The 144,179-nt window shown below is 32.3% G+C and overlaps 6 protein-coding genes across 8 annotated transcripts; all 6 read right to left on the bottom strand.

Annotated features, from left to right (window-relative positions):
• Positions 1–1,722: 1,722 nt before the first annotated feature.
• On the bottom strand, positions 1,723–7,460 carry LOC134710198 (uncharacterized). 3 transcript variants are annotated; one of them, XM_063570431.1, is made up of 2 exons: positions 7,392–7,460; positions 1,723–3,285 (listed from the first exon to the last, which is right to left on the bottom strand). In XM_063570431.1, the coding sequence occupies exon 2, from the start codon at positions 3,280–3,282 to the stop codon at positions 1,756–1,758; it is 1,527 nt and encodes a 508-aa protein (XP_063426501.1). In that variant the 5' UTR covers positions 3,283–3,285; positions 7,392–7,460; the 3' UTR covers positions 1,723–1,755. The 3 variants fall into 3 exon arrangements, with proteins under 3 accessions (XP_063426501.1, XP_063426502.1, XP_063426499.1); XM_063570432.1 differs by lacking the exon at positions 7,392–7,460 and adding an exon at positions 6,799–7,371; XM_063570429.1 differs by lacking the exon at positions 7,392–7,460 and adding an exon at positions 6,856–7,371.
• Positions 7,461–19,474: 12,014 nt separating this feature from the next.
• LOC134710413 (serine/threonine-protein phosphatase 6 regulatory ankyrin repeat subunit C-like) lies at positions 19,475–33,488 on the bottom strand. Its single transcript, XM_063570768.1, has 5 exons — positions 33,278–33,488; positions 29,554–29,783; positions 25,153–25,459; positions 23,200–23,508; positions 19,475–22,881 (listed from the first exon to the last, which is right to left on the bottom strand). The coding sequence occupies exons 1-5, from the start codon at positions 33,486–33,488 to the stop codon at positions 19,475–19,477; spliced, it is 4,464 nt and encodes a 1,487-aa protein (XP_063426838.1).
• Positions 33,489–81,939: 48,451 nt separating this feature from the next.
• On the bottom strand, positions 81,940–82,848 carry LOC134710412 (E3 SUMO-protein ligase ZBED1-like). The gene is made up of 2 exons (XM_063570767.1): positions 82,657–82,848; positions 81,940–82,275 (listed from the first exon to the last, which is right to left on the bottom strand). Exons 1-2 carry the CDS (start codon positions 82,831–82,833, stop codon positions 81,940–81,942), a joined length of 513 nt encoding a protein of 170 aa, XP_063426837.1. The 5' UTR covers positions 82,834–82,848.
• Positions 82,849–89,155: 6,307 nt separating this feature from the next.
• LOC134710197 (serine/threonine-protein phosphatase 6 regulatory ankyrin repeat subunit B-like) lies at positions 89,156–104,862 on the bottom strand. Its single transcript, XM_063570428.1, has 4 exons — positions 104,478–104,862; positions 101,574–101,803; positions 100,375–100,648; positions 89,156–94,777 (listed from the first exon to the last, which is right to left on the bottom strand). The coding sequence occupies exons 1-4, from the start codon at positions 104,692–104,694 to the stop codon at positions 90,354–90,356; spliced, it is 5,145 nt and encodes a 1,714-aa protein (XP_063426498.1). The 5' UTR covers positions 104,695–104,862; the 3' UTR covers positions 89,156–90,353.
• A 20,150-nt stretch (positions 104,863–125,012) lies between these two features.
• LOC134710410 (ankyrin repeat domain-containing protein 17-like) lies at positions 125,013–127,721 on the bottom strand. The gene has a single exon (XM_063570764.1). It carries the CDS (start codon positions 127,719–127,721, stop codon positions 125,013–125,015), a length of 2,709 nt encoding a protein of 902 aa, XP_063426834.1.
• Positions 127,722–127,783: 62 nt separating this feature from the next.
• LOC134710409 (uncharacterized) lies at positions 127,784–139,258 on the bottom strand. Its single transcript, XM_063570763.1, has 4 exons — positions 139,042–139,258; positions 137,844–138,073; positions 135,470–135,743; positions 127,784–130,539 (listed from the first exon to the last, which is right to left on the bottom strand). The coding sequence occupies exons 1-4, from the start codon at positions 139,256–139,258 to the stop codon at positions 127,784–127,786; spliced, it is 3,477 nt and encodes a 1,158-aa protein (XP_063426833.1).
• Positions 139,259–144,179: the final 4,921 nt, after the last annotated feature.

Below are 144,179 nucleotides of genomic sequence, written 5' to 3'. Positions count from 1 at the left end.
ATCGGATAGCGATAAGCGGATTACTTATCATCACAACTTTTAACATCTTTTGTAAACGTAAAATGATTGAGCGTCATAAACTTGTCAAACACCGGTAGAATTATAGTACATTTATTATATAATTAATGTGAAAATATTTTTCACTTTCCAAATTAAAATGACGAAATTGACATAAATACTTTCGTCAATTTGAAAACCGTTCCGTAAAATGCGAAAATGACGAGCACTATCAATATCACTTGAAATTATTTCCTATTGAGGCTCCAGAAGGTTCTTTTACAATTGATTAATAGGAATCTATAAATATAATTCTTTTCCGAATAAACGAGAACAAATCTTTTACTATATGAATCTTAATGTTTTATCTTTCAAGACAGAAAGTAGACCTGAACATTAGTTATACGTCCATGGTTAATAATATAAATTCACGGTTGATGATGTATTAACTGAAATTATGATGGGAATTGTCCTGGGTGATTTTAAATTGTTTTCAAATGACAATAATACGATAAAGAACTGCCAATTGTAGGCGGGGGAAGTTTTGAAAAATAAAATGATGACTGATTTAACTGGAATAAATATTATGATGGGCAATTATGAGGTTTAATAAATTTTATTAATAATTAAAGGATTAGTGACCTATCGGATAGCATACACGGATTACTTATCATCACAACTTTTAACATCTTTTGTAAACGTAAAATGATTGAGCGTCATAAACTTGTCAAACACATGGAGACCGGTAGAATTATAGTACTTTAATGTGAAAATATTTTTACACTTTCCAAATTAAAATGACGAAATTGATATAAATACTTTCGTAAATTTGAAAACCGTTCCGTAAAATACGAAAATGACGAGCGCTATCAATATCACTTGAAATTATTTCCTTTGTTCAACAGAGTTGTCATTTTACAGTTTCTGTTCGTAATTTAAATTATTCAAGCTTGTATAAATGTACCGAGGTGGTGACACATAATATTTTACATTGCTCAGTAAATTTATTTACTTGATGATCCGACCGTAAAAACAACATGATTTTATTAGCCACTTGATTTTTAAATAATGAACAGTTAATGCGCCGATATTGCTTATTGAATAAGTTACAAAAGATACTAATTGTGGCAAAATCGTACTTGTTGAAAGAACACAATGTATGACCTGACTGGACTGCAATAGAAACACAAAATAACAAGTATTTTCTTCATACTTTTTCGTATGAACGTTTTATTTTAAAGATAATGGCACAAGACAAAAACATACAAGATAATAATTATCTTATTCTAAATGATATTGTCACATCTTTATCTGTCAAAGAAAGGAAAACATTTGCTCAATTTATAATACCGTGATTTTAAAGCACACCTGTGCAACCAAGATCGATTAAATGTTCAAAGGTAAATTATCTGGGTAATCCAATTATGTTGTCACGCGTCGTTAATTTTAAGTACATCAGATGGGCAATAAACCAATTAACAGCCACGCGGTGTTGGGAGAGAATCTTTGGAGGATTTTAGGAGTGAAATCCGCGGTACGCGGTATGATTCCGAGAAACACGGAAATCGGACAAAAAAGATATCGAATCGATATTTTTGGACTGTACTGTATGTTATACATTTAAAGTAATTTTGACTTCACAAATATAATTTAACATGAATAACATCATCTTAACATGGGCAAGTACAGGGTCAGTGTACAATAATCTACATGTACCAGTGAAAATAAAAAAAAACAGAGTTTTATTTTTATCTAATTCTACACATCATCATGTCGTACAATCTCTCTTGCAGCAAGATAAACATCAACTCCATGTTCATTACTTGGAATAAGAGGGTCAACCTGACTCAACAAGTTATCCACATCTACAATTACATGATCTGGTTGCATATTCAGCATGTCCAATGAGCCAATATCTTCACCATGTGTTTGAACATCATTAACTTGAGGGTCTATTCCATACTGCTCAATTCCATCAATTAAAATATTTTCACTATTCAGTTCAGCTGAATGAATGTTTTTTTGAATCATGCTGTTCACCCAGATCTTTTGTGGTGACCAACAACGTTCTGTTCTTAACCCATGACTATTATATGCCACTACGAATTGAGAGAGTGCTTCGTTGATACGAGGTATAAACACATAATGTAAACACAGCAGATCCTTTTGATTATCAACATCTAGCAGATCATTTCCTTCTAGATAGTAAAACAATGAATAGAATGTTTGAATTACAGCATAATAAACATCTCTCCAAAGCCTTTCAATTCTGCTATTGTGCACAGATTTTCCTGCTATAAAACTACCACGATCAGAGCCTCGCCTTTCTTCCATATATCTAGCAACTAAAACATTTTCACTTCCTTGATCACCTCTGACTCGAGATGGTAATGAGTACGATTCAACTGCTTTCAAAAACGAGTTCAAAACAGTGACCGCCAAGTTGTTGTTCGAGCATTTTAAGAACACTATTAATCGCGAAAAACCATCAATACCTCCATGTGTTACTAATTTCCAGCGGATCAGCGCATGGTGTCCATCAATATGCCATAGGTCATTAGGCCCTGCAACTGAGTATTTCCTGCGAACTGCAGTTAAGCCCCATCGTATCAAGGTGCTTCCTGGATCAATATCACGCAGAGTTCTCCTTACACGTGACTGTTGCACACTTATACCTTTTGCTTTTAAGTGGCCAATCATCATACTCACACCAGTATGTGGTTGACTGTTAACGATTTCTCGCATCACTGACATCAATTCTGAATCATTTATCATAGTATGTCTAACCAGATTCTTCTCCTCATATTTAAGTCGTCTCCATAGTGTTGTTCTGTGCACTAAGAACATTCTGGCTATTTCACCTATCTTAAAACCAATTTTAAACAAATATTCCACTTGGTCGGTGCATATAAAAGCAGGAGGCCTTCCCAGCCTATCAGTCGCTGAAATACATCCTGCTCCATCAACAATGCTCAAGAAACTAGATGGCATAGAAAAATCTATCGTGCTCCAATGTTCTCTCAGGGGCTGAAGACAAGATAATAGGGTTTGAATTTTCTCAATTAAGCTCTGATCAGCTCTATTTATAACTAAATTAAATTCTAAACAATTTAAGCCATCCACTGCACTTTTCAATCTGTTGCGAAAGTATTCTATGTCACAATTTGGAGGGTTATCTGGGATATTTTCACAATATGATAACGTTTCGTCCAAGTCTTGGAAAAAAATTTCAAAAATAGACTCTTCTTGCTCTTCATCATGTTCATGATCTGGGTATGTTGCCATCTTCTGCAAAAAAAAGAAGAATGTCATTAAGCCATCAAACCTATCACATGAGCCAATATTTCACAGCTAATATCCATGGTGTTGCATTTGTAGCTACAGCATGTATAGTATTCTGCAATTTATAAGATTTCTATGTATAAATCAGTGATATTTTACACTCTGAACAGTCAAGGGTATAACTTAAATATTTTCATTTCAGAGAAATAAACATGCATGTGTGAATCTGGATCTAAGCTAGGATTTTGAGGGCTTTAGTCACTTTTGAGCGCTATATGAAAACCCACCAATGTGTAATAGCAAGGGACCAAGGATGTAATTTTTGTAACTTACTAAGCTTCATCTTTGACTTTGTCAGATTTTAAAAACTTTAGGCAGGATTGGCAGTCAGTATTGTATTTAATTTTTGACTGTATTAACCTTTAGGTAGCAGTCTTGTATTACAACTCCAGTTTCGGGTGCATGTCAAAACATGGAGGGGAACAAAATAGTGCATTTTTTTCTGAATTTTTTTCTGAACTCAATTTTTTCTGTTTGATTATACATGTAGGTTTATGCTGAATTGAAACATATATATAGACTTGCATCTTTTGGGGATATCAATCCATGAAAGTGGAAGGATATCATGTTTACTGGAAGTGGTGCGGCCTAGTAAAAATAGCAAACAGAAAGTAGGAAAAAAATGTTTTGACTTCAGGATTGCGTCACTTTTTATTCTTCGTGGCAAGAACCCCCTTTTTTTCGATTAAATCACAATTTCACATTAGTACATACATGATATGAACATGAATTTTTTTTTATATATAGCAAAATTAGGCTAGCATTTTTTATTTTTTTATTTTTTTGTTTTCAAAGATCAGCTGTTTTGCATGTTAGCCTATGGAGCAGTCAATTTCAAGACTGCAACCTTTATTATGAAAGATTCTGACATGGGATGTGGAAACTTAGTTAATTTCTCACACAGTGTGATTACACATGCTTTCGCGAGTTGTCTCCTCTCTTTTTATTCCTAATAGTTTAGTAACACATGTTTGTTATTTGTTGACCAAATATTTAATATTTTACTTTTTATATTAATTAGGCACTTGAGAATTTTTGAAACTTTGCGCAGAAACTGAATACATGGACTGAATAACTCATTTTCTAATTAAAGTAAATCATTTTTGATGAACCATACTAAATCAATAGGAAAAGGCTTTAGTTAGCTTTAAAAGGCATATAATTTAGATACATGTTCTTACAGATTATCATTGATCATCTCAACAAGATTGATTTTCTCGCCTGAGATGATATGGCTAAAATGAGAAAAGCAATCCAGTTGAGATGACCAATTGCAATGATAATTTGTTGATCGCTATTTGTAACTATGACGACATTGTCAGTTTCATTAGGATCCATGTGCCTCATTTAATTTAGTTTCTTGCCATCATTGTTCATATCACTTGTCTTGACTCCTGCTGAGAAAGGAAATCACCAGTCAGCAAGATCAAAGGAAAATTTCCTAAAATAGCGATAATGCTTTTTACATGGGACACTTTGGAATTACTTGCATGACTTGGAAGCTTGCATAGTACTTCATTTCATGCTCTGGTGATTATAAATCATAAAATGTATTCATTGATGCGCACAGTTTGTTTGTTTTTGATTTGTTATGTGTTTATCTTATATATATTATGCATTTTTCTAAGTTCATGGTAATAACTTAAAGAAAAATGCTTATTTTGGCCCCCTTTGAGTCTGAATTCCAAAACCGTTGGGACCATCATCCAAAATTAATCCCAACCTTGTGGTATTGAACCTTCTAAAAAAAAATCATATCTAGATCCACACTTAAACTAAAGTTATCATGGTTATTGTCTAGAAACGTAATGTGTCTAAGGACAACGACGCAGACAACATGGACAACAATTACTTCATCATACCATTATTATGATCCTAAATATATTTTTGTGGTCGCATAATAAAACAAGATTGTGTCTGATGACATGGATCCTCCACTGGCAAAATGGATTGATTGTCATGCTTAAATAGGTGGTGAACAAGTGCAAATTGGAAAAGACATAACTCAGAAACAGTCAAAGTGACACCACCTGAATTTGAACTTAATCTTAGTTTTATGTTACTTAGCATTATTCTAGTCAGTGCTAACAAGTTGGAAACAACAAATTTCCATTCATATAATTAAAGGGCAATTTCTCCTTGAAATAAAAGTGAATCTGGCCGAAATTCGAAATTGTCCTATGACACCGTGTATCATCAGTACACTGGAAATAGGTACTAACCAAGCGGGCATGATCAATTTTGACCTTACAAGGTAACGGAAATCTTTGTTTTGCTTTTTCATTATTCAATGTACATTTCTCAACATTTGAAATTCCTGCTCCCAAATAATTTTTGCATCGATTTTTTCCTATTCATAAAAAAACTTTGATATTCAAATAAGAACAAATAACATGCGCAAATAGTTGTGAAAGTCAACACCCACTTTCAATTTCGATACAGTTGTTGAGACATTTACATGTTTTATCTGAAAGAAACCTATTACAGGGTAACAGTAATGGTTACCAATCATAAAGCTACCTGTGATTACTCATTCTTTGAAACTGTTTGGGTAATAAACGAGTATGAAAATAAAGTTTTTGTGTACGGTGTACAACAACTTAACTATGCACCGTACATAAGGATGTATGTGGTCAGCCAAACACCATACACAAGGCTTCTTTAGGGATAAAATATCGAAAAGATTTCAGTGCCAATTATTGAAACAGCTATACTTATTATACACACACATTGACATTCTATCGGATGAGACGAGGGCCAACTTCTTTTACAAGTATTTGCACATGCTTTTAGTAATCCCTCTTGTTTTGGGAAAATAATGAGACATCTCTAATTAGTCAAGCTACGATCAAATCATTTCTTAAAACAGCAATTATGTTTAGATTGAAGTAGTCACATTGATATTATGTGAACAAAAGAAAGATTTGTCGTTACCGTGTAAGATCAAAATCGCTCACGCCTGCTTGGATAGTACCTATATTCGCTGTAAGATGATACAAGGTGTATGAGAGGCTATGAATATATATAGCTTGCATTATGTGTATAAATATGAACAAAATATGCTGACAAATAAAAGTTCTAGAGAGCTAACAATTCCTGAAGAAAAATATGTTTTGAAATATGCAAAGACATATAGTAATTATTAACTACAGTGGGACGTTGAAAAAAAATCTAATTCGGGGATTCAGAGATGGGAACTAGAACACATTCCAATTTTTCCATAAACGGCCATTGTGGTGCATATTTCGGCACTTTTTTACATTGGTTATTAGATGTACCCCAACTGTTTCCAACAAGTGTTTCCATCTGATGAACCTGCTGTCAACTTCCAGTTCTGGTTTACGGATTTTTTATAAACAAAGCGAGTACTTTGTGGCAAATAAACCAAGATTTTATAGAAAATCCACAGCCTTCAATACAGAGATTTTTGTTATAAAATTTCAAACATAGATTACTCACTTGCTTTTCGAAAATTTGCTTGTGTTTATTAATTGTTTACAAAAAAATATAAGCAACCTGTAAATTCCCAAACATCTGGAGTGGTGCTGAGCCAGTCAAGTGCACCCTAAAAGGTGTACTTAATTTGAGCTCATTTTTTATTTGTTTTAACCATTATTATAACTACAGTAATAAACTTGTTTTGAGGAAATTTCGAGCAATACTCCGATATCTATCAGTTATTAAATTGCCTTATTTGAGGGAACAAGATTAAAAAGAAAAGGCTGTGGATCCATGTTCTAGTCTAAATAATTATGACGTCTGGCAAGGCTATTTTGGTCGCAGGAAGGCGTCCAAGAAAAAAAATCAAAATAGCCTTGCCAGACGTCATAATTATTTGGACTATGGATTTTCTATAAACTTTCCATATGTTTAGTATTGAATCAACACAAGGGTACATAATCCTAACAGTAACACTAACAGTATCAGCCTGCAATGCCGGACTCGCATGAACGCAAGATTTAGTTAGTGGGGCGACGCGTTTTTTTAATTCTTGGTCATGCATTCGTGTTGAGAAAGAAAGGGGGAATGCAAACAGTTATACAAAACGTTACCTTCTCATATATAGATATCAACAGCTAATCAAACCAGGGGAGTTCATAGAGAACGTGCCAACTTCAACAGGGACCGCCCGACTATATCGACCAATCACAAACGTTGTTGCAAATTTGACCTTGTGACGTCAAACAATTTCCCATAATGCAATTATTGCATATAAATAAAAATTATTGCATATAAATAAAAAAACGACAATTATACCAATTGAATGAAAAATATTGCATTACAATGACAAGTTATACAAATTGAATAAAAAATATTGCATTTGAATGACAAATTATACCATTTGAATGAAAAATTATACCATTAAAATAAAAAATATTGCATATAAATGAAAAATTATACCATTTAAATGAAAAAATATACCATACAAATGAAAAATATTGCATATAAATGAAAAAATATTGCATATAAATGAAAAAATATTGCATATAAATGAAAAAATATACCATACAAATGAAAAAATATTGCATATAAATCAGTGAAAAAATATTGCATATAAATGAAAAAATATACCAATTAAATGAAAAATATTGCATTTGAATGAAAAATATCAAATTTTTGCAACCAATACCATGCCATACTTCGATACTTCCAAAGATTTAAAAGCTACCTGTAATCCTAATTGTAGGTGCATGACAGTTACCGCCAATGTCTTATAGTCACACAGGTTACTATAAACTGTAGACTGTTTAAGAAACATTTGGTATGAATAAACTTTTTAGTGTGTATGTCTTCATGTCCTTTGGCTACAATTGATGATGCATAACTAGTAAGGACCAACCCGCGGAGACAGAAATACAGATTTCTCTCTATCGTTATACTAAAAAATTGAAGATATTTTTTATTTCGAATTGGAATTTTTTTGTTGTGTTGGGTTTTTTTATTTTGTTTTAGTAAACTGTTATTTGTCATTCGGTCCATTTCTTGTTTTTTCACGATGTTTTCAAATTATTACTCATGAGTTTAAAAATTCTTATGTATCTTTTGTCTCTGTTTTACCTCTGATAAAAAAATCAACAAAATTTAAACGTTGATGACTTCAAATGGTGCTCTGTACATCTTATAAGTGTGTTAGGTGTAACGTTTTCTACAAAGACGACCACAACAGATACATAACAAAATTGATGTGATACAATTGTATATGGAGTGGACAAATTATATCTTTATACTTATCCTCGTGATCCTCGAAAGATATATACTTGAAGTTTTATAAGAAAATTATAAATATTTTCCATCAGGACAGTCATTATTGGAACGTGTTCCTCGGTAGAAACATACTAGTACTTATAGTTTTATTTTCAGTTCATGTCAACGTCGGCACATGTTCCTTGATAGGAACGTATTAGAAGTATTTCTTTCACTTCATGTCATTATCGGATCGTGTTTTTCAGTGAAAACGTAATATATTATTTTCTTACAATTTAGCTTTTTCGGAACGTGTTTCTCGGTAGGAGCGTTAAGTTTTACCTTCAGTTCAGTAATTGGCGGAACGTGATCCCAGCTTGGGACTTATTTTTAGTTTTACTTTCCGTTCAGTAATTTTCAGAACGTGTTCTTAGATAGGAACGTACTAGAAGTTTTACTTTCAGTTTAGTCACTGTCGGATCGCGATCCGCGTTAGTAACTTACTTTAAGATTTACTTTCAATTCAGACATTGTTGGAACTTTTATTTACGACCTTATATTTTTCTTTGTTAGAAATAGAAGGTAAAACGTAGAATAATTGTTGATTTCAGTTTTGAAAATAGAAAAATGGATGATGCCCTCAGAAACCCTCAGTGACGACTTCTTTATACACGGAAAACAAAACGGAAGATAGCATCGGAAACAGAAAATGTACTGCAGCGTCACCGACCCATGGCCTGTGATACAATGACTTCAAGTCGGACGACACCTTTGTGTTCACATGATCTGACCCCGTGATAAACTGACTCCAAGAACAAAATACTTCTTCGTATACACACGGTCCACCCAAGTGATACACTGACTCCATAACGGACACAACATTCGTGTAAATACTGTCCGATCCAGTGGAACGCTAAGCTCTAAGACAGTCGATACCTTCGTGTAAATATAGTCCGATCGATTATTTGATACACTGACTACTCGACAGATGGTCCAAGGACACAGTTATCATCCTTTGATTTTCGTTGTCTACAAATATAGACTCTTGTGTAAGCAGTGTATACATTTTTTTAATACTCTTTCCAAATTTATTTCTTGATATTTTATGCATGAAATATTACGTAGTTATTTGGGTCCAATAAAAAAAGGTAAACAAATAGTATGCCCGAAGCTGTCAAACTGACTGTTAGACCCCCTGATTATAAAATTGTCTTTATTATGAGTTAGAACTGGTAGACTTTTCTATAACTTTAAAATATTATTTTTCCCAATAGTAGTACATTACACTGTAAAATTCTTTTCGAGATAGAGCAGGTGCAATTGTTTTTAATTTGAATTTTATTGTCAAAAAGAAATGCACTACGAAATAACTATGTTCTCGGGCCAGATGGTGCCTTCTATAACTGACAATCTTTACAGGCACTAACTAACGGTTGTATACTTGTTTATTTACGGTATGCTACATGAAGAACGTTGTTCACTGACTATACTACAGAACTTATACTACTAAGTAATCTAATGCAGCTGTTCCAACCAAGAAGCACACTGACAACTGGACGGATAGCATGATCAGCAATCTATTGCAGCTGTTCTAACCAAGGACCACACTAACAACTGGACGGAAAGCATGATCGGCAATCTATTGCAGCTGTTCTAACCAAGGAGCACACTGACAACTGGACGGATAGCATGATCGGCAATCTTTTGCAGCTGTTCTAACCAAGGAGCACACTAACAACTGGACGGATAGCATGATCGGCAATCTACTGCAGCTGTTCCAACCAAGAAGCACACTGCAACTGGACGGATAGCATGATCGGCAATCTACTGCAGCTGTTCTAACCAAGAAGCACACTGACAACTGGACGGATAGCATGATCGGCAATCTATTGCAGCTGTTCTAACCAAGGAGCACACTAACAACTGGACGGATAGCATGATCGGCAATCTACTGCAGCTGTTCCAACCAAGAAGTACATTAAAAACTGGACGGATAGCATGATCGGCAATCTACTGCAGCTGTTCCAACCAAGGAGCACAATAACAACTGGACGGATAGCATGATCGGCAATCTACTGCAGCTGTTCCAACCAAGAAGTACACTAACAACTGGACGGATAGCATGATCGGCAATCTACTGCAGCTGTTCTAACCAAGAAGCACACTAACAACTGGACGGATAGCATGATCGGCAATCTACTGCAGCTGTTCCAACCAAGGAGCACACTAACAACTGGACGGATAGCATGATCGGCAATCTACTGCAGCTGTTCCAACCAAGAAGTACACTAACAACTGGACGGATAGCATGATCGGCAATCTATTGCAGCTGTTCCAACCAAGAAGCACACTAACAACTGGACAGATAGCATGATCGGCAATCTATTGCAGCTATTCCAACCAAGGAGCACACAAACAACTGGACGGATAGCATGATCGGCAATCTACTGCAGCTGTTCCAACCAAGAAGTACACTAACAACTGGACGGATAGCATGCTCGGCAATCTACTGCAGCTGTTCCAACCAAGAAGTACACTAACAACTGGACGGATAGCATGATCGGCAATCTACTGCAGCTGTTCTAACCAAGAAGTACACTACCAACTGGACGGATAGCATGATCGGCAATCTATTGCAGGTGTTCTAACCAAGAAGCACACTACCAACTGGACGGATAGCATGATCGGCAATCTATTGCAGGTGTTCTAACCAAGAAGTACACTACCAACTGGACGGATAGCATGATCGGCAATCTATTGCAGGTGTTCTAACCAAGAAGCACACTACCAACTGGACGGAAAGCATGATCGGCAATCTATTGCAGGTGTTCTAACCAAGAAGTACACTACCAACTGGACGGATAGCATGATCGGCAATCTATTGCAGGTGTTCTAACCAAGAAGTACACTAACAACTGGACGAATAGCATGATCGGCAATCTTTTGCAGGTGTTTTAACCAAGAAGTACACTACCAACTGGACGGATAGCATGATCGGCAATCTATTGCAGGTGTTCTAACCAAGAAGTACACTACCAACTGGACGGATAGCATGATCGGCAATCTATTGCAGGTGTTCTAACAAAGAAGTACACTACCAACTGGACAGATAGCATGATCGGCAATCTATTGCAGGGGTTCTAACCAAGAAGTACACTACCAACTGGACGGATAGCATGATCGGCAATCTATTGCAGGTGTTCTAACCAAGAAGTACACTACCAACTGGACGGATAGCATGATCGGCAATCTATTGCAGGTGTTCTAACCAAGGAGCACACTGACAACTGGACGGATAGCATGATCGGCAATCTTTTGCAGCTGTTCTAACCAAGGAGCACAATAACAACTGGACGGATAGCATGATCGGCAATCTACTGCAGCTGTTCCAACCAAGAAGCACACTGACAACTGGACGGATAGCATGATCGGCAATCTACTGCAGCTGTTCTAACCAAGAAGCACACTGACAACTGGACGGATAGCATGATCGGCAATCTATTGCAGCTGTTCTAACCAAGGAGCACACTAACAACTGGACGGATAGCATGATCGGCAATCTACTGCAGCTGTTCCAACCAAGAAGTACACTAAAAACTGGACGGATAGCATGATCGGCAATCTACTGCAGCTGTTCCAACCAAGGAGCACAATAACAACTGGACGGATAGCATGATCGGCAATCTACTGCAGCTGTTCCAACCAAGAAGTACACTAACAACTGGACGGATAGCATGATCGGCAATCTACTGCAGCTGTTCTAACCAAGAAGCACACTAACAACTGGACGGATAGCATGATCGGCAATCTACTGCAGCTGTACCAACCAAGGAGCACACTAACAACTGGACGGATAGCATGATCGGCAATCTACTGCAGCTGTTCCAACCAAGAAGTACACTAACAACTGGACGGATAGCATGATCGGCAATCTATTGCAGCTGTTCCAACCAAGAAGCACACTAACAACTGGACAGATAGCATGATCGGCAATCTATTGCAGCTATTCCAACCAAGGAGCACACAAACAACTGGACGGATAGCATGATCGGCAATCTACTGCAGCTGTTCCAACCAAGAAGTACACTAACAACTGGACGGATAGCATGATCGGCAATCTACTGCAGCTGTTCCAACCAAGAAGTACACTAACAACTGGACGGATAGCATGATCGGCAATCTACTGCAGCTGTTCTAACCAAGAAGTACACTACCAACTGGACGGATAGCATGATCGGCAATCTATTGCAGGTGTTCTAACCAAGAAGCACACTACCAACTGGACGGATAGCATGATCGGCAATCTATTGCAGGTGTTCTAACCAAGAAGTACACTACCAACTGGACGGATAGCATGATCGGCAATCTATTGCAGGTGTTCTAACCAAGAAGCACACTACCAACTGGACGGATAGCATGATCGGCAATCTATTGCAGGTGTTCTTACCAAGAAGTACACTACCAACTGGACGGATAGCATGATCGGCAATCTATTGCAGGTGTTCTAACCAAGAAGTACACTAACAACTGGACGGATAGCATGATCGGCAATCTTTTGCAGGTGTTCTAACCAAGAAGTACACTACCAACTGGACGGATAGCATGATCGGCAATCTATTGCAGGTGTTCTAACCAAGAAGCACACTACCAACTGGACGGATAGCATGATCGGCAATCTATTGCAGGTGTTCTAACCAAGAAGTACACTACCAACTGGACGGATAGCATGATCGGCAATCTATTGCAGGTGTTCTAACCAAGGAGCACACTGACAACTGGACGGATAGCATGATCGGCAATCTTTTGCAGCTGTTCTAACCAAGGAGCACAATAACAACTGGACGGATAGCATGATCGGCAATCTACTGCAGCTGTTCCAACCAAGAAGCACACTGACAACTGGACGGATAGCATGATCGGCAATCTACTGCAGCTGTTCTAACCAAGAAGCACACTGACAACTGGACGGATAGCATGATCGGCAATCTATTGCAGCTGTTCTAACCAAGGAGCACACTAACAACTGGACGGATAACATGATCGGCAATCTACTGCAGATGTTCCAACCAAGAAGTACACTAAAAACTGGACGGATAGCATGATCGGCAATCTACTGCAGCTGTTCCAACCAAGGAGCACAATAACAACTTGACGGATAGCATGATCGGCAATCTACTGCAGCTGTTCCAACCAAGAAGTACACTAACAACTGGACGGATAGCATGATCGGCAATCTACTGCAGCTGTTCTAACCAAGAAGCACACTAACAACTGGACGGATAGCATGATCGGCAATCTACTGCAGCTGTTCCAACCAAGGAGCACACTAACAACTGGACGGATAGCATGATCGGCAATCTACTGCAGCTGTTCCAACCAAGAAGTACACTAACAACTGGACGGATAGCATGATCGGCAATCTATTGCAGCTGTTCCAACCAAGAAGCACACTAACAACTGGACAGATAGCATGATCGGAAATCTATTGCAGCTATTCCAACCAAGGAGCACACAAACAACTGGACGGATAGCATGATCGGCAATCTACTGCAGCTGTTCCAACCAAGAAGTACACTAACAACTGGACGGATAGCATGATCGGCAATCTACTGCAGCTGTTCCAACCAAGAAGTACACTAACAACTGGACGGATAGCATGATCGGCAATCTACTGCAGCTGTTCTAACCAAGAAGTACACTACCAACTGGACGGATAGCATGATCGGCAATCTATTGCAGGTGTTCTAACCAAGAAGCACACTACTAACTGGACGGATAGCATGATCGGCAATCTATTGCAGGTGTTCTAACCAAGAAGTACACTACCAACTGGACGGATAGCATGATCGGCAATCTATTGCAGGTGTTCTAACCAAGAAGCACACTACCAACTGGACGGATAGCATGATCGGCAATCTATTGCAGGTGTTCTAACCAAGAAGTACACTACCAACTGGACGGATAGCATGATCGGCAATCTATTGCAGGTGTTCTAACCAAGAAGTACACTAACAACTGGACGGATAGCATGATCGGCAATCTTTTGCAGGTGTTCTAACCAAGAAGTACACTACCAACTGGACGGATAGCATGATCGGCAATCTATTGCAGGTGTTCTAACCAAGAAGTACACTACCAACTGGACGGATAGCATGATCGGCAATCTATTGCAGGTGTTCTAACCAAGAAGTACACTACCAACTGGACGGATAGCATGATCGGCAATCTATTGCAGGGGTTCTAACCAAGTAGTACACTACCAAGTGGACGGATAGCATGATCGGCAATCTATTGCAGGTGTTCTAACCAAGAAGTACACTACCAACTGGACGGATAGCATGATCGGCAATCTTTTGCAGGTGTTCTAACCAAGAAGTACACTACCAACTGGACGGATAGCATGATCGGCAATCTATTGCAGGTGTTCTAACCAAGAAGTACACTACCAACTGGACGGATAGCATGATCGGCAATCTATTGCAGGTGTTCTAACCAAGAAGTACACTACCAACTGGACGGATAGCATGATCGGCAATCTATTGCAGTTGTTCTAACCAAGAAGTACACTACCAACTGGACGGATAGCATGATCGGCAATATATTGCAGGTAATCATGCCAAGAAGTACACTGGGAACAAGCCATTGAGTGGTACGGACTATAGTGTATAACTACCATGCATACAAGACGGGTGATATTATTCTTGATAACTGACAATTTTCAAGGTACGTTTTACACTTAAAAAAAATACAGACAATAGCGATATCGAACACATGGCATACTTTGTACAAACTAATCTGATAATAAATGATTTATGTTTGTTGTTTAAGTCTGGTGAGACATATATGCCATGGCTTTTTACATATACATCCCGTCATTGTACTATGGTAAATTTGTGTATTTTTTTCTTTAATTTTGTAACATATTTGTTTGTTTTGTATTAATGAAGTTTATAACACAATATTGACTAATGAACCCCTATTTTTGAAATTTTTATATTATTACCTATTATGTCTGTTTGTTTTGTTCACACATCGAGTCAATATAATATAACTTGATACGACTGTCATACAAGTGATATCTTTAGTTACCTTTAAAACCAGGTTTAATCACCCATTTGCGACAAAAGAAAATATCTGAACCAAGTCAGTAATATGACAGTTGATATTCATTCGATTGATGTGTTAGAGCTTTTGATTTTTTCCATTTGATTAGGGACTTTCTTTTTTAACTTTCCTTGTGTAGCCTCCGAAAAACGACAAAACTAGCTTACGAAAGCAGAAATGTGCTGTTGATGTATTTATTGTACATTCATATATTCACATTATATAACTAGATTTATTTCACTTGACTTGGCTGTGGTTTACGACGTTCGCTTATTTACGACCAGTCCATCTATAGACAACAGTTTTGGGATAAACTCATCAATTAAGACTCCGGTTATCCGTACCATACCATACACTAAGTTGTATTGTTAATGCGTTTGATGACACTGATAGGTGATAAGAACTAAAAAATAATCATAACGGAACTCATTTTTATCACAAACATCTTCAAATAGATTGTTCTAATGCAAATTAAAACAAAAGCTCCGCCCGATCAGTTGAAATACTATTGTAGTCCAGTCAATCTAGCATACATTTGACACTAACCCAAAAGTAATTGTAACAGAAGACTTTTAAGTTTTAATCTATAGCATTATACCCCAAATATACACAGAAAAAACTCCCATGAAATCTAGCTGAAGGACGACTAAAAGAAATTACCATTTATAATTCCTTTGGAGATTGGCATTGAAAAGGGAGATAACTCTTGCAAAAAAGGCAGAAATATCAATAAAAATTGATACAAAATTATAACTGTAAAGCTTCTATTCACCAGAATGTATTGATTCTTGATTTTTTAACGGTAATTAGTATATAACAAACAACTTTAAATGTGTTATAATATATTTAATCAAGCTATAATCTAGATTTTGTAATTCATAAGTTGACGATTTATTGAATTTTTGAACATGTCAAGGTAAAGAATCTCAAATTTAATAAAAATAATTAAGCATGTATTCTTCTTTTTGTGGTGTAAAGTTTCTTTAGATAAGTAAGTTGCTGAAAAATATAATATACAGATTTATACAATACCAAATTTACACATTATTTTTTCAAACTGTTCACAAAGTTTCAAATTTGCAATTTCTTCAATGAAAGATGCACGAATAAAATAAAACTACCCATAACACTTCGGTTTTGTACATTTCATATGCATAAGATTATATAATTTAGCAAATACAAACTTATAACCTCATCTAAGTATCATACTTTATATAAATTTCAAGAAAAACAACCAAAACCTGAAAAAAGACTAATTTTTGCAAGAATTATCTCCCCTTCCAATTTTAATTTCCAGAGGAAATTAAAAAAGAATTTGAGTTTTCTTCAAGTTAGATTTTATGGGATTTTTTCTGGGCATAATGCTATTGATTAGATCTAAAACATTTTCTGCTGCAATTAGTTTGAGGTTAAATATTAGTTTGACTGGACTATTGGTAATACTGTAACGAAAGGGGTCGGTGACGACACCTCCCGGGACGTGTAGTGGCAAGTACGTCGTCCATATTCCACCATCTAGATACCAGATATCAGATTAATGCTGAACAACAAACAATTAATTAAATGCATTTATATATATTCACAAATGTACAATAATATTAAACAAAAAGTCAGATAAACAAGAGTTAGATTTGTTTCTTAAATAGAGTTCAAAAGTAAAGGGTGTCAAATGAAAATTAAAAATAAAGTGTTCCCAGAATCAGTCTTAAAGTAAATTTGATTCGCGTTGTGAAAAAAAGTAAAAATTGCACAAAAAAGGAGTTACTCACTCTGGCGAACCGCACCGAAGTGGTGACAAACTCTATTCTCGAGAAGGATGAATTTAACACAGACGAGACGCAAGTGGAATGATACATTCCTGGGAGTATTTGAAGGCATGTGCAAGGCCGACTCAATACCAAATGAAATCGGAATCTTGTTATAAATCAAACTAACTTTAAACGGAAAGGTACGAGAGAAAAGTTAAATTAATTAAAAGTCTTAAAAAATTATAAACACATAAAAAGTTAAAAAAGAATAAGTATAAGAATACTTATTAATCCAATCATGGAACCTTTTCGGGTTTTAGATTGCATACAATGATTACAATGATTTGTTATAACAATGAAATAATAAAATAAAATACATCACAATAGAACACTGAACAGTTATTGCATGCACAAGGAAGAGAAAGTAATATGGGAGACAATCAATGTCTGTAAGGATTATTCCCCTTTAAACAGATATGGTGTTTTGGGCTGCATAAAAATGAAATGCAGCCCCAACTGATTAAATGAAATGGTAGTTTTTTCCCATGTACACACAGCAACCAATTACTAGATATTTATGTATATAATATTAATATTAACATACTTAAACAGTAAAATTACCAATCCTTACTTCTATCTTTATATGTTTAAATCAAATTTAACTTTAGATAAACATTTAATTGATAAATACTATTTAATTTAGGGGGAACTAACCTAGGCACATTTTTACATTTCATATACAAAAGCTATCACATTAAGTATCAACGCTGAATATATCAATATTTAGAAAAATTGAAAAACACAAAAGATCATAAATCTATTGCAACGCGGATAATAAATTAAATGAAATTTAACTTGGAATAAAGATTGCTTTTTCAAATACCAATTAGATGCATCTGAAACATTTATTTGTACAATGCTATATAAAATTTACAAAACCATGATTATCTCCCTTTCTGAATATTACAATTGTTAACATTTCTCAAATCTGAAACATGAAAAAGTTTTCAAAGTAACCAACATTTGTTCATGGATAATCAAAAAGGTTTCAATTAGAAATATAAAAAATAATTAAACATAATCATAATATTAATTAAAGACACATCATTACTATTCGATATACACTAAATAAGGAAATGGCGGACAATTTCACTGCAAAATATTATCCTCTAGTAGGAAAAACACATAGATCTATCTGTGAGCAATACTGACTTTATCAGAATCTTTTATATTTAAAATGTAAAACACATCTTTCATAGTATAAATATTTCTCAACAATGCCTATCAATTAGTTCAATAAAACTTAACTTCAAATTCTAATGATTATACAAAATTTCGAAATCATATTTTCTTTTGAAAAACTTCAGATAAAAGTATGTAATGTTATTTACATGTAAGTATCATAGTAGTAAATAATATTTTGATATACCTTTAAATAATAGTTGAACAAAATAATCAACCTGTATTCTTTTTTCCCAATATTATTAAATTTCCAAATTTCACTTCATTTGCTGAACTCAATACAAAAGGAGATAACTTTAAAATACTTAAGGTAATTTTTGACACTTGGAGTTCAGTATTTTTGAGATTTTACTTTTAAGAAAAGACTTCCAATTCACACCAAAGGTTGACACATTAATATACAAAAAAGGTTTATAACAGTTGACTGACGCATCCTTTCACATTTATTACAGTATCCTCCTCTTTCTTACAACATTTTTACTATTCATTCCCTTTCTTATTACAATATGCACAAGCCTTCATTACAGGTGATTGATCATAATAATCATATTTTATAAAGTCTATTCCTCTGTCTAGTAGCATCTTCAATATCTGTGCATGACCATGTTCACATGGCTTCATAACCATGTGACCCACTATGACAATCACATTTATGAATATGCCTACTCTTTCTAACAACATCAATACAATTTCTGTAAAACCATACTGACGGGCCATCATAACAAGTGACCGACCATCTTCATCATACGAATTACAATCTGCTCCTTTGTTTAACTACCTTTACTATTTCTATATATCCATGCTCACAAGCCCTTATAACGGTTAATTGACCACGCTTTTTTCTTCTTTATTAAAGTCTACAGTCTGTCTAAAATTATCTCCATTATTTCTTTATGACCATGTTCACAAGCTTGCATTACAGCTGACCGACCATCTTTATCAAGCAAATTACAATCTGCTCCTTTGTCTAACAGCATCTTTACTATTTCTGTATGACCATGTTCACAAGCCTTCATTAGAGGTGACATACAATACATGTCACATTTATTGCAGTCTGCTCCTCTTTGTAATAACATCTTTACTATTTCTGTGTGACCATACTCACACGCCTTCATTACTAGTGACCGATCATCATTATCGCATTTATCACTGTCTGCTCCTCTGTCTAACAACATCTTAACTATTTCTGTATGACCTGGTTCACAAGCCTTCATTAAAGGTGAACAACCTCTATAATCACATTTATTAAAGTCTCTTCCTCTGTCCAACATCATCTTAACTATTTCTGTATTACCAAGTTCACAAGCCTTCATTACAGGTGAACAACCGCTATTATCACACTTATCATAGTCTGCTCCTCTGTCTTCTAAGATTTTAACTATTTCTGTATGATTATGTTCACAAGCCTTCATTATAGGTGAGCAACCATTATTATCACATTTTTTATAGTCTGCTCCCTTGTTTAACAAGATCTTAACTATTTCTGCATAACCATGTTCACATGCCTTCATTAAAGACGAACAACCAACATAATCACATTTATGACAGTCTACACCCTTGTCTATCAACATCTTCACTATGTTTGTGTGACCATTTTCACAAGCCCTAATCAGTGGTGATCCATCCAACCAGTCACATTTATTGTAGTCTGTTCCTCTCTCTACCAATATTTTTACTTCTTCTGTACGACCATGTTTAGATGCTTCCATTATAGGTGAACAACCACCATGATCACATTTATAACAGTCTACCTCTCTCGCTAACAACATCTTTACTATTTCTTTATGACCGTGTTCACAAGCCTTCATTACAGGTGAATTACCAAAACAGACACATTTATAGCAGTCTACTCCTCTTGTTAACAACATCTTTACTATTTCTTTATGACCATGTTGACAAGCCTTCATAAGAGGTGACTGACCATCATTGTCACATTTATTAAAGTCTGCTTCTCTGTCTAACAACATCTTTACTATTTCTGTGCGACCATGTTCACAAGCCTTCATAAGAAGCGACTGACCATCATTGTCACCTTTATTTAAGTCTCCTATTCTGTCTAACAACATCTTTACTATTTCTGTACGACCATGTTCACAAGCCTTCATAAGAAGTGACTGACCATCATTGTCACATTTATTAAAGTCGGCTCTTCTGTCTAACAACATCTTTACTATTTCTGTATGACCATGTTCACAAGCCACCATTAAAGGTGACTGACCCCAACAGTCAAATGTATTACAGTCTACTCCTCTGTCTAACAGCATCCCTACTATTTCTATATGACCATGTTCACAAGCCTTCATTACAGGAGACTGGTCACTCCTGTCACATTCATTACATTCTGCTCCTTTGTCTAACATCATCTTCACTATTTCTGTGTGACCATATTCACAAGCCTTCATTACAGGTGACCGATCATACCAGTCACATTTATTGCAGTCTGCTCCTCTGTCTAACAACATCTTTACTATTTCTGTACGACCATGGGCACAAGCTTCCATTATAGGTGACACCCCATCTTTTTTACATTTTGTACAGTCTACCCCTCTGTCTAACAACATCTGTACCATTTCTGTATGACCTAGTACACAAGCCGTCATTATGAGTAACTGGTCATCCTCATCCCAGTGTTTTAAGTCTGCTTCTTGGTCTAATAATATCTTAACTATTTCTGTATGACCATATGCACAAGCTGCCATTACAGGTAACTGATCATCATTATCCCAGTTTTTATAGTCTGCACATCTGCCCAACAGCATCTTAACTATTTCTGTATTACCATTTTCACAAGCCGCCATTAAAGGTGACGTACCGAACCAGTCACATGTATTACAGTCTGCTCCTCTGTCTAGCAACATCTTCACTATTTCTGTATGACCCTGTTCACAAGCCGCCATTACAGATGACCGACCATTTCCGTCATATTCGTTATATTTTCCTCCTCTTTCTATCAACATATTTACTATTTCAATTTGGCCATGTTCACAAGCCGCCATTACAGGTGTTAAACCAAACCAGTCACATGTATTACAGTCTGCTCCTCTGTCTAACAACATATCTATAATTTCCTTATGACCATGTTCACAAGCCGCAATTAAAGGTGATGTACCAAACCAGTCACATGTATTACAGTCTGTACCTCTGTCTAACAACATCTTCACTATATCTGTATGACCATGCTCACAAGCCCATATTATAGGTGCTTTCTCATCTTCATCACATTGATTACAATCTGCCCCTTTGTCTAATAGCATCTTTACTATTTCAGTATGACCAAGTTTACAAGCTGCCATGACAGGTGACTGGTCACACAGATCGCATGTAAATGTATAATAGTCTGCCCCTCTGTCTATCAAAATCTTTACTATTTCAGTATGACCATGTGTACAAGCCCCCATTACAGGTGACCTTCCACTCAAGTCACATTTATTGTAGTCTGCTTCTTTGTCTAACAACATCTTCAGTATTTCTGTACGACCATATTCACTAGCAGTCATTATGGGAGACTGACCATTGTATGTACACCTGTTTATTTTTACACCATGATCACAACACCACTTAAACAACGAATTATATCCCAAATAACTACAAAGTAATAAAGGAGTATCATATACATGGTCTTTATCATGCAAAAGATCTTTAAATAGTTTACTATCGTCCCAGGTATGAGCCAACTGTCTTTGGCGGGATTGATCAAGTTTGTTCAAACAGGCGAGCAATGTCTTTCTGAACAGAGGAATCTTCATGTTGATGTTACTAAATACATCTTGAACTTTTCCCTTTGACCAGTCATCAATCAATCTCTGTATGTACATCTGATGATATTTTTCAGGTACTACAGTAATAAAAGGATCCATGTTCTCTTTTGTTTCTAATAAAAATCGTTCCCTTATCAAACCACTGTCTGCATTCTTTATCAAACAATATAATATCTTTTGTCCATAGATCTGAACAAGAAAATCAAATATTTTATCATGTATTATCTTGTACATGTTTTGATCTTTCTTTATAAATGTTTGTATGAGTGAGTCAAGTTCATCCTGTAGTACCAGTCTTGATGTTCCTCTGTCTAATTTACATGCCTCACATGTGTTTTCAATGATATTCCTGGTTTCTTCATTCAACTCTTCTGTTAACATTTCTTCCTTTAACTTGTTGTTAAATATAACACATAAAGCCAAAGCACAGTATTTAATGTAATGCCCTTTCTTTAGATACTGATCAATCAATGTTTCATAAACTGAAAATGGATTCTGGAAGAAATCTGTAATAACAGGTTTAGGATTATCATGATACAATTTACATAAAAGAGGAAAGCAGTCATATAAATCATAAAAGTCACTTATCTCAGATGCTTTTGCATTGAGATACAATTTAGCTATTAATTCTTTTTCAGTTTTTGAAAGGCAATTGTTTTCTGATAACATGTTACATACACATGACTTAAAAGCTGATAATGCATCAAACTTCTCATCTTGGTAAACTTGTAACCGACATGCAACAAGTAGTTTTGTTTGTTTTTGTTTTTGTTTTTGTTTTTGATTAAAATTTTGTTTTATATCTTCCATGATTGGTTCCCAACTTTTAATGTCACTCTTGTCCATCGAGAAGTTTCCACATAAGTCATCAAAAACAAACAAAGTTTTCTTTTTTGGATTATAAAACCTCAGAATGTCACTCGGTTCTCTCACAATAAGAACATCATATCCGTCTTCTACCATTTCCAAAGCCACATGTCTAAGTGTTGCTGTCTTGCCTACACCAGAACTAGCTGTAATAGTTACACAACTGTTTTCTTTAATGCATTTGAGTACATTCTGGGCTGCTCTTGTATTGATAAACATTGTATCATCATTGTCCTTCCATTTTTTAAGTGTTTCATTATTTTTTTCTAAAATAAAAATTAAGAAATATTTTATCATGTCTGACATAGAAATACCATATATTGTATCTGGATGATAAGAAAATGATTAATCCAAGAATTCAAATATAAAAAATATTCAATGAGTGACCGCAAAACAAATAAATTCATTATAAAAGTAATCAGCTGATTGTTGTATAACATATGTGTGTATAATACTTTGTACAGCTATTGTGTTTATAAACATCTTATCGTTACTGTCCTTCCAGGTTTTGAGTAGTTCTTCATTTCTGGCTAAAATACCAATTTCATCATATAAATGGAAAAAAAATTGTGAAAATTAATCGATTGATCTATATTACCGATTAGTCTACAATTACATGGATTCAATCAATGGTTCACTTCGTTGATATTCACTAATCTTATTTCTAAGCTTTGAATATTTAGTTTATTTCTTTATAAAATTCTTCTATTGTTTTGCATTTAATATGAATAAATTCTACTATAGACCAAACAATGACTCCTACATATTTGAAATATGTTTTATCTAAATGATTAACATGCCTCAGCGTGATACAACCACAGGGATCAAATCTTTAAAGTTGGATTATGCTTACCCTTGCGGAGCATCTGAGGTCACCCCTAGTTTTTGGTGGGGTTTGTGTTCCTTATTCTTTAGTTTTCTATGTTGTGTCATGCTTACTATTGATTGTCTGTTTGTCCTTTTCATTGTTGGTCATGGCGTTGTTAGTTTTTTTTTCGATTTATGAGTTTGACTGTCCCGCTGGTATCTTTCGTCCATCTTGGGTAAGTATGAACACAACATTCATTCCTGATAAGGCTCTGAATTGTGATGGGGATTAAATATATGACACATCATAGGTTTCGTACACAGAATGAATGTAGTAAAACAAAATGGACTTTTACATTGTATATTCAATTATCCATAACTGAATGCATGGTTAGATTTAGCACATCCAAAGAATTAATTTTTATTTGGTGAAATCGAACACATTTTGATTTTGGACCCTTTTGTACTCAAAGTTGGACCAATTTGATAATGTTAATACACGGTTAGATTCAGCATATTAAAGAAACAATTTGGAGAAACATAAAAACTAGACCGAAAATCTAAAAATTAATACATTTAAGACCCAGCATATCAAATGATTTTGAGGTACGTCACAACAAGTTATAATTATAATTTATCGGTCAAGTCCTGACAATACAACCATTTTTGAAGCACTGCTTTTGCTTATTATTCAAGAAACAAATCAGGAAAATTTTGACATTGATGAGTGATCCAAAAATTAGGTCAAATGCTGGTGAACACTGTATGATGTACATACCTTGCAATGAAAGATGTTTACTCGAATGAACATCAATTATATTGATTATCGAATGTAATATTGTACTTGATAACTAGAGAATAAAGAGAAATTTAAGCTGCAGCAAAAGGTTGACAAGGTCTTAATATGCTTACTACTCCAAGTTGTTTAACATAGCTTTATGTGGAAAGATACACAGGCAGTGCTTCTTTTGATATCAGAAGTATATGTGGTATGATAACAAAAGATGTGGATGTTAGTACTTATAGGTTAACATATTTTTTTAACAAAGAGCAAAACCATTTTACTAATACTCCAAATTGAATATTATCTGACTACTGGTTACCTCGAGTATTCCATGGTACTGTATCCTGCTGTGAGCTTTCTATTATTTCCATTTTCTTTGTCATATTGGCATGGTGGTTTTTGTGGGATTTCTTTACTTTTTTAATTTTTTTTTGTAGGAATTTTTGGGATTCACTCATATCCTCATTTTGGCGTTTCAGAGTTGTTACAGATTTATTTAGCTCCATGATTTCATCATTAGACCATTTGATGTCTATCCTTATTTCTTGGATGGTTTGATCAAGCGGTTTGGTTTTTAGCTGATCACACTCCTGTGTCATATTCTGCCCACCTAATCTATGAACAGCCTAAGAAATAAAGTAAGATAATTAGTATTGTATATGTATTGCAAATAATAGGAGTTGTCACAATTATTGTATAAATTTATCATTTTCTCGAAGATTTCAATAAAACTTGGAGATAAAGAGGAAGTCGGTACAATTCATGTATGACTATGACACTATAACAAACAAGTCATACATGTAAATGGAATATCTTCAGACACAAAAGCAACTAGTAAGTGACCTAGGGTCCATAGATGAAGGGTCCTTGGTGATAATAAGGTCAAGTTCATAATTCAAACTTTTAAGCTTTAAAATGAAATTAAAGTGCTTACAAAAAAATATATATCTAGTGTTAAAGTTGCATAACTCAAGAACAGTAAAGTAATAAAGTGTGAAAAATATCAAATTTGTCAATTTTCAATTTTTAAAGGAGCGCAATAATAAAACATAAAAAATGATGTCACTCAGGTAGAAATTTAAACATGATCTGTGTTCTGTGATAGTCTATTTGTCCTTTTCATTTTTTGTCATAGCGTTGTTAGTTTATTTTCGATTTATGAGTTTGACTGTCCCGCTGGTATCTTTCGTACCTCTTGGGTAAGTATGAACACAACATTCATTCCTGATAAGGCTCTGAACTGGGATGGGGATTAAATATATGACACTTCATAGGTTTCGTACACAGAATGAATGTAGTAAAACAAAATGGACTTTTACGTTTTATATCAAATATCTATTTAATACTGAATACATGGTTAGATTTAGAACATCCAAAGAATTCATTATTATTTGGTGAAATCGAACACATTTTGATTTTGGACCCTTTTGTACTCAAATGTGGACCAATTTGATAATTTAGGTGGAAGCAGTGCAATATTAAATAATTTAACAAAAATTTCTATCAAGAATTATCAAGTTAACATATCTTTTTAAGAGTATTATTTAATGAGTCTAAATACTACAAAAAATATTGCATGCATATATTATTTTGATTTTTGTAGAACGGTCTGAAAAGTAAAAATAGTTATTGCAAATGAAGGTAAATCTGAATAAATTTTTATGATTTAGATATAAGAATGATGGTAAAAAAAAAAACTTGAGATAAAGACTGAATTTACAGTGTCAATAAAATATTTCAATGTAGTCATGATTTTAATTCAGGTAGTTTTCATTTTGAGATTCAGTTCTTACAATGTTACTATGCACTAAGTTTAACTTAAATGAATAAATGTCTTATCAATTATGAACTATTTATTTATTTTGTCTTGTATTGAATGTAATGAATAATTCTTTTAAAATGCAGGTTCAATCGATGCCAGTGATTTAAAATATGTGTGTCACCTTAACATATCAATGACAATTGAAGGTACAATTTTAAAACTGGACCCCATAATTTTATTTGCAACATAAGATTACACAAACGTTCAATTTAAATGCATGATTAGATTAAGGAAGTCAAGAATTTGATTTTTGATGAAAACTATCAAACATTTTTATTTGGACATCACTGTGATCAAATTTAATAACAAAGTCGAGAACAATTAAAATACGTGTAAACACCTGTCCTAAGTCAGGCATCTGATGTACAGTAGTTGTCGTTTGTTTACGTAATATATACGTGTTTCTCGTTTCTCGTTTTTTTTTTATATAGATTAGACCGTTGGTTTTCCCGTTTGAATGGGTTTACACTAGTAATTTTGGGGCCCTTTATAGCTCCGTGTTGAAGACCTATAATGGTTTACTTTTTTTTAAATTGTAATTTGGATGGAGGGTTGTCTTATTGGCACTCCCACCACATCTTCCTATATCTATATACACCAGGTTAGATTTAGATATAGGAAGATGTGGTATGAGTGCCAATGAGACAACTCTCCATCCAAACAACAATTTATACGAGTAAACCATTATAGGTCAAGGTGAGCATTTTAAAGAATAATTCTTTTATGATTTGAATATAAGGGAATAAGTTGATATAATTGATCGGGAGAACTTCCGGTAGTTGATCTTGACGTTGGCTAATTTTCGACGACGTCGACCGAACTTCTTTTCGTAACCATTGTAAACAAGATGGAGGCGATAATAACACAGACGTTACATGTAACAAAATTCATTTCACTGCACGTTAATCGTTAAATAAAATAACAAAAACAAAAAGATTCGTTTGAATGATGATAAGAGTTATTGTAGTTTATTTTTATCAGATTGCAAATTTCAAGGAGTACATATCTCTGAGTAAGCCAATAAACAAATTCATGCGCCAGGCATATTCAATGACACAAATATACAACTTACGTGGGAAAGATGTTACGAGCGTGAAACATATTTTCCCTTTTTCCAATTTAAAAAAATAATAAGGATTAAACGCCTTTGTAAATGAATTTATTGGTATTTAAACTGGACCAAGTCACTCACAGACATACATGTATCATAAAAAGTCCTTCGGAGTAAAGTGGTCGAGTTTATACAACAATAATAAAGTAAGAAATCAATATACATGTAGGAGTTAGATAACGAATATTTCAAACTGGCCCTCATAATTTGATAATCAAACCACAATACTACAAATTTCAAATAACAATAGTTTTTTGTATATTTTTCAATATAACCAATAAACTCATCATAGATACCAGAGCTAAATTTTGTAAATACGCCCGACGCGCGTTTCGTCTACAAAATACTCACCAGTGACGCTTGTATTTTATTTTACATATTTTAGATTGAACAACATATTTCATTCAGAGTATTTTGTATCTAATGATAAAGTGGTCTTTTGTGGATAGTTGTCGCATTGGCAATCATACCTCATCTTCTTTTTTATATAGACAGCTAATTTATGTCATGTCACGAATTCAAGTGATTGTGCATGTGTCAAACACTTCTGAAAGATAAAGCGTGAATTTAGAATTGAAAGTGTACTGCAAGTTATATTTAAATTGTGAAGAGCTGCTATCTAGGTAAATTCGGGTACTATCGCCCACGTCTTTGACAAAACTTTATGAATAATCACTTTGCACACCCAAAAACTGTGTCAAGAATTTGAGTTTAGTTTTTTCTATAGTTGCCTTTCATCAACTATTAACTTGTCATTATAAACTGAATAGGTAAACAAAAATCTATAATTGATTTTGTGTACATCATATATATACTAGTTTTGGAGGCACGACCTGTATGAAACCCAATTAAATTAAAAAAAAACTTTGTGTTTTGTCCAATAACTGCAACAGTAGTATACCGCCGTTCAAAAGTAATAAATCGATTAAGCAAAAACAAATCCCGATCGCAAATCAAAACCGAAAGAAACATATCAACAATCAGAGGAAAATAAGAGAACATAAAAAAAACCTGAACTGTTATAAAATCAAACGCCAAACATACCTATAAACGGACGGTTTGATAAACACTACTATATCACTAACATGGTACAGGGCATTTATAGTTTGAGAAAAATGGTGAGTTGGACATGGTTTAACGGCTAAATAAACAACCGGCTTATATCGAAATGTTAAAAATACCGCTAAAATGGCAAATTTACATGACAGGAATACAGTACAAATAAACATAAACATACCCTGGACATATACGTATAGTAATAATATAATATTACATTACAACACGTAAACCACAGAATTAAAACGAATTTACGATATTACATCAGTACATCAGAACAGAATTATAAACTATGTGTCACACGAATATATCAATGCCACAAAACGTGACGTATTTATTGTGAAGAGTATTTGATCTAAATTATGATTCTGGGTGCTGACGTCGTTTATATTATTCTTTTTGAATAATCCTTTTACAGTTTTGTCAGTTTGATATGATTTTTCATTTGACGTGGCTCTGTGCTTATACATCCTTGGGTGTGTTTTAGTGACAGTTAAAAACTGCTACTGTCACCAGATAAGCATTCCTTTGTCAGGTTTGTTTTGCATTCTGCAAATTTTGTTGCAGGTTAGTCGTTTAACATATATAAAAAAAAAATCAACATATATTTTCTATAAAAGTATGTTTACGGCAAATAAATTTTTTTTTTTTTATTTCTTGTAGTTTTGTTTCAAATGTTTTACAACAAGCGACTTAAACTCTTTCAAGTGAACCTTTGAGAATTTACATACACCAGTTATATCATTCCAAGCAGTATTGAAGAACCCTGTGTCTAGTTTGCCATCATTCAGATGAGCTAGGTGATTCCTGTAGTGTTTGATTCTTGCTAAATCTGCAGCTGGTGTGGTTTCCATGGCAGAAGGTAAACGGTCAAATCCACACAAAGGAGGGGTCATTGGAGTCAAGTTCCTCAGTAATAGTATCATCAAAGTCACATCAAAGGTTTTAGAATCTAGAACATCTGGAGAATACATAAATTACTAAAAGTTTGAATAGGAATAAAAGCAAATAGCAAGTATGCTCAAAAGAACTTATTGTAAAATCACTAGTTTCTGAATTGTTTTTTAGGCGCACACAAGTGTTGAACCTCTGTACAAGCCGGGAATAATAGTGGTTGCATTGATTGGTGAGTTTTATACAGCTTAAATAACGCAACTAATTTTTCTTTTGAAATGTGTTCTCTTTATCTGATCTTGTATTGCTTACAACTATTCATCGTTGAAGGCAGCACTTAAATCTTGATTGTTGCAATGGGTTTTACCCAATTTTTTTTTTAAAATAAATACTTGTTTGTTCCAAAAATTTCCTGTTTACATTTTTTTCAGTTGCCCAGGGTGCAGAATTATCTTTTACATCTAAAACCAACTGTCCGAGAAGCAGGAGGCTGAGAAAAAAAGTGCACTGTTTTACCAGAAAAATAGTATAATAATTTTTGAGATTCTTTCATATAACAATGCATGAAAAAGAAATATCTGTCTATAATAAACTCGTCATAGATACCAGGATTATAATTTTATATTTATGCCAGACGCGAGTTTCGTCTACAAAAGACTCATCAGTAGCGCTCGAATCAAAAAATGTTTAAAAGGCCAAATAAGGTACGTAGTTGAAGAGCATTAAGGATAAAAAAAAATCCTAAAAGTTTTGCCAAATACAGCTAAGTTAATCTATTACTGAGGTAGAGTAGTATAAAGTAGTATTAGATGTAGTAATAAAAAACATTAAATTATGATATAATCGAATGCTCCTCTCAACCAGAATAATGTAACATTATAACATAATAGAGTGCACCTATAAACCAGAATAATATACTATTATAACATAATCAAGTGCACCTCTAAACTATGGATTACCTAATACAAATTAAAGAGACACAAAAGGCTGACCACATAAAATTGTGACTGTTATCTCCTGAAATGTATATACTTATCATATACAATTAAGTATGTGTTTATTTTTTCTTTTAAATGTATTATTAGATTTTTGATTTCAGATAGATCATGTATGATTTCCAAAGATTCAAAATATCTATACTTGACATTTTTATCTTGTCATATTTGATGTTGTTCTGATTTTCTACAAGGACCATTTTGTCAAGATATAAAAGAAATTTACAAGTAAAGTGTGGTGTGATTGAGCACTTCTATCTCCCAAAGATAAATTGTTTTAAATTTTCATCATCTAATTGAGCATTCCTTAATGAGAAAATATCTTTGATTTTACTAAATGATTATTTTGGTTGTTTTGCAATCGAAAAATACATGTTGCAAATTTTCTATAACCCGTTTGGCAAATATGATATTTTCCGTATGACAATTTCATTTTTTAAGTCTACTTTCCCTAATATATGATATTGTGAATACATTTCCATTGATTTTTTTAAATTTTATTGGTGATTTTAAACTTTTTTTTCAAATGGTCCCAAAAAATCACCCCATTTGTTTTGACATTTTGTATATACATTCTTATTAATCATGTCTCGAATGTATATGAGTTTCATTTCTTCAGGTTTGACTTTTTTGTCAATTCTATCTAATATGAACATGTCATTAGAAAGTTTCAGTTCTATGATTGCTTTTTCAATAATTTTATTACCAATTTCAAAAATTTGTAAGAAGTCGATTGGTATTGAACTTTTAATTCTAGAAAATTCCGATATCCAATTTCTTGTATCCACAAGTTTTTCAAAAATATATATACAAACTGTAAAATTCGTTGCTTTCTTCGTGCCATATGTTTTGGATATATTTCATGTTTCTTTTTAGAAATGAAGAAACAAACATGATTTAATTTGGAATCAATGTTTTGAATTACCAAATAGTCTCATATCAAGTACCTCGTTCTAAGTTTTGGGATTATCTCTATTATTTTTTTAGAAAATTAGACCATGTTTAGATAATTTTCTGGTAAAATAAAAGAATATATTTAAGATTAAGTCCGTTTATGTTTGAACATTTACGTAATAAACTATTATCTTTATACTTAAGTATCGAAGCCAATACTTGCCAATCGCATTCAAGCTTTCTAACGGTTCATGAATAATACGATTAAGAAACTTTATTTGCTAACTTCGAATGAATAAGTCTTTACTTATCATGCACATTCCATCCTTTGTTATATCAAGACAATTAAGTTTACTTTCCCATCCCATATAAAATTCCAAATAATATTTTTTATTTCTTTTGAAGAATTCCCCGCGTTTCAATTTCATAACTACACATTGGCAATAAGAAATTTTTAACTATTAAGGTTTTAACACTAAATATAAGTTTCCTGCTGTTCCACACGTGAACACAGTTTTAATATTTTCTATAATGTTTTGGCATATAGCATCATTATCAATGTCATATCCGTGATTTACTCTGAGGGTTTTTACATTTCCTGTAATCAGTTTAATTTTATTAAATTTTAGATTTTTCCTTTTAAGAGATCATATACGTAAACCTAAGTTTTACACAGTGTTGGTGGCTTTGGTGCCATTGATATATTGGTATATCTATTGTTGAATAGAACCCTTTGGTCTTTGGTGTCATGTATAGGTTTGACTTATTGTTGAGGGCAGCCCTTTTCTATTTGAAGTGTAATCTATGGATTTTTCTTATTGTTGGAGGACATTTTTTTGGTATTTAGTATGTGAATCATTGGCAATCTTACCACTTCTGTTTATATTAAAATTCTTACAATCTATGCTCACTTCATATCTATATATAAACGTATAGTATTTTAATTTTGTTTTTTGTTAGAATTAAAAACTCATATTGGGTTGCAAATACTTGTTTGATATATAAAATGTCCTGTTCAAGCATCACAATTTGACATCAGACATTTTTAATATCTGTATTTGGCAACTACAAAAAAACATGCATGTGGTTCCGCTTAACCTATCTATCTAACTAAGTCTGTTCTACCTCAGGAATAGAAAGCTTATCTTAAGAGTCTTTGTTTGAACAAATCTTTTAAATACAATTTTTAAAGTCTCCTAAAATAAAAAAATAAAAGGTAAGGATAATGCGATATTTCATTCATCTTTAACATTATTGCAATCCCTAGGCTCCCTGCTAAATGATCAATTCTCACTAAAAAAAAAATAGTGTGTTGACCCTTGTGAATAGACGGATTCGTTTGTAATAGAAGAAATGAAACATTGGTAGATCGGTCGGATTTTCAAAGTTTCGAAGACTTAAGAAAATAACTTTCACTGATTAGTTAAGGTATTGTTAAGGTTGTTTATATATTGTGCAGTTGACAACATCTCTTACATATTCGGGATGATTTGCTGGTAAGAATACAAAAAAACAAAATAGATCTAGGAATAGGATAGATAGTATTTCCATTTAAGCACTAGGATATCTTAAGAGTATAATTTTTGCTTTTGAAAAGTACAAAAAGCTGGGTTTTGTGGTATACTTAGGAATAGTACTACAGGATATTATTTTAAAAAAAATATGTACTTACCAGGAAACCTTGGAAACAGAAGATTCCACTGTGATTGGTTGATTGAATGCTTCTTTTTCAAGTCAAACAAAGTGTTATACTCTTTCTTTATTGTTGCACCTAAACAAGCTGGAGCAAATTCACTATCAAAGAGGATTCTAGCTGCACGAGGCGAAACTCCACTTAATAACAAACTCATTCGGACATAGTTTTCTTCCTCTACAGATGCCATGGTGAATTGTTCTTTACTCCTTTGATACTTATAAATGAATAGAAACACTTTGATTTTCTCTACTAATTATAGCCATATAGTATAGTCTTTTTATTCCTTTACTTATTATAAAAAAAATATATTATAGTTTTCTTTATTTTTTTGCTAATTAAAAGACAGATAGTTAAGCATTCTTTATAACTTGGCTTATTACAATAAGATAGTAAAGTCGTTTTCATTCCTTTTCTTTATAATAGACATAATTATACAAATTAAAAGAATGTCATCGAGACAATCAAAACTTTTCATTAGTAATATATCAAAATTAATGGCGTTCCGAGCTTGCATACATGTTGGTTGCTGTCCCTCTTATAAGAAAAACCACTATAGAATCTGGTATATTTACTGCAAAATAAGAAATAAATGAATTGAAATCATTGAACTGGTTAATTTGAAGCTTGTTGGTATAACTCCTGACTTTTGTTGAACTCCTGTCAGTGTATTCTGCATATAATAAAGTAAATCATATTCAAAAAACATATTGAAAGATTATGACAAAAGCATATTTAAATGGCATTCCTAATATTGGAGAGAGCCAATAACATTAACGGTACTTATCATTTTGAACCAGATATGTATTTCAACAAGAAATATGCATTTCAATAATAAATATGTATTCAGTGATGCTCAAGCCCAGGCTATTCTTGATGTTTCAGTTATATCTATATATAGCAAAATTTGTCATGATATTAAAAAAAACATGTCAACATTACTAAAGAAGAGGTTGCACAACTGGATCGATGCCACTGCTGGTGGACGTTTCGTCCATGCGGGGGTATCAACAGCCTAGTAGTCAACACTTCTGTGCTGACATTAATATCAATAATGTGATCACTTTTATAAATTTCATGTTTACAAAACTTTGAATTGTTCGCAAAACTAAGGATTTTCTGATCCAAGGTATAGATTACCTTGGCTGTATTTGGCACAACTTTTAGGAATTTCGGATTCTCAATGCTCTTAAACTTTGTACTTTTTAGGATTTACAAATATTTTGATATGAGCGTCACTGATGAGTCGTGTGAAGTCGAAACGCGCGTCTGATGTACTAAGTTATAATCATGGTACCTTTAATAACTATTGCTGTTAGATATGTATTTTTCCGAGTGTTGAAGGCCGTCTGGCAACCTTTATTTTAGTGTTATATTTAACATTGCCAAAAACATATCCGGGAAACAAACTAAAACTGAGGGAAACACGTCAAATATAAGAGGAAAACAACGCATAAAGAAACACGAAAGTGCAACAAAAAATCAAAACGACAATGCAACCACACAAAAACGAACTATAATATAACAATTTCTTATTTTCCTGACTTGGTAAAGGATATTTTAAGAAAAAAATGGGTTGAACCTGGAGTTGTGGCTAGCCAAGTCTCCCGCTATTATGGGGATGTTAAAAATAACACTAAAATGACAACATTAAATGACAGGACTACAAAACAAATAAATTGAAGAACATTCAGGAAAAAGAAATACACAAACAAACAATACAATAGAACATAACGACATGCTAATAAAAGGTCCCGGGCTGATAATTCAATACGCCTGTGGCGTGTTAAACTTTTTACAATAACGTATTTAGATAGGTTTGAATGAATTTCAATTATCATTTTACTTGTATGCCTTACATGTATGAAACAAAAGGCTTATAACACAGTTTGGCACAATTTTTTGAAATTTTGGATCATCAATGCTCTTCAACTTTGTATTTGTTTGGCTTTATAACCATTTTGATATGAGCGTCACTGATGAAACGCGCGTCTGGCGTCCTAAATTATATAATCGGTAATTCGTATATTTTCCCTTTGATCTTACTGCCTAATATTTCCTAATATCAACGTGTTGGCTGTATCACTGAAAATATTTGGCAATACATTGCGTGACGGCATAATTACCGATAAACAGAATAATATGTAGTTTCGTTTTGGATACTGACTATATCATGTTGAATATCTTAACTCGCTCTAACGGGCTCGTCTAGATTTTCCACATGATATAGTCAGTATCAAAAACTCAACTACTTATTATTCTATATATCCTAGTACCTTTAATAACTATTTAGCATTGCATGTTTACGTTTTCTTGTTGTGATTATTTTCGGTTTTACAATATAAAACGAAGATGTGGTATGAATGCCAAAAGTTTAGCATTTTATAGATTTCTTTTCTATCGAAACATTCGAGGGACCATGACAGTTAATTGATTCTATAAATAGTCATTTTTTATCTTGACAACAAATTAAAATAGCTTACTTTGTTTTAATGCAATATGTCGAAACGAATACTTGATGATATAGTGGCTTTCCCAACCAAGTTTAAAACATTTGCATATCCAACTGATGATTCCCTGGTATTTCAAATCCGTGTTTTATTATAATCTTACGATTTAGAATGACGTAATGCATAAACATAGATATTGTATTTATAGCTTGTCAAAACCGGTTTTAAATCATATAATTTACGTGAAATGGAGCTGAACGAAAACATAAATAGAAATGCTCTATACGAAGACACTACTTGAACAGTAGAATATAGTTTACCTGATGTTGAAATTTAAGCTATTCATTTGAAAGACTTGAATGAAAATTTTTAAAACAACCTTAATATTTTGTAAAACTTTACACGCTTATAAATGGCTTTTTACTAAAAGGTTACGGTTGGGGACTTTCCTTTTTAAATTTTCAGCTGAGTTCAGTATTTTTGTGATTTTAGTTTTTCGGTGTTTATATCTTCTTCTTATTGGCTAACATGGAACGTGATATCATCAACGTTTTTCGTCAATTACTTCGGGTTAAAAAAAAGGAATTTAGAAGTAAGTTATAAGAAATTACTGTACAGTAGGTATATTTCTGTCTATTCAAAATTACATAACAAATGTGGTTCACTTTAAAATAATCCGTTACGCGTTTTTTTTTTTATAAAAGTGACATTACTTAATAAACCTGATCACAGAATGCGTAATTTCATGAGAAGGTACAACAAACAAAATAAGGATCTGCTTCACATATTGATCATTTTAGATTTACATTCGTTTAATCTGAGTTTGTGTTGTTTAATCTACTGAGGGTATCAGTTTGCGTGGAGTGGGGAAACTTTCATTTGGTGGATTATTTATTGCATTATAAAGTCGGCATATAGAAAAATTTGTAATCCGTTGAACATTTAAATTCTAGGTTTAAATGTTACCACGAAATCAACGAAAATTGGTATCCGACGATAAAAAAAAATAATTCACAGTATTTTCCTATCTATATAGAGTTTTTGATAGTATAATGTTTCCCTTCTTCGTTTTCTAGATTTTTTGGGGCATTTCCAGTTTATTTGTGAATTTTAAAATCTATTTGCTATTCATCCCACTTTTCTTTTCAAATATTGCATGCAAGCATTTTGTCTCTAAAGTAAATTCTATCATGTTAACAGTTTTTAATTCTATATAGGTACAATACAAGGGCAGATTTTGGCCTCAATTTTCAAGTTCATCGAACGAAATATTTTAGAGACTTTTTAAACACTTAAGTGTCTATTTCAATTGATTTAATTAGTTTATGTAACAGATTTTAACTGATTAAGTCATTTAACATGCTCCTATTCAAGCTTAAATATAATCAATCTATCAAATATGCCAAAAACGAAAGTGGCCGCATCCGTGTTTATCCTCAACCTTAATATATATTATGTATTATTATCAAATACAACTTACATTTCAATATCATGAATGAACACGAATGCGGCCACTTTCATTTAAGACGGAAACCGTTTGTAATTAAAAATTTTAGTTGCAATAGGTTTGGTATAGGTATAAGAAATTATTGGTACAGACTGGTCTTTGAAATAAGGAGGTATTTTCACAATCTAACATTATACATAATTTGGTCTTTTGTGGATAGTTGATATATGAGACACTTTTACGTCATGCTCATTAAATCTATACACAATTTAACCTACCGAATTAGACTATTTACCGGATTTGTAATCATATAAGCAACACGACGGGTGCCGCATGTGGAGCAGGATCTGCTTACCCTTCCGGAGCACCTGAGATCACCCCTAGTTTTTGGTGGGGTTCGTGTTGTTTATTCTTTAGTTTTCTATGTTGTGTCATGTGTACTATTGTTTTTCTGTTTGTCTTTTTCATTTTTAGCCATGGCGTTGTCAGTTTGTTTTAGATTTACGAGTTTGACTGTCCCTTTGGTATCTTTCGTCCCTCTTTTGTGACACTGTAATAAACTAAGTACTTACTTTTTTACTTACTTACTTACTTACTGTATTACATTTTAACATTGTGTTTTTGTTGTGTCGTTTGTTTCCTCTTTTTTTTTAGTGTGAATTACTATTACTATTAGACGTGTTACGGTACTTTTCTATCCCAAATTCATGTATTTAGTTTTGATGTTATATTTGTTTTTGTCTAATGCTTAGTTCGTTTCTGTGTGTGTTACATTTTAATGTTGTGTCGTTGTTCTCCTCTTATATTTAATGCGTTTCCCTCAATTTTAGTTAGCAACCCGGATTTTTTTTTTATCGATTTATGAGTTTCGAAAAGCGGTATATTACCGTTGCCTTATCTAGTATTTAAAAGTAAAATAAAAAAAATACCGCACTAAAAAAAAAACTTAAAACGGTAATTACCTTATCAAATGGGAAAATTAAAAGCTGAAACACATAAAACCAATGGATAACAACTGTCATGTTCTTGACTAGGCAATATTTTCTGTATACATTTGTGGATTAAACCTGGTTTTATAGCTAGTCAATTCTTGTTCTTGTATGACAGACACACAATATTCCGTTATAATGACAACAATGTATGAATAAAAGAGAACGACATATTATAAAAAAAGATGTCTAAATGAGGGATACTGCAGTCAATATTTTTTTAACAGAAGTATTTTAAATCAGCAAAACACATTGTTAAGGCAAAGAGAATCTGCAACTTGTTGCGAGTTTTCAACTATTAATATCTCGTATTAAATACTTTTCAACCCACTGGTTTTATAGCTAGCCGGATCTCTTACTTGTATGACAGTCGAATATTATTCCATTATATTGACAGCAATGTGTGAACAAGACAAACTGACATATTATGCAGTCAATATTGTGTAACAATCTTAATCACTATAAAAACAAACAATTATGTCAACAAAGAAAAACAAAACAATCATAGAGACAACGCAAAAACGAAAGACATGAATACAAAATTTACCATAGCACACTAACACAATGACCGGATGTAAAGGTACCAAGCAGCGTCAAATGGATATTACCAAAATTGACTAAACAGTAAAGGTAATTATTTACAAAGACAAATAGAATAATACTATAAAATGAAATTAAAAAAAATATATTGCAGGTTCTTCCAAATGTTAGACTAAACCTCTTTATAAAGTTTTTACTGTCATACTCACTGCAGTCAAAGAAGGACTTCAGAAATTTTCCGAAAAGGCATATTCAAGAAGTGGTGTGAATCAGATGTGGATAGTAAAAAATTAAAAACAGTTATTGGTGAATTTACAATCTCAATATTTAAAACATTGTACCAATATCAAAACCTTTGATTTTTTAACTTTTTATACCAATTTCTACATACTAAATCTAAAGCTCGACTGAAAGAACTTTTCAGCTTATGTTTCTTTAACAAAAAAGGGCACTAGACGTTTTAAATCTAGTTTTCGGCTGGAATTCAGCTTACTTCACTACAAAAGTCAAAAAGTTTGAAAAGACCAGTTATTGTCTGAATTTGCATGAATTTTTACTCGACATTCTTAATTTGTCGGAATAATTTTTAAAAATTCTTGACATAGTGTTAATTTTTCTAATAAGCTTCTTGATTTTTCTTGACAAGTGTCTTGACAGTATGAACATTGTCTTAAAATTTCTCGACACTTCCTGTTTCATCTGATAAGAGTCTGGATTAGTCTTGACCAGTTCTTAACTGTCTTAAATTTGTCTCGATCTGTTTTGACATATTCTTTACATTCTTAATAATGTCTGAATATGTCTTGACATATTCTTGACGTTCTAAATAATGTCTAAATTTATCTCGACACATTCTTGACCGTCTTAAATATGTCTTGACAGTGTCTCAACAGTATAAATTTCTCTGCAATGTGTACAGACTTATTTTGTACTGTTTAAGACATTTTATTGCTGTTATATACTCCTTTTTATTATAGCTAACCTAAAATTTGAAGAATCAAGGATAAATTGGGTAAAGTAAGATACCTTTTTTGTGCACCAAAATTGGAATACCCTGAATCCTCCCCCATGTAGTATAATTTTGATTTATTTCTATTAAACAGTTTATTAATTGTTTTCACTTGGAATGTAAGTCGAAGTTACTGACAAATAGCCTTTAGATTTTTGCCACTCCAAAAACTGCCAGTCAAATTTGCTTTACTAAAATAGTTTTCTTAAAGACAGTTTTAAAATGTGACCATGTGTCTCTTTTGGACCCTACACTTCATCTTTTTGGTTTGAGTTGCTAAAAAAAAAAGAGGGGGTCGGTTTTTCGTGTAGGTCAAAGAATTTGTTGTCATCTTGATTCAAAAACCTTATTCATTTTTTAGAACAACCCAAAAACATTTTTTATTCAAATTTGAGTGTTGAATTTTAATTTTTTTATCAAAAAAAAATTGTGATAACTCCTTCCTGAGAAGAAAAATGTTTAGATCTATATTGTGCATGTATGTTTGAGATCCATTTCATAAGACCGATGATTTCTGTAATAATTTTCTTTTAATCTTTGGAACGGTCAACTGATATTAAAGTTGTATGGCTGCTTACAGCCAAATCAGTAAATTTGTTTTGACAGTTGCGTGTATTTTGGGTGTGGAATTCATTGATTTTATTGGGAACATCCAGTCCATGTGTAAATTTCCAACAGATGACAATACACACATTTTTCTTCTGTTAAATGAGTGCTTTGTATATCATCATAATTTGCCATTTATATAAACTACATTTTTGTACAATAATTATTTACCATATTAATTAACATTGCATATTGTAAATGAAGAATGAAATGTGTAAACAGTATGATTGGTTTTCATCATTTAACGAATAAGATTTAGGATTTTTTTTTTAAACCCCTATATAAATTGTTTTATATCAACACACTCACATTTCAATTATTTTATACATTAGATTTCATAGCCATACTTGTATTTGTAAAAATATTTAGATACCCAAATTTTCAATTATTTTACATGCCTAACTTTTATATTTTTTGTAAGTAGTGTAACTTAAAACAAAAGTATATTATGTAAAGAGAAATAAAGATTAAAGTGATATCATGAATATTGGACATGATTTTTAAAACTTAGAACTGTCAAGTAAATTTAAGACACAATTCAAAATGTTCCAGAATATGTCAAGCCATACTGAGAAAAAAAAAGAATATCGAGAATATTTCGAGAAATTTCAAGACAGTTTTTAAATGTCAAGAATTTGTCGCGAAACTTTAAGACCATATTCAGAATGTCAAAAATATGTCAAGTAAATTTCATACAAATTTGATATAAATGAGAATTTGTCAAACAAAAACAGAAGTCATACTTTTGGAGAATGTCGAGTAAAAGTTCTTGCAAATCAAGACAAAAAATGGTCTTTTCAGACTTTTTGACTTTTGTAGTGCTTTGTGAATATCATACAGAATTAAGGAAAAAATATACCGACGAGGATATCATTGCCATGATGGACTTTTCAATTGACAACATATTTGTTGAATTTGGAGGTTTGGTCTTCCAACAGGCTATTGGAATCCCAAAGGGTACCAATTGCGCTCCTCTACTTGCAGGTTTGTTTTTATATTCATATGAAGCAGAATTTATCCAAGGGCTTGTACAGGAAGGAGAACAGAAATTAGCCCAGTCTTTTAATTTCACCTTTCGGTATATTGATGATGAACTGTCTCTTAATAATAATAGATTAAGTGATCACTAAACTTAAATATATTCAAGTGAACTTGAAATTAAAGATACAACCGAAACAAATAAATCTGCTTCATATTTAGACCTATTTTTTTGAAATGACTACTGATCGATGGTAGGTTGAATATCAAAATTTTTGACAAACGCGATGATTTTAATTTTCCTATTGTCAACTTTCCATTTCTGTGTAGCAACATCCCAGCGGCACCAGTATATGGAGTAAATGATACGTCACTCTAGAGCTAGCTCAAAATACGTTGATTTTGTTGAACGAGGAATACTGCTATCTCAAAAGTTTCTAAGACAGGGCTATGAATCAATCAAATTAGGATTATCACTCAAGAAAATTTTACCGTCGCAATCATTAGCTGATTGGCCATTATGACAAACTGTCAAAATCATATCTGATATTCTTCCTCAGTCATAATAACCTTCCATCCTAACCGAACTGAACTAAGAAATAACATAACGGGTGCCGTATACGGTGCAGGAAATGCTTACCCTTCAGGAGCACCTGATTTCATCTCGGTTTTTAGTGAATTTCGTGTTTTTTCTTAATTATTATCTATAACTGTTCATGTTAATGTCCTTTGGTTTTGTGAGTCTTTGTTTACTCTTGGGTTTTGCTTGTTATTGTCTGTTTCGTTCTTCGGTGTAGCACCTTTTCATTTTCCGTTGACTATTAACAAAATATGAGGTATTGTCACCAAAAAGTAATAAATCTTATAAAACGTCATATACAAAGTCTGAATGTGCGAAAACAATATAAATTATCAGTTTGAGATAGACTACTTAGTATACAAGTACAGTTTAATATTTGTTCAAATTAGTTTTGAAACGAACGGATTTTTGTTCTTCTGCTGTACTGTTACACTACTGTTACATGTTAAATACCTATGTTAGATTTTGATCAAACGGTGAATGTTTGACGAAAGTTACATTCTCTTCATGTGTTTTTTTTAATTAGTGAAACAAAATGTTTGTTGTATATTTTTATCTGATTTGAAACAGCGGTTCAAATTAGCCAAGATTATTTGTATAGATCAAGCCCGATATAAAATGTGTTATATCCTATATTTGTTTTGCGTTCTTTGCATGCAATTGTTTTTTACATAAATAAGGCCTTTAGTTCTCTCGTTGAATTGTTTACATTTGTCATTTTAGGCCTTTATGTCGCTGGCTATGCGGTAAATATATAGTACCAGTATCCATGTTATTGGTTACTGATCTTACAAGGAATTAAATTAAGTAAAATATAATTAAAATTATATGTAATCACTTTAACATTACAACGATAAAGTAATGATAAAGTATAAAATTCGAAGATAAATATAACATGTTTACGGAACATCAATTTGCTCTCCGCATTTGGGCTCTTTTCACCGTTTTTATATTGATTATTAACACAGTTATTTGACCTTTTTTTTTATCTTAACAAGTTCATTGAACGGAAACTAGAACAACGTGTTTATTTTATCAATTTGTTTGATTACTTTTATCTGATATTATTGTAAGTAATATATACCATTCATTTGTTTATCTGTTTTCCAGAATCAATGGTGTATATATAAATAAAAGAAAGGAAAACTGAAAATAACACATACGAATTGAAACCAACGTATATTTAAATGGTTAAGTAAATTTTCTTCTTTATTTGAAAACCTCAAACTAACGTTTATCTACAAGTGTTAATCTAAAGATGGATTGGTGTTTACATAGGACTAAAGATAGAAATTTATGAAGTTAAAGTGAGATCTGCATTTGCGTCACAAGGTTATATTTCAGGAATATGACAGTTGTTGTCCATTCGTTTAGTGTGTTTCATCCTTTAATTTTGCCATTTGATTAGGGATGTCCGGTTTGAATATTCCTAGGAGTTAAGTATTTCTGTGATTTTACTTTTTTCTTTTGTGCCAAATTCAGGTAAACAATAACAGTCGGTTTATCATTATCAAGAAATTTTTAATAAATTTAGAAATTTGTTTTTAAAGACATTGGAATATTTTATGACTACTGTTTAACACTACTCAGCTTTCAATTGTTTTCTTGAGAGCCGTGGTGTAGTGGTTAGTATACGGCCTACTAACACAAAGGTTCATGGTTCGATTCCCGTTCGGGATGACAATTTCAGGAACTCAATTTTCGGCTCTCCCTTGATACCATTCGCGAGTATGGTCTTTAGGAAACGATGATAGTCCGTCGGGAGGGGACGATAAATGGCTGACCCGTGTTAAGAGAGAGCCATATCTCTTGAACGTTAAAGACACCCTTGTAGATTTCGAAAAAGAGTAGGCTAATGCCGCTACAAGGCAGAACTCGCACCCGCAAAGTGGAAAGGGATTTATATAAGTTGCAAAACTTGTTTCCCAATCCACTATAAATAAATATGTTTAAACTAAATTGTTTTCTTAAATAAAAATACTTACTGTATAGCTTGAACACTTTTTTTCAACAATTTTAGAGTAACAAAATACAGTTCATATGGATATCGGATCCTGAAATACAATTTCCACTTTATTTTCCATACATTTCTATCAAATTATAAATATATGACGTACAATTTATGATATTAGTAAGTGCAGCATATTAAATCGGACTCTATCTTTTTATTGTTTTTAGGAATCTCCCATTTCGGATTGGTGAAGATTGCAATGATGCAGATCTCATTGAGCCGGTACATTTACGTATAATGCCTGAGTTTGATTCTTATCTAGACAAAATCAGTTATATAAGAACTGGGGCCGTGTCAATGAAAGTATCCTAGGATATGTCATTAAATAGGTTATAGGACATTATTTATGATGTGTCTGAGACATGTCATAGGATGTTAAACAAAGCTATCTAAGGACAGTCCTAACTACGATGGTCCTAGGACCATCCTAACATATTTATTTAATTGTAAATAAAAATATGTAGGGAATTCAATGACATATATTTTTATTTTTTATTTGCCTACATGTGTAAAGATAGAAGGAGGACCTTTTTATGGAAAACCATTTGTGCAAAATAAAAGTTAACGTAATACTTTTAGAACGTTATTATACACGACAAAAAAATATAGAAATGAATTGCATAGGACAACAAAACTAAATAGTCACACAACTTTGTTAAATGAGATATTCGATTCGTGATAGAATTTAATGTTAGTATGTAAATTGTTTCGTCTTATGGTCCACTCGATTTTATTGCATATATCGAAAAAGGATTAAGTAAAAGGAAGTCATTTTTTTCCCACATTTATATTAACATTGCACCGTTTGGTTAGGTGCAAGAAATGTTACTTATGATGATATTATTTTTAAGCAAAAAGGACAGCCCCATTTATTCTATATAAATGTATGAGCGTAAACATAGTTTTTGGAGATTTACTCTTAATGTCCATTTCATATAGAGTTGTGTACGCAAAGAAATTTTAGTTAAAAGTAAAGCATTTCACCAAATGACTTGTCCGCAATATCTCAATGTAAGTTCTAGCACAACCACTTACATGTCTTTTAATATGTTTATTATTCCTAAAACTAAATACTATGAACGCTTTGTTTATATATATCTGGAAGCATTTTAGATAACAAATTTGTCTACAAATTGAAAATGATGTAACACGATTGAATCTTTAAGAAATATAGAAACATTTTGTTTAATTAGTTTATTTTTTATAACATTATACTCGTTTATTATTGTATTATTATTTTTATTAATGAATTTATTCCATATTTGTTGGGTTTTTTTCGTTTTAGGACATCGTAACTTTTAGGACTATACTAAGACACCTATTTATATATCCTAACTTAAGATGCAAATTTAGGACATATCTTATTTTTTGACACCTTCGTTAACCTTACTTAAGACTAAGACGTGTCCTTAAACCATCCTAGACATGTCCTAGTCCTAGGACAGCTTCGCTGACACTGTCCCTGGTTTATATATTTCACATCCATTATCCATTTTAATTGGTTGCAACGTTATTAAGTTGTAATTACATTTTCCTTTTCTAGTAAATATATTTATTTAAGCCGTGAAGTTATAAAACCCCATTTACAGAACAATGCATAAATCTGCTTCCCTTGTGGCAGCCAACATATGTAAATTTTAAATTTTTAACGTTCCGTAGAACCATAAGCTGTCTTTGTTTTTTTGTTTTTACATTTTTCGTTTGTTCTCTAATGTTTGAAATATAGTGCATGTTTTATCCGGTTCATTACTATAAGGAATCGGCTACGAATGTACGACATGCATGCAAGCTGTTACTAGAACATTCCTGTTAAGACTTAATTTTTACAGCAGCAGCTACCTTTTTGCATTTAACTTAAACATACATATTCACATACTTTCGGTGTATATGAATTTCAAAATTGACTTTATTTGAATGTTTTAAATGAAATGAAATAATCGAAATGACTTTTCCTACAAACAGCAGATACAGTTATCTGAATGATGGTTAGAGTATCAAATTCATTTTTAATTTAAAAAATATTTATTTTCTTCTCTTGCACAATTTGATATTGTTTTTTAGTTTTCGTTTTTCAGACAAAATATTCACATTATAACAAATTACCTATTGTATTGCATCATTGAAGTTCAAAAGTAGATAGATTTATGTAATTGTTTTTTAATTTAAATTTTGGTTAGTTTCACCATGAATATTTCAAACTGATGAATGTGCAATCGGGGCAGTTGTTACTCATTTCAAGATTTTGCTAATGTTTTTAACTGCTTGTTCGACTAAACAACTAGATAATACCTTACTAAAACCAAAAATTACATTCTTTTTTTCACAATTAAGGTACAGCAAATTTTACAATTTCTTTGGTTGAGAGCACTTTACTATATTCTATTTACTATTATTATCAACGTATGCCTATTTTCACCAAGTTTCACAGTTACTTAACAAATTTACACACTTTCGGACTAATAAATTAAAGAGATTGAATAATATGTTATATATGAAGTGAAATCAAATTTAATACTAAAAAGAATTTTTCTTGAGTATAAATAATAAGTTAATAGTTAAAAGTTCTGTTAAAAAGTAAAAACCGAACTCCAATGTAAATTTAAAACGGATAGTCTCTTGTCAAATGTCAAAATCAAAAGCTCAAACACATTTAATGAATGGACAAGAACTGTCAAATTTTTGACTAGGTAAATACATTTCCTTAGGTAGAAAATGATGGATCAAATATCTAGCTAAACCTCTCACTTGTATGGCAATAGCTTAAATGTCCATTATATAGTCAACAGTTGTCAATATGTGAGCAAAACAAACATTTCTATGTTGTGATGTTATACTATTGTTTCAGAAAAAGGGAGAAGGTTTGGTACAATAAAAAGGTTTATCCCATTGTAAATGTTTGCACCTGTTCTAAGTCAGGAATCTGATGTACAGTAGTTGTCGTTTGTTTATGTAATGTATACGTTTTTCTCGTTTTTTGTTTTTTATATAGATTAGACCGTTGGTTTTCCCGTTTAAATGGTTTTACACTAGTATATGTGGAGCCCTTTATAGCTTATTGTTCGATGTTAGCCAAGGCTCCTTGTTGAAGGCCGAACATTGACCTATAGTGCTTTACTTTTATAAATGGTTATTTGGATTTAAAGTTCTCATTTGTACTCACACCACATCTTCCTATATCTATATACAAGGTAAAAATTTCTAAAATTAGGATACAGCAGTAAACACTGTGTTATAATCTCAAACATGATAAAACAAACTATTTCAACAGAAAGGAACACAATGGCATATAGACAATATAGGCATTAGCAAACACGAATAAACACATTACATGAACAAAAAGGAAAATGAAAGACAAGAAGAAAATCAAAGAATAATAACACAAAGCCGGGATTTGTAAATTCCGAGTCATGTCAAAACGTTTTTTACAAAAATTGATAAAACAATTTTCAGGTAAACATTTCATGTCGTAACCATTATACGATCGATGAAGATATTAAAACATAACTGTTTGATCTTCAAGTTAGAACCCGAGGTAAGCAAAAAGTAAAATCACAAAAGTACTGAAAATCAAATTTCAAAATCAAAAGGCTTAAACACATCAAACAAAAGCATAATAACTGTCATATTCCCAGCTTGGTACATGCATTTTCTTATGTAGAACATAGTGAATAGAACCCGGTTTTATAGCTAGCTAAAATAATTGTATTATGCAGTAATAAGTTTGCTTCTATAACTTATAAGACTTTTCTTAGTTGATGCATGTAATTATGTAGATATGTTGATGCCTCCCTGTTTTAATTCATTTACACATGATGACATAACACACTTATGTGTGTACAACTGGTGACCAACAGACAAATATCAGTACAAAAAAAACAAACTACGAAAAATAAAAACAGACCAAATATGTGCAGATAAATATTAACATTTCAATTCCTGAATAAGTTATTCCATGATTAATTATAAAATATCAGTATCAGCAGGTCCCATGGTATATATATTTCTGTATTTTACTAGAGTCATTTGTCCTTGCTTTGTTTTACAGAATGGATAATAAAGTGCTAATTGCTATTTGTAAGTATTAAAATAATGTATATGGGAGAATAAAGTGTATAAATTCAGGACACACATGTCGTGTATACTGATACAAAAGCTCTTCACGCACTTGACAAAAACGCAAAGCTAAAATTAAATAATGCATATATTGATGTCCTTCATTTAAATATCACAGTTTCACATTCAACAGATAGCAAAAATTCACACCCTCGTAGCAAGGTCGTGATATTTCTATGAATAATTTAATAAACGAAAGGTAGATTTAGAATGATTTCTTTTTATTATATTGTAACTTGTAAGCACACTAAAGCATATTGAACCACCACTTTCAAAGTGTCGGCTTAGTTAGAATGTTGTATTCATTACCTTATCCATGCGTCGGTTCATACACCAAACAATTTCTTATACTTTCCTAATAAATTGTATTCATGTTTGAATCATTGATCAGCTGTGCTTAATGGTGATGAGTTGTAAGAGAGGGACGAAAGATATCAGAGGGACAGTCAAACTCATATATCGGAATTTAACTGACAAAACCCTGGCTAAAAATGAAAAAGACAAACAAACAATAGCACACATGATACGACACAGAAAACTAAAGAATAAACAACACGAACCCCACTAAAAACTCGGGGTGATCTCAGGTGCTCTGGAAGGGTAAGCAGATCCTGCTCCACATGTGGCACCAGTTTTGTTGCTTATTCTTATGTGATAACAAATCCGGTAAATATTCTTATTTGGTAGGTCACATTAATGAAAGGGAAGAAGGGGATTGTAGTTACGACGTAAAGAACATATCCGATATCATTTGTGAAACGGTAATTCCATAACGGTCAACCAACACATGATTGCGTCCGTAAAATTTACGAAGTTATGATTTCAACTTAACCATTTTGAACTCTTGATTTAATAGCTTCCTTTTGCGCAACAACCCTCTAGTTTTCAACCGATATATAAGGCCAACTTAACTTTATCTGGTGTATCCTTTATCTCTCAATATATGTATAGCTAGTTCAATGGGATAGATGAGTTCAACATAGTCACCAAATTTTGAATTATTTAGTGAAAGAACATCGTCTATGCAGCGAATAGTAGAGTTAAATGATATTGCTAACTTCTTATCTTTCTTCCTTTTAAATTTCTGTATGAAGTCATCCCCATAATAATAAACAAAAAATCGGCAAGAAGAGGGACACAATTGTTCCCATTGGAATGCCGATACTCTGTTGAAACCCATTTCTTCATGAACATATTAAATATGTTGCCAATCAAGAAATCAAGCATCTTGATAATGTCAGTTTCAGAGAATTTTTGAATCAGAGTGATCCTTTACAAAGTAGGATGTACTAGTATATCTTCCTTAGACAAATAAAGGCAACAGTAGTATACCGCTGTTCAAAACTCATAAATCCATGGACAAAAAACAAAATCGGGGTAATGAACTAAAACCGAGGGAAAGATACTTGTATTTACGTTGGCCTTTATTTTTTATGAAACAAAGCAATACCAACTTTTTCAATTTGTCTTTTAGTTTAGAATGTGAAATACTTTTGTAAAGTGTTACATGTTAGACATTTTTGTACCTGTCTATAACCCCTGACTTTCTCCCAATATTTGGAATTTCTTATATGTTATATGAATTTAACATTTTTGTCACAGTCTTTTCTCAGGAAAGGCTCAATCATAATATAGTTATCAGCTTGTAACATGTGCGATTTGCAGATATGTCAAACTCTTTTTTCTTTAAAAAGAAACTCTGTTTTTTTTTCTTTTATAAGAAACTCTGAATTCCGAGTGAGGATATTCTGCATGTATTATTGTTAAAATGTATAATTAATTGCATTAAAAGAAAGAAAAAACTCCTTTCATTTGAATGATATATAAAGTGGTGTAGATTATATGCTTATGTTCCAGCAATCAAACATAAGACAGATCTTTCAAGTTATCTTGTCGTCAACATTGTCAACACATACATAACACCTTGAAAAAAGAAAAGTGTCATAGTCGTGTTTCATGCTCTAAAAAGTGTTTGATGATGAAATTCACTTGTTAGCTTTGTCAATTAAACCATAAAAGACTTAATTTGAAATATTTTATTTTATTAAATTCCTGCAGAACGAAATTCACGGTTACAACTGTAGATTCATTTATTTTCTTTGATATCAATTTGTTTGTGTAATAAGGGCACGTTATGTGTTCGTGCACATATAGTTCAATGATTGCAAATCTATATGTACGTGAAACTGAAATTTGTATTTCGTCGACCATTTAAATTTTTGTGAAACTTTTACCCAAATGGTATCCAACGATTGATAGTAAATTCATAGTTGTTTTATAAGTGATAAAATTATTAAATTAATTGAAATATATATATATATCAAGTCGGCTGAGACATACACCGAAAAAAATTTATCGCCATGATAAAGACAGATGACGCAGTTTTAGGAGCTGAAAAATATTTTCAAACAAACAGTTAGATAAATGTTATTCTCACTCGTAATATTATATTAAAAAAAATGTTATTCATTGACAAATTTCTTCTTTTATGTGTTGAAGTCATTTAGAAAGAAAAAAAGCACGTGAGTCATACAGTTTCCTATGAACATTTCTTTGACTTTTTAAATTTGACCACATGAAATAAGTAAAAACTGAACAGATCTTATTATTTTACTTATATTGAATACTTCAGCATCATAAACTTTTCTTTTTCAGGTATTTCGGTTCAGTTAATTGTGACAAATGCTGCAGAATGTCATTACAATGATTCACTAACTCTCAACAATGAAAAAGGAAAAGATTATGCTGTAGTAAATTAACAATTATTTCCAGGAGGTTATAACTTTTTTCCAAAACTGCCAACACGAGTAGATGAAGCATCTGGGAAACAATTCTTTATATACCATGTAGGAAATGATACTGAATGCTGGTTGGATGTAGTTGTAAAAAGTAGGAAACTTAATTTCAACGTGTATTTTCATATTTTTACTTCTTTTTTCATTATTTTTTTTTTTTTTCATTATCTGGAGGAATGTGCACAAATAAAGCTAAACCAATACCAACTCAAAGTGTGTAATTAGGAGGGACATGTTGGGATCAGTCACGTTGGGTGAAAAAAAGTTTTGATAGAGGCAACAACAAGTGACACAAAGACTAGTTTATACATATATATTCACTAATGGTCAACAAAACATCATGGCAACATATTAGCTTGCAGATAGATGACTTTACAAAACATCACTACCCCTCCCATTTCTTGAGGTCAGTTGGTTGTACTCATACTCCAAAATCATCAAAACGAAATGTTAGATTTCATAAATCGAGCATGATTTTTATGCTCCGAGCACTAAGCAAAGTTTTATGACTTTAACCCCAGGGTGCTTTTGAAAGGTGATTAGATCCTGCTTCACATGTAGCACCAGTCGTGTTGCTCAGACTTGTTCAAAGCCGGTATTAAGTCTCCCTAGGTCACATTCTTGAAAGGGGAAAGGGTTATAGTTAGGACATTACACTACCAATGCCTTATTTTCTTTCAACCGGTCATCTTAGGTAGAGATGATATTTCTATATACTAGTAACTTAAACATCAAGCGCCAAATAAATGTTGATAATTCTTATATGATTTGCACATTAGGGATTACAATTATATGATTGGCCGAGAGAACGTCAGGAAGTTGATCTTGACGTGTTTTTTTTTTCGATAGACGACGTTGACTGAACTTCTTTTCGTTACCAATGTAAACAAGATGACGGCGATAATAACACCGAAGATACCAAATTCATTTTCACTGCACGTTAATCGTTTAATAAAATAACCCTAAAAAAATTCGTTTGAATGATACTAAGAGTTTTTGCAGTTTACTTTTTATCAGATAGCAAATTTCATTGAGTGCATATTTTTGTTTTAACCAACAAAAATATTCATGAGCCAGGCCTATTCAATGACATAAATATACAATTTACGTGTGATAGAGGTAACGAGTGTGGAAAAATATTTTGACTACCTCCAATTTTATAGAATTATAAGTATTAAATGCCTCTTTAAATGAATTTATTGGTGTATAAACTGAACCAAGTCACTCACAAACATATCACAATAGTCATTGGGATAAGACAACAGGGGAAAGTAATTACAGTGACTTTAAAACCATAGAAAAAACATTGAGTCACATATTTTGATGATCATTCTTGTATAAATAAATTTGGTGTATTTACTGTCTTTTGATTGGTTAAAAGAATGAGCTTTATTTTCAATGTTATCAATTTTTATGGTGAAACGCCTACTCTTATGTTGTGTATTCATACGTAAACATCTGTGAACGTTCTTATTCGTATTAATATATATCTTTGAGCCTTTATCTTTGAGCCTTTGATAGACATTTATTTATAATGAATGGCTATAATTTATTTTGAATTTATTGAACCATAAAATTAATTTTTGACTCTTCACATTTAACATAATCCGCTTCGCGGATTATTCATTGTGAAGAGTCAAAAATTAATTTCATGGTTCAATAAATTCAAAATTGATAACAGCCATTCATTAAATAAAAAGACCCTTATTAAGCCTTGCTATACAAATCCTTGTTATGGTGCACATCTATATATCATGTTAATGTTACTGGATGACTACTTATTTTCTGTAGAATATTTGATCACCAACGATTCGGAATTTATACTTTCTATACAAGTATAATAGTTTTATTTGTGAAAAATCTGTTGTAAGCGTATTACACAACTCAGACAAACCCATCTGTATTGGCGTAAAAATTGTCGTCGTTGGACTGTGGTAGACGAATCTACATCTTTTCCCGGAATATTTTCGAACTCATTGATTCAAATTGATGAGATCAAATGACATAAGATTGGCATTAATCAGGTAAACTGATGTCATCACAGTTCATTGTGAAAAATGGTCGACATCTTGCAGTTTGAAATGTTTTCTTGGTAATTAAAACGTTTTTATTCCTTTGTTAGGACAATGTCGTGTTAGTTATAGCTAAATACGAGAAACAATATATATTTATTTTACTGTTATTTTACTGTGGAATAGTATATTTTGATGGTAACACATTTTTGTGGATTGAGAAAATAAATGTGTGGATATTTGAATTTATGGTTTTGCCAAAGTTTGCAAATAAGTCTAAAGAAGATAAGTAGTTAATAGAACTGTGTAAATAATTGTTCACTTAAACTCATGAAATCCACGGTAATTGGCCTCCCACTAAAAATAAAGAATTAATTGATAATAAATCCCCAGTATAAAAATGAAACAAATAGATACATACTTAGAGTTATGGTTTCTATCTGATTGACCATGTGACACAACTGAAATCTAACATGAACATCTTATTTATTTCATTTATTACTACAGTTGTAAGATGTAAACAGGAGGTCAGCAATATAAGTGAATATGAAGGTGGCGCTAACTGTACTAACCTGCTATGGGGAACCTCATGTAATGCTGCCTGTTCAGATGGTAAAGTGTCAATGGGCGGACCAGCTGTTTTTACATGCGAAATGGATAATAATAATATGACTTATCTACAAATAGACAACGACACTGTATGTCAAGGTATGAATATCTCTAAAAATATGTATCAAAAAGATATCACATCCGACAGGTTTTTTTAAGGTTTGATATACTATACCTGCATTGGCTGCAAGGTTTATAAGGATCCTATAGAGAAGTAAATATTTCCACAATGAGTAAACCCCATACAGCATAGTCAGCTAAAAACCTACGGTAATGACAGTGGTTATTTGATTCATTTATACACAAAATAATGACAGAAAAATGATATACAGAAACAACTAAAAATCAATGATCGTATCTCCAATAGCTCAATCAGAATAGACTGTAATGTAGTATATATGGATCCATTCTGGGGTGAAGATAAGCATTCACAAAAAATAATAAGTAAGTGACATATATTCTCTTCCTTTGTTTTGGTGAGGTTTATGCTAAGATTTATATCTCTGTCATTTCAAACAGAAAGAATATGTAGATTAGTGTATGAAGTATTTTATTTAAACTGCATTTCAACTTTATTAAATTTGGTGAAGTTTTAACTTCTGTAGTTCATTTATCATATGCCTGTTAGTCATTAGGACTGACTTAAAACCTGTCTTTGTCATGGAACATCTGTTGCTATCGTATTTGTCAAGGTATGCGATAAAAACCCTAGTGTGTCTATCTTTTATTTGTCCTCAGGTCATAACGACTGCCTTGAAACCTGACTTTGCCACTGAAGATCTGTTGCCGTGTTGGTAAACTATTTGAAAAATGTTATTGTCTTTAATAGTAATGGCCATAACAACCACACACGATTTTTTATTATTCATTATAGTCAATAAAGTTTATAATAAACATAAAACGTCTATTTATGACATGACATTGTCCATGTTATCGTTCCTATGGCAACTTAATGCGACTGTCATACAAGTTAGAGGTTAAACTAGCTATAAAACGTTGAACCCACCATTTTCTGCATAAGAAAATGCCTGTACCAAGCGTGGAATATGACAGTTGTTATCAATTTGTATGATTTGTTGGAACTTATGATTATGCCTTTTGTTTACGGCATTCCGTTTTGATCTTTCCTTGGAGTATTTTTGTTATTTTACTTTTGATACTTTAAGTTTGTTTTTGCTTTTGTTTTATGTCATTAATTTACTTTTTTTTACTATTGAATAGAAAAAATGATTCCTAAAACATTTGTCAATACAGCTAAGGTAATCTTTGCCTAAGGTAGAAATATTGCACATCTATGTGTCTTTATATTTATTATTTAACACACTTGCATGAATTATCTGTCTGTTTGATTTCAGATTCAGCCTATGCTTTGAAATGTCCCGAAGACATATCAATCTCTACCGATTCTTCTGATTTAGTTGTGGCATCCATCACATTAGATGAATGGACTTTTCCAACTTCACTGGACAGTAATGGAAAACCTTGGAAAATTGAAAGCCAAACTGCTAAGGAAAAAAAGTATTTTATTGGCAGATATACCAACACAGTGACAGCAACTAGTTCAACAGGGGAAATCTCCTCTTGCAAGTTTGACTTCACTATCAAACGTAATTTTTAAATACAATATAATGAGTTTGGTTAATGTACAAATTAATAAGTAATGTTTTTAAGTTCAAACGACTAAAATGGTCGTTTGTACTCAAACCATATCTTCTTATATATATATGTGACCTTTTAGGAGTCTGATTTTCGTCTTTTGTTGTTTTTCTACTGTTAAAAGAGAATCAAAAGATGTCATGGGTAATTAGGGACAGGACAATTTTGCTAACGCTCTCTCTCTCTTTTTTTACAAAAATCTGTAAATATTTTTTCCATTATTTTTTTTGTTTTTTGTTTAACATTTGACTGTATATGAACATAGGTGTACTAGATATAACTTGTGTTTGCTATTTACCATCAATACCAAGTTTACTACCCACCCCGGTAACTTATATATTATAAAGAAAGAAGGTATCTCATTTGGAAACTAATCAACTATTTTACTACGTGAATTTTATGAGAAATACCAGTACTAATTAATTTAATATCAATTTTCCTTTGGGTCAGTTTGCATGACATTCCTCTCTTAAAGTGTCGGTACTCTTTGAATACAAATCGTCGTTTATTGACAGAATATCTCAAATTTGCTCGTCGTTTTGACGGAATTATTTGTTTGGGCGACAACTCTTAATCCGGATCTACGTTTCACAGGTTTTGTTATTGAGTACATGTAGTAGAATAAGGTACTAAAAATACTTATAACAGTATTCTTATATAATATATAAACTCTTGGTTGTTAAAGTTTTCGCATTCTTTACACTGTTATGGAAAACTTAGTGTACGCTTCAAACTGATAATAATTATCAAAAGTACCAATATTATAATTTTATACGCCATAAACAATTTGACAAAGAAGATTGTCAGTGGTAATGATTAAGCGTTCTGATTAGTATTGAAGAAGGTCCGTTGCCATGGACGAATTAACATCGTCCTAAAGTCATATGAAACGAGTGTCTTGTGAAAAATAATGTCTTTCCAATTCTTGAGCATGTATAAGAGACCTTAGTCTTTTGTACACGATTTAAAATTGGTTACGCATCCATTTCGCACATTCGTCAAAAACAATATCACTGTGTCTAAACCACACCGGCAAAATTTGCTCGGACTCGATGCTATCTAACATCCGGCACAATGACGGAACACCAATAGACAAAAGAAAGGTAGGTTTCTCCTTATTGTTTTATTCTTTTTATGATATCGAAGAATATATATACATATACAACTATTTTCTATTGTGAGATGCAATATTTTCTACAACCGTTCTCTATTAACGGAGAAATAAGTCAAAATGCATGTCAAAATGACGAATTGAGTGAACCTTGCCTCGAAATTGTTTAATTTCTCGTTAAATTGTTCACATTGTACAGAAAGAAAGGTACGGGAAGATAGATATTGACACGGAGATTGCAAATTTAGTTATTATGAGCATCTCAATAATTGTAACTCTATGTATGGAACGAAAGAAATGGGTCATGTCAAAATCGAACTGGCCGGTTTCGTCAATGTATACAACCCGGTTTCGTCATAGATTTCAAAATGCATAACCCGGTTTGGTCAAATAAAAAAAATCATAATCGCATTACATTAGAATTGATTATTTAACTTCAGCGTTCAAAAGGAGTTTTGTGGGTCGTTCGAAAACAAGTTCGTTCACCGGACAGCGGCTTATTATTTATATGAGTCTCAGATTTAAATAAATAATAAGCAAATTCATACTCTTATAGCCGACACATATATTTTAATTTAACTTTGCATTCCGATATTTTTTAACAGCATATTGAGATTAAAGCTCTCTAAATATGCTTTTTCTATATGAGTTATGGGAAAATATGTTGAACAATTTTAAACTTGAAATTAAAGTTTACGGTCTTAAAAATCGAAACACACAATAGATATGTGATTTTCTCGCACAAAAGAATGGACACCTTTATAAGTAATCTAATCATTCCATGTATGTAATCTTTTCTACCATCGTGAAAAATAAATCTTCATAAGGATAAACGTTGATAATAAGACAAATGTATATGCATGCATAATCGGCATAGAAAATGAATGTAGGGTTACAACTACCATGCATTAAAATAAAATTTATTTATCACTAATTGTAACTAAACTGCTATGTACAAATTAGTATAATAGTCTCAGGTCATCGATATAATTCAATAATAATTATTTTGTTAACATTATTAAAAAAAACGATTCTGCACTGTCGCCATTGTGTTATGATGATCGTACACTGATGTTGATCAATATATTTTGACAATATATACGGACAGACGAATTCAGTTTATTTCAAAGTGGGCGTATTTCGAACAACTTTTACATACCGCCGAGCGTAGCGAGTCGAACAATATTTTGATTATTTTTTGCTTTACAAAATCTTTAAATACAGGAATCAATAAAGTTTTGGCAACCAAAGGTGGGGTCGGGGCGTGCAACATATACGTCATATAGATTCGCCACTTATCTTATAAAGTGAATACCGAATTAAAATATTGTAAGAAATGAGAAAACAGGGACACCCGGGAAATCGGAATATGTCAGTTGGATTATGTTTCTCATAATAAATGCCGAATATCAAGTTCTTTTTATCGATTTCTATACATTTTTTTTCAAATATATATAAAAGTTATATAGGAAAATGATAAGGCAGACAAATATACAAATAAATCGACTTGGCCGATATCCTAATAAAATTATTGACCTTTAATTACGATTTTTTTCTCCATTTCTTCGCGTTTTTACACGCCCGTCCCAATTTTGACAGGCCGTATTATTGTATACACCCGTCTAACCGTCCGTCCTTCCATCCGTCCGTTCCTCCATCTATCAGTCATTCTGTCCGTCCGTCCGTCCGTCTATCTATCCGTCTGTCCACCATAAACATGTCGCACCGTAACTTCAGGACAGCTTATCTTATTTTCTTAAAATTTAACATGATCTGTAAACCTTTTAGTGAAAATCAAATTAAATCTTTTTGAGTTACAGGACATGTAAGTGAAACAGGAATGTGGTTTTTTTTTAACATGTCGCGCCATATCTTAAAAACGAAGTATTATAACTGCATCAAACTTTATACACTTCTTAGTTATATAAATACTATAAATTTCTGTTTACTTTTTGGTGATGTTTAAAATTTTGGTTTAGAGGGATTGAATTTTTTTTGGTAAAACAAAAAAAGGGGGGGGGCATTTAAACATGAAAAATTCATACAAATTCCAAGCGACAACAACCCGACCATAGAGCAGAAAACAGCCGAAGGCCACAATGAATCTTCAATGAAGCGAGAAACTCCCGCATCCGGTGGTGTCCTTTAGCTGGCCCCTTCATAAATATGTATACTAGTTCAGTGATAGTGGATTTCATAGTAAACTGCGAATACATGTATATTTATCATATTTACTGGATAATTTTAACAATGATACAAGTTTTGGTACAAATCGCGAATTTACTATAAAGGCTCTGTCATAGGACGAGTTAAGGTTTATTCATCATTTTTTATTAATTGTACTTTTGTTGTACTGTTTGTGTCAGCGACAACACTTTGACTCAGTCCATTTCCCGAGTCACAGGCTTGTAATTCCATGGTTGTCTTTGGTTGCTTTATACCATATGTGTTTTGAACATAAGATAGGCAGGTAGTTTTTTTTGTTTGAATTGTTTTACATTTATAATTTAGGGCCCTGTTATAGCTTGCTTTCATGCGGTTTGTGTTTTTTTCTCATTGTTTAAGGCATACGGTGACCTAAACTTGATTAATTCAACATCATTTTTGTTTCTAAAAGAAAGTTGTCTCATTGTCAATGTGTATGGGATAAGTGGTTACCGTCACTTTTTCTAAATAAGACCTAAATATAAATGACGGTCATGTTTTACAAACCAACTTTTATTCACATTGAAAATACAAGACTGTCAGATATTGTTTTCGAAAGTTATCTTGAAGTTTCAATTGAATTCGAACTGTAAAAAAGATGAATTTTAAAAGTAAAAAAAATTTAATTTGAACTGTAAAAATAATGTGAAAAAACATGCCTATAGGAAAATAAATTTGCCTACCAGAAACGAGGAGAAAGTTACAAATCTCATTGCTATGTTATGGATGCTTGAGTGTGAAAACTTGCTTTAGTGCGCAAGGAGTACCAGAGAATCTGGCAGGACTGCATGCATGATAAACTTGTGCAGAACAGTATAGACTATAGTCGGTTTGGGACTGTTCGTCAATGATTGAATGCATAGTGTATATAATTTAGTATAGTAAATTAAAATTATGACACAATCAAAACACATACTTTTATTTTTCATCTTTACATACTACTATTATAAACAAAGAAAATATAATAATGTTACAAAATAATTAGATACCAGTGTTTGCTATTGAGTATTTATAATCCATTTAAAATTAGTTTGAAGTTAAGTGAAATAAGGGATACGCCTTTCATTAGGAAAATGTGTATTATCATAATTAACTATGTCCAAAAGTGCCTGTTTAAAATAGATTTTAACACGCCAAGTTTACCTTACAATAAATATATATTTAAATTCTCGAAATACAATGTTCAGATCCGTGCCAAAGTTGCTTTTCATAAATTGTTTGTTAAAAAAAATAACCAAACCGGGTGATATATATAGACGAAACCGGGTGATTGTGTAGTAACAACATTGACGAAACCGGTTTATTTTAATTTGAAATGAACCTTTTCTTTCGTTCCATACACAGAGATACAATTAATGAGATGCTCATAATAACCTAATTTGCAATCTCCGTGTCAATATCTATCTTCCCGTACCTTTCTTTCCGTACAATGTGAACAATTTAACGAGAAATTAAACAATTTCAAGGCAAGGTTCACTCCATTCGTCATTTTGACATGCATTTTGACTTATTTCTCCGTTAATAGAGAACGGTTGTAGAAAATATTGCATCTCACAATAGAAAATAGTTGTATATGTATATATATTCTTCGATATCATAAAAAGAATAAAACAATAAGGAGAAACCTACCTTTTTTTTGTCTATTGGTGTTCCGTCATTGTGCCGGATGTTAGATAGCATCGAGTCCGAGCAAATTTTGCCGGTGTGGTTTAGACACAGTGAATATATCGGTCTGTTATGGTGTGAAAATGTGGTAACTTATACATAGTCGTGTTCTGAAGTTCTAGTTTACCGATTGTCACCTAAACTAACAATCAATAAAAATGCATGGATATTTAGCACGTGCCCAACATGTACACAAAGATCATTATAGTTTATTTCAATGACAAATTCGTGCATAATGCGATCATCATATTTTTACGAGAAAGATCACGCGAAGTTCATTGCATGTGGAAACACATTATTTTGTTTAGGTGACGCAACCAATTAAAAAAGCAAACTTCTTCTATATTTGCACAAATTTAAGAATAACAGACGTTTCATAATCGAATAGCCATTTAGTTATATTAATGTATGCATTATTTTCTTAATTTGAAGTTTCATACGATTTTAACCTTTGAAAGTCATCGTTAACCTAACGAAACTAATGGGCGTGCCGTAATTTCGTCTGGTGATGCTAAATTAACTCATCAAATTAAAGCAGGTTCTCTTATCACCGTGCAATGTGATACAAAACATATCTATTAATGCACTAAATCGATAACAGACCCCAATCATAAGAGAAATATTAGTATATTATATCGATTTTAAGTATTAGGATGTACAGTTCCTCAAGTGGATGAATCTACAATAGTTAACGCTGTACCAAACAAGACATATCACGTTTCAACCTGCTCCAATTACTACGAGAAAAAGATCTGCAAACAAGGATATGGTTGGAAACAAAATGAAATTAATAAGGATTATGTGGAAGTGAGATGTGTAGAAACTTCGCCTGGGCACGCAGAATGGAAAAACTGGAACAGTCGGAACTGTACAAGTAAGATTATATTATGATGATAAAGTTCTTGAGAAAGACAAATATTACCACTCGATATTTTGAACAATTTTAATATGTGTTCACTCAAAGGAAAAAAAAATTGTCAATGGTCAATTTTTGGCTACAATTTTGACTATATATTGATGGTTAATATGTTTAAAGTATGAGTAGATATAGATGGTCAATGTGCGTCTACAATTACAAGTAGATATTGATGATTAATGTTTGTCTAAATATTGGTATACCTTGTGAATACTGATGGTCAATGGGTGGCTACCTGTATGAGTAGATATTGATGGTCAATGGGTGTCTACCAGTATGAGTAGATATTGATGGTCAATGGGTGTCTACCAGTATGAGTAGATATTGATGGTCAATGTGTGTCTACCAGTATGGGAAGATATTGATGGTCTATGTTTGTCTAAGTACTGGTATACCTTGTGCATATTGATGGTCTATGCTTATCTACCAGTATGAGTGATATTGATGGTCAACGTGTTTTCACCAGTATGAGTGATATTGATGGTCAACGTGTTTTCACCAGTGTGAGTGATATTGATGGTCAACGTGTTTTCACCAGTATGAGTAGATATTGATGGTCAACGTGTTTTCACCAGTATGAGTGATATTGATGGTCAACGTGTTTTCACCAGTATGAGTGATATTGATGGTCAACGTGTTTTCACCAGTGTGAGTGATATTGATGGTCAACGTGTTTTCACCAGTGTGAGTAGATATTGATGGTCAACGTGTTTTCACCAGTATGAGTGATATTGATGGTCAACGTGTTTTCACCAGTATGAGTAGATATTGATGTTCAACGTGTTTTCACCAGTATGAGTGATATTGATGGTCAACGTGTTTTCACCAGTGTGAGTGATATTGATGGTCAACGTGTTTTCACCAGTGTGAGTAGATATTGATGGTCAACGTGTTTTCACCAGTATGAGTAGATATTGATGGTCAACGTGTTTTTACCAGTATGAGTAGATATTGATGGTCAACGTGTTTTTACCAGTATGAGTAGATATTGATGGTCAATTGGTGTCTTCCAGTATGAGTAGATATTGCTGGTCAATATGTGTTTACCAGTATGAGTAGTTATTGATGTTCAATGTGTGTCTACCAGTATGAGAAGTTATCTTCGATGTGTGTTTATCAGTATGAGTAGATATTGAAAATCAATATGTGTCTACCATTATGAATAGATGTTGATGGTCAATATGTGTCTACCAGTATGAATAGATGTTGATGGTCAATATGTGTCTTTGTTTGTCTATAAGTATGAGTATATATTGATGGTCTATGTTTGTCTATAAGTATGAGAAGATATTGATGCTCTATGTTTGTCTATAAGTATGAGTAGATATTCTTGAGAGAAAATGTTAGAGACTGAATTTTCGGATTTCCCTTGACACGATCTAAGAGTATGGTCTGGAGAAACCATGATAGTTCGTCGGAAGGGGATCATAAATGTCTGACCCGTGTGAAGAGATAGCAGTATGTATTGCACGTAAACGACACCCTTGTTGATTTCGAAAAAGAGCAGGGTAATGCCGCTACAAATTGCACAAGAGATTAATATAAGTTGCAATTACTTGTTTCCCAATCCACTATAAGGAAGTACACCACTAAATCATGGTACCATTGCTTTCTTTGTTAAATTGCTCCATTTTAAGTAGACATGCCTCTTCCATTTTAAGTTCACATAAAGTGGTAACCATTACATATCAAAGCAACACTTTATGGTGTCTTGTACCGGAAAAAATCAACATACCTTTAAAGGCATATAAGACAGAACTGGTTCCCAGAACTACGGATGTTCCAAAACAGGTACTTCAGATCTGACAATCACACAAAATGTACCCTCTTTTTAAAATTTGGTTCAGTTTTGTTTTCAAATAATATCTAGGTCTAAGTCCAAAGGTGTTCTTCAATAATCAACTAGTCCTTCAGCTTTCATTTGATGCCAAAAATACATAAATATCCTACATAATTTGAAAGTTACACTCATGCGTAGAAACTTTTTTGTGTTAAATATGTACTTCTTTCTGGTGTGTGCTTTCTTGCCGGGCTCGAATTAATGGTGTTATACCATAAACAAATATGTCCAAACTAATTAAATTTGTTGTACGTTTTAGAAAATGAAATACCTAAGATCTCTGGAAGAGAGGTAAAACTTGAAGGCAACGAAACAGAAGTTGTCTATTTCAGCTATGATTTTATGGACTGGAAGAGCTTGGTTGAACATAATATAACATCTTACAAATTTCGAGCTCTAGTTGACGTTTATAAACCCCCAATGTACGATCTGGAAATGACATTCCAAACAGACACATCTACGCCACTAACTGCTGATAAATGTTTTTTTGAAGTCTAATTGTATGCTGGTGAATCTTCACTTGGTTTCCCAATTAAAGTAAGATACAAATAATCAAGTTAATAGATGCTTAGTTCTCTGATTAAAGTAAAAGATCTTAAAGTTCAGTAAAAAGTAAAAATAGCAAAACGTAGGTCATTTATCAAATGGTACACTCAAAAGCTCAAACACATCAAACACATCAACCGAATGACTTTGCACAGGCATTTTCTCATGCAACAAATTGTAAATTACACATGGTTTTATAGATAGCTTAACTTCTCACTTGCATGTCAGTCGCATATAATTCCATAATGTTTACATCGGATAAGTTTACACTTGCTGGGGACAAGCACTACGTGGATCATTAGTTTAGATTATTTTAGCTATGGCGTTGTCAGTTTATTTTTTAGGAATGAGTCGGACTTGACTGTCCCTCTGATACATTTCGCCCCTCTTTTAGAAAGGATTTGTCATCTTATCATTATTCAAGCGAGAATGTATATTAAAAGATCCAGGAAATGACGAATTAGTCACCCCAAAAAGATGTGGACAACTTATAATTTCGCGCAATTTTCTGTCGACGACATGGGCAAGAAAGGCTCAAAGCGAAAACAATCTCAAACTTTTTATGATATGACTCTTTACGAAATATCAAACCGATAGATGGAGTAACAACAGACAAAATGATTAGGTGGCCATACTGACAAACAAAGTGCAAATTTGTAGTTACCTTCTAATAAACAACTGATATCAGATAGGACAAAAATTATATATGATGGTTCATTTTTAAAATAAAGTGGAATTATTTGCAAATATACATTTTGCCAAGCTTGAAATTTGTTTTCAATGAGGCAAGATGTATCAATGATTACAGTTTTATAATTTGATATTTTTATTTTTGCAGAAGTTTGATTGCACTTTTAAGGGATCTGTAAAAATAAGATGGCCGACACTGGATTTTACATTAGTGTTCAGAGTTTTAGACAGTTTCAAGTCCCATCAGCATACAGACTTGACTGGAAATGGAATGATACTTTTCTCAATGAAAGAATGTTCTAAGTGTGCTCTCTCAGATATAACTGTACTTGATGTGATACAATCTAAAATACCAACTTTCAAATGTGAGTATAAGTTTTGGTCATTATTGTGAACATGTTATCACCCCTAGTTTTGGTGGGTTTCGTGTTGCTTATTCTTTAGTTTTTTGTGTTGTGTAATGTGAACTGTTGTTTGACGTTATCAGTTTTATTTTAAATTTGTGAGTTTGACTGTCGATCTGGTGTCGTTCGTCCCTCTTTTAGCGGTGTTAGTATAGGGATCATATGGATGTTTTTTTAAATCCTTGTGGTTGTTTTTATGAAATTTTTAGGGTGGGGATTGTGACGTATTTAAATGAAGATAATTTGAAAATTTGCTTTTGAAGAGCTTATAATAATATTTCTTGTTAAATTGTTGAAAAAAAATCACGTAACGTCAAAAGAAATTGATTACGCAATGTCATTTGCGATACATGTTAACGGCCGAAACCTCACCTGATAATCAAATTGTCGAATGCCATTGCGCACAGATTTTTGCCATAAATGTTATCATAAACTGAACTGCCAAAGTATGAACTGCACTAAATCAAAATATCTTATCAATTTTGTCGGTTACTTCCTTTGAGAGATTAAGCATGACGTGAACAGTAAATAGCTGTATTTAAAAAATATTCTTATCAACTCAATATATCTGTAATTTTTTTATTCCCAGAAACAAGTGATTCAAACTTTTATATGAAGCAATTGGACCTTGACCTCATTTTTATGGCACTTGATGGCAATGTTGAATATACCGCTTACATTTCAACATTACATGAAGCTTAAGGGAATACAGTAAAAATGAATTGTATTTATCCATTTCAGTTAACTCTTCCTTTCCGTGTAGAATGGATGGTTGTTTGGAAGATTCCCTTCAAATGTATAAATTAAAGCTTGCTCCAAATAGCCGGCATGAACGGTATGATTTAGAAAATAAAACATGCAGTGCTAACATAGATGTACAGAGCAGTACGAAGAAGATATGTTTCCACCTAGCACTTCTAAGCAATACCCTTCAGTGTAGAAGGAATTCTAGAGACAACTACCTGAGACTTTTCATTCAGATGGATTCTTTTTTCACTTTGGTAAGTTTTAAGGAGTATTTCCGACAAGGACCTTATATTGGTCCTCCGACTAAGGTTTTTAAAATCAATTAATGTGTTTTTCGGTTTGTATTAAATATAAATACAGATTGATTGATTATTATTTGCTTATCATCCAGCGGCAAAAGCTTCATACATATTAAATAAACAATTAAAAACCAATTGTTCAAAGAACAATTAAAGGTCTGTCCACATTTAAGAAAATCTAATAAGAAACTGGTTACTTTATACTGATGCAATACATAACTGGTTTTTGATATGCTTTTGAGTGAAATAAGGAAGTACACCACTAATTCATGGTCCCATTGCTTTCTATGTTAAATTCCTCCGTTTCAAGCAGGCACCCCTCTTTTATTTTAAGTTCAAATAAAGTGGCAATCATTGCATGTCAAAGCAAAATTTTATGGTGTCTTGAACTAAAAAAAAACAACATACCTTTAATGGCATATAAGAAAGAACTGGTTCCCGGAACTCAGATGTACCAAAACAGGTACTTCAGATCTGACAAACAGACAAAATGTACCCTCTTTTTAAGATTTGATGCATTTTCTTTTATATTCAAAATTAAAGTCCAAAAGTGTTCTACAATGATCCCCAGATCTTCAGCTTTCATTTGATGCCAAAAATACCTAAATATTCTACATATTTTGAAAATAACACTCATGTGTAGGAACTATTTTGTGTTAAATGTGTACTTCTTTCTGGTATGTGCTTTCTGGCCGGGCCTGAATTAGTGGTGTTACACCATAAGGGAGATGATTTTGTCTGTTCTAGTCTAATATGATAGCTTTTTTCACACTGATTCCGAAAATATATAGTTTCTTTCTACTTTTGTTATTAAATCAAGAGATAATTGGGCACTTCCGGTGGATCGAAAGTCATTTCTAGTCTTCAGTGATAAATTAATGTATCTTATTTACTAAAAATCTAAAATTCCGAGTACTTTTTTATAAAAAAAAAGTGAAAAATGGCTACATCCGGTTTATTTAAACGTTTATATATATATATATCTTTAAAAGTATAGGAGAAAATGTAAAAATAAGCAAAAGTCAAAATTGTGAACTTGACTTTGACCTTTGACCTTGACCTGATTTTCTATCTTTTTGTTGGATCAAGGACTTTAATTCAAAAGATTCCAGGTCTCTACTGCTTAAGGTTTATAAGATAGAAATGCATATAACTTATTTCAAATGCATAAGGGGAAATAACTATCATATGTTCTAATTGCTTCCTTCAAAATAGGGCAAATTATGAAAAGAATATAACGAGCAATTTTATCAAATAAATTTGTCGCTTTCTTTTACTGTTACGGAGGAAATGAAAGTACAAGTAAAACAGTGTTTGGGTAGATAACTCTTACAAAGAATATTTTTCGTCTAAGCAAGGTGAAATTTAAAAGCGCATAAATTATACGATACAATACGAGAAATATCTAAGTGACATATTGCGAAACAAATATTTGTCGCAAGAACAAAATTAGGCGGAAGAAAAAAAATATATTCAGAAGAAGTATATATTCTGTGGAAAGACCTCATTAAAGACATATGCAGTGTTTGCACAGTAAACTAACAAATTTAAATGTTTGGAAAGCTTGACTGACATAATTGAAATGAGGGTATATTGGATTAGAAAGAAATTATGGCTTTAAATAGACCAGCTATGGACCCTATGCAGATAGTGCGGAACCGTTTCCTCAAGTGATATCCGATTTGCATGCACACTATAGAAATAGTGAGATGTGGTATTATATATTAACGAAAGGCCTTTTGAATATGATTGATACACAGAAGTGAATAGTTCCAGTCCGAATATAAGAATTTACGGGTAAATACACGCTTATGAAACCGAAAATCATCACAACAAGGAAACTCAAACAAACGATGCTGAAATGTGTTATAAGTCGTTGTCTTTTATACATATAATACATTTATGTAAATTTATTATTTGAATTCATCCAAACCTTTCTAAATACGTCATTGTAAATAGTTTAAGCATGTCACTAATTCAGTTTGTTCCATTCTTTTGCATCAATTTGATGGTGCATTTATTTAAGGGAACGGTAAATAATGCCTTCACCTAGAGCGCTTCGATCCAAAGCAATTGCCGTCTTTGTCGTATGATAAAGGGACAACCCGTGGTTAAATCACGATATAGTCAAGGCCCCTTGAATTATTTCTTAATTTAATCATAGAATTTTTTTTATTCTTCATTGCTGTTCATGTTTTATTTAATGGAAAGGACACGAAGTCCCCAAAATGAACTATTATGAGAACAGTGATGTTAACAATTCATTTTTGATGGAAGCATCATAAAGTACCATTATTTTTGTACAAAAGTTGGCTGATTGCTGAATAAGATAAATGTTTCAGTAACTATCAACACAACAATCAAAATCACTGGTTCCTAATTTATTTCCTAGGTTATTAAATGTGATGACCTTCAGGGATGGTGGTGTTTACCGCAAGATTTACCAAAATTTAAAAATCTGACAATAACATGGGACTTCAAAACTCGTATTTATGGCTCCATAACAGAAGAGTTATGGATACTCTCGGTATCCTCTGTAAATAACAGTCAATCATGCGCACAGCCTATCATTTACACAACACCAACACCAGGTAATATTTTAGTTTAATTGTCCTCTGTTAACAACAGTCATTCATGATCACAACCTATCATTCACACAGCACAAACACCAGCTAACTGTCAATCATGTCCACAGCCTATCATTTACAATACAACAACACCAGGTAACAGTCAATCATGGTCACAGCCTATCATTTTCACTACACAAACACCCGATCACAGTCCATCATGCTCACAACCTATAACTTACACTACAACATGGCCAATACTAGGTTACATTAAATCATGCCCACAACGTTTCGTTTACACTACGACGACACCAGGTAAAATATAATTCGTTAACACTACACCAGACATAAGTAATATATCATATCAGTTTTTGTTACTTTATGTAAATTCAATTCATTGTCCTTTAAACTATCGAATTTGATTGGTCTAGACGAGAGGGTAACATTCAAAAACAAATTTACCCTCTCAGCCATGTGATAGAGTAAATTAACACCCTCGTATAAGTCAATCAAAATATGGCATTTTTACGTGAAGTATAATAAATTACTTTTGTTGTTCAATAAGAAGTTTACTTTTTTTATTTTAATTGCTTCCTTCCGGGAAGCAATTTCCCCGACATATTTTCCGTATGCAAAGTGAGCTGAATGTGACCCATCTCGTAAAAATCCAGTGATCACAATACGCATGGATTTCCTTAAAATAAACTATTATCTAAATTTACATGTTAAACACGTGCTCAATTTCCATGCTTTTTGTTGATTTTTTGTCGATTGTTGACAAACAGGTGACAATCGTTAAACTTCGGCTTCAAAACACGAACTTTAATTACCTGCCATATTTTCACAACAACACTGACCGATTGAAAAAAAATTGACGGTTATACGAAATTTACACGAAAAAGATGATAAATTCGTGTACAGAAAACTAAGTTTATGATGTTTGTATGCATTGGTTCAAGAATTGGAAGAACATTATTCTTCACCGGTCACTCGTTTCTTATGACTTTAAGTAGACATATTGTTTTACCATTTGAAAACCTGCTCTAAAAATATTGTCAACAGTTATTATTTTTAAATAGAAAAAGTCACTACCAAGGATTATAGCACTGGTTTGACAATTGCAAGAATACTTGGAATAGTGTGTGGTGTATTGTCAGCTGTCTGTGCAACATGTGCGGGAGGATATTGCTGCTTCAAGAAGAGGACATCAAAAGGTATTTAACCCCTCTCACCCACTCACCCTCATAGGTTGAAATATTCTGGTCCATTTTGTAGTGACATTTTGTGTTGCAAGACACATTTCAATGAATATTTCTTTATTTGGATTTTATTGCTGTTAAGCAATTTTAAGACCTTCACCGTTGACTTGGTTTTCATTTCAACTTTCCAAGACTTTCAACTGTGTTATGTTTCATATTAATGATTTTGGAATCAGAGTTTTCGGATTGTTTTCTTTAAAAGAGCTAAACAAACATTTGTTATTAGATTTAACAAACTATCCGTTAATTTTCCTTTTAAAATCCTGTGATATTTCTTTGACGTTTACTTTACGATACTAAAAGTCAATATTAATCTATATTTATATTTAGTATGACGTCATTATAGGAATTCCAAACGTGTTATTATAATCTTTGTTTTATAATACCTTGTCGAGAAAAACAAAAATATTTCAAAACCTTTGCTTTGTAAAACAAGAGCAATATTATCACAAGAGGATTTTATATTGGTCTTGTTCAGTTTGATGCTTATTTTACTATTTTACTATTTCATAGTCATACATGTACTCACTTTTTCATTTGCAGTTGATATCTAGATTTTTCGAACATATCATAAATTGTAGGCTGCAATATCTTGGTGAAACTTTCTCAAGAAACCATTTTGCCTAAAGCTTTCACGCATGGCGTGAGCCAGGGCTTCATGTTGAAGACCGTACTTTGACAGATAGTGGTCTACCTTTACACATTGTGACTTGGGTGGAGAATTGTCTTATTTAGCACTCATACCACATCTTCCTATCTATATAATTTGGTTGCCATTATATTTTTCGTCATGTCTTGACAACATACTCGACTTTCAATCAACTTGATGTTTTTTTAAGTAATTTTGGACTTTTACATGTTTAACCATAAAATAACTTGAGGATGAGTTCTTATGACGTTTCAGTCTCGTTGAAATCTCGTTATGGAATTATTTTCAAAACATGTGTTACAAGTGGAAATGGGTGAGAGGTACAAAAAATTATTTTACCAGGAAGATGTACATCCCATATCACTTTTAACTTTTTCGATTTCTTACATATGTATTTTTTAAATCATTCATAACAAAAATGTTGAAATAATATCTTTTGTTCTTAAATAAGAGAAAAAATTATAAATTTATAAAATTTGCAGCGTGGTAAATTTGACCCGAAAAAGCATCAAAATATTTCACAACTTTCTTCTATTAACACCTATCTATAGTGCTTAAAAGTTCAATTTATTCAGATTGATCTACTTTATCTTTATTGAAAGAATGAACAAAAGTTTAATTGTGGAAATGTTATTTTTTTCATGATAATAGCCCAATAATGGGTCAAAATTTGTGAAACATGGAATAATCATCAAAATTGGGTATTTTCAAAGGGCCGAAACAAAAAAGAAGTGCACCACCATATGATTTCTTCTTCACCAATTATCTTTTTACAGACATATAAACCCAAAAATCAGGTTAAAAAAAGTTAGATTCGAGTAATGTCAAAGGAGTACATACATCCTTAATCCAAAGACATAACACACTGACATATTTTTAGGGACCTCTGCAAACGTTTATTTGACACTGATTATGTGGACTTGATAAGCTTATTCAGTAGGAATTGTTGTGAAACACGAAATAATTTGATCTTTTGTAAATATACACGGTACCCGATTGATTCAAATAGTAAATACGTGCACCTTTAAATAATCTTTGAAAAAGAATACTAATATAAATGAAAAAGTCAATGGTGGTCTTATCCTTCAGAGCGATCAAGACTCATTTACGGAGGGTTTCTAAAATCATTTATACATAATATGGCATGCCCTTTTACATAATGAAAATAAATATTTCATTTTTGTACTACGATTGTTCTAAACAAGATGATTCAGGATCTGAGTACATTTGATGAACTGTTTTGTATTATGAATCTCTGGGAACTGTACCTAGCTTTAAAACATGTACAGCTTCTTGTTATATTGACAATGTTCCCATTAATGATACAGTAATTATCTTACCTTCGTTCAGCGTGTAAATGGTAATTGTTATATCGATAAGCCTTCCTACAATTATTTTTATCTAAACTTATATTGTCGTTAATCGTTCTTGTGCACTTAGATAAACAATGTATGTACAGGTTTGGGAAATGTTGTATTTATCTTTACAAACTTTTAAAATCTGAAGACATACTTATTATGTAGATGTGCATTTCCATAACAATTTATCGGTTGATTTTTGAAGGAGTAATGCTATATTTAACTAAGGAATCTAGTTAAATTGGTTTGCTTAGTGACAAATCAGGGGAAGCTTGCCGTCAGTGAGCCATCTGACAAAATATTTAATGTATGTTAATTGTTTTATCCTACAGTTTAGCATTCGAGCTTAAATATCAAATTTGTAAAACTATCACTCGTTCAGTTAAAAATCGACACTGCTATGGATACTGCAATATATGAGACATCGACATTTATTTATTTATGCTATACTTGTATCACTTTATGTTCCGTTTACACCTGTGGTTGAATAGAAAAATGTGCGTTTGCATGATAAAATGTCATTTTACAATTACCTATGTTATTATATTGACTTCATTAGCTGAAACAGATGGTGTTCCTGGTGATGCCAGCTTGGCTATGGTAGGAAAACACGACGAGAGACTTTAAAAGTATATTTAGGTAAGTGCAATAGTGTGTACGTGAATCATGTGAATAGAACCTTCTTAAACATGTTAAATTCCTTTCACTTCTAACTAAAAAATATTAACAACCATATTAAGATACAGTATAAAAAATTAAACAAGTATCAAACACTATGCAATGGAAACAGTTGAATACGTCTTTGGGCTAATTTCATGATTTTCAAAGTCCTTATCTGAATATGTGTAACATTAGCTCAAATGTTTGAAATATCCATATACTGGTTTTTGTTTAAGTAACATATTTATTAAGGGATAAATAAATGAAACATCGATAATTAAATACCCTAACGCCAAATTTATTTTTCTTTTCTATTGAATGCATTGCCTTACCCGCAAATATTGCACAGTGAATTAATTGCAAATTTTAACATGAAAATTAGCACAATTAAAGTTCCGATAGACCTGCAAATAAGATAATGAACTTATTAGTAAGTTTTATTGACCGGTTTTTATATTGAAAATATCTACAAATTTTTAATTGAAATGAAAGTGCATCTCATAAGGGTAAAACTTTACTGAATTATAAATTTAAGATCATGATTTGTAAAGTATTTACATGAAGTTTAAGATTTATGCCGATACATACAGATCGTGTTCACAAAATAAAATCTGTAACAGATGCAAAGATCAAAGCTGCTTATGTCACTTTTAAATAATGAACAGCAATTTGTCATGGTTTCAAAAAAATCTATGAACTATTTTTGTTGGTAATTCAGGCACTGTAGAATATCATTATGAACTGCAAACTTTCCATTTAATCGCTACCAACATTTTCTTGCAGATCTTTCAGACAAATGACAGCTTTACAATTGACTTATAAACATCTGTGATAAACAGTCGCTGACTGTATACCAAACCTTGTTTGAGAAGTTGATAAAATGTTTCTGTAGATATAGTTTTCATTATGTTTGATTATGTTTGTTTTGTTAATGTATTTGCCATAACCAAAATTGGTGTTTGTATGTTTTGCAAATAAAGAATATATATAGTTAGGAATTTATATATCAATTTACCAATTTTTTTTTAAATTCAGTGTTGCAGTATAATTCATATAACAATGGCTTGTGTTTGATACCAATTGTGTTTTATATGCAAACATCAGTGTCGAAGTAATCAATAATCATTGTTATTCTACATAATTCAATGTCTCGTTCAAATATTTTCATACTTGATTCTGAGACCATTACGATAAATTCCATTTATTCTTATTCAGTAATTTATACTATTTTGTTATCTGATTGATATGTATGTAAACATGCCATTGTCATCTTTAATAATTTATATCATATTGATATACGTTTGGTGCTAACATGCTTATATCGACTTGGGCATTATTGTTTTTATTTCTAGAAATTTAGACTATGGTGTTATATATCTGATTGATGTTTATGTTGACATATCATAATGGTCTTTGATAATTAAGACTATACTGGTATTATATGTGATTGATGCCTTCTTAGACTTGTCATTATTGTTTTTCATAATTAAGACTATACTGTTATGTGATTGATACCTTTTTAGACTTGTCATAATTGTCTTTGATAATCAAGACTATACTGTTATGTGGTTGATGCCTTTATACACGTGCCATAATTGTCTATTAACGTTATTATTTCATGATGAACTTAGATAGGTGTTATTTTATTAGATGCAGTTTATAAGACCATATTGGTTTTTTGATTGATGTATTTGTAGACAAGTTTTATCTTTTCTGATAAATTAGACTATATTTTTATCTGTTTGATTAGTATGTAGACGAACTATAATCTTTTCTGGTTATTTAGACTATACTGTTTTCTGATTGATTTGTATGTAGACAAACTATAATCTCTTCCAGTTATTTAGACTAGAATGTCATGTGATTGAAATTTATGTACACAAGACACGCGTACACAAGACATCATTTCTATTCTAATACGACAAAACTGTTTTTTTTTATCGAAGCGTACAATCATACCATATAAATATTTCGTTGTTCCTGTTTTCTCCCTGGTTGGGATAAAACAGTGTAAGTTTACCCTTCTCCTTATGTCCCGAATTGGTGTCAGTTCTTTATCTTTTGTTTGCCTCAAGCAGATGTTAAGAAACTCATTTTACTATTTTTTTAGTTTCTTCTTTTCGCACAATCTTGCGCACAATGAGTTATGTATTTTTATAACTGAGAATCTGTCTTTAGTCCACACTTAAACTGCTGTATGTACCGACCAAACGAGTCATCTCCTCTCTAAAATGTTTTAAATACTATATTGACTTCTTCATATTGACTTTATGCGTCTCATTGGCACATTTTGTCCTTTAATTTTATATGATGAGTAACAACTGCTAAAAATCTCGTTTTCATAAAAATTATGTAGAACAATCCTGAATAAGTTGCTTGAAATTCAAGAAATTCAAGAATACATTTTCCACATTCATTTTTAAAAAAATCCCAGACTTCCAAATACAACGTAATTCTCAATTGTAAAAGGCACATTTCTTTCAATTGAATCAATTCATCTTCTTTGTTAAAACTCAATTTGGCATTTTCACTAAAACACCTGCACATGTGTGAGCATGATAACAAACTATGTTCCTATACAGAGCTAGAACTTATAATACTCACATTACAGTATTCTCATTAACATTTATAAATTTAAATGTCACCATTACAAAAATTAATTTAGTTTAATTTCCGTTTTATGTTTGACAAAAAAGAGAATGCTACCTTAATTAAGCTATAGTTTAAAATCTTTTTTTAATATTTTAAAACAAAGTACGAGTCAAAGTCAATTAAGAGCAAGTTACGTCGTATCCACAATCCCCTTCCCTTTCATGAATGTGACCTACCGAATTAGACTATTTACCGGATTTGATATCACATAAGCAACACGACGGGTGTCACATGTGGAGCAGGATATGCTTACCCTTCCGAAGCATCTGAGATCACCCCTAGTTTTGGTGGGGTTCGTAATGTTTGTTCTTTGGTTTTCTATGTTGTGTCATGTGCACTATTGTTTGTCTGTTTGTCTTTTTCATTTTTAGCCATGGCCTTGTCAGTTTGTTTTTGATTTACGAGTTTGACTGTCCCTTTGATATCTTTCGTCCCTCTTTTACTGATTTTTTAACACTTACATATTGAAGTTATCTACAGGTGGTATGGCTAAACAAATTGTTACATTTTTTTATTTTGTTTTTTTTATTAAACTATCTCCTTTCATAAAAAGCAAATCTAAGGCTATGGTTTTACAACTTTTTTACTTTTTTGGCAACATAAGAGTGAGGGTACATATAAAGCAACATGTTGAATGTTTTACACTTATGTAATAGAATTACATACATTACATACATGTGGTATGTCCACAAATATGGTTATGTATCCGGTTTTGTGTTTTAATAAAACTACCTCTTTCAATGCAAAAACATATCTCAGGCTTTTTAAATTTACAACTCTTTAAAACAATGTACAAGTCAGAGTTAAATTTAAAGCAAATACTGAATGTTTTATACTGATGTATCGTAGTATCATGCTTGTGATCTGGCTGGATATTATATGTTATTCAGGTCTCAGACAGGGTATATACTGTGACATTCCCGGCTTAGAGTTTATATCCCCTGAGCCGAAGGCGAAGGGGATATAGGCCCTAAGCCGGGAATGTCACGGTATATACCCTTTCTGAGACCTGAATTACACATATATTACGGATTACCCTGACTAAATGTTATTTTCCAGTGCAGGTATTCATTGACAAACACATATATATTGAAAAACCGAACTGATATGTTCGTCATATGTGAAGGATTTTCTAATTTGCTGTGAACATAATTCTATCGTGTATGTAATAATTTATAATAAAACTTTTAACATTAAATTTAAGTATTAAAAGTGTAAATTGCGTGATTTTGTTTCAAAAATGTATTATTGACTGAAGCACGTCACTATTTTCCCTCTGTGAGCCTCTGACAGTCTGGTAGCTTTTGACTACGTCACATAGTAACCGATGTTTTGATGACGTTTTTGAGGTCCCAATTGGGGATAAAAACGTCGTATATACCCCGGCAGTTTCCTGAATATATTCTGACATCTCTGTTCTGTTATCCAATCACAAACCTCGACACATTTGTAATCCGTAATATATAGTTATGTTATGCGTATAGTCTTGTTATTAAACTACCACTTTTTGAATAAAACAAAATATTATGTATAACATAATATGAACTTGCTATTTATTACATGTATTAAGATATACAATCATATTTCAAATGGATATTTTTAAAACTCATTTAAGGTTTTATACTTCATTATAAACTTTGAATGACTTTGATTCGACTGTCACTCAAGTTAGAGGTTTTTCGCTTTAAAACCAATTTTAATACAGCAAATTACCTTTTTGGAATTTTGGATCCTCAGTGCTTTTCAACTTTTTACTTGTTTGGCTTTATAAAGATTTTGATATGAGCGTCACTGATGAGTCTTATGTAGACTAAACGCGCGTCTGGCGTACTGAATTATAATCCTGATACCTATTCTACATAGAAAATGCATGTACCAAGTCAGGAATATGACAGTTGTAATCCATTCGTTTGATGTGTTTGAGCTTTTGATTTTGAAATTTGCTTAGAGACGTTCCGTTTTGAATTTTTGTTGGAGGTCACTGACAGTATTTTTATGATTTTACCCTTTTGCCCTTTTTTGAACTAGAAATTTGAATTCATCGACCTTTTTAAAAAACAATGATTGCTTTTTGTAGCCATAATGTCTATAATATTTTTATTCTTTACGTGATAGATTTTACCTTAAAAGTATAAAACAAAACATCAGAATCAAAGACAGTTTAGAAAGCAAAATGAAAATCACAAAAATACTGGACTCCGAAAAATCAATCGCAAAGTCCCTAATCACATGGCAAAATCAATTGACAAAACACATCACACGAATGGTCAACAACTGTCATATTCCTGACTTGGTACAGGCATTTTCAAATGTAGAAAATGATTGAACCTGGTTTTATAGCGCTAAACCTCTCTATTTTACAACAGACTCATCAAATTCCGTTATATCAACAGCGATGCGTGAACAAAACAGACATAATAAATAAAATTATCAAAATATGAGTAAAGCAGTCATCACTGTGTTACAATCTTAAAATCTACACATTCATTGCTTTGCAGGTTTGACGTCAGAAAATGTATACGTCAGTAAGAAAAAACGTAGTCGTTCAATGTTTACACAAAACAATTTTATAATTTCACATGGGAAATGTTGGCTTACAGGATTAAAAAATCAAAACGATGTTAGCATTTGTTTCAGAAATAGACCCTAAATTTAAAATTGTCAAGAAGTTCTGTAGAATTTCTGAGAATCCAAAAATGGTTAATACCTCTACTCGACTCTATTGCTTTGTCGTTTGTCGTTCAACGTATTTTATAATTTATAATACAACTAAAAAATAATGACGGGATTTCAAAGTACAGAATTACGTTATAAGAACCAAAGAAACACAAAAAGTCACATACACTAAACACATCAGCAAAAATGAAAGATAATACAAACACATTGATGAAATGTATAAGTACCGAGTCACGTCAAATGGATATCACAAAAAACAATCCAACCAGAAAAGTAATAAAACCAATAGAATAAAGACAAACGAACGAACAATATAGCACGTTGTTAAGTGAATAAAAAACGTCAGTACGCAGAATCTATACACCAAGACCATCATTTATTATTTGTGAAATTGATACGGAATATTTATCAACAAGGTCTTGGTACCTTCCGATGAACTTTTTTAGGAAAAGGACGAGATGTTCTTTAACATACTCTGGTTCATCGACTTTCTGATCAGACACTGGGGACGTTTTACAACGTATGAGTAGGCGCTGCAAGCTCTTGAATATCAAATATGTTGGGAAATGTATATCCCATTTGAACTCCTATTCATATGAAAATAAAAAGATGTCGACAAGTAGAGGCGCACAGTTTGTTCCCATAGGAATGCCGACAATTTGTTGAAAAAGTCTATCTCCAAATGTAACAAATATGTTGTCAATAAGAAACCCCAGCGTACTGATCATTTGTTCTTCTGTGTAGCATGTTTTACCCTTTTGTTTTTCAGTACAAACAAAATATGTCTTAGTATATTCCCAAGTTATAAATTTATAGCGTATACTACCATTTTTATGCTGTAAGGAATTATGGATTATTTCTTTCAAACGATTTTTCAAATTCAAATGTGGAATGGTGGTATACAGGCACTACAAACCATTTAAGTCTGAAATGGCCTATATCTGTACTCGACTGTACTGATTTTTACTCGACCAGTCTGAATTGGTCTGATTTTAACTTAATATTACTAGACCCTAGTCTGAACCATACTCGACCGTACTGAATCGTACTAGACCCTTATCTTTGCCGTTGAAAATAGTCTAAACTATTACTCGACCAGTCTGAAACATTCTTACCCCATTCTCGACCTGTACTCGTTCTATTTTTTTCAGTCTGGTTATTAAAAATTTCAACATCCTGTTTAACTTAAATAACAAGGCTTTTCGAATATGCTAAATAAGTAATACGCGAATTTAAGAAAATAGGTCTGTCTTTTTACCTGTAAAAACACATGTACTAAGGTAATAAGACCATATTAAAGTGCTTTATGTATGCCATGTCTTTAATTTGACAAAAGTTACTTAAACTAATTATAATAATTTTTTACTGTTACCATATTCATAAAATTTTGAATAATATTTAAAATATTAGTCACAATTCATGTTTTTGATTATTTGATCAGCTTGCTTTATTTATATTTTAAAGTTGGTATATATTATTATGTTACTGTTGGTTAATATTGTGTTGAACTTGTATGAAGATTGATTATTGTGAAATTTTAGTACTATATTGAATACATTTTTAATTTCTTTTTTATTTAAAAGATATTTCCTAAACTGATAAATTCAGTTGATAGATACAAAGAATAGGTTTAGCTTGGTTAAGACTTGGTAGAGTATGGTTCAGACTAGGTCGAGTGAGGTTCAGACTAGGTCGAGTACGGATCAGACTAGGTCGAGTATGGTTCAGACTAGTTCGAGTATGGTTTAGACTGGTATAAAATGGTTAACTACTGGTCAAGTACAAATTTTATTTGTTTTGTAGTGAGGGTTGAAAATCAAAAGTTTTGATAGAAATTATTTCCGAAAAAGACCGAGATTTAAAATTATCAAGAAGTTCTTTAGAATTTTTAAGAATCCACATATGTTTAATACCACTACGCGGTTAACAGTTTCACAGTATTTCTGAAGACGCTCTTTCACTGCGGGAGGAATATTAGTTAATTTAATGGACAATTCTTTAGTGGAACATGAAGACGAGTCGGCAGTGTACCGTTGATTGTACGGAATTTTATCAAGATTATGAAAAATCAAATGTGTCAAATAAAGGTATGGGATTTATTCACTCTGTCAAAACCATAGTACAAACTCAAACAGTGATACTGTCAATATTCCTGTTAAAAATTGCTGCCAACCTGTCCAACTGTCTGTATTTGTAAGTCAGTGCAACCTAAAACTGGCTATCGTTTAAGTGATAGAAACTAAAAGAAAGTTTCTGGTACTATTGTGTGGTCATAGTACTTAGAGATAGGGATATTCAAGAAAGATCGATGTACGTGGTAACTGAACAGGACTTTTTTTTTAAACTTACTTAATTGGAAACCTTAAATATTTTGTCTATATAAGGATCGTTTTATATTGGCATTTTTATACAGAAATTACACTTTTATTTAAATGTTTTAAATAATTTATAGGGCAACACGAAACGCCTTAATGGCACTTGTTTTAATTTCGAATAGAGTTAAAAAGTATCCCAATGATAAATAAGTTTTTATCTTAACAAAGCAAAGTGACAATTTCATGTTTGAAATCAAATTGACTTAATTTGTTTAATGAATAATTAAACATCTAATTGCTTTATATATATTTTTCGTTTAAACTAAAATTAACATACACTATTTTTTTTTATACTAAATTCATTGGATGTCGGATCCGTACTGATTGATAACCAGTCATAGGTGCATGATATTTTTTCATGAATTGTAAGTGGCTTTGAACAAGCTGTTCGAAACTGCGAGTACTCTCATATCTGCATTTTTGTTGTTTGATATATAAGTACCCTGACACGTTCACTCTATATCGTATTTGTATGGGTATCCATCTGATGAGTTTTGCCTTTTTCAATTGATTTCAATAGTTCTTTCTTATGTTGTACTGTCATACCACTGTCTTAGGTTATTGGGAGGGTTGGGATACTACTAATGTGGTTAACCCCGCAACATTCTGTAGGTATTTGCATGTCCCTAGTCAGGAGCCTGTAATTCGGCGGTTCTATTTTGTTTATGCGTTACATAATTGTTTTAGTTCTTTTTTTGTTCTTAAATTATGCCCTTAGTTTTTCTTGTTTGAATTGTTTTGCATTGTCATTTCACGGCCTTTTATAGCTGACTACGCGGTATGGGCTTTACTCATTGTTGAAGGCCGTACAGTCACCTATAATTCATTTCTCTGTCATTTGTCTCATTTGCAATCATACCTCATCTACTATTTAATAAAGTTAAAATCTAATATATCAAGAAAATATTTCTTACATATAATATGTAGATAAAAGAATATACCAACTAAGATACGCCGCAGAATGAATAACCATAAGTTTGCGCCTTATAAAAACGATGTGGTATGATTGCCAATGAGACAACTGTCCACAAGAGACCAAAATGACGCAGACATTAACAACTTTAGGGTACCGTACGGCTTTCAACAATGAACAATGCCCATTCCCACTACCATTTTATTTATTATTGTTACTACTTTATATACTACTAGTATTACTTTCTACAGTCACATTATGATTATATTTGTTTTTCATACTTTGTGCCATTTTATGCTTACGTTACTACCTTCTTGCCTTAATTATCATATCAAGTTTATATATAATTATTATCATATCAAACTGGAAAATAAAATATTAAATCATTACAGTTTTCTTATAAAATACAAATTTCCCCATAGTATTCTTTTCTCAAGTGTAAAACAGAATTGGTTTATTAAAGTCATGACCAAACCAAACTTCGCTTGAAGATTTGTATTTGCTAATGTTGGCCATTAATTGAGAATAAAATGGAGAATAGTTTACATAAACAATCCCAACAACGGGAAAAATAAACCAATTCAACCATAGGTATTAAACCTAGCGAAAAAATCCAGCACCTGAAGTGAGCTTCAACTATTCCCTTAACAAAAATGCGTACTAGTTTAGTCAACTCAAAAACTAAAAAAATAAAAATAAATATAAGACAAGACTAACAAAGGTAAGAGGCTCCTGACCTGTGACAGGCACAAAAATGCGGCGGGGTTGAATATGTTTTGTGGGATCTCAATCCTCCCATATACATTTGTACAGCTAGCCAATGTAGGAAAAAACAAACACACAGCAAAACGCACAATTAAACGCAGTTCAAAAGAAGTCCGAATCCGATGTCAGAATGGGTAACAAGAGAAACTAAGCAAAACGACAATGCTACGTAAATCAAAAAAGGACTACTAGTAATTTATAATAACTTGACGGCTCCAGACCGCAATTAATTATACTGATTGAAATATGATATCTTCATCATAAGAAATTCAAGCAGGATCCTTCCCATTTAGTATCATTCCATTGTGAAATAGATGAGAAGACCATAACCAATATCATGCAAACAACCAGACATGGGGTCAATTACATTTGAAAGTAATTAATTACATTCAATTACAATTACAAAATCTTCAATTAACTTACACATTACATTTGACTTTTTTTACCAATGTAATTTATTACATTCCAATTACTTGGCAAATGTAATTAATTACTTCAATTACATTTGAAAGGAAAATTAAGATAAAACATTGAAAACATGCATTTATTCTATGATATGTACATAAGTATTATACATTGCTCTATAGTTATAAGGTTATTTTTTATTTCAACCGATTTTTCATGTAGAAGTTTCGAAGATAAATGCTTTCTGCTAGGCACTTGATACTTAGTGTCAGCTTTTTCTATCAAGTTTTTAAATTCTTCACTTTCGACAATAGAGAGTGGTAAAAGATCCCCAGCTATGAACATTATAAGAGCATTTGTCATTTCTAACTGTTTTGGATCAGACGGTGAATATTTTACACTTTTTTTTATGCATTGTGTCAATGTTGGTTGAATTTCTTTATTCTCAGAATGCAGAATGTACAAATCTCTGTGTTTTCTCTGAAAATTACAAAAGGCCTTATTTAATATCTTGAAAATATTAAATTGTTTTAATTTACCTATTGAAATTTTACATTTATTTAAATTTATTTGATTGTAAATGATACAAAAAAAAGAGCACTATTTTTTATTTTTTGAAATGATTTTCATTTTTATCCCAGCTTATTCAAATTATTTATCTTAAATAAGTGATTTAGAAATCTGACTTCTTAAAACAAAAATAAACTTTAGTTTTAATCACAACTAATTAATTTAATAAACAAAATATTTTCCAAATTTAAATGTAAGCTATTAGAGGATATAAGATAAATGAAATCTGGTTAGAAATGAAAAAGAAGCATTATGAATTTATTAATTTTTAAAATTCTTATATAGTATTACCTTCATATGTGTAACAAAGTTGGATGTAACTTTATAACTTCCACTAATGAGGGTGCCACAATGCATACATTTTCCTTTGAAAGTATTTCCATTTTGGAAGTCATCAGGAACAGTAAAATGTTCCAGTACACTCTTGGAGCTAATTTTTAAATCTGATAAAATGTTTTCTTTCAACATTCATATATATAGTGAACAAATTTTGCAAGTGAGATTTTGTCATATGCATTATCCCTTCAAGAATTTAAACATGTACCTATAGGCCCTAGGGTATATTTATCTCTCTCTAATTAGCCTTATATCTGTTTAACATAACTGTTATAAAAACAGTCATTATATAGTTTGTAATAAAACAAATAGCCAGAGGTTATATTTATTGGTTATTTAAGTCCTTGAATAAAGTTAATTATGTTAAATCAATGTCTTAAAATATCTATCTAAATCTACTAATTAAGGTCAAGACAGTGACTTCCTAGTGGTTTCTTTTAAAATTATGGCATGTGTCTACATTTTTTTTATCATTCAATACAAAATGAAGAATCTACCATGGTTGTGTTAATACAGAAAGTATACTGTGAAGGCTTTTCTTTGTCAGCTTACAACATTTGTTAAGATTATTGCTTTTAATAATTTTTTGAGAAAACACAAGATTTAATCTTTTGATCCAAAATTTCAAATGTAATTGACTTGTAATTGAAAAGTAATTGTCAATTACAGGCAATTTTGGCTATGTAATTAATTACATTCAATTACATGTAATTGAAAAAAATGCTCAATTACACATTACATTCAATTACATGATAAATTGTAATTAATTACAGTCAATTACAATTACATATTTCAATTACCCCATGTCTGCAAACAACTGGTTTTAAAATAAACTCTTTAGCGATGCAAAGATCCTTTAAGTGGATTAATAATAGAGTCAAAATATACAATCTTTAACGACCTGACAACCGTATCATAACTACTTATATATTCCGTCTTAATGAGTCTGTTCAAGAGGTTTTGTTAGCTCTTGAGGTGGATGCTGACATTTTTGTGCCTTATATAGTATCTTAAAATTATAAAAGTTTTATGTACATGAAGATTATGTCAGATGAAACGTGCCAGACAGACATGAAAACAAATATAGTCAGCCTATTTTTGAAAGTATCTGACCTAATTTTAAATTGAACATTGACCACTGAAACATATAAAAGAGGTTCATGGTAACTGAACCCTTCTAAACATATTTACGTCATGAAACCTGCCAAACAATACCACATTTCCTTTTTATACAAACAGACATGTACCCCTAATAATTATTTCATACACCAAATAAAGTGTCCCCATTGCTTATAGTATCTGTGAAATAGAACAAACCACATACAATTAACCTTGATAGCTGATCCATGAAATGAAGTCGAGCCAGGTGAACACTGTCGGGTGGACACTGTAGAACTTGCAAGGATCCAATATATTAGAGTCATGCTTTAACTGATAAGTGAGTTTTTATGGCAAAAGAGCACTCACAGAACCAGCAAAAAGATGTCAATGACAATGGACATATGACAGACAGAACTTTGCGACTTTAGTTATCTGCATCTGCATAAAAGGTATGAAACATCCAGATCGTCTACCTTGTGCAACTTAAGCATCAAACAAATAGTTTTCGCTGTTGCCCCGAAAGACGTATAGAAATACATTAGTCTCATCATTTTTTACTTTTGTTGTAGGCAAGATAACCATCTGACTTGTTATGTCTGTAATTTTTTTAGGACATATCATAGAATAGCTAGAAATAATCACCCTGAATATGCATTCAATTACTTATTATGTTTAGTTAATTATTATATTTTGCTGTTACATATAATAAAGAAGATTAGGTTTGCTTGCCAATTAGACAACTCTCACTAAGAGACCAAAATGACACAGAAATTAACAACTTTAGATCACCGTACGACTTTCAACAATGAGAAAAGCCCATACCGCATAGTCAGCAATAAAAGGCCCCGAAATGATAATGTAAAACAATTCAAACGAGAAAACTAATAAATATGTAACACATAAACAAACGACAACCACTGAATTATAGGCTCCTGGCTTGGGACAGACACATACAGACATATTGTGGCGCGGTTAAACATGTTAGCGGGATCCCAATTCTCCCACTTACCTGGGACAGTGTGATAAAATTACAATTTAACATAAGAACGAACTATAAAATCAGTTAAAAAAGGCTAAACTCATCAGATGGACAAAAATACAAGTAGACGTGGCCGGGTAGTTGTACATCCCAAAAACAAAAGGACACTAGGAACAGATCTGAGAGTCCTCGCAGTTAACTGACAGCTAGTTCAATGCTTCTTAAAACCGATAAAACAAGCATGCATCTAAGACTTAATTATCAACCCGTACTCATCCAACATCCAATGGATTTAGTGTAAAGACGTCATAAACAGTCAGAGACTGTAATTTCGTAGTTGTCGTCAGTTTATGTGTTACATTTTTGTTTTTCATACATTTTTTTTATATAAATAAGGCCGTTAGTTTTTTAATTTTATAGCTGACTATGAGGTATGGGCTTTGCTCAATATTGAAGGCCATACGGTGACCTAAAGTTGTTAATGTCTGTCATTTTGATCTATTGTTGATAGTTGTTTCATTGGCAATCATACCACATCTTCTTTTTTTAAAGAAAAACAGGACCTTGTACAATTCCAAAATACAGATATTGACAGATTGTATACCAATGAATATGTATATGTATATAGCATACTAGTAATATTTAGTTTGTTTATTACTTACTTACTTACTGATAAAAAAAATCAATATTTATACCTATAAAATCAATATTCAATGATCTTATCACAACGTTGAACTGGTAACCCCTGAGAAAAACTTTATTTAAAGTAAGGATAACTTTACCAGGATCATTTCTAAATTTCCGGGCACGGTTAACAACATTTCCGTAAAAATGAGGATGTGCTATCCCGTTTGAAATAAATTTCAACAGGTACAACCAAACTTCAAAACCAAATCTTTATAAATTTAGTGATGTATGGTAATGATATCCCTGGTTTAATAATTTGCCAGTAATAGATAGATTGCGTTCGTTAAAATAAAAAAAAACGTCACAACAGACACGGGCATAATGCGGGGTTCACACATTGCCGATTATTGCTCCCGTTTGAGATCAGACAGCGATACGACACGAAAAGTGAAAAAGTCGGATTAGTATCCTCAATTATCTGGAATGTCCTATTATTGTCTGAACGCAGTCGTTTTAGTTCGTAACAGATTCCTACTGGTCGGGAAGGGTCCGAATAGTTCGGCAAAGCACCCCGACAGTTAGGTGCGTCCCGTAACATTCGGGGAAACTCAGCCGATTTTGTCTAGTCGGATTACAATCGTGCCTATGTCGTGACAGATTCTGCTGTATCGGATCAAATTCCTAACAATGTTCTGTGTATTCGGGACGGTGTCCTGTGGAACGGGAATGATCTGGAGATGTCCCGACAATAACAGAATACAATACGACTGAGACCAGACAAAGCCGTTTGCAATGCGATAGAGCGGACCGTGATAGGATTACTTTCCGACAGTACCTGATCATCCCGATTATGCCGACAGTTTTCGAACGGACAACTTCCGTCAGCGTCGGTTCACTGTCTTGTCACTATCTGATCTCTGTCGGATTACATTCGGTAGAATCGGGACGCAGTCGTGACAGACTCGGTCGAATTTTACCTGGCGAAAGATACAAATCGAATTTCCATCCACGATTCACAGGATCTTGATCAGACTTTTGACAAATTTTAATCGGGAATGGTCCTGTCAAGGACGGCAGTAAAAATCGTGAATGTGTGAACCCAGCTTAAGGAACGAGCTGTGAAATATTAACACCGTAAGATGGTGCCAAAGAATCATAACCATCAAAAAATGGAAAATTAACAATAGGGAACGAAAAATCGTCCCTTTTGTCGTAAATTTTAGGGTGAAGTTTCCCCTTTAATATCGAAATATCTAAATGTAGGAAAGGACAGTCAATAACGTTTAAATGTGATTTATTTGAAGTAAGCTCCTTTGCTTAAGTTTCAGCACTATATTTACAAAATTCTTCATTATTTAACGAAAAAAATATCATCAAGATAACGGAAATTGTTGTTGAATATATCAATTAAATATTACGACGGGTCTTTACTGAGTTAAATCATCAACTGTGATTCGTAGTCGACAAACCTTTTTGCCGAAACGTACCTACATATTATCAAGGAGAAAATTAACAGCTTCAATCATCTTATCACACCTCCGGTAAGTATATATAGCATATTTATCTTTCTCATTAGAGAAGAAGGCTTTAAATGAGTTGCAGCAAATATATTTGCATTCAGATTTACTAAACGACCATTTAATTAAATAGGAAAACTTTTGTTTGAATAAGATAGTGTGGAAGTGCAGTGTATAGAGTAGAAAAATCAAAACTGTCAATAAAATCAAGAAGACCATCAAAAGTACGAAGTTTATCTAATAAGTAATCATAGGTACCAGGATTATGATTAAGTACGCCAGACGCGCGTTTCGTCTACATTAGACTCACCAGTGACGCTTATATCAAAATATTTAAAAAGCCAAACAAGTACAAAGTTGAAGTGCATTAAGGATTCAAAATTTAAAAAAAGTTGTGCAAAATACGGCTATGGTAATCTATGTCTAGGATAAGAAAATCCTTAGTTTTTCCGATAAATTCATAGTTTTGTAAACAAGAAATTTATAAATGACCACATTATTGATAGGGACGAAACGTCTACCAGCAGTGGCATCGACCCAGTGGTGTAAATAGTTATCAAATGTACCAGGATTATTATTAAGTACGCCAGACGCGCGTTTCGTCTAAATAAGACTCATCAGTGACGGTCATATCAAAATATTTATAAAACATAAAATCACAAAACAAAGCCAAACTAGTACAAAGTTGAAGTGCATTAAGGATCCCAACTTCCCAAAAATTGTGCCAAATACGGCGAAGGTTATCTATGCCTAAGAAATCCATAGTTTTTTTTCTGAAAAACTCAAAGTTTTGTTAACAGGAAATATATAAATGACCACATTATTGATATTCATGTCAACACTTAATCGCTAAGGTGTTGTCTACTGGGCTGGTGATACCCTCGGTGACGAAATGTCCACTATAAGTGGCATCGTACTCTATTACTTACTTCTAAAAAAAAAATCAAAATGTGATATTCTATTATCTACCACATTTATAAATTTATCTAAATCAGAATCAAGAGATTTTTTATCAGATTTTTTCCTACATTACTGTCAAGGATAAGTAAAGGGTTAAACAGTTTGATCCCTTCCTCCACCCAAAACAAAAAACAATATGTTCCTGTCAAACATCAAGGACATGTGGTTGCTATCAGCTATTTTATTTGTTTTTGTTGTTTTTTCCTCATAAACCTGGCATTTGTGTCTCTTTTTAGGGTTCGTATTACCTAGTCCTCGTTTGTCTATGATGTGTCATGTGTACTATTATTTGTCTGTTTGTCTTTTGTTATTTTAAGCAATGACATTGTCAGCTTAATTTCGATCTTTGCGTTTGAATATCCAACAGGCATTTTTTGCCCTTCCTTTGTCATGTCAAAAAATTTAATGCCTTACCTTATGAGATGGGTTTTTTTCATTGTTGAAGGCTGTTTACAGCAACTTACATTCACCGAATTCAACTTTGATGGATATTTATCTCATTGGCAATTATGATTCATATATGATGTATTTTTTAACTGTATTTTTTTAACTAGTATTTGCTGCTAGACATTTAGAAATAACAGTAATCAGATATCGGGTCTATGCGATGGATAGACATATTGGTATTTATATACCATAATACTTCAGGTCTTTTACGAACCTATACAAATATTTTTACAATACCACCGCTTCTTTTTTAAAATCATTTCTAAGGTATATTAGATTACAAATGCAACATGTTAAAAGTGTTTTTAAACTAAATCTAATAAAAAAAAACTGTCTTTAAGTGTTAAATCAGCATCATATAATTCCTGAATTTATCTAAAATGTATCAGCAGGTGTCTTACTTATAACAATGTATGCCTATAAGACACCATGCCCATTAGCACTAGTCTTTTAATTTTCAGTAAACCATCAGCGTAATCTGACACATCCCTTACACTTAACAATGAAAAACGTTTATTATTGAGGTCATCTAATCATCATGATTAACTATTTAATTCACAAATACATATTTCTCATTATCACACTTAATATAACCTATTTAATCAATGTCAAAACCATAATTTGTTTAATCTTTTGTAAAACACATAGTAATGATTACAATTTTATTTTAAATTCCTTAAACAAAAGTTCAAACCTATAATAAATTTTAATAAATGAATGAAATTTAAAAAGTAGCTTTTTACATTTTTTTTAAGCAAAACATTGGAGAATGTAGATAATTTGTCAAAATAGAACTATTTAACAAAAAAAGCGTTACCAGAAGGGAAGATCATATTTTCACAATAATATGATATGTATAAATTATCAAATGAAATATAAAATCAATATCAATTTCCTTTGAAGAAATCCCTAAAATAAAAAATTAACAAAGATATAGCTAAATACTTTAAAAAACATTTGCGGTTAACATCAAAAGTGCAATAAAACTGATTAATTTAAAAAAAAAAAAGTTTGCTCTTGTTGTCTTATTCCTCTCTGTAAAATGCAACATTGACTTTATTGGATATGTTTTTCCCATCAAAGCAAGTTTATTAATCATAGTATGTATATAATACTGACAATTCAGACAGGCAATATGTAGTATGAAACTTCTATTATTGCAAAAAGTAAAATCACAAAAATTCTGAACTCAGAGGAAAATCAATTTGAAAAGTCCATAATCACATGGCAAAATCAAATAACAAAACGCATCAAAAACGAATGGACAAGAACTGTCATATTCCTGACTTGGTACAGGCATGATTGCAACATACATTATTGTTTGCCTTTATATCTAGCCACATTTTTACATATTTTATAATCATGCATACAAGCCATCACTTAAAGTGTTAGACCATACAAATCACATTTATTAAAGTCGATTCCACTTTCTATATGTATCAGCTACTAATTTTCTATGTACATGATCACAGGCTTTCATAACAGATACCTGGTCAATATAATCACATCGGTAAATCTTCAATATTTCTGCGTGCCCAGCTTCAAAAGTCAATACATGGGACTGATTATCGTTGTTACATTTATCACTTTCTTTTCCTCTTTCTATCAGCATTCTTACTACTTGTGTATGACCATGTTTACAGCCATCATTAAAGATTATCCGTGTTAACAGGCCAGCATTAATGATGATCGATCTCTCCTGTTCATTTTTTTAGGACAGTTTTTCTTTGTCTGGAACAATTTTAGTATTTATGTATGACCATGTTCACAAACTTTCATATGAGCTGACTGATCATTCCTGTCCTTTTTCTAATAACAAATTCACTCGTTCTGTAAAACTATTTTCACAAGCTGTCTTATCAGTCCAGTCAATTTTATCAAAGTCTGCTCTTTTTTTGTTTTTGCTATTTACTATTTATAGATCTGTATGGGGGATTCCTTTTCACATGCTTTGAATACATATGACTCCGTGTAGCAACTATTCAGTTATTTTTGTATGCCCATTTGACTCGCCTTCACTTTCATGTTGTATTATAGTCTGCACTTCTATCGTATATTATCTCGATTGCTTCTATATTACCACTGCAATGAGCTTCCATGACATTTGACTGATCAGATGTGTTAACTTTATTGTATTCTGCCCCTCTGTTTGATAAAACGTTTACTATTTCTGTATAATTATGTTCCCAAGCGATAAATAGTGGTGATTTATCATCAAAATCACAGTAATTAAAGTCTGCCCATTTGTCTAATAGCAATTTTACTATTACTGTATGGCCAAATCTACAAGCAATTGTTAAAGGAGTGCTTCCCTTATCATCAGATGTATTACAATTTGCTTCTCTATCTAACAAAATCCATACAATTTCTGGATGACCATTTTCACAAGCCTTCATAATAGATGACTGACCTGATCTGTCACATTTATTAAAGTCTGCTCCTTTATCCAATAATGTCCTTACTATTTCTGTGTGACCATATTCACAAGCTGTCATGATTGGTGACTGACCCATTATGTCAAAATTGTCATATTCTGCTCCTTTATCAAACAACAAACTTGCAACTTTTTCGTGACCTTGTTTACAAGCCTTCATGAGAGGTGTCTCACCCAATATGTCACACTTATTCAAGTCAGCTCCTCTGTCTAATAACAAACGGGTTATTTCAATAGCATTATGTTCACAAGCCTTCATTAGCAATGTTCGACCGCTGCTGTCACATTCATTTAACCCTATTCCTTTATGCAGTAGTATATTTACAATTTCTCTATCACTATTTTTTATAGCATGCATTATAAGGAGAGAACATTCAGCATAATTGGAATTAAAGTCTCCTTTGTTTTCCAACAAAATCCTTACTGCACCAGTATGACCATGTTTACATGCATACATTAGAGGTGACCTTCCTTTTTTATCGCAGTTACTATAGTCTATCCCTTTATCTACCAAGATCCTAACTATTTCTGTTTGACTATATTTACAAGCATACATAAGAAGTGATTGTCCATTATTATTGCATTTTACAACGTCTGCATTAGTATTTAACAACATCTTACCGATTTTTGTATGGCCACGTTTACATGCGATCATAATAGGTGAACAGCCATTGTTATCACATTGATCAATGCTTGCTCCGCTGAATATCAGCCTCCCTAAAACCTTTTGATGACCATGTTTACAAGAATACAGTACAGCTGACCATCGCCATTTGTTACATTTATTTAAGTCAACTCTTCTTTCTAACAACATCTTTACTATGTCTTCATGTCCGTTTCTACAAGCACACATTAATGGTGACCAGCCCTTTTTATTACACTTATTATAGTCAACATTTTTATCTAACAATATTTTGACAAATTCTGTTAGCCCTCTTGAACAAGCCTCCATAAAAAGTGACCTTCCTTTTCTGTCACATTGGTTACAGTCTACTCCTCTGTTAAACAACATCTTAACTATTTCAAAATCTCCATACACAACACCATGCATTATGGGTGACTGACCCAATTTGTTCAACTTATTACAGTCTACCTCTTTGTCTAACAACATCTTTATTATTTCTGTATGACCTTTGCTACAGGCAAATGCAATAGATGTCCAACCGTTAATGTCAGATTTGTTGGAGTCTACCCCATTGTCCAATAGCATTCTTACTATGTCTGTATGACCATGCTTACAGGACAACACTAGGGGCGTCTGATCCATGATGTTAGATATATCACAATTCACTCCCTTTTCTATCAACATTTGTACAATGACTGTATGACCAAATCTACAAGCCTCCATTAATGGCGTATTGTAACGATTATCAAATGTATTACAGTCTGCTCCTTTTTCTGACAGTAATTGGAAAATTGCGGGAAAACCATTTCGACAGACAACCAGAATTGTTGATCGATTGAATTTGTCAAATTTATTATAATCTACGCCTCTGACTAACAGCATTTTGACTATTTCGATAAAACCCATTTCACAAGAATACATTAAAGCTGATTTACCAACATTGTCACATTTATCCAAGTCTACCTCTTTGTTTAATAACATTTGTACAATTCTTTTATGTCCAAATTCACAAGCATACATTAATGCTGACTTACCATCATTGTCAACTTCATCATAGTTTACCTCCTTGTCTCTCCAAATTCCAACCATTTCTGTATTATCACACTCATTTATTACATGTGACCGTCCCCGTAGGTTAAAGTTTCCTCCTTTATCTAACAATATCTTGACTATTTCTTTATGGCCGTTTTTACTTGCCTTTATTATCGGTGACATACCAAATTCGTCACATGTATTATAGTTAAGACCTCTATATAATAACCAACGCACTATTTCTGTTCTACCATGTTCACATGCTAGCATAACAGGTGACTGACCCCAGCTGTCACATTTTTCACAAAGTGCCCCTCTTCCTACCAACATCTTCACTATTGTTAAACGATTATATTTACAAGAAAACATAATAGGTGTCCAACCTTTATTATCCGATTGATCAAAGTCTGCCCCTCTATCCAACAACATCTTTACAGTTCCTGTGTAACCATGTTCACAAGCCGTAAGTAAAGGTGTTAAACCATTATTATTAGCTTTATTATGATATATCCTTCTGTCTAATAACATTCGTACTATTTCCTTTTTACCTTGTTTACAAGCAATAAGTAGAGGTGACGTACCAAAGTTGTCAGATTTATTCAAATTTGCACCTCTATCTATCAGTATTCTAACTATTTCTGTATGACCATTTTCACAAGCCTTTGATATAGAGGACTGACTACGATTGTCGAAATCATTAAAGTCTGCTCTTTTGTCTAAAAGGAACTTAACTATTTCTGTATAGCCATGTTCACATGCAATCATTACAGGTGACTGACCAGAACTGTCACATTTATTACAGTCTGCTCCTCTGTCCATCAACATCTTAACTATTCCCATGTGACCGTGTGTACAAGCCTTAATTAAAGGTGACTTACCATATCTGTCAATTGTTTTTAAGTCTGCTTCTCTGTCTAACAACATCCTTACAATTTCTGTATAGCCAAGTTCACATGCAATCATGACAGGTGACTGATTATCATGTGTACACTGGTTAACATCAACTTCATTGTGTAAACACCAATTGATCAAAGGGATATCTCCAATTGAACAACAATGTAACAAAGCTGTAGAATATCTTATTCCCCTACCAAAACAAAAATAATCATTGGTTTCGTTATCGAAGGTTTGTGCCAGTTGTTTTTGACATGATTTATCAAGTTTTTGCAAATGTTCCAATAGTTTTAATCTAAACTGAGATATCTTCATATTAATATTATCAAAAATATTGCCAACATTTCCCTTTAACCATTCATCAATTAATCTCTGCATGTAACTTTTGTGATATTTCAGAGGAACAACGGTAATAAATTGATCCATGTTCTCCTCTTTTTCTAATAAGAATCGCTTATTAATCAGACGGCTATCTGCATTCTTTATCAAGCAATTTGTAATTTTTTGTCCAAAGTAGAAGGCCAAAAAGTCAAATATTTTATCATGTAAAGTTGAGTAAAAATATTCGTTTTCACAAAAGTTCTTTAACTTCTTACTTACATAAGTATTTGTAAGTGAGTCAAGTTCATCCTTTATAACAAGTAGTGATACGCCTCGGTCCAGTTTACATGCCTGAAATGTGTTCTTAATAACAAATTTGGTTGTGGGATCAATATCTTCTGTCAATATTTTCTCCTTCAATTCATTGTTAAATATGACACATAAAACTAGAGCACAGTATTTAGTATAATGTCCCATCTGAAAGAGCTTGTCAATTTCTGATTCATAAACTGAAAACGGTTTCTGAAATAAATCTACAACATCAAAGGTAGGATTATCATGCCACATTTTACAAAGAAGAGGAAAACAATCGTATAAATCATAAAGGTCGGCAATCTCTGAGGTTTTTGCTTTTAAATACAGCTCTGCTATTGATTGTTTTTCAGCTTTTGACAAACATATTTCGTTTGATAACATGTTACATACACATGACGTAAAAATGGATAAAATATTAAATTTATCATCCTGAAAAACTTGTAATCGACATGCTGCAATTATTTTTGTTCGCTTGTTTTCAAGAATTCTTTTTATACGCTCAATGAGTGTGTTCCACTTTTTGATATCACTTTGGTCAACGGAAAAGTTTCCACACAAATCATCAATAACAAACAATGCTTTTTTATTCGGATTGTGAAACTTAATAATGTCATCTGGATCAGACACAATAATAACATCATATTCTTCATTTGACATTTGTAAAGCAACATATTGTAGAGTTGCTGTCTTCCCTGCACCAGAACTTGCAGTTATAGTAACACAACTATTCTCCTGTATACATTTAAGTACATGCTGGGCAGCCCTTGTGTTTATAAACATCTTTACATTGTTCTCCCAGTCTACAAGTATTTTGTTGATTTGTTCTGAAATTAAAAAAATATATAAATTATTATCGATTATCTTTCTTCAACTTGTGGTTATTTGGAAATTTTAGCGGCATTATATATTTTAGCAAAAGTGCATACAGAAAGAATGTCATACATTGATTTCATTTTCGTTAATATGGAGGTTTTACTACAACTTTACGTAATCTTAAATCAATAATTGTCCATGTTAATGAGGTCATGGTCAGATGAACTGTAACAGACATACATGTACACCTTACAATCATTATATACTCTAAATATAGGTAGCCAATTACTTGTAATAATAAAGTATCAGCCCTAGTCACTAATATTTAACATTGACCAATGAACCATGAAAATGAAGCAAAGGTCATATGAACTAATCCATACGATATGTTTACTACACATTTATTCCATACATCAAACATAGTTCACCAATTGGTGATAGTATCTGAGAAACAACTTAACTAAAAAAATCAATTTTATTCATAAACCATGAAAATAAACTCAGGTGAACCCTTGATTTTACGTCTTTGCTATTCAAGCACTTCTACATTACTGAGTTTTAAACTCTTTGGGGCAAAGTTTGCCTAACAAGGATTTGGCTATTAATTAAATGGTTCTTTTAAGTTGTACAGATCTACAACAGTTTCGGTTCTTATACATTCTCGGCTTTAAACTATTTGGCTTTGAATACTCTTGGTCGTAAAACCAGAAAGGCGTTTCGGACGCATATTGATAAAGTAGTGTTTAATTTTTGTTTTAAAGCAATGAGTATATGCCATATATCAGGTATGCGTCGAATTTTAAAAAAATGCAATGTTATGCATTATATTATTATAATTACTTTGACAGAACCATGCATTAAATTACAATTACAATTACATTCATTTATCGAAGTAATGCATTTTTTTGGCAAAGTAATGCATTTAATTACATACTACATTCGTGAATTTTATTAGGTGAATAGAAAAGTAAAACATTTTAAAAACACATAATTAAATTCTTTTTTTTTTTTATTATTTAAACTTAATGTAAGCTTTTTTTCTATAAATGTATTTTTTGGTTTTTTTAATTTCGATCAATAAATTTATTACTGAGAATTTCTTTCCTATTTATATAATTAACATTGAGCTTAATTAATGAATAATTGTTAAAATGGGGAAAACAATGATTGTAAAACACACTAGTTTGTGTATTATAACAATCTATTATAATATTTTATTTAATTAAGACAAGGTAAATGTATGAAATGAAATGAAATAAAGAATATATTCAAATGATCAGTTTTTCAAGAAATCTTAATTTCTGCTAAAGTTAAATCTCCAACAATATTTTAAAGATGTTGTATGTGAAAAAAATGTTAAAGTAATGCATTATTTTACAATATCATTGAATGAAAAAAATTGCTGCATTACACATTGCATGCAATTACTTGGAAAAATGTAATGCACGATAGTAATGCATTACCATGCATTACAGTTACAAATTAGAAATAACCGATGCCTACCATATATATATATAATAACTGCCGGTTGACTTTCAGTACCCAGGAATTTCATCAGCTCATTAGTACTTCGGTACTGATAAAATTTATAAACTTTCTCTATTGTTTGTTTATAAATTTATAAATTATTAACAATAAAATCTTCCTTATGCAAAGTTGACTAGAAATGGATTTGGCTAACTTTTTTGCGTCTTTTTTTGGTCCTATAGCTTATTAGCTGTTTTGGTTCTGTCACATGATTTGCTTTGAAATATTCGGCTTCAGACGCATGACATTTATAAAGCGGGTCTGGGATTTTTTTTTCTGTATATATTCTCTTTTCAATTTAGGACTCTGCCTTTTTTTCTGATTTGTAGATATTTGTTTTATTTTTCTGCTTTTATACAGTTTATTTTAATCTACTTTATTTTGTCAGAAATCAACAAGAAATAAGTTCCTAAACTGCCAGTAAACATACTTTTTTTGTGATTTGTAGATCTTTGCTTTATTTTTCTGCATTTTTACAGTTTATTTCAATCTACATTATTTTGCTAGAAAATCAACAGGAAAGAAGTTGCTAAACTGCCAGTAAAGAGAGTTTTTTGTATTTTTAAAGAATTTCATGTTTGTTTAACCTGTCACAATCGATGCCTATATTTCAATTTGTCAAGGACCTGACCACGGATTATAGACTTGACCTGCATCTGGCATCATAAACAAAATGTCTCTTATACTAAAATTACGAGGTCCAATTTGTCAGCCGTCATCACGTAAAAACGATTAATCAAAGAATTCAACTTTATATATAACTTATATAGTACAATGGTGTTGATTAAAAATTACACCACTCCAGGCCCCATTGTTTTCCACGTAATTAATATTGCTAATAATTAAGAAGTTCCGGGTCGACTCGACCAGACAGATAAGGTGATAGGTAACAGGTGAATGTACTATTGGTATCGGTGTCGGAGTCCGACACCGATACCAATAGTACATTCGCATGTTACCTATCACCTTATCTGTACGTTCCACATCTGACAGGCGCACCACCAAACGGTGTATTTAGAATTTTGCTGTATACTGTTGAGTAAAAAATAATCCATTCCAGGCCCTTTTGTTTTCCAAATTATTAATATTACCAATAATTGATAGGTTCCAGGTCGACGGGTTCAAACAGAAAGATTTTGAAAGCAGAGAAAACTGTGCGTCTTTTATTATCGGCATGACTTAATCAGATGACAATACCAATACTAAAATAAGGCATACGCATTAATTCAGTCACGGACCCGCGATATCACGGGTGTATTATAGTATAAAAGATATAGATTGAACAGGTCATAAGTAAGTGCAAGGATATAGCGTTAACTTGCATTTTCTCAAATAGATAAAGGACCAGAATTGGAAAATTGAAAATATTAAACTTGACCTCCATTTTGTCATAAATACCTACATATTATTTGAAAATCTTTAGTGTAATGGTTTGTGCTTTATTAAAGTCTGCAAAACTTTCTTAACTACTTTTAAAAATATCCTGTTAACAACAGATTTAAATATAAGAAAAAATATTGTACAAATATTTTAACATATTCCTGATTAAAAAAAGTAAACGATTAACGGAAGCGTATCCTATGTTGGTTTAATTGTTATGATTTTATATATAATGTCGTTTCCAAAGTTAACATACAAAACGTTATCTATAGGTATCATTTGTTTTCCCTTTCGTTTTAAAGAATATTCTAAGTTTGTCTATTTGTCCATTCGTTTTTTATGCGTTTTGTTTTTTGATTTTGCCATGTGATTATGGACTTTCCAAATTGATTTTCCTCTGAGTTCAGTATTTTTGTGATTTTACTTTTTAAATATATATATATATATATATATATTATCCATAAAAACAACGAACATGTAAAGTCGGCTTATTACTGATTGTTGTATCTGTCTTAATTATTTGAGATAAAAAATTTTAGAAAACTCATTTATTTTCTATTTAATCGTCTGCTGAATAAGCCCTGGACTCATTTATTACGAAAACAAACAGAATAAATTAACAATAGTTCTCACTATTGTTTACTGGAAATCGTATTACTCACAAAATGAAAGAACATGAACAGGTTAACGAGCAAGCTTGAATGTAAGAAAAAAAGTTAACGATTTTGATTTTATTAGTATTTTGATTTTTCGTGTTAATAATTTCTCTGATACTTATGACTCCGTTTAAATAATAAGCGGGTTTTTAACTCGACAAATAGCTTTAATAAGATTCAGCTTGACAATTTTTGCCGTGAGATCGTAGCTTGCTTAAACAAAATTGAGAATTGAAATGATGTGTCAAAGAGACAACAATCCTCCTAAGGGCAGAAAACAGTCAAAGATAAGTGATCAATTGACACCTTTTGCATAAATATTTATGTTGACAATTTTTTTTTTTTTTTTTTTTTTTAGATAATTTGTCTTTCAATGACATTCAAATTAACAATAGTAATTAAAAAAAAACACTTCCTGATTTTAGGTGTGGTCAAATGGTGAGTTCGGCCATCTTGATTTATTTTAATTCTTCTCGTTCTTGTAAATAAACTCATCATAGATACCAGGACTAAATTTGGTAATTTGGACACTGTTGATTGTAAACTATACCTACATCTTTAAAAAAAATTTGATTACTTGAAAATTTGGTTCTAGATGTTACATGTTCAAAAATTATTTTGTTTAGTAGCTATAACTTTGATCTTAGAAACAGGGACCTCAATATCAAAATGAATCTCCTAAAATCATTTGTGACCATATTTATCAGAGTAATGTGTAGTACTTGATTTGGCATTTATAGACCACTTCTTCGGTGTACAATATAAAGTAAAATCACAAAAATACTGAACTCCATGAAATTCAAAACGGGAAGTTTCTAATCAGATGGCAAAGTCAAAAATTCAAAGACAACCAACGATTGGATATTTCTGACTTAATACAGGCATTTTTTTAGGTAGATATGGTGGATATAACCTGGTTTTAAAGCTAGCTAAACCTGTAACTTGTCGCATCAAATTCCATGATATTGACAACAATGTATGAATAAAATAAACACAATAAGTTAATATGTCACAAACAACAACACGAAACAAACCAATAAATGGGGTTAATCTAAGATGCTCCGGAAGGGTAGACAAATGCTGCTCCACAAAAGCTCAAACACACCAAAGGAAAGGTTAACAACTGTCATATTCTTGACTTTATACAGGCATTTTCGTATTCAGTTGAACGTATTTCATTCACAAATAATAATGTGCAATAAATTAATAAATCAAACAACTACGCTTGGTTTAGTTTCTCGCCAAATAGTCAATAGTTCGTTTTCATGTATGTTGCATTGGCGTTGTTTTTGTTGCACTTTAGTGTTTTGTTGTTTTCCTCTTATAGTTGATGTGTTTCCCTCGGTTTTGTTTTGTAGCCCGGATTTTTTTCTCTTAATCGATTTATGACTTTTGAAAAGCGGTATTCTACTTATTTAAGCCTATAACGTGTAATGTTGGCTATTTTTTCTTTTCTTTAAATTCCTTTGGAGTTTGGTCTTAAGTTATACTTTGTGAATTTTACTTTTAGTATTCTTTCTTTTCCCACAAAAGTGTTTTTTTCCTTCAAATCATAGTGTAGGATAAACTCAGACAATCGAGTTACCTCTAGCTTGAATAATAATTTGTTAACCGATACTTATTATCATATTTGTTTAAAAAGGATTAGAAACACTCAATTTCGTAAATAGTAATCAAAGATACCAGAACTATAATTTAGTACGCCAGAAGAGCGTTTCGTCTACATAAGACCCTTCAGTGACGCTCCAGTTAAAATAGTTTAATAGACACACAAGTACAAAGTTGAAGAGCATTGAGGGCCCAAAACTCCAAAAAGATGTGCGAAATACGGCTAAGGTAATGTATTCCTGTCAAAGTATGTAGTTTATGCAATTGTTTTAGTTCTAGATAGAACAATTATCTACCTTTATCGTCTATTTCATGATACATGGATTATTTTCTTATTAACAACCTTATTATTCAATGTCAATCTAAAGTATTCATAGGAGTCAAATGAAATTATTTTTTCTAAATTTAAATCAGATCAAGAGTGTATCACTGTTTACCTCTAACATTCCATGGAACTGTGTCCTTCTGAGACGTTTCTAGCTGTTGAAGTTTTCTTGAAACATCAGCATGTTCTTCTTGTAATAATTCATGGGATTTCTTTATTTTAGTATGTGACATTTCTAGTCGTTCAAATGATTCTTTTAGATCCCTGATTTCATCATTAGACCGTTTGATTTCCAGCATAATTTCTTGGTTGGTCTGATCTAAAGGTCTGATTTTAAGATAATCACACTCCTGCTTCATCTGCTGTCCGCCCAATCTGTCAATGGCCTGTAAAATATTGCTTGAAAATTAGTTATTTGCTTACTAAGAGCAAACGAAGGTTAACGTAGTATACAGCTTATTTTAATCTTGAACTTTTATACAAGCAAAGACGGAATGGCTATATGTCAATAATAGAAGGGCAAACTGTCATTTTGCAGACTTTTACCTTTTCATAAGTTAGAAACATTTGGTAAAATATGAAATATAAAAAAGAAGATATGGTATAATTTCCACTGAGACAACTCTCTTCAAGAGACCAAATAGCACAGAAATTAACAACTATAGTTCATCGTACGGCCTTCAACATACTGCAAAGCCCATACCGCATAGTCAGCTTTAAAATACCCCGAAATAACAATTGTAAAACAATTCAAACGAGAAAACTGACGACCTAATTTTTGTATAAAAGATGAACGAAATACAAATATGTAACATTAAAAAAAAGACAACCACTGAATTACAGACTCTTGACTTTGGACAGGCACATACATACAGAAAGTCAAGTATAAATCACTCATGTTCGCTTCTTCAAGAATGATGCATCATAATTGTTGTAATAATTTTCTTCATCAGCATTAGTATCATCACATACATTTTGTGGTCGAATATGTTTAAACATTTTTTAAAAGGTTTCTGTTTTACTCCCTAGTAATTAATCAATTGTCTGTAAGAAACAGAAGAAACATGATTGTATGTAAGGAAAATCTAAGATGGCAAAATCCACCATTTGTGAAAATGGACATTCAAAATTCAAAATTCCCCAAAAAAAAGGGTATGATTGCAAGAAAACAAGTATCACTCAACATATATATTAAGTTCTATTATTAAAATGAAGCAGTATTTAGTTGGAAATTGTATCCTGTTTTGTATAAATAAATAGAAATAAAACAAAACCGTAAGGTGTCTTAAATTATTGAATAGCACGACGTACGCTAGTTATATCATCCCACGCAGTATTGAACAATGGTGTGTCTATTTTGCCATAGCCCAGGTGAGCCATATAGTTCCTGTAGTATTTGATTCGGGCTAAATCTGCACCTGGCGTTTTTTCCGTGGCAGAAGGTCGGCCGTCAAATCCACAAACAGGAGGCGAAATTGTTGTCAGATTTCTCAATAATATTATCATTAAAATGACATCAAATGTTTTAGAATCTGGAAGATCTACAAATAATAAATCATGATAAGCTTGAAATTGATAAACATAAAGAATATCAATGCTATAGAAACAAAAGCAAGAAACAATGAAAGATTGATTTTTGTATTTGCTTTCCTTTCAGTGGTTAATACCATATACATGTGCATGAGAAGAACAATAGGTAGGTTCTGTAATAATATTGATCTGGATAAAGGGCAAGCACTTTCGACAGCCATTTGATGTATATTTAATACAAAAATACAAGCCTTGGAAAGTGCCACCAACAGACCCCTTTAACCAGTTTTTGCGAGAGTTCGTAACGTGCAGAAAGCATGGAACACTATCTACACAAGGTATCATATTTTATGTATTGCACATATCACTTCATTTACTACACTTTTGCAAAGTATGAACCAATTCTATCATTTATCATTTACACACCTTTAAAAGAAAACAAAATAAATTAAAAACCGATTGTTCAAAGAACAATTGAAGGTCTTTCAACCAATAAGGATCTATTTTGGTCAACCAATAAGGATCTATTTCTGGTCCCCGAGGGTATCACCAGTAGTCAGCACTTCGGTGTTGACATGAATATCAATTATATGGTCATTTTTATAAATTTTCTGTTTACAAAACTTTGAATTTTTCGAAAAACTAAGGATTTTCTTACCCCAGGAGTAGATTACCTTAGCCGTAGTTGGCACAACCTTTTGAAATTGTGGATCCTCAATGCTCTTCAACTTTGTATTTGTTTGGTTTATTACTATTTTGATATGAGCGTCACTGATGAGTCTTATGTAGACGAAACGCGCGTCTGGCGTACTAAATTATAATCCTGGTACCTTTGATAACAATTTACACCACTGGGTCGATGCCTCTGCTGGTGGACGTTTCGTCCCCGAGGGTATCACCAGCCCAGTAGTCAGCACTTCGGTGTTGACATGAATATCAATTATGTGGTCATTTTATAAATTTCCTGTATACAAAACTTTGAATTTTTCGAAAAACTAAGGATTTTCTTATCCCAGGCATAGATTACCTTAGCCGTATTTGGCACAACTTTTTGGAATTTTGGATCCTCAATGCTCTTCAACTTTGTATTTGTTCGGTTTATTACTATTTTGATATGAGCGTCACTGATGAGTCTTATGTAGACGAAACGCGCGTCTGGCGTACTAAATTATAATCCTGGTACCTTTGATAACAATTGATATGAAAATATAAAGATTCAGTTGAAAATGTCAGTTGCTATGGCTTTATGATATAAAAATATGAATTTCGAGCAAAGGTCAAAATCTAGAACGTCCAATTAACCTATGACCTTGACCTCAATTTTAAGGTAATAAACCAAGGATCCCAAATCAAAAGACCTTAGGTCTGTATTATGTATGGTTCATGAGTAATATCACTTTACACATAATTCTTAATATAAGAGGGGCAAAAACTCCCATTTATTGTCTACGCACCCTTTCAATAAAAATTTATAAGTTACGACATGTCGCAACTAACAATTTAGTAAAAACAATTTGTCTAAATCTTATAAAGTTAACGAAAATAAGTGAAAATAAGCCAAAATCAAAATTTAGAATTTGACCTTGACCTTTGACCTTGACCTAATTTTCATTTTTTTTGGACCAAGGACCTTAAATCAAAAGACCCTAGGTCTCTATCACTTATATCATATACAAAACTTGGGATAACTCTCATATGGAGTCTCCATATAGCTTCGGTCAAAATAAAACAGAACATCCTGACGATATAACGAGCAATTTGGAAAAAAATATTTGTCGGTTTCTTATACGGTTGTGAAGATTAAGCGATAACAAGAAAAACAATGTTCGGGGAGATAACTCTTATATTGGAAATTATTTGATTCGCGGTGTCAGTTTCAAAAGCACATAAACTGTTCGATATCATATTTCATTTATCTAAGCGACATCTTGCGAAACAAAAAAACAGCAAAGGACAAAAAAGTTGGCGGAAGAAAAAAAATAATAATCAGAACAAAACCAATAGGTCTCTCAACCAAAAAGGTTGAAAGACCTAAAAAGTTTTTTTCTGAAATTTACAAGGTATATGGAGCATGTCATGATGACTACTTATATGCTTCTAAGTTTTCTTTTCTTACTATAACTGTAAGATATTATCAAAAACGTCTGTTTGACTGCTGTTGGATAATTTAGAATTGATAGCTATGTTGGTTTGTTGGGTAATGAACTGAAAATCAGAACGTTAACGCTGTTGTTTGTCTCTTGGTCTTTTTCTTTTTATGCCATTTTAAGCTTGAGTTTGAATGTCCGTTTGGATATTTTTCGCCTCTTATTTAGAGTAGACATTAGATGAAGCAGAGACACATTTGGTTTTCAATCAGTTAAATCAGTTTCAAAGAAAATTTGGAAAAAAATTAACGGATAACAGAGAGTTGATAGACACACAAGGTACAACCAAACGGTTGACAGACTCAAATTGATTGCAACCGCTCACATGGTCCTTTGTGCACTATTGTTCAGAAAGAAAAGATAATTGTGACTAGAATATCATACAGTGAAACCCGTATAAAGAACTAATTCCATTTTGTATGAAGATTTGTTGTCTAAGACAAAACACTTCAGTTTACAAAAACTTGAAATTTACTCATGATTTGGTGGATATAGATATGATTGGAGTGCCCAATCAATAACAAGGTTTTGAACTTACCTGGAAAACGAGTGAACAGAAGGTTCCACTGAGCCGCATTTATAACATGTTTCTTTTTCAAATCAAACAGTTTATTGTATGCCTTTTTCAAAGAAGACTCCAAACATGATGGAAGGAATTCACTATCAAATAAGGCTCTAGCTGCACGTGGCGAAATTCCTGTCAGCAATAAACTCATTCTGACATAGTTTTCTTCCTCTGGAGAAAGAGAAGCCATTTTGTTGAGTAGTTAATTCTTTAGACAAAAGTTCAGACTGTTTGTATTACACAGAAATGACAAAGGACCGTCATAGAACAACGTTGTATTTGGTTATTGCCGGCCTTCTTTTTATTATTGTTGATATGAATAAAATCTGACGTTAATATCTCAAATAAAATGTCCATTATTTCCTGTAAAAGAGTAGCAAATATATTTTTAGGACAAAGAAGGAAAATGGTACCATTAAGCTTCATTTTAATTAAATTATAAAAATGTTAAATGTAAAAAAAGTACGAGGACAATTCTGAAATAAAATTGCATAAATCAAAAGCTCAAACACATCAAACGAATAGATGCCTTCTGTCATAATCTTGACTAATTATAGGCATTTTCTTCTGTAGAAAATGGTGGGTGAACCAGATTGTTCCTAGGGATTATTTCGTACGACATTTATTGAAAATTATTTATTATACTCATCTAATTAATCAACATATATTCGGGACAAAATTTTAATAAATATATATAAATAGTTATAAGTGTTTTCTATCTCTGAAATTCCTTTTAATATATTTCAAATTAAAACACATTGTTTTTAAACATTGTCAAACTTTTATTAAGTTCCGATTTTGATGAAAAAATTTCCGGTTTAACTTATAAATGTGTACTTTTATATACAAATATTGAAATAAAGTGAAATCTATTTATAATAAACCCATATGATTTTTTCTTGCAACAGCTCATATTAGTTTTTAAACTTTTTAAAGACATAGTTAAGTCTCCCTCATATCTTGATTTAAATCTAAAATTGAAAATGAGGGTCTGTTGAAAAAAAACACTTTAAGACAACAAAATAGAGGATTTTAGCTTCCCTATTCTGACATTTTTATGTAGCAACATTCCTGCAGAGCGTGGATACGTTGTATATATCTCACAATTGATACGATATTTCCGGGCTTGTTTTTCCTATCATGATTTCTCTGATAGAGGGTTGCTGCTTTCTAGGAAGCTATTACACCCTGCCTTTGTTATTTTTACAGATGTAATCACGAGTTGGTTGACCGTTATGGAATATCCGTTTCACAGATGATATTAGATATGTTCCATATATAGTAACTGCAATCCAGTTCCCTTTTCACAAATGTGTCCTGCCGAATAAGACAATTGACCGGATTTGTAATAACATAAGCCACACGACGGGTGCCACATGTGGAGAAGTATCTGCCTACCCTTCTGGAGCACCTAAAATTATTCAAAATTTTTGGTGGGTCGTGTTGCATAGTTTTTAGATTTCTATATTTTGTCATGTGTATTATTATTTAGATATAGGAAGATGTGGTGTGAGTGTCAATGAGACAACTCTCCATCCAAATTTAAAAAAGTAAAATTATAGGTTTATGTACGACCTTCATTTGTCTGTTTGTCTTTTTATATTTTAGCTATTGTGTTGTCAGTTAGGCGTTTGAATATTCCTCTGGCATCTTCATTCCCTATTTTAAACAATTTAGTATCATTAAACTTGGACAATTATATATTTCTCTTCTTCAAAAATGTGTCATGGACCGCAAAAACTATATGCTGTATCTGTGATTTCTTAAACTCTATTTGTTACTGTATATGATTTTTAATTTGATTTGGTGAAACTCTTGTCAAGTAATTCATGTTTGAATGAAGAAAGTAGTACATGTTTGTATGTAAGCACTGCAGGAACAAAGATAAAGTTGAAGACCGTTCGATGACAAATAGTTGTTAATTTCTGTGTCATTTTGTCTCTTGTAAAGAGTTGTCTCATTGGAAATCATACCACATCTTTTATTTTCATTTGCCTTTATTTCTCAACCTCTACTCTTACATACTAAATGTATTCGTATGAATTCCTAGTTTGATAACTCGTTTAAAACATGCCATGGTACGTGGAAAAAATAAACAAGAGGTTCCAAGGAGCCTGTGTCGCTCACCTGATATTTTTATTAACAATCGATGTATGAAATAATGCAACCGTTATACGTTTTCTTTAGTTTCAGAGATATGAGTATAAAACTGCATTTTTTACCTATGTTCCATTTTTAGCCATGTATGCCATTTTGGTTGGCAGACAGGGTCATCGGACACATTTATTAAACTAGATGTCCTAATGCTGATTGTGACCAAGTTTGGTTAAATCTAAAGTTAAAAGGAGAATATTTGTGTAAGATAAAAAAAAAATGACGATTTTTTTTATAAAATTTAAATGTAAAGGGCAATAACTCCTTGTGGAATCTATTGACCATTTTGGTCATGATTCCTTATTCATAGATCTTACTTTGTTGAACATTATTATTTTTAACAGTTTATCACTATCTATGGTAATATTCAACATAATCACCAAAAACCTCCTTAAAAAAGGGACGAAAGATACCAGAGGGACTGTCAAACTCATAGATTTAAAATAAACTGACAACGCCATGACTTAAAACTAAATAAAAAGACTTAGAGTCAAATGATAGTACACATGACAAAAAATAGAAAAACGTAAGACTAAACAACACGAACACCACCAAAAACTGGGGGTGATCTCAGGTGCTCATGAAGGGTAAGTGTAAAATTAAAAATTCTTCAGAGAAAGCAATCAACAACGGGTTGCCCGATATGTCTGAAAATTCCAGGACAGTTAGATCTTGACCTTATTAATAAGCTTATCCCTTATCATATTTGCTAAAGAGATACGAGCCAAAATCTACTATTTATCCCTATGTTCTATTTTTAGCCATGGCGGCCATCTTGGTTGAATGGCCGGGTCATCGGACACATTTTCTAAATTAGATACCTTAATGATGATCGTGGCCAAGTTGGTTAGAGTTAGCACAGTGGTTTCAAAGGAAAATATTTCTATTAAAGTTGACAGACGACGGACGACGGGCGTCAAATGATGAGATACGCTCCCTTTGCCAAGTGGGCCAGGCTAGCAAATAAAAGGGTGTATAAAAATATTTATCAGAAAATTGGTTAATCAAAATTGAAAGCTTTACATTTAGAAAATTAATATAACGATATCAAACTTTAAAGGGGGTATTCTTCGCTTACCACACATTTCTGTATATCCTTCATCATTATATTCATGATTCCAAGTTTTGTTTGACTGATTAAACTGATTAAAATCTGTAGGTTCCTGTTCAGACACTTGTAACACAATTCATTTCACACATCAGGTTTTCCTATGTTAGTACTTCTTTCTTCTATATATTCCGTAAATAGTTGGAGTACACACGCTTTACCAAGTGAATGTTGGTACACACTAAAATCAATAGGATAGTTAAATACTATGACTTAGTTCTATAATATGTGAAAGTATGTACTGTAACGGAAATATGTCTGACTTAAATTGTCGCCCTAAATATTGTGTATCTATATGCATATAAATTTCTCCTTGGTTGGAACACTATCTATTACACATGTTACATTGATAAAAACTCCGGTATATGAATATAATTGTTTTCAGCCTACACCACTATTACAGTATAACACATTTATCCAGAAATAGAATATCAACCAGCTTAGCAGAATTTATGGTTTCCATTGTTAATCATAGTACAACTGTACGTGAACTTATGTCAGATATTATTTACTTTTTAAATTTACATTCTGTTGTATTGTTGAAACTTGTTTACTGTCTATGGTGAGTTGATATTACGTGATGATCCTGATTGCGTCCTAAATTGTAAACCTGGTATCTATGATGAGTTCATTTACCTGTATACAAACATTTCAAATTTTTGAGTTGTAAACATGATAAACATGATAAAGTCGATTCCGGTTAGTTTTTTCCCTGATTTATAACCATTTTTTAGCATGAACTATTTTGTCCACAATCCCTGATCTAGAGTTTGTGCTAGAGATTCAATATCACCTTTAAGCTTTGAGTTGCAGAACATTCTGGATCGTAGGTTTTTTGTCACAGGCTTTCAAGACTTAAAATCCACATTGAACATAGCATGTGCAGACTGTGGATGGAAAAATGTACTCTTATGAATAGATACACATATGTTTTCATACCGGACATACACATTAAAGATTTTCTTAAAATAGATACATGGATTTTAGAAATAAACTTTAATTTTAGAGTTGCAATTCCAATCGATTAACAGGTTAACAAAATTGCTGAATAATCTAATGCTTTATAGATATAAATTTGAGGGAAATGTATATTGATTTCGTGAATGTTTGGTGCATGCTGTGAGGTTATTATAAAAATACATGTAAAACTAGTTCGCCGTAATTTTTTTGCAGACCGATATGTGCCAAAGTGAACTAATGCTAGTCGACCTCTCTACTATTAAAGCTTTCGTAATTTCTTGCCCCTTTCAACTAAGTCACTTCTTCCGGCTTGTCTCATTAAAATCCAACAATGTCTATGTGTTTTTATGAATTATTTACTCCAAATATACAACAACAAAAAAAAGAAATTGATATATTAAAAACTATATACAAAAATAGTTTCATTATAAATCAATAATACATAGAACAGCATGTTTATAATGATAAGATAATACAAAAATTATAATTGGAAAGCTGGCGTCGATTTTTCAACATTTCAATTTTTCCGTTTGATTTCCTGATAAATGTCTTCTTTTTTTACTGTTCTATTGATAATAAGATATCAGATGGATAAGTAGTATAAAAACAAAATATATGGCATCATTAAAATAAATATAAAATGTTTCCATTCGCCTATAATAATAATAATAATGTAATGTATAATCAGCAAACTTCTAATCTGAAAGCCATTTTGATCCGACTGAATAGGACACAATCGACAAAATTACACATAAGACCTCTATACTAGGGTCCATATATATAAGACAGCTAAAACATGTCCGTAGTACGTTGTGACATTAAATTGTTGCAACGGTCAACACATTTATAAGACTGGTGTAGTTACGGTTTCAATCTTTTTCCTTATATCTTTGTTTGAGTACTCTTTGTGTAAGGAGAACACCCCTGTTTTTGAATTCCGTAACATGTGAACATTCACAAGCGTGACTTACTTACTGGTATATATATATATTACCACCAAACGATAGAGCCGAAGGATTGTTTTTTGCTTAGAAATGGAGAGTTAGAAAGTCGAATTCATCACGTTTGTCGTCGATTCTAGTTTAAAGTCGTCATATATGTCAATATAGTGTGGTTTCATTAATTTTCGTGTGTATCAATTTTCGTGGATTAAAGAAATCTTGCATTTTCGTGAATATTTGATTTCATGGTTTTGTCAATCCCCGCATACATAGCCTTTGGAAAATTCGTTGAACATTTGAAACCGTTGATTACCTGTTAACACAAAACCAACGACAATTGGTATCCAATGAATTTTCATAAATTCACAGAAGAAGTAAAAATAAAGATTTAAATCAAGATCTTTAGTTGTAATTGTTTTTCTTTAAAAAAAATGTCCTTTACCAAGTCAGGAAATGGCCATTTTTATATTATATTTCGTTTCTGTGTGACTTACATTTTAACGTTGTGTTTCTGTTGTGTCGTTTGTTTCCTCTTTTATTTGAGTGTGAATTCGCATTGCTAAATGACGTGTCAGGATACTTTTCTATCCCATATTCATGTATTTAGTTGTGATGTTATATTTGTTATTCTCATCAGATTTTGTCTTATACTTAGCTCGTTTAAATGTTGTGTTTCTGTTGTGTCGTTGTTCTTCTCTTATATTTGATGCGTTTCCCTCAGTTTTAGTTTTTCACCCGGATTTGTATTTCTTCTATCGAGTTCCGAACAGCAGTATACTACTGTTGCCTTTATTTAATCTCAATTTTCTAGGATATCTGAGTTGTAAGCACTCATTGAAATAAGGGTTATTGAGTGACAGAACATCATCAATATAAAATTCATTTGAAAATGAAATTAAGGAGTTGTGTTTTGTCTTTTGGGAAGGTTCTGTATGATTTCTGCTACACACTAGTACCATTACTACAAGTCGGCCAGTAAATGGCACAAGGAATACCGACTTCAATACTCACTGTCTGTTGACTTTTAAACGACCGGACTCAACAAATATATTGTCGACCAAAACGACCAGCATTTTGATATCTTTTTGATTTGTTTGATCTGGGTATTAGTTTTGTTTGTCACAAAGTAAATTTTTCATCATCTTAAGTAAGGAATTATTTCCATTGTTAGTTGACACCGCTGTTTAAGTATACCTCATTACAATATTCCTGGTTGCCAGATTTTAATGTAGAAAGAATGGTAATAGGAATTTTAATACATCTTGACGACCCGGTTGTATTCAATAAAAGTTTGTTCTTAGCAGTCATTTTGGCCCGAATTTGTCAAAACAAGCTCAAAAGCATCGCTGGTGTATTATGGACTTGCAAGTGAATGATTTTAAGTCATTTGAAACCGTATTCCTGTGAACATCAATTTTACCCCTTAGCTCGAACTGAGTGACAGATTTATAAGGCGTGTTTAGCTATTTAAAGAAAAAGAATAGCAATATCGAAAGTGAAGTCAGGATAAACCATTGCATTGACTGATTTGGTCCATGCGACATCATTCTTATACAGAAAAGGATATACAACTTTATTTTTTAAACTTTAACATGAAATCAAACAGACCTAGGTTATTTTAATTGCACGATGTCACTATCTATTCATAGTTATGTTTATGTTTATATCTGATTATATGATCATCGGCTGTCTTCGGATGTCATCTCGATGCTATGTAAGTTGATTATGTGAACGTCGGCAGTCTTCGGATGTCATCTCGATGGTTAAAAAGATAAAACCCAACTACATCAGCTATCATTAGACTTTATTGCCAACATGTTCTGCTGTTCACTGGATAGAATGGTGTATAGAATTTCGACGGGAGTTGACAAATCATTCAAGATTGCTTATTAGGTCTTTTATATATTTAAAATGTAGGACTGTGTGTATCTTCTGCATAAGACTGTCTTTCAAGTGATCGTTTTCATTAAAGATATTTATTTGTATAGTTGATTACTACACAGATTCTAGTTTTCCCTCGATATAATCCATATAATATCAATTTAAGTTTAAAAACACTTAATGTGAATCCGTATTCATGGATCACTATATTTGGATATGTGATGTCTACACATTAATTTACACGATATTTATATTATCGAGTCCATGGATTTTAGACTTACATGTATTGTATTTTGGATAAACATTTCAGTATGAAAGAAATAAAATAAAAGAATTTCAGTCAAATGCGTGAACCTGAAATCACAGCAAATGCCCCTTTAAAGGATAAAAGGGCTCATTTATTTCTAAAAGAAAATGGGTACATGAAGGTTTCCGGGGTTTACTCGGTAAATCTTAATTAAACATTCCATAAAAAATATTCATCCATAATCTGGGGCTTCTTGAAAGGTTGAAATAAACGTGTCTGTGTGTTGCACATTGATTGCGCCTTTAAAAGCATCGGTCCTTTGACTTACAAGTTCTTCATTGTTTACGATGCCTAGGTCTACAGTTATAACACGATCAACAGGACTATAATTGCAGTAGCATATGAGTAATCGGATGGTTTGCATTTTACATTCCCTGTGGTTAAAGGTCTCTTATACCCTCTTGCAGTTGTAAAAATATGCAACAATTGGTTAGATGTATGTATATGAAATGAAAAATGTAGTTTTATTTTCAATTAATCTGATATTGTTTCCTGCAGAGTTTAAGGGGGAAACAATTGCATATATTGATGTTATCCAAACCCTTAGTAGCAAATTCTACATGAAAATAACTACGTTTTTCATCATTCTTTGAAATGAGGTGACAATAGTAAGTGGTCAACAGTTCAGTAGTCGGCACTTTTGTTGTTAAAATGAATAAGTATTGATATCGTCACACTTATGAAATAATTGTTTACAAAATTTTTCTAAAAACTGCATATTTTCTTTTTTGAAGAGCATTGAGAACCAAAATTCCTAAAGGTTTTGCCAAAAAAACTATGCATGAGGTAGAATAGTCTGAGGAATAGACTTTCTTTCATGTAGCTGTATTTGGCAGAATCTTTCAGAATTTGGTTGCTCAGTGCTATTTAACTTCAAAGAATATATTGCCTCTTAACATCTAACTTTTTTATTCGCGCGTCAATGAAGAGTTATTTGGAGATGAAACGTGAATCTTGCGTACAAAATTCTAAGCCTAGTATATATGTCCGACTTTTTTCTATTGTGGGTATTAGATCTAGGGCAGATTTCTTTTTTGAAAACAAATTAGTTAATACAAGGAACTATATCTTTTTCTAAGAATTCTCAAAAATAAATTATGCAACGTCATCGACAACAACTTCACACAATTCATTTCAACACAATTGATGTTTGCCGGATTCATTTGTATCGGGATTATACGGGATGATGTTATTGGCACAGTAATTTATGATATATTATGCAGCATTGTTGGTGTATTCTGGTTACAATTTGAATTCTTCTCAGACATGAAAGGCGAGATCAGACATCTCAAAGGTGTTTTCACTTCACACATTTTAAGTACACAGCTGTATGGGGTTTTTTTTATGCTCTTAAACATACATATTTTTTTTTAAATAGAAATATCACTTGAAAATGAGTAATAATAGTATAAAATTTCTCTCATACAACTGTCAAGGTCTTAATTCAATAGAGAAGCGAAGAGATGTTTTTGATTATCTTAAATCAAAAAACTGTAATATTTATTGCTTACAAGATACACATTTTTTTCAGGAAATGATGAAACATCAATAAAAAATCTATGGGGAGGAGAGTGCATTTTTAATTTATTTGCGACAAATCAAAGAGGACTAGCAATTTTTTTTGACAACAAAATTTGAGTATAAAATACATAAAGTAAAAAAAGACGAACAAGGAAATTTGTTCGGAATTGATATGGAATTCGAACGAAAGAGAATGACCCTAATAACCTTATATGGTCCAAACAAAGATACACCAGATTTTTATATAAAGCTGAGTGGCATTATAGAAACTTTAAATAATCCATCCTTTGTTATAACTGGAGACTATAGTTTAGTACAAAACAAAGTCTTGATACATATAACTATTAAAATATTAATAACCCAAAAGCTAAGGAGAAAGTTCTAGACTTAAAAGATCTTTATAATTTAACAGACCCCTTTAGGGAAATTAATCCCGATTCAAAACAGTTCACATGGAGAAAAGCTAATCCCATAAAACAAGCAAGATTAGACTTCTTTTTAATATCACAAGATTTTAATCAAAATTTAGTTGATGTACAAAATCACAACAGCTAGAGATCAGATCACTCCCCAATAATATTAGATCTGAAGATGAATGATTTCATACTTGGAAAAGGATTATGGAAATTTAACAACTCACTTTTGAACGATATTGAATACTCCAAAACTATAAAAGACACTATACTTAAAGTAAAAGACCAATATGGATCATTAGTATATAATAGAGAAACGTTAGAACAAATTAATGATTTAGACATCCACTTTACAATAAATGACCAACCTTTTTTTAGAAATATTACTTACAGAAATCAGAGGAAAAACTATTTCATATGCATCTTATAAAAAGAAAGAAAGAGATAAAGAGGAAAAAAATATTATCAGAAAAAAATCAGAAATTAGAGGAAAGCATCTTAACAGAGGAAATATTAAATGAAATTGAACACCATAGATCTGATCTTAAAATAATAAGAATGAAAAAATGAGGGGATATTTTATCAGGTCAAAACTGCAATGGATTGAAGAAGGGGAAAAGCCATCTATTTTTTTTTTAATATGAAAACTAAACATTTTATGAATAAAACCATCCCCAAACTAGTTAATGAAAAGGGGAGACAATTTGTAAACAAGATAAAATATTAGAAGAGGCCAAGAATTACTATAAAAAAACTGTATACTAAAACAGAAAGCTTGAGTAAAGTAAATCTTAATAGTGAAATACCCGATTCTGATACTAAAAAAATAAATGATACTTTAAAAGAATCTTTAGAGGGGGAGATAACTTATAATGAATTGACAACAGCTATGCGTAGAATGAAAAATGAGAAAAGTCCAGGGTCAGATGGCTTTACAAATGAATTCTTTAAATTCTTTTGGACAGATGTAGGAAAATTTGTTTTCATATCTATAATTTATGGTTGCAAAAGGGGGGAATTATCAATACTCAAAAACAGGGTATTATTACTTGCTTACCAAAAGGTGATAAACCTAGACAGTTTATGAAAAATTGGCGACCAATAAGTCTTTTGAATACAACATATAAACTAGCATCAAGTTGTAAAGCAGAGCGTATAAAATCTGTTCTACCTATTACTATTAGCAATGATCAGAAAGGTTTTATTCCGTGGAGATATATTGGAGAAAATACTCGTCTCATATATGATATTTTATTTCATACAGGGGTAAATGACTTGCAAGGCCTCCTCCTTCTCATAGATTTTTAAAAAGCTTTTGATTCGGTTTCATGGAAATTCATAAATGAAGTATTAGACTTTTTCAATTTTGGACCCTCTATAAAACTTTGGATTAAGACCTTTTACACAAATATAAGCTCAGCAGTAACCCAAAATTGTTTTTTATCAGATTTCTTTCAGATTCAAAGAGGTTGTAGACAAGGGGATCCTTTATCACCTTATATTTTTCTTTTATGTGCTGAAATTCTAGGAATTTTATTCAGAAAGAACAAAGAAATTAAAGGAATTAAAATTGAAGACACAGAATATCTTATCTCCAAATATGCAGATGACACATCAATAATACTTGACGGTGCACCTGAATCTCTAGATGCATCTCTTCGCTTACTCCAAAAATATGCTGAAATGTCGGGTCTCCATATGAACTTGGACAAAATAAAGGTGGTGTGGATAGGCAAAAAAAATATAGTCAAGACACAATGTGTGTAAAATGGGGATTGGAATGGGGTTCCAGTAGGTTTACATTACTTGGAATAATCTTTTCTGTTAATTTGCATGAAATGAAATTGTTGAATTATGGTCCAAGAATTAAAGAAATTGAAAATATAATAAAAATTTGGTCTAAACAAACATCAACACCAGTTGGAAAAATAACTATCATTAAGACACTTATTATTTCAAAATTGAACCATCTGTTTTTAACATTACAAGCACCATGCAAAAATACTTTAAAACAACTAATTGACAAAATTTATTAATTTATTTGGGAAAACAAACCTGACAAGATAAAAAGGGAAATATTATGTTCTGAACACAAATTAGGAGGGCTGAAAATGATAGATATTGACAAATATATATAAAAGAATTGAAACTAACTTGGATAAGTTGGTTTTTGAAAAACAACCCAAAACTAAATAAGATATTAGAAAGTACTGACAAAATAAGTATTGAAAACCTAGTTTATTTAGGCCCATTAAAAAGATGTAAAAACCCTTTTTGGGAAGAAGTTTTTAAAGCTTAGACAGATTTACAAAATAAATTCATACCAAAACATGAAGAGGAATTTTTAGCAGACTCACTCTGGAATAATGTAAACATAAAAATAGGAACAACATCTATTTTCTATAAAGACTGGATAGATAAAGGGATCCTTTTGATAAATGATTTATTAAACAATGAGGGAAAACTAATGACTTTTCAACAATTCTAAAACATTTTTAAAATTAAGTCAAATTTTCTTACTTATAATGGGGTTATTTCATCAATAAAATCATATACAAAGGCTTTAAAAAAATATATACCTATAAACAATTGTTATAAAACACTAGGACCAATTATGCCGAATAATATAAGATTTTTTTGGTATCAAGAAAAGGCTCGAAAGATATGTATAATGTTTTAATTGAAAAAAGCAGTACTAAACTTAGATGTGAAGAAAAATGGTCCTTAACACTTAACAAAAATTTTGATTGGAAAACTGTGCATAATATGTCTTTTTATTCCACAAAATGCTCAAAACTCCACTGGTTCCAATATAGAATAATACACAGAATATTGGGCACAAATAAGTTTTTATTTAAGATAAAAATAAAACAAAGCGATGAATGTACTTTCTGCAATGAAGTTACTAAAGATATTGAACACATATTTTGGACATGCCATAAAATATCAGATCTGTGGATAAGACTCATGGACTGGATTTGTAATAAAACACAAATAATTATTCCATTTAACAGGGATATAATTTTAATCGGAAATTTAGGTTAAACAGAAAATAATAAAATAAAAAACTTAATGATACTTAAATCAAAATTCTTTATCTATAGAATAAAACTGTGTGAAAATCAAGTAAATTTTGCAGGGCTGAAAAATTATCTAAAAGAAAATCTAATACTAGAAAAGAACATAATTTTTAAAACAAAGCCTCTTCACATTGTCAACATCTACTGGGATCCCTGGCTTCCATTATTAGAATAATTTACAATTAAGCAACTTATCATTACCATATGTAATATTATTGTTTATTTTGTTTTTAACCTATTAAAGGGGCACTAGCTGTCAAATTCATGGTCACCAATTTGACTCAAATTCTCATATTTGATTAATAACAATGTAAAACATTTATCCAATCTATCAAACGTTTAAAATAAACAGTTTACAGAGCATGGGGTAGATGATATGTAGGTTCGTTTCGTGTGTATTTAAATCCAGACGCCATCTAATTAACTATCGATTTGACCTCAGATGACCATATAAGCGATGTAAACACAAATAAAGATATGAATAGGTTAAACCAGCACGTGCAATTGGATTTTTATAGGTCTATTTGATTTGAATTTATAGATTAAAAATATAAGTTTCTCATTGTTTTTAACCGTATAAGAATGATTTATGTGGATCGAATTAGTAATCAAATGATTTACCGTAGTTTCACTTTCATTGTTGACATTTTTTTTCTTTAAATAACCAGTTCACGTACAATGCATGCGTTGTCAGTCTCTAGCTAGGGGGTCAAATTAAGTTCACATGAATACCGGTTAGAATGATGATGACGTTTTCACTTGCAAGTGAATCAGTCAAAAATTATGTATAATCGCTTATTTCAACAAAATTAAAGCAAATTGATTGCTAAGAGCAAATTATTATTTCATTATTCCAATTTTATTAATGATTAATCTAAAAAAAAATATACTTTATTTTTTTATATATATCGTAGCTAGTGCTCCTTTAACACCAACATATATGCTTTTTATATAATAAACTGTTATATGTTGTTTATTGTTTATTGTCTTTTGTTCTTGTTTTGTGACTAAAATGCATATACATTCTTCATATCAGTTTTGTGTTTGTATGAATTATTTACAATGGAAAATCAACTTTGCCAAATTTATTTAATGTTGTATGTTAGGGAAAAAAATACTGCTGCCAAATTCCAAATTTCAAGGACCTTTTATATTTACTTTTATTTTTTTTTCTCTAGTTTTTATTCTTTTTGTTTTTGTTTTGCATTTGTGTTTTATTTATTTATTATTTTCTCTTTACTTCTCACTTTCTCTCTTAAATAAAATTCTCTCTTTATTGATCAATATTGAAATAATTGATACACAATCATATTTGTATATATTTTTATAATTTTGAATACTAACAATTACTAACAAATTTTCTAAATATACAATCTAATGTTTAACGAGGCCGAGATAAGGTACCGGTACTTTCTGTATCAAACTAACAAATGTGAAATTTTTCAATAAAGTATGCAAAATTAAAAAAAATTTAAAAAAATAAAAAATATCACTATTTAATTTATTAAAAGAAACATTCGAACGAAAACCGATTTGGAGCTTGAGGTATTGAATTTTCACGTGTCAGTTGTTGAAAAGAGAGACGAAAGATACCAAAGGGACAGTCAAACTCGTAAATCTAAAACAAACTGACAACGCCATGGCTAAAAATGAAAAAGACAAACAGAAAACCAATAGTACACATGACACAACATAGAAAACAAAAGAATAAACAACACGAACCCCACCAAAAACTAGGGGTGATCTCAGGTGCTCCGGAAGGGTATATGTAGACCTATAGATGTCTTAAACAAACTTCTGAGTCTTTACCCTGGATCTTGCTATTTAATGACTGAGATAAAATTTATATCACTACTCATTTAAAATATATGTAAATATTAAATGTGCAAAACAAATCACAGTTTGGTGCAAGTGGAGCGTGTGTCTTCATTTGCCTACAACAAGAACACTCAAACAAAATGATTGCAAAGCGTCACCAAAACGGTCTTGTATAAATATGATATTTTGTGTCTTTCTATGGTTTGAGGTTATTTTTCAGTTTAGGATGAAGGTTGACGCCTAATAAAACGTTGCCCTAGCTATAGTTTGTTTTACGTGTTCGTTTTTATTCTGTGGTCAGTCAGTACTTCGGTGTTGACATGAATGTCAATTGTATGGTCATTTGTTTTAGAAATTAACAATTTGCAAAAGTATTTACTATGCTTAATACTAGGGATTTTCTTATACCAGACATCCTGGTACCTTTGATAACAGTTTACACCACTGGGTCGATGCCACTGCTAGTGGACGTTTCGCCTCGAGGGTATCACCAGCTCAGTAGTCAACACTTCGGCGTTGACATGAATATTAATTATGTGGTCATTTTCATAAATTTCCTGTTTACAAAACTTTTGAAATTTTCGAAAAACTAAGGATCTTCTTATCCCAGGCATAGATTACCTTAGCCATATTTGGCACAACTTTTTGGAATTTCGGATCCTCAATGCTCTTCAACTTTGTACTTGTTTGGCTTTATAAATATTTTGACATTAGCGTCACTGATGAGTCTTATGTAGACGAAACGCGCGTCTGACGTGCTAAATTATAATCCTGGTACCTTTGATAACTATATAGATAACCTTAGCCGTATTTGGCCAAGCTATTTGGAATTTTGGGTCATCAATGCTCATCATCTTAATATCTTTTTGGTTTTCTGACTGTTTTAGTTTAGGTGACACGAATGAGTCTTATGTAGACAAAACGCGCGTCTGGCGTATTGAATTATAAGCCAGACACCTTTGGTTAGCATGTCGAAATGTATTATTGTATTTTTTATTTGTGTATTTCTCTGTCCTAAATGTTCTTGTATTTATTTGTACTGTAGTCCTGTCATGTAATGTAGTACTTTTAGTTATATATTTAACATTGCCATAAACGTGCGAGGTTTGACTATACACACAACTAGATTCAACCCACCATTTTTTATCTTAAAATATCTTGTACCAAGTCAGGAAAATGGCAGTTGTTATCTTATAATTCGTTGCTGTGTGTGTGTGTGTGTGTGTGTGTGTGTGTTGGTGTGTTGGTGTGTGTGTGTGTGTGTTGGTGTATGTGTGTGTGTGTGTGTGTGTGTGTGTGTGTGTGTGTGTGTGTTACGATGTCGTTTGTGTTTTGTTTTGTTGCACATAAGTGTTTCTGCTATTTCGTTGTTTTCCTCTTGTAGTTGCTGTGTTTCCCTCGGTTATGGTTTGTAATCCGGATTTGTTTTCTTGTAATCGATTTATGACTTTCGAACAGCTGTATACTACTGTTGCCTGCATTTGTTTGCACGTGTTCTGAGTCAGGAATTAAATGTTCACCGGTTGTGGTTTGTTGATGTGGTTCATAAGTTCATCTCATTTCTCGATTTTATATAGATTATACTGTTGGTTTTCCTGTTTGAATAGTTTTACACTAGTATTGTTTTTCCACCTTATAGCTGTTGTTCAGTGTGATCCAAGGCTCCGTGTTGAAGATCGTTAGTTAGTTCGATTCATTTTTTCTTTATAGTTTCGAAATTTTGGATAGACTGTTATAAGTCAATACGATAATAAAGCGAACAAACTTCTGAGCTGTTGTTGTCCGGGTCGGATTAACCCCATAATTGACGTAATAAATTTAGAAATAAAGGCAACAGTAGTATTCCGCTGTTGAAATTAAAATGATTAGAAAGATCTACAAACATATTTGAGTTTTCATTATTTTTCAACTATAAAACAATAGGTCAGTTTCTTTTTCGTTAATGATTTATTGTCAAATGCTAAAAGTCCGATTCTTGATAAGCTAGAAAAATACAAATATGTTCAAAATACATTGATAATGACAGTAGAAGTTAAAGAAATTATTTAACCTTTCTTATTGACGTCATTAATGTCCGTTTTTTTGTTATATTGGAATAATGTTAAAAATAAGCACGTGTCTTCTTAAACTAGAATATCTCCATGCATATTAGCATAGATGACATATATGAAATATTTTAATGTTTTGTCGAACGGTGTGTTACGTTATCCATTCCAGAAATTCTGCAGAGTTTTCAGTGTGGTCTCTTCACAAAAGAACCATGTGTTTCTGTTAGAATTATGTCCTTTAAGACACCATGGCCCAACCGCACTGTTCTATGTTAATCTTCAATAAACAGTGAATTCAGAGTAATAAGTCATATAATTTACAATTTGACTTAAGAATCAAAGATATAGAGTAATATTCTGGTTGATTTTACCAAACCTTCATATTAAACTATATAAACCCGCGAATTAACTGATTACCATTTTTTTTATTCGAGCGTCTCTGACAAAACGCGCGTCGGAGTAAATATAGAATTTCAATCCTGGTATCTATGATGAGTTTATTTCCATGTTCAATGATCTTTTAAATCGGTGTCAAATTAATTATTTTTTATATAATTTAAAAAATCACATCATATTGAGCCTGTTTTCGATTGGTGAATTCAGTTTTCCTTAAATTACTTTAATCAAATGTTCTACCCTTATGTAGGATGGATTATAGAAGAAAAGGACGGACGAACAGAGGGACAAAAAAAATACAACGCCCACTCGACCCAAATTAACGTTTATTTTGCATAAAATCATAATTCGATAGATCTATATATATATATAGGTTTGAACGTAGTTTTCAATTTAGACTCGTTTATATTTTTTGTTTGGGCATGTATCATATTTTCCCTCCGGTTTATATGATCCGTTCATCCTATATATTGACTCTTAAAATTCAAGAGTTAATCTAAAAATGAGGGTACTTTCTCTAAAAATGAGGGTGCTTTTTATATGGCCTTCCAAATACCGTTTCGATCCCTAACATCACTGAAGAGACATTTATTGTGGAAAACCGGATATGGTGTACTAAAGAAATATTGACACCGATTGTTTGTGGCACAACATCCTGTCCACAAGTTAACAATTTTTTTTTTCTGTGACGTATTAAATTTATAATAAGATCCATTTTGTTACAACCTGTGATCAATTTTATTTGGCAATCGCCAATGGCAGTCAGCAGGGTTAAAGAACATCAGTTGTTCGACCTGTTAGTCAAATGCGTTTTGTTTGAATATACTTTTTCACTCTTTTGGTCTTTTGGAAAATGTTGTTTGTGCTGTTTTTAGACCCTTCTACAACGAAATTTGTTTGACATGCACAGGTATAAAAATTGCGGTTTTTATCCAACGCAGTCATAGGTTTGAACGTAGTTTTCAATTTAGACTCGTTTATATATATATTATGAATATAATTATTTTCTGTGACTGTATCTTACATTAATTTGTAGGATCCTTTACTATAGATAATTTAGCTGATCTGTAACAATAACATCTTCATGCCTTATATATCATGTACTGTAGTACGCCGCTAGATTAAAACTGACGTGGAAAGGTAACATATGGCCACCGAAAGCTCTTTTTTTTGAGAGCCCAGGTGGTCGTGTGGTCTAGCGGGACGGCTGCAGTGCAGGCGATTTGGTGTCACGATATCACAGTAGCATGGGTTCGAATCCCGGCGAGGGAAGAACCAAAAATTTGCGAAAGCAAATTTACAGATCTAACATTGTTGGGTTGATGTTTAGACGAGTTGTATATACATTATGTACACAGCCATGTATCACCATCATTGATGGCGATCCGATGGATACATCTGTTGTAGGGTTGTCACTGACTCAGACGTACTTATGAATATAATTATTTTCTGTGACTGTATCTTACATTAATTTGTAGGATCCTTTACTATAGATAATTTAGCTGATCTGTAACAATAACATCTTCATGCCTTATATATCATGTACTGTAGTACGCCGCTAGATTAAAACTGACGTGGAAAGGTAACATATGGCCACCGAAAGCTCTTTTTTTTGAGAGCCCAGGTGGTCGTGTGGTCTAGCGGGACGGCTGCAGTGCAGGCGATTTGGTGTCACGATATCACAGTAGCATGGGTTCGAATCCCGGCGAGGGAAGAACCAAAAATTTGCGAAAGCAAATTTACAGATCTAACATTGTTGGGTTGATGTTTAGACGAGTTGTATATACATTATGTACACAGCCATGTATCACCATCATTGATGGCGATCCGATGGATACATCTGTTGTAGGGTTGTCACTGACTCAGACGTACTTATGAATATAATTATTTTCTGTGACTGTATCTTACATTAATTTGTAGGATCCTTTACTATAGATAATTTAGCTGATCTGTAACAATAACATCTTCATGCCTTATATATCATGTACTGTAGTACGCCGCTAGATTAAAACTGACGTGGAAAGGTAACATATGGCCACCGAAAGCTCTTTTTTTTGAGAGCCCAGGTGGTCGTGTGGTCTAGCGGGACGGCTGCAGTGCAGGCGATTTGGTGTCACGATATCACAGTAGCATGGGTTCGAATCCCGGCGAGGGAAGAACCAAAAATTTGCGAAAGCAAATTTACAGATCTAACATTGTTGGGTTGATGTTTAGACGAGTTGTATATACATTATGTACACAGCCATGTATCACCATCATTGATGGCGATCCGATGGATACATCTGTTGTAGGGTTGTCACTGACTCAGACGTACTTATGAATATAATTATTTTCTGTGACTGTATCTTACATTAATTTGTAGGATCCTTTACTATAGATAATTTAGCTGATCTGTAACAATAACATCTTCATGCCTTATATATCATGTACTGTAGTACGCCGCTAGATTAAAACTGACGTGGAAAGGTAACATATGGCCACCGAAAGCTCTTTTTTTTGAGAGCCCAGGTGGTCGTGTGGTCTAGCGGGACGGCTGCAGTGCAGGCGATTTGGTGTCACGATATCACAGTAGCATGGGTTCGAATCCCGGCGAGGGAAGAACCAAAAATTTGAGAAAGCAAATTTACAGATCTAACATTGTTGGGTTGATGTTTAGACGAGTTGTATATATATATCAACCCAACAATGTTAGATCTGTAAATTTGCTTTCTCAAATTTTTGGTTCTTCCCTCGCCAGGATTCGAACCCATGCTACTGTGATATCGTGACACCAAATCGCCTGCACTGCAGCCGTCCCGCTAGACCACACGACCACCTGGGCTCTCATTTAAAAGAGCTTTCGGTGGCCATATGTTACCTTTCTACGTCAGTTTTAATCTAGCGGCGTACTTCAGTACATGATATATAAGGCATGAAGATGTTATTGTTACAGATCAGCTAAATTATCTATAGTAAAGGATCCTACAAATTAATGAAAGATACAGTCACAGAAAATAATTATATTCATAAGTACGTCTGAGTCAGTGACAACCCTACAACAGATGTATAGATATGTGTGTGTAAAAACAAATGCCACACTGTGTTTTTACAGTACATTTAAATTCTCTCTCGCCATGCTCGTCCGAATTTAAAGTATTTCTTTACTTAATCCTTGGTATAATAAATGAAACAAATCTCTAGAGGTATAGGTTTAGTTACTCGCGGTAACTATTCTTTTTCTATAGTAAGCAATGTTTAATGACATTATAAATCAACATATTATAACAATACAAGTACAAACACAATCGTCCAATACATTTTTTAAAAATGAATTGAAACAAAGCTTAGTATCATAATCATATACATTCTTATATTGACCGTAAATAAACTGCAAACTGTCGTAGTTACTGTGAGCACTTTCGATGAGATGACACCAACATTTTTTCTTTATATAACATAACGGAACCCCACCTTTTAGACCGCCAAAGTATTTCACGTGCATATATTACCCATATATATTTATAACCAAAACAAGAACTCGTTATACAACTACTCTCACTAACCAGTTTTAAACTTATAAATAGTATAACTATAACACAGGGGAAACCCCAAGTTTCGACGAAAAGATATTTAAGTGTGTTTCATCACAAAAATACTACAATATTGAAATAATTGAAGCCAAAAAATGTAAAATTTAAAAAGTAGCAATATAATTATAGCATTTTTACAGCAATATCATATATTTCAACAGCTAATATTTCAAGCCAATATTACTTTCCATTTGATAAATCATTTAATGATTAAAATGAAAACAAACCAAACGAAAAACTTTATAATATGTTTGTTCATATGTTTCTAAATGTTTCCTGGAAAGTGCATCATCAGTTAATTCATGTTGACCTTTAATTTTGATTCTCCTTTAAAGCATGTTTATTAATCATAGTAACTATATCATAATGACAATTCAGAGAAGCAATTTGAACGGGTGACTTGCCATTATTGTCACATTTATAATAGTTTGCGCCTCGATCTAACAACATTTTTACTACTTTTGTATGACCATGCGTACAAGCCATCATTAAAGCTGTGTGACCATATACATCACATTTGTTAAAGTCTGCTATACTTTCAATCAGCATTCCAACTATTTTTATATGACCATGTCCACAAGCTTTCATTACAGGTGACTGACCATTATAGTCACATCGGTTCAAATCTACTCCTGTTTCTAACAACATCTTTACAATTTCTGTATAACCCTCTTCACAAGCCATAAATACAGGTGACTGATCCAGGTTATCACATTTATCCCATTCTGCTCCTGTTTCCATCAACATTCTTACTATTTTTGTATGACCATGTTTACATGCCATCATAATTGATGAATGATCATTCATGTCCATTTTATTACAGTCTAATCCTTTGTTTAACAAAATACTAACTATTTCTGTATGACCATGTTCACATGCCTTCATAAGAGCTGACTGGTCATTCAAGTCTGATTTATTAAATTCTGCTCCTTTTTCTAATAACAAATTCACTATTTCTGTATTACCATGTTCACACGCCTTACTTAAAGGTGACTGTTCGTTACAGTCCACTTTATTAAAGTCTGCTCCGCTGTGTAATAGTATATTTACTATTTCTGTATAACCATGTTCACAAGCATTCATAATCGGCGACTGATCATTTTCATCCCATTTATTATAGTCTGCACCTCTTTCTAACAACAACTTTAAAATGTCGGTATGCCTATTTTCACACGCCCTTAGTAAAAGTGAGGCGTTTTCATTGTCACTATAATTACAGTCTGCGCCTCTATCTAATAACAGCTTCATGGTTTCTATTTGACCACTCCAACAAGCACACATGACAGCTGACTGACCAAAAATGTTAGGTTCAACATATTCTGCTCCTTTATCTATCAATATGCTTACTATTTCTGTAAAACCAAGTTCACTAGCTACCATTACTGGTGACATTTCATCAAAATCACATTTATTTAAGTCGGCTCCTTTGTCTAACAGCAAATTTACTATTTTTGTATGACCCAGTTTACAAGCTGTCGTTAAAGGTGTGCTCCCATTATCATCAAATTCATTGCAGTTTGCTTCTCTATCTAACAACATCCATAGTATATCTGGATAACCATTTTCACATGCCTTCATAACAGGTGTTATACCTGATCTGTCACATTTATTTAAGTCTGCTCCTTTCTCTAATAATATTCTTACTATATTTGTATGACCATATTCACAAGCTACAATCAAAGAAGACTGACCCATTTTGTCCAATCTATCATAGTCTGCTCCTTTTGCTATCAATTGTTTTACAATATTTTCATGACCTTGTCTACAAGCCTCCATTACAGGTGATTGACCAGATCTGTCAAGCCCATCATAATCTGCTCCTTTGTCTAACAACAAACTTACGACTTGGTCATGACCATGCTCACAAGCCTTCATAATAGGTGATTGTCCCGATCTGTTCAGTTTATTAAATTCTGCGCCTTTGTCTAAAAGTACTTTAACAATTTCTATGTGTCCATTTTCACAAGCCTTTATTATCGGTGACTGGCCCATTCTATCAACTTTATCATGATCTGCTCCTTTGTCTAACAGCAAACTAACAACTTTTATATGACCATGTTCACAAGCTTTAATGACAGGTGACTGACCCAATCTGTCACATTTATTTAACTCCGCTCCTTTTTCTATTAACAAACATGCTGTCTCAAAGTTATTATTTTTACAAGCATTCAATAGCAGAGACCGTCCATCAAAGTCACATTCATTAAAGTCTGCTTCTTTGTTTACCAAAAAATTTACTGTTTCTGTATGATTATTTTCACAAGCATTCATTAAAAGTGAAGATCCATCTGGGTAACTTTCATTCAATCTTGCTCCTTTTTCTAACAACATCTTAACTAAACCAAAATGACCATGTTTACCAGCCTTCAAAAGAAGTGATAAACCATCACTATATTTATTGAAGTCTGCTCCGATATCTAACAGCATCCTTACTTCATCTATATGACAATGTTCGCAAGCGTACATTAGAGGTGAAATTCCCATTTTGTCGCAGTTATTATAGTCTACCCCTTTATCTAATAAGATCCTAACTATTTCTGTACGACCATATTTACAAGCAAGCATTATAAGTGACTGTCCCTTATTGTTGCATTTTAAATAGTCTGCCTTGTAATCTAACAGCAGCTTTACCATTTCTGTATAGCCACGTTTACAAGCAATCATTACTGGTGAACATCCATTATTATCACATACATTTATGTTTGCACCTCGAAGTATCAACATCCATAAAACGTCTCTGTGGCCATGTTTACAGGAATACAGTACAGCTGACCAACGCCATTTGTTACATTTGTTATAGTCGACTCTTCTTTCTAGCAACATCCTTACTATTTGTTTATGCCCATATCTACAAGCAAACATTAATGATGATTGTCCCTGTCTGTCACATTTATTATAGTCTACTTTGTTGTCTAACAATATCTTGACAAATTCAGTACGACCTTTGGAACAGGCCTTTATTAGAAGTGATCTTTTATTGTTGTCACATTGGTTATAGTTTACTCCTCTGTTAAGTAACATCGTTACTATTTCGGTATGTCCATGGATCAAAGCAAGCATAACAGGTGACTGACTTAAAATGTTCAACTTATTACTTCTTTTTCTAATAACATCTTCACTATTTCTGTATCACCATTACTACCAGCATATGCAATAGATGTCCAACCGTTAATGTCAGATTTATTATAGTCTACTCCTTTGTCCAATAGCATCTCAACTATGTCTGCATGACCATGCTTACACGCTTTAATTAATGGGGATTGTCGCAAGATGTTAACCCTATCATAGTCAATACCCTTTTCTAAAAGCATCTTCACTATATCTGTGTGACCATACTTGCATGCCTTCATTACAGGGGTATTATGACGATAATCACACTTATCACAGTCAGCTCCTTTGTCTGACAACAACTGAACAATTTCTAAATTACCCATTCGACAAGCAAACCATAAAGGTGACCGATCGTTTTTGTCGGATTTATTATATTCCACGCCTTTATCTAACAGTATTCTAACTATATCTGTATTATCATTTTCACAGGAATATTTTAAAGGTGACTGACCATTATTGTCGCAATAATTCACGTCTACCCCTTTGTCTGACAGCAATTTTACAATTTCTGTGTAACCATTTTCACAGGCATGCATTATAGGTGTCCGTCCATGAATGTCAAACTTATCACAGTCTACCCCCTTGTTCAATAAGATCCCGACTATGTCTGTATGACCATTTGTACAAGCATATATTAATGGTGACTGGCCCAACTTGTCACCTTTATTACAGTCAATTCCTTTGTCTAGCAATGTCTTGACTATTTCTGTATGACCATATTTACAAGCCTTGAGTAGAGGTGTCAACCCGAGATTGTTAGATTCATTGCATTTTACTCCTCTGTCTAATAAAAGTTGCACCGTTTCTACATGACCATGTTCACATGCCTTCATTACAGGCGACTGATTCCAACTGTCACATTTTTCATAGTCAGCTCCTCTTTCTAACAACAGCTTCACTATTTCTAAATAACCATATCTACAACAAAAAATAAGAGGTGTCCAACCCTTATTATCGGATTGATTATAGTATACTCCTTCATCTAACAACATCTCTACTATATCTTTATGACCATGTTCACAAGCATGCAGTAAAGATGTCAAACCCTCATTATCAGATTTATCAAAGTATATCCTTTTGTGTGCGAACATCAATACTATATCTGAAAAACCATGTTTACAAGCCATAAGTAGAGGTGTTGTCCCATAAGAATCAGATTTTTTATAATCTGCTCCTCTTTCTAACAATATCTTTACTATTTCTGTATGACCAAGCATACAAGCCTTCATTATGGGTGACTCACCAGACCTGTCACATTTATTGCAGTCTGCTCCATTGTCCATCAAAATCTTCACTGTTTCTGTATGACCTTGTAAAGTAGCAATCATTACAGTTGACTGATTGTCTAATGTACACTGATTCACATCAACCGCATTGTTTAAACACCAGTTAATCAAAGGAATGTCTCCTAGCATACAACAATGTGACAAAACAGAATCATATCTTATCTCCTCGTCAAACCAATCATAGTCGTCATCAGTTGTGTTGCTTTCCTTATCATAGGTTTGTGCAAGTCGTTTCTGGTTTGCTGTATCAAGTGTGTTCAAATGTAACAATAATGTTTGTCTGAACTGAGGTATCTTCATATTAATATTACAAAATATATCGCGAACATTTCCTTTAGACCATTCTTCAGTTATTCTATCTATGTAAATCTGGTGGTATTTTGATGGAATAATACTGATGTATGAATCAAAACTATCCTCTTTTTCTAACATGAACCGGTTATGAATCAAACAGCTGTCTGCATACTTTATCAGGCAACTTGGTATTTTTTGTCCAAAGTAGTATGCTAAAAAGTCAAATATTTTATCATGTAAAGTTGTGTAGAAATATTTTTCGTCCCAAAAATACATTTCCTTTTCAATATATGTATGAGTAAGTGAGTCAAGCTCGTTCTGTATTAAAAATAAGGATGTTCCTCTGTCAATTTTACATGCTTCCATTGTTTTCTCGAAAATAATTTTAGTTTCTGCAGAAACATCTTCTGTCAGCAATTCTGCCTTCAATTCATTGTTAAACATGACACATAAAGCTAAAGCACAGTATTTAGTGAAATGTCCCTTCTTAAATAACTTGTCAATTTCTGATTCATAAACTGAAAATGGTTTCTGAAATAGATTTGCAGCATCAAAATTGGGATTATCATGGAACATCTTACATAAAAGTGGAAAACAGTCATATAAGTCATAATAGTCATCAATGTCAGAGGCTTTTGATTTCATATATAACTCTGCAATTAACGTTTTTTCATTTTTTGACAAACGTATTTCCTCTAACAGCATGTTACATACACATGACTTGAAAACTGATAATGTGTCAAATTTTTCATCCTGAAATACTTGTAATCGACATGCTGCAATTATTTTTGTTTGTTTGTTTTTAAGAATGTCTTTTATACGATCGATTAGAGGATCCCAACTTTTAATGTCACTTTGGGCAACCGAAAAGTTTCCACATAAATCATCAATGACAAACAATGTTTTTTTATTTGGATTGTAATACTGCACAATATTTCCTGGTTCAGACACTAAAAGAATATCAAACTTTTCATTTGCCATTTTTAAAACAACATTTCGGAGTGTTGCTGTTTTTCCTGCACCAGAACTCGCAGTGATAGTTACACAACTGTTCTCTTTTATACATTTTAGCACATGTTCAGCAGCTCTTGTATTTATGAACATCTGGTCATTGATCTTCCAATCGTCAAGTATTTTGTTGAATTGCGCTGAAATTTCAAACATGAATAAATTATTATTGATTTTATTTTATTTTTAATTTTGGATCGTTTTTTCACCTTTATGATGCTACTAAACACTTCAACAGAACACATAGTACAACAGCTGCAAAATGCCATGGTCAGCAAATTAAGTAAAACAATTGACGAAATGAAAAACTTGATAAAGTAATAGTCAATTGTTTATGTATAGTGTGCACAACACATTATTTTGTTAAGCATACTAGTATGTGTACTAATAATACTGAAGGTTTTCTGTTGTCTTAGCAATGTTCTAATAATTATCGATTCTATATAGCCAGTTAGCTTATAATGTCATAAAGGCTACTTGTCATATAGGGATGCTTCTTTTTCAGAAGGCAGTAAACATGGATATGTACTATTTAACCTCGTTAATTTATCAGCTTCTGCTAGAAATTAATCATTGGTTGTCATTTTATTTTCTATATTATTATGTGTAACTGGATGATACAATCAGATATTTAAAATCAGAGAATGCCAAGCCTGCTCGATTGTATCTTCCTATTAAAATACACACTTTAACAACCCTGGTAGACCCATTGTATCCGCAAAGAGCCACAGGACTGAGGTAGACTTTTATTTAAAATATCATTTGGGAGGGATGTCCAAGTACGTAGTCACGTTAAGTTTTTTTAACCTAAGTCAAAATTTATTATTATTTTTGTAACCATAATGAAACTTAACTGTTGTCACCTTTGAAATTTAAGAGTTGTATTTTGTGGTGATGGTGTACCCTTTTAGAATTGTTATATTTGTCAAAAAACAAGATCAATGTTAGTTCCGATAAAAACTATATTTTGAAGTTTTAGTTGAATGTTTAATTGATTACCTTTACGAGTAAGTTTATTCAAAGAAACCAACCAGATCATATTGATCATAAATAACTTTATAAAAAGTTAAAAACATTGTCGAAAAACTGGTGGTGTGAAGTACTAAACAGGTACTGCCAAACTTCTTCACCAAATATTTGAATTTATATAAATAAACTCATCATAGATACCAGGACTAAATTTTGTATATACGCCAGACGCGCGTTTCTATTTTGACTATAAAACTATAACAAACTTGAAATCTATACAACAAAACAGTCAAAACTGAACATTGCAGAGATGCTTGTATAATTCTAAAAATTTTAAACATGACGTAGTTTATATAGCTATTTACAACAGATACTGCAAAGATATGCTTCAAATAATAAAAAAAAGTAATGTGAGATATGAATTGGTACAACTCTTAAATTTCAAAGGTGACAACAGTTAAGATGTAACAACAAATAGCAGTTTCATTATGATTACAAAAATTATAATTAATTTTGACTAAGGTTAAAAAGCTTAACGTGACTGCGTACTTGGACATCCCTCCCTAATAAATAGAACCCTGTAACTGGTCTAATTCATAATTCCTTAAAACTGTAAATGCCAAGTACGGAACCCTGGAAACAAGTGATGGTAGGAAAATGAGTGATAGTAAGGAAAATGAGTGACTCATTCTATGTTTTTTTATTATTTATGCCCTCTTGGGATACTGCCCTTAACCTTTTTTTTTTTTTTTATCAAAACCGTCCTGAGAAGGTCTGTCGACCCTTGTTGTGATCTATGATTGTAATGGTAATGTTTATGAGATCAGCTTGGGCGTGTCCGTGTGATTTCAAATGACGACTTATGGGGCTGTCGGGCTTGCAGGTGTAGTCACTTTGATGACCATTCATGCGTTTGTTGAATGGCTGTTTTGTTTCGTCGACATACTGCATGCCACATCGACTCTGAAGAATGTAAACAAAATTCTTGGTTTTACAAGTTACATTGCAAAATATAGTGTACACAGACCCAGTGGAGTTGGAAGTAAATGTTTGAGTATTCAGTAAGTCAGACATCGTCTGTTATCACCCGACTTGCGTCATCCTGCAATTGAACCACTTTTATTAGAGAAGACGTCAGCTCTCACAAAAAATATTGTAGACTTGCTGGTATCCGAAAATCTAAGACAGAAATTATTATGTTAAGGAAAGATCTTGGATAATTTTGGGTGCTTGGCAATAATTTGCCAATTGGTACAGTCCAGACACGAAAGTTAAGTAAAGGCGGGATTGTATGTTAAAATAAACGGAAGAATTTTGCTGCGCTCCTTCTTTTTGTATTTTAAATATCATTGCGGCTGTTATTGTTAGAACGCGCAAATCCCTCTCTTATGTTCCATTTCTTATAAACTCGTTTAGTCAAAATTCCGCGAAGTTACTCTGACCGTTTTGTTACAGCCTTACTTTACTCTTAGAGCTTGACAGTACGAGATACTTTTTGTATAGTGTTTGGGCTGAAAGGTTTTTGAGAAAAGGTACTGATGTTTATTTGTAGGTTTTCAGTAGAGGTGGTCTGTTGATATGACACCGTCCTTGTGCTGACATGAATTGTCATTGATATGGTTATATTTATAAATTTACTGTTTACAAATTTTTTAATTTTTTGAAAAACTAAGGTTTTTCTACTTCTTCTTGCATAGATTACCTTAGCTGTATTTGGCAAAACTTTTAGGAATGATGGTCCTCAATGCTCTTCAACATCGTACTTTATTTGGACTTTTTAACCTATTTGGATTCGAGCGTCACTAGTTAGTCTTTTATAGATCAAACGCTTCTTGCGTATATATTAAATTTAGCCCTCGTATCTATGATAAGTTTATTATAGATATTGTTGTGGCTAAGAAATATATTTTAGAGTCGGAAGTAAATTTAATTCACTGATGGGCGTTGTTTGCATGTCTGATTAAAAGTTTTGTTATGATTCAATCCATTTTATGTCAACATCGTCGATGAACCTGAACCAAGATAGGGTTGGATAAAGATGTTGAAATGATTTTTTTCCCTTATTTGCCCACGAAAATATAGGCGTAAGACGGTGCCATTTTGTTCCTAACTCTGTGATGTTTATCTGAAGGTAATGTTCATCAATAATGGTGGTTCTGAAGAGTTGCACGAATTCCATTTTTCCTTACACGATTGTATTCCGTCATCATGAGGTATGTTGGTGACATCTAAAGTGACAAGGAAAGGGTTTCATGGATTCCATTATACAAAGGTAACCCATAGTGTCCTGAATGTTAAAAGGAAGATGTTCTACATGAGATTTTAAATAAAGGTCTATCTCAGTCCAGTGGCCGTTTGCGGATACAATGGGTCTACCAGGGGTGTATTTTGGTAGAAAGATACAATCGACCGAGCTTTGCATTCTCTGAAAATTTTAAATATCCGAGTGTATCCTCATATATGTGACCGTTACTGTGCATGTTTTGTAAAGCAGTTATAATTTTGGAATTAAACTCGGAAGGTTCATGGTCAATCATCGAAGAGCTGAGACCTTATCAAACTAAATCTTGTCGACACTTGTACTGTTTTGTCAACTTTGGCAGTGTGCAAGGCCGTGCGTGTTTTAGACTGTCTATGAAGTTTTTACTCTAAATCTTCTGTAATGAATAATTATAAAGTCTGGGAGACTTAATGAATTTATTAATTGTAACAAGTTTTGAAATAGCTTTGAGTTACTGCAACACTTTAAATTTCATTGTTTGTGTCTATTGTTTGTACTTTTTTTTAAGCTTCGTACTAAATAAACTAATCATAGATACCAGGAATAAATTTTATATCTACGACAGACGCGCGATTCGTCTACAAAAGACTCACCACTGACGCACGAATCCAAAAAAGAAAAAAAGGCCAAATAAAGTACGAAGTTGAAGAGCAATGAGGACCAAAGTTCCTAAAAGTTTTGCCATATACAGATAAGGTTATCTATCTTTGAGGTAGAAAAACCTTAGTATTTCAAAAACTTCAAAATTTTGTAAATAGTTAATTTATAAATATAATAATATCAATGATAATTCATGTCAGCACAAACAGTGCTGATTACTGGGCTTGTGATACCCTCGGGGAAATAAATCTCCACCAGCAGTGACATCGACCCAGTGGTTGTAAATAATCTCATTACAGATACCAGGACTAAATTTTATATATACGCCAGACGCGCGTTTCGTCTACAAAAGACTTGTCTTTGACGCTCGAATCTAAAAAAGCTTAAAAGGCCAAATAAAGTACGAAGTTGAAGAGCACTGATTATCAAAATTCCTAAAAGTTTTGCCATTTTTGAGTCAAGCCAATTATAACTTAAACGTATAATTTCTTTCACCACCGCCCATGTTACAGGGTTGAGCGCTAACACACAAGTTCAATCCCTCTATTCTGTATAAACATGCACAATGCAAGGCAGGAACATGAAGTTCAGTTGTTTTTCATTCTTTATTTTGCTGTTGGTTTCCTCTTTTGAATTGTTTCATAATTTATTTCGGAGCTTTATGACAGACTAAAAGATTAGATTTTCCTCATTGTTGAAAGCCTTACGATGACCTATAATTTTTTATATCTTCTTCACTTGACTGTGTCATTGGCAATCATAATACATCTCCTTATATGTATAATAATAATCTTGCGGATTCTTAAAAGTCAGCTGCCACCTTCTTGCATCACGCTTTAACATTCGTCTTCCACAAAGTCACTGTATCGCACCGCAGGTAAATTATAAAGTTTTGATTGGTTTAAAACCGTAACGTGGTGACCCCGATGAATCTGTAGGGGAATTCCATAGCGGGGTCATGACGTCAGGTCTACTGTTAATGTTGACTTCATCTATCAATGTTCTTGTGTTTCATTGTTTATTTTACAACAAAACGCAGCAGAAAAAGTTCAGCGTGCGATATATTCGCTATTCGGTTAACTACTAACCCATTACGGTTCATAGAGGGTGAATTAAATCCATAGGACATATGTTCTCCTGCCTCACGTCTATGGATTTTACTTACCCTGTAAGAATTTGTATGGGTTAGTAGCGAACTATATAACTTATAATGTGTTTACCTCTAACATTCCACGGTACTGTATCCGTTTGAGAAGACTTTATCTTTTGAAGTTCTTTTGTAACATTAGTATGGTTTTCTTGTAGTAATTCATGGGATTTCTTCATTTTAGTATGTGATAGCTTCAGACTTTCAAATGAGTTTTTCAGCTCCCTGATTTCATCATTAGAACATTTGATTTCAAGCATTATTTCTTGGTTGGTTTGATCTAGAGGTTTAGTTTTCAGATGTTCACACTCCTGGTTCATTTGCTGTCCACCTAGTCTATTAATGGCCTGTAAAATATATGAATATACTTTTGACTGAAGCTATAATATAAATTTTGAAAATAGAATCGTCCCGTTTGTCTTTAATTCTGGGACTTAGATGACCGTGTATGTCAAATTCGAGGTATAAGTCTAGAGGTAGATAAAGCCGTGTCTGTTGTTTCTTTAATTTTGTGGAAAGCGCTATGTTATCCATGTTAACTAATCGAACTTTTAAGTAAACTTTGTATCTAAGGTTATCTTACACATGTTGTAATTAGATCTTTGAGTAAAGTTTACATAGACATAAACTAAAACTAAGTTTGTGTTCTTTTCGAACGTTTGTTTTTTGGGGGTATATAAATTAATACACATCCTCCTTCTTTAATGTATGTGGAGAGATTACTTCATTTATGTAACATTTACATATTTATTAAAAGATTAACTCCGAACTATCCTACTGCCTGCCAAAACTAATATTTTGCCATTGCACAAGTCACGCCTTCCTTGACTGTCCATGACGTTAAAACAGTAAATTCATTGGATGTGTTTTAGTTGATTTCAGTCTTTACTGTGTGGTGTTTGATTATTATTATTATTGATTTTTAACAAGACTAGATTTCTTTAACTGCGTAGATTTGACTTGTTGATACAATTTGTTATGCATTTTTGTTAGTTAATTTTTACTTTTTGGCGTTTTATTTCGAGTGACTATTTTCAATATATACCACCATTGAGAAGCGTTCACTTCTGTTCTCGTTCAATGAACAACAGAATTATTTATTCTGTAAAAAAAATTCCCGTACTCAATATTTAAATATATTTTATTTACATGTGTACGTCATTTTATTAAGCAGCATTTTCTTCATGGTTATTGTTGTCTTTCTAATATTGTTTTAAATCTCATCTACTTTTTTATTTATTTGTAATTACATTGAGTCATAGCTCAAAATTTGTCGTTAAGTGCGTGATTTGTTGTTATGTGTTAATATGCTTTCGATTAAGCCATTTCTATTTATATGTTATAGTGTATCTTTCTGTGTTGTGGTTTACACTATTGTTTCGATTATGGTAAGGTTGATGCATTTAAAACCGCTGTATTTGTTTACACCTGTCCTCAGTCAGGAGCCTGTTGTTGTCGTTTGTTACTGTGGTTCATAATTACTTCTCGTTTCTCGTTTTTCATATAGATTAGACCGTTGGTTATCCTGTTTGAATCGTTTTGCACTAGTTATTTTGCATTATAGCTTGCTATTCGGTGTGAGCCATGTCTCCATATTGAAAAGTACTTAATCTGACCTATAATGGTTTACTTTTAAAAGAGGGAAAGATACTAGAGGGACAGTCAAACTCATAAATTGAAAACAAACTGACAACGCCATACCTTAAAATGAAAAAGACAAACAGACAAACAATAGTACACATGACACAACATAGAAAACTAAGGAATAAGCAAAATGAACCCCACCAAAAACCAGGGGTGATCTCAGGTGCTCCGGTAGGGTAAGAAGATCCTGTTCCACATGTAGCACCCGTCGTGTTACTCATGTTATAACAAATCCGTTAAATAGTATAATTAGGTAGGTCACATTCATTAAAGGGAAGGGGATTGTAGTTACGACGTACATGTAAGGAACATATCCGATATCATCTGTTGAACGGTTTTTCCTTAACGACTAACCAACTCGCTATGGAGTCCGTAAAATTTACGAAGGGATAATTTCAACTTCACCATTTGGAATTCACCATTTGAAAATGTGTGATTTCGATGGAGAGTCTCATTTGCACACACATCACATCCTCTCAAGATTTATCATATATGTTTTAAGCGTATAATAAATTGTATGTACGGAAATACTAAATGCTCTAAAGTGCATTTGTTGCTAAACTATGACAACTTCAAGAATGGACACTCTTCAAAATTGAAGACAAGAATAGAATTCATATAACAAAAATCATTGACGATATTGCGTTAATCTGACCAATTAGTTTCTTAAAAGATTTTTGTAAAAGTTGAAGACGAAGCAGTCTACGGACAACGGACGCTAAGTAATAAAAAAAATATTTGGACCATATCAGTTGAAGAAGGAGGCAGATGATTGTATAAAATTATTCATTAGCATTACATACACCAGTTATATTATTCCAAGCCGTATTGAAGAAAGTTGTGTCTAATTTGCCATCGCCCAGATGTGCCATATAGTTCCTGTAGTATTTTATTCTGGATAAATCTGAACCTGCTGTAGTTTCCATGGTAGTAGGCAAATGGTCAAATCCACAACCAGTAGGGGAAATTTTAGTCAAATTTCTCAATAATGTTATCATTAAAGTGACATCGAATGTCTTTGAATCTGGACGATCTGTAATTAATAAAACATTATAAGCATACAGTAGATTTCTTTTTATGGTGATTGAATTATAACACAATGTTGACTCCTGTGCCCCTATTTTGACATCTTTACCTATTATAATTATGTCTGTTTGTTTTGTTCACATATAATTGTCAATGTTATGAAATTATATGATACAGTCATACAAATGAGAGGTTTGGCTAGCTAGAAAACCAGTTTTTTCCACTTTTTTCTACATAAGAAAACGCCTGTATCGAGTCAGGAATATGACAGTTGTTATCCATTCGTCTGATTTGTTTGTGCTTTTGATTTTGCCATTTGATAATGGACTTATCATTTTGACTTTTACTTGGATTTCAGTATCTATGTGATTTTACTTTTTCATGGTTCTTTTAATTCTGTTGACATGATTAGGGACTTTCGCTTGTACATTTTCCTGGAAGCTAAGTTTTTTTTGTGATTTTACTTTTTGCTATCTATCTTATGTACAGTTATAACATGAACCGACGAAAGTATTGAAATGAAGTATATAAAGAGAAACAACAAAATTCTCATATTCTTTATCAATCTTCTTTAATATACTGCAATCATAACTGACATTTTTCTAATCATCGTCATCATACATTCTCCTAGCATTAGTCATCAAAGGAAAAAATCATCAAAACAAAAATGAAATGCTACAATCCTATTGACTATTTTAATTGTTGACCCAGTTAATTTTTTGGTACTGCTTTCAGAATTGCATGATTATTATAACTCAAACACAGTTCACAACGTATAATGGTAAATTTAAGAATTAGCTATGATCTATCAAACATTAATTCAAAAACACACCTATGAAAAAAGAAATTGTGTCTCCTTGCAAAGATGTCATTACCGAATGTAAAGTTACCAATAGAACATGTGATCCCGAAATCTAATCCTCACACAGGTTAATAATAAAAAGTTACCAATCAATAACAAGGCTTTACACTTACCTGGGAAACGAGTGAACAGTAGGTTCCATTGTGCTTCATTTATAACACGTTTCTTTTTCAAGTCCAACAGTTTGTTGTATGCTTTTTTCAAAGAAGAGTCCAAACATGATGGGTGGAATTCACTATCAAACAATACTCTAACTGCACGTGGAGAAATCCCTGTCAGCAATAAACTCATTCTGACATAGTTTTCCTCTTCTGCAGAAAGAGAAGCCATCTTTCTTTTTCCTTTAGGCAAAATTACAGATGTTTACGCAAATATGTCATTGCAAATGTTGCAGTCAGTTATGACCCTTCTTATTTATGTACATATGCATAAAAGTTGTATATGGATAGTGTTTTGATCCTCATATTGGAACTTCGATATAAAACAGAAACTCATTTAAGATAAATCTCTAGCATTTCCTCGACACACTTCTTAATCTGGAAGACAAACAAATATTTCAGCATAGTAAAGTTTATTGCATATGAAACTGTACTGATACAGTTGGTATTCGAATATCTCAATTGAAAACAATTCTAAAATTAATAATAGGGTCCATGATATACCCATTTCTAGAATAAATAATAAACTCCAAGTACTCACAAAACGGTTTATGTCCGTACCGGCAGAAAAGTTAAACAATAATGTAGTGGTAGTGTGAAGCATATACTTCATGCAAGTTTTCCAAAACGAAACTATCAATTCTGCTGCATTCAGGTCCGTACGCTCCACATAGAGTCAAATCCTAAACAAGCATATTTACTCGTTCATAATCTGTTAAAGTACGTTTTTTTATTGAGTTAAACCTTTCAATTGGTATTTTATCGTGTAGTTTTCTATATTGTGATGTTATTCTATTGTTTCAGAAAAAGAGAGAAGGTTTAGTACTATTAAAATATTTAATTCCGCTGCAAATGTGTGCAACTGTCCTAAGTCAGGATTCTGATGTACATTAGTTGTCGTTTGTTTATGTAATTTAAACGTGTTTCTCGTTTCTCGGTTTTTTTATATAGATTAGACCGTTGGTTTTCCCGTTTGAATGGTTTTACACTAGTAATTTGTGGGCCCTTTTAGCTTTTTGTTCGGTGTGAGCCAAGGCTCCGTGTTGAAGGCCTTACATGGACCTATAATGGTTTACTTTTATGAATTGGAAATGAGTCTCATTGGCGCTCACACCACATATTCCTATATCTATATCACTGCCACTACCTCGCTTAAAGCCTCTTCCATGCATTTTAAAGTCCCTATTATGCTACTGAAGTTGCACATTTAAACTCTGTTTAAGATTTCTACTACCAATCTAGCAGTGCTTCTAACTACTTCCATTACCACTTTCAAAAAACTTTTGCAATAAAGCTTATGAAAATAATAATATAAATTATTTTTTGAGTGTGAAAAATTCTTTCGAGGTTTAAGATAATAAAAAAAACGTGCTTGTATTTATAGTGATATAAATACATGTTTGTTATTATAGTGATATAAATACATGTTTGTTATTATAGTGATATAAATACATGTTTGTTTTATAGTGATATAAATACATGTTGGTTTTTAAAGTGATTGAGATTATAACACAATGTTGAATGATGTACCCCTGTTTTTGACATTTTTACAGATAATTTCTATTTTTTGTTCACACATCGTTGTCAATATAATGTAGATTGATGCGACTGTCTTACAAATAAAAGGTTAAGCTAGCTATAAAACCAGGTTTAATCCACAATTTACTACAAAAGAAAAGGTATGTACCATGTCAGGAATATGACAGTTTTTATCTATCCGCTTGATGTGTTTGAGCTTTTGATTTTGCCATTTGATAATGAACTTATCAGTTTGACTTTTCCTCGGAGTTCAGTATCTATGTAATTTTACTTTTTTCATGGTTCTTTTAATTCTATTGACAAGATTATTCATCATTTTCCACTACCTTATCAAGAATTTTTATTCATATTTATTTGAATGCATTTGCTGAAACTCCTTTTTCTGTGACGAAAAACGGAAGTATGCCAGATACACTTACTGGAAAAGTGAAGATTGAAGTATAGCTTTAAATTTTCCCCCTGAAAAACATATATGTACGTTTCGGTAATAATGTGATTCGACAGCTATTCCTATAGGCACTTACTCAGTTTTTTTACCAAATTCAGTAAAGACACGTCATTGTTACATTTGGTTGATACATTCAACAATACCTACCGTTTTCTTGATGATATTTTTCGATAAATAATCTAATTATACTACCAAAATTTACCAAAAAGAACTTTCTTTAACTAAATCTAACATATAAAACAGAAGTTGTCCTTTACTAGATTTAGACATTTCAATTTCTAAAAGGAAATTTCATACTACAATTTATGACACAAGATGCGATTTTTCTCTCCCTATTGTTAATTTTCTCTTTTTTAGACGACGATGTTGTTCATTTGACTTCATCATACGGTGTTTATATATCAAAACTCGTTCGTTATGCCTGTGTGTGGGTGTAAAAATGTTATGGGTATTAATGAACGTAATCTTTGGATCACTGGTAAATACGATGTGAACTATAAATCAGGAATTTCGTTACCATAAATTACTTAAAACTTTTACTAATTCTTTCATCGATACATAGATTTGATTAGTAAATTTGGCTGTTCCTGTAGAAAACTTATTAAAAACAGTATTTCACATCTTACCTTTTACGGTGATATTGTACTTAAAGCGCGGAAATCACTATGTTGATATGTGTAAACTCATTGAACCATTAAAAAAAACTTATAGGTAAAGATTACCTGACCAATGTTGTTAATAGATCTGAATACTAGAGTAGTTTTATTTGGCAAAAATATCGATTTTGTCATCAGCAAATTAAAACATAACTAAATATGTATTCTTTTCAAGCGAGATAAATAAAAACACACTCACGTTCATTTTTTATATAGAACTTAACTCCTAACTATCCTACTACCTGTCGATACTTTTATTTTTTGGCATTGCATAAGTCATGTCTTCTTTGACTGTCCCTGACGTTAAAATACTAAATCCCTGGGATGTGTTTTAGTTAATTTTAGTATCTGATGCATGATTTTTTTTTTGGACTAGCTCTAGCTTTTAGTAAATGCGAGCACTCGAAAATCGTACGTTCGTGTTAATTTGACATGTTGATAAAATTTGTAATGTTTTTTGTCATTTTATGTTTACTTATTTCAAGTTGTATCTCGTATCTTTATCTTTAATATATACCATCTTTGATAATTTTTTGGTAAGACTATAAATTTTCCTGTCCTCGTAATAAGAACAACAAAATTACCTACTTTGTAAAACAGTTTTACTCTATAAATCTAAGGGATTTTTCTAACCTGCCACAAAAACCTCATTAAACATATGATATTATTCAACAATAAATGTAGTATCTTTGAACGATGTCAACAAACAACATGTGGTATTGTCAACAAACAACATGTGGTATTGTCAACAAACAACATGTAGTATTGTCATCAAACAACATGTAGTATTGTCAACAAACAACATGTAGTATTGTCAACAGACAACATGTAGTATTGTCAACAGACAACATGTAGTATTGTCAACAAACACCATGTAGTATTGTCAACAAACAACATGTAGTATTGTCAACAAACAACATGTGGTATTGTCAACAAACAACATGTAGTATTGTCAACAAACAACATGTAGTATTGTCAACAAACAACATGTAGTATTGTCAACAAACACCATGTAGTATTGTCAACAAACAACATGTAGTATTGTCAACAACCAACATGTGGTATTGTCAACAGAAAACATGTAGTATTGTCAACAAACAACATGTAGTATTGTCAATAAACAAGATGTAGTATTGTCAACAAACAACATGTAGTATTGTCAACAAACAACATGTAGTATTGTCAACAGACAACATGTGGTATTGTCAACAGACAACATGTAGTATTGTCAACAAACAACATGTAGTATTGTCAACAAACAATATGGAGTATTGTCAACAAACAACATGTGGTATTGTCAACAGACAACATGTAGTATTGTCAACAAACAACATGTAGTATTGTCAACAAACAGCATGTAGTATTGTCAACAAACAATATGTGGTATCATTGCCAATGAGACAACTATCACACTCCATCCAAGTCCCAAACAAGTTGTAAAATTAACACGGAGCCTTGACTTTTGTCTGTTTATTCATTGTCTTATTTTTCGTTTGATGTTTTTGAGACTTTAGAGATTACATACTACATAATGGTATACCTTAATTAACTCTTCAAAGATACCAGGATTAACATGTTGTACGACAGACGTGTGTGTTTTTCTTTAAGAGACTCATCAGTGACACTCTTATCAAATAAGTATTATCAAAGGCCAAACAATTGGCAAATTTAAAGCGCATCGAGGACCAAACACTTAGAATATATTTTTTTTATAGTACAGCTTAAAAACGGGTCACAAAATCATGCAGTATCTATTACATCTTTTTGTTTTATTTGTGTATCTTACTGTACATGTTATAATTTGGTACCAAAAAAGTGTATTGATAATCCTTATTTAGAATGTAAGTATGTAACTGTGTAAGCAATAAGGGAGATAAGGTTTACCTTACTTTAATTTTACATTCACTTTCACATGTAAATAACTTGTAGACATTTAAATTTAATTTCAATAATGCGTTATGCCAAGCAAGGAAATTAAAAACGAGTGTGTGAACAATATTAAACTGAAATCATTTTTAACGTGTTATTTCAAAATACCAATATTTTGATTTCAAATTTCAAAAGGGGGCATTTCTCACTTACTATATATATCTATATTTGTTAAATTACCTTCCAAATGATACAACCCTCTTTTTCCAGTATTTTTATGACTTAGAATTGAATAGAATCTGCATGATTCCTACTCATTTGGCAATCCGGATGGTTTCGTTTTCACAAATCAGTATTTCCCCACCTTCTTATCTTATCTATGAAAGGTAGAGAGGTACACTATTTACAACATCGTATCTGATTTCACTATTTGCGACAAGAAGAGTCAAGAGACGACACGAAGAATAATTCATCGTCGATATCTTTAGTGTTATTTTATGAGCTCTTAAATGTTATCTATTGCTAATAAGTGGATAATAAAATTGAGAAAGGAAATACATTTTTGATTTACTTGTCATCTT

The sequence above is a fragment of the Mytilus trossulus genome, chromosome 3, assembly GCF_036588685.1.
Source record: "Mytilus trossulus isolate FHL-02 chromosome 3, PNRI_Mtr1.1.1.hap1, whole genome shotgun sequence".
NCBI classification, from domain to species: domain Eukaryota; kingdom Metazoa; phylum Mollusca; class Bivalvia; order Mytilida; family Mytilidae; genus Mytilus; species Mytilus trossulus.
The sequence above is the reverse complement of the archived record's forward strand: the minus strand, read 5'-3'. Positions and strand labels throughout refer to the sequence as shown.

Excerpts from the sequence above, each read along its gene's own strand:
- LOC134710413 (XM_063570768.1), bottom strand. The coding sequence starts at position 33,488 with ATGGCATCTGTAGAGGAAGAAAACTATGTCCGAATGAGTTTGTTATTA. Across the intron at positions 29,784-33,277 it reads TCTGTTTCCAAGGTTTCCTG|ATGTTCTAGATTCTAAAACC; the intron begins GTAAGTACATAT and ends TGTATTCTCCAG. Across the intron at positions 23,509-25,152 it reads AGTACCATGGAATACTCGAG|AAAAAAATAATGAAACACTT; the intron begins GTAACCAGTAGT and ends TTTTTATTTTAG.
- LOC134710412 (XM_063570767.1), bottom strand. The coding sequence starts at position 82,833 with ATGTTGAAAGAAAACATTTTATCAGATTTAAAAATTAGCTCCAAGAGT. Across the intron at positions 82,276-82,656 it reads ACTTTGTTACACATATGAAG|AGAAAACACAGAGATTTGTA; the intron begins GTAATACTATAT and ends TGTAATTTTCAG.
- LOC134710197 (XM_063570428.1), bottom strand. The coding sequence starts at position 104,694 with ATGGCTTCTCTTTCTCCAGAGGAAGAAAACTATGTCAGAATGAGTTTA. Across the intron at positions 101,804-104,477 it reads TCTGTTCACTCGTTTTCCAG|ATCTTCCAGATTCTAAAACA; the intron begins GTAAGTTCAAAA and ends TATTATTTGTAG. Across the intron at positions 100,649-101,573 it reads CGTGGGATGATATAACTAGC|GCCATTGACAGATTGGGCGG; the intron begins GTACGTCGTGCT and ends AATATTTTACAG.
- LOC134710410 (XM_063570764.1), bottom strand. The coding sequence starts at position 127,721 with ATGTTACTTAACAGAGGAGTAAACTATAACCAATGTGACAACAATAAA.
- LOC134710409 (XM_063570763.1), bottom strand. The coding sequence starts at position 139,258 with ATGGCTTCTCTTTCTGCAGAAGAGGAAAACTATGTCAGAATGAGTTTA. Across the intron at positions 138,074-139,041 it reads ACTGTTCACTCGTTTCCCAG|ATCGTCCAGATTCAAAGACA; the intron begins GTAAGTGTAAAG and ends TATTAATTACAG. Across the intron at positions 135,744-137,843 it reads CTTGGAATAATATAACTGGT|GCCATTAATAGACTAGGTGG; the intron begins GTATGTAATGCT and ends TATATTTTACAG.